Source organism: Diceros bicornis, chromosome 2, assembly GCF_020826845.1.
Source record: "Diceros bicornis minor isolate mBicDic1 chromosome 2, mDicBic1.mat.cur, whole genome shotgun sequence".
NCBI classification, from domain to species: Eukaryota; Metazoa; Chordata; class Mammalia; order Perissodactyla; family Rhinocerotidae; genus Diceros; species Diceros bicornis.
The window spans coordinates 69,895,468-70,039,646 of NC_080741.1; the positions used below are offsets into that span (position 1 = coordinate 69,895,468).

General features: G+C 42.1%; 3 protein-coding genes across 6 annotated transcripts; 1 reads left to right on the forward strand and 2 right to left on the reverse strand.

Moving 5' to 3' along the window:
* Window positions 1-46,443: 46,443 nt before the first annotated feature.
* EIF4E3 (eukaryotic translation initiation factor 4E family member 3) lies at window positions 46,444-112,325 on the reverse strand. 3 transcript variants are annotated; one of them, XM_058563106.1, is made up of 8 exons: window positions 112,262-112,325; window positions 89,070-89,217; window positions 70,487-70,559; window positions 61,225-61,319; window positions 59,550-59,610; window positions 56,860-56,926; window positions 53,008-53,163; window positions 46,444-48,441 (listed from the first exon to the last, which is right to left on the reverse strand). In XM_058563106.1, the coding sequence occupies exons 4-8, from the start codon at window positions 61,248-61,250 to the stop codon at window positions 48,395-48,397; spliced, it is 357 nt and encodes a 118-aa protein (XP_058419089.1). In that variant the 5' UTR covers window positions 61,251-61,319; window positions 70,487-70,559; window positions 89,070-89,217; window positions 112,262-112,325; the 3' UTR covers window positions 46,444-48,394. The 3 variants fall into 3 exon arrangements, with proteins under 3 accessions (XP_058419089.1, XP_058419071.1, XP_058419079.1); XM_058563088.1 differs by lacking the exons at window positions 89,070-89,217; window positions 112,262-112,325 and adding an exon at window positions 85,493-85,662; XM_058563096.1 differs by lacking the exons at window positions 89,070-89,217; window positions 112,262-112,325 and adding an exon at window positions 84,892-84,981.
* On the forward strand, window positions 112,017-113,300 carry GPR27 (G protein-coupled receptor 27). The gene has a single exon (XM_058563073.1). The coding sequence runs from the start codon at window positions 112,091-112,093 to the stop codon at window positions 113,225-113,227; it is 1,137 nt and encodes a 378-aa protein (XP_058419056.1). The 5' UTR covers window positions 112,017-112,090; the 3' UTR covers window positions 113,228-113,300.
* Window positions 113,301-125,908: 12,608 nt separating this feature from the next.
* On the reverse strand, window positions 125,909-140,161 carry PROK2 (prokineticin 2). Of its 2 annotated transcripts, XM_058563121.1 has the most exons (4): window positions 140,034-140,161; window positions 136,546-136,671; window positions 128,724-128,786; window positions 125,909-127,414 (listed from the first exon to the last, which is right to left on the reverse strand). In XM_058563121.1, the coding sequence occupies exons 1-4, from the start codon at window positions 140,127-140,129 to the stop codon at window positions 127,310-127,312; spliced, it is 390 nt and encodes a 129-aa protein (XP_058419104.1). In that variant the 5' UTR covers window positions 140,130-140,161; the 3' UTR covers window positions 125,909-127,309. The 2 variants fall into 2 exon arrangements, with proteins under 2 accessions (XP_058419104.1, XP_058419112.1); XM_058563129.1 differs by lacking the exon at window positions 128,724-128,786 and having other exon boundaries at window positions 125,910-127,414.
* Between the last annotated feature and the right edge of the window lie 4,018 nt (window positions 140,162-144,179).

The following is a 144,179-nucleotide window of genomic DNA, read 5'->3' on the forward strand; positions in this document are numbered from 1 at the left end:
ACTGAACGGTAGAGAAGCAGAGTCTAGATGACATTGTGGGAACTCCTGGACCCAACTGTGTCCAAACCCTTTAACTTCCCAATCATGTGAGCAGATAAGGTCTGTCTTTTCTTAAGCTAATTTAAGTTTGATTTCTAATCATCTGTTTCTGAGAGTCTCAACTAACACACCATCCTTAAGTTCACATGACTTAATTTTCCTTCCTGTAACTATTTTCAGAAGCAACATTCTAATCCTAATGTGGCTTTCCATGAAGCTCTGTCCACAGGGAGACAATATAGAGCTCAGTGAGAATGAGACTGTCGTATTTTTTGTAGCTATAGATAGCATTATTAACAAATTGCATTCTGACTTTATACATCAGTTGCTTGTGAGTTTGGTTCCCATGAGTCAGTATCTAGATTTTAATACATCTAGGTATACTCAGCAAACTGAATATCCAAACCAGTCCCTGGAATGAAGTAATGTCATACCAGACCCCACTATTTTCAGGCAGGACTTCTTCAAATGGAAAAGTTGTTAAACCCAGCTGGTCTATAGATCTCCTTCCAACATATGCAATAGAAAGTTGGACCTTTCTTTGCCTTCTTTTATTTATAACTTCATTTATTTACATCAGGCTTATCTTTTTTTGTTCCTTTTCCTCTATCTCCTATGACCTATAAAATATCTACAGTCACTGTTGTTTTTTCACAGTGCCCTCCCTAAGCCCATGTTTCTTTGCAAGATCTTGCTTCAGGTTTCTCTCACTGGTCCCACATGCTCACATAAAATGGTGCGTGGAGCCCCTTGGTCTCCTGCTCCATTGCATTTAGCTCTACAACCTGCTGAAATGATACCATTTCTTTTCAAAGTTCTCAGTTTTCCCAAATTAATTACTGCCATTAACACCCATGATCTGAACAACACACTTACTAGGTGTTTATATATATACTCCATGGCCTGCCTGCTTCTCTCCATCACTGCATTACAGGAAAACAACAGGAGTGGCTCTTACATTCCCTGCTGGTTGGAATTTAAACAGGTTCAAAATTTTTGGAGGGCAAACACAATGTATATAAAGAATCTTCACCCAACAATGACACATTCAGGGATTTGTCAAACAAAAGCAGCAAGTCAAGATAAACAGCAGTAAGATAAGTAGGCAAAGTAGTCTGGTCAAAGATGCTTGCAACGTTTATAATGTTGGCAAATTGTAAGTAACCTTGAGGTCCAATGAAGAGGATCACCAAAAAAAAGTATAGTCCAGTAAATCTCTACAATAACACAAATTCCTGTATAATGCAATTGGCTAATGAGCTCGAGTCCTCAATCTGGCCATCAAACAGAGATGACCTGAAGTTCTTTCTTCGTGTGTTGGGTGGGGAAGGGGAGGAGACAAAATGTCAAACAATCCTGTTTTGGGAAGGAAAGAGATGGATGGTGGGTCCTCATGTCATCAGACATGGCCCAAACTTCCTAGATGGGCTGATGAAATGGATGCCATCTAGTTGGACGATTCCTAGAATTGCCATCACTGGAAGTCCCTGCAAGACACAGGACCCAGTTTTGTCTCCATTGATATATAAGCCATAGTGGCCAATCTCCATCAAGAGGTACCAATAGGAAGTGGGGCTAACAAGGAGTCGTGTCTTGCAGCTGGACCCTACAAGTCCCGTCCTACAAGCCGCATCGTTCATTCTGGGGTGAACTTGGCTAAATTCTTTAATCTCACTGTGGCCCTGTTTCCTCCTCTGTAAAGTGGGAGCAAGAACAGTACCCACCTCACAGAGTTAGTACATATGATGCCCTGAGAAGCGCAGTTGGTTCATCGGTTAGCATCTGTAAGCATTTGCTATTACTATTGTTCGTACTAAAAGTTATCTATAAGCTTTTTCTCTTCTTCTTCTTCTTACTATGCAAAGTTGGGATTCCGAAATGAACAGCTGCACAGTGTTATCATCTTTCTACACATTCACACATAGCAATCTTAATGATACATCACAATGAATAATTTGATGTTATTTAACTCTTCGTACTGTAAGCCTTGGACTGCATCAAATCCCCAATAGCGATCTTGCTCTTCAAATTTCAGCAGTGAAGTCATTCATAAATTAAAAAACGGCTTCTTGCTTTGTATGAATCAATTCAAAAGAAAAATATTTAAATAAAATGTGGCTTCAATTGTGTTCCCTGATGGTAATTGCTGGCTCACACTCTGTTTCTATATCAATGTGTTTTCTTGTATTTTTTCCCCCAAGCTGACTAATGAACAGAGCTGTCAGAAGCCCATTGCTCATGATCTAGCGAGCAACACATTAACGGTTTCACATAAATATAAAAACCATATTCATTGCAGCTTGGGAAATGTATGCAAAGCACACAAAAACTCCGAATACTCAGTTGCTATCAACAGATAAAGAATCGTGGGTGATAAATGCAATTAGCTAAGTAATTGACACTCTCTTAACATAGGAATCAGCCCTGCATCACCCCAGCTGTCAATAAAAAAAAGATAATACAAAGAACAAAGCCCTTTGTGCATAGAACATGCTCTATTTTGAAGAGCCTACAAAATTCTGTACCTGAGGTTGTAGGGAGAGAAAAGCATATTTATGTAATTTGGGGATATTTACAATCCCTACATTGCACAAAATCACATACTCTTGAATTTATGCTCCATTCAAAGTGGGGAGAATCCAAGGTTTTTTGTCTTTAAGACTTAAGATTCTTTTAAATGTCATTTCATTCATATCCTCCACATCTCCACGGGCTGTTCTGTTCCAATTTTATAGTTTATTCACTCCATGAAAATGTTTCGAGTCATTCCCATGTGCCTGGCACTGATGGGAAAAATGGAGTCAGGAAGAAAACTTCCAGGCTCCAACAGTCATCAAAAGATCCAGAAATGAGAGGTCACTGGCTCCCAAACCGCTTTGCTCACTAGATGCCTTGTAAACTCGCAAACCGCAATTCTCTAAGATAAATATTTAAATAAAATGTGTTTTCAATTGTACTCTTCGATGATAATTACTGGCTCGCCCCCTGTAATTGCAGCAATGTGTTTTTATCTCCTTGTCTCATGCTGATTAATAAACTTAAGATTCAGAAGATACAAAATTGTGAACCTTAGTGATAAAAGAGGAGATACAACTGTTCAAAGTCATCGATTCTCAGTATTTCTCCATCTTCTGATATCTTCTCTCTCAACTATTCAGCCATGTGGAGGGTGAGGCTATAGACAGAAGTTGCAGGGCCTCCTCAAATTACACCCGTGATGCTGGCATGAGAAGGCTCAGTGTTCAGAGCGAATGTCTCATGTGAGGTGGGTCCCCTCAAGTCCCTATCATGATACTTCTGAAGAGGAAGCAGCCAAGCCTTGTTACCAGTTCTGTCTAATCTACTCACACCGGTGACCCCAACCAAGTCAACAGCACCCTTGCTAGGGCTTGGGAAAGTCGAGAGTAAGAGAAAAATAATACTGTATAACCCAGGAAAAAAGTGAGATGCAGACTCCCTGGATTTCTTTTCTCTCTGACCCCTATTCTTATGTGGTAGATTAGAATATTGTTCAGAAATATTCCCTTCCTACCCCCTTCATTTCCCCAGATGGAGTGGGGACCTCTTGACTTTGGGTTTGGCCATGTAACTTGCTTTGACCAAAGGGATGTTAACCAGTATGATGTGATCAAAGGCTCAAAAGGCACTTATGAGATTGGGCATGTTCTTTTGGGCTTCTGAATGCACCGGCTAGCCCAACGGTCCCAGGAGGAGGATGAGAGACAAGTGGAGTGGACCCACTCAGCCAGCCCCAGGTAAGGTCATGAAGCACATATGAAAAGACTGCTCCAAGAAGTACGAAATGGTCAACTATGGCAAATCCGGCCATGTGGCTCAGTAAGCAGGGGCCACATTATCCAACCCCACGGCTTGAGCACATCCTCCTCTGCCAACAACTGTCAAATACACTACATAGCCACAACATCTCTCCTAAGCTCTGCACCCAAATTTGCAACTGCTCGTTGGATATCTTCACCTGGATATCCTGCAGGTGAGTCCTGCTCAAATTCCCCAAGCCTGAGTCATGATCTGCCGTCCAGATGTTCCCCTCTGTGGGCCCTCTTTTGGGGATTGACATGTGTAGTAGATGCTGGTGGCATCTTGTCCACACTTCCTTGGGCCTTACCTGGAGTAGCTCACTCTGCAGACTTCCAGCAGCCTCCAGGCTTGCTGGGGGAACTGAGGCCCACTGTACCCCCCTGGCCAGAAGTGCCAGAGAATTAACTCCCCAAGGCACAGCCCTCAACCAATGGCTATAGAAGATTTGGTGGGCATGTACCCCAGCTCCCTCACCCTTCTGGAGGTGATTCCCCGAGTCCCCAGCAATAGGTCCAGTTTCCACAATGGTGATGAGCTTGATAACTGCCTGGCTTCCCTACCCTGACTCACTTTTCCATGACCTTGCCAGTGTTTTCTGGTATCACCCTCCAAGTAAACTATTTGTACAGGAATCCTTATTTCAGGGCCTGCTTATGGAGGAACCCAAACTGAGACCAACGACTACCCATCCTAAGCTAGAAATCTTTAACTCTCTCTCCTTTACACCCACGTCTAATTGATCACATACGCACAGACACACACACACATAATAGCACCTTACTCGTTCATTCAAAAATATTACCCAGAACTTATATGCTAGGTTCTAGGGATGCAGCTGTAAGTGAGACAGGGAGGACCCCAGGCTTTAGGAGCTTACGTTCGAATGGACAAGAGAGACAGAAAGGTAGAAAAATACATAAATGATACCATTATCTGTAGAGATGAGTTTCATGAAGGAGATAAAACAAGATGATGAAATAGAGAAATTGGGAAAGGCCATTTTAGGTGAAGTGGTCAGGGAAGGAGGTGACATTTGACCTGGGACCTGGAGAATAAGACAAATATACGAATACTTAAGGGTGGTGGAAGAGAACTGCAGGCAAAGGGAACAGCACAGGCAAAGGCCTGGAGTGGGAAAGAGCGTGCATGTCCAAGGACGGGAAAGGAGGTCATTGTAGGTGAGGTACAGGGGACAATGAAGAGAGTGGATAAGATAAACGGGGAGTTTATTCTATTCTATTCTATTGGACTTTATTCTAAGAACCACGAGAAGCCACTGAAAGGATTTAAGCAAGGGTGTGACACGGTATGATTTGGGTTTTTAAAAATTCACTCTGTCTGCTGTATGAAGAATATTTTGGAACCTGCAAGAGTGGAAGCCCAGAGGTTCTTGTAATCTGACCCATCTTCCACTCAGTGTTCATTCTGACTTGTGTCATCTCTTGCCCATAATGTTCTGAGAGTGTCCAAATCTCCCCTTGAAGGTGTGCAAGCTGCAGGCAAAGTGCAACAAATATGATCTGTGCCCTTGCAGAGCTCATGAGCTAATCCAGAGAAAGAAAAGTAAGTGGTAATGATGACACAGGGCATTGCGAGTGCTATTGGTACAGCGGAGAAATTTGGAACTCAGACCTACAGGAGGTCAGGGAGGGCTCTCCACGTGAAGAAATGTGTAGGCTGAGGCCTGAGGGGGAGCAGGGATTAGGAAATCCTAATTTCTTTGCAGGGAAATCCCTGCAAAGACCAAGAGGAAAGAGCATGGTGTGTTTGGGGAACTGAAACATTGGGTCTGGCCAAAGCATGGAGTATGAGAGTGGAGGTGGTGAGAGATGAGGCTTACGTGGTCAGTTAATCTTTAGTGAATAAATGAGAATGAATGGGTGGTGAGAGACACAAACCAAAAGAAAGAAAATTCTAATCTAACGTTTCTAGTCCTTTAACATTGCCATTCAAGATCTTACACTATACAGCAGATGACAACTTGATAAATGAGTTAAACTCAACTCAGGAAACATTTATTGAGTACTTACTACATACCAAGCATGTGTTAATTAAGCATTCGCAATAGATCTGTAGATCTGGCTCTTGCCCTGGAGAAACTCACAAAGGCAAGTAACATTTGTATGACCATCAAAGACTGTGATTGACACTTAAATGACTATGATCAAAAGTGAGGCATAAATAAAGTGGATTTGTAATGTGGATTAAGCATAGGGGTCTGTTTCCTGAACAAAGTCTCAGTCTCTCTCTCTCAAATATATATATATTTGTTTGTTTGTTTGTTTTAAAGATCTAGAGTATAGGACTAATCTTTAGCTTTGGTCAATGGAAAGGAGATCCTACATCTTACCATGGATTTCCACTTTCCACTGCAGATTCTTCTAATTCTCCATAGCCTCACTGCCCAATATTTTTATTCTCTGTACCTTCAATGTCCAATATGGGAACCACGAGCCATATGTGGTTATGGAGGCCTTGAAATATGACTATTCTGAATTGAGATGTGCTGTGAGTATAAAATACAAACACGATTTCAAAGACTTAATAACACAATAATCTCATTAATAATTTTTGTATTGATTACACGTTGATATAATATGTTGACTATTGTGAGTTAAACAAAATATACTATTAATTTCACCTGTTTCTTTTTACTTTTTAAAATGTGGCTATTAGGAAACAAAATTACATATATGGCTCACATCTGTGGCTTGTATTATACAGTCACTTCTACTATAATGCTTATTTTGAAAATGCGAATTTGTTCCAATGCAACTGATATATTGAGGAATGATTTAAGCATAACACAGACGTGGTGTCTGCTGGTGTCTGCAAGGAACACTACGTGAACCCAGAAAACTGCACCCAGCTGAACTGAGCCACGTGGGCACACACACGATGCCCACATACGCACAGACCTCACATATCTACCAGCTATTTCAGTTCACCGCACGAATTATGCACCACACGCATCCATGTCTGGTGCTCCAACTTTCTGTCTGATCTCAGATAAGCTTCCTCCGCCACTTCACAATAACTCACAAGCGGCAATCCACTGCTTGTGGATGCCACTTCCGCAAGCAAATGCCAGGCCTTTTGCAAAGTAAAGTGCAATATATAGTATCACATTTATCTATTCTTAGCCATTTAACAACTGCAAAACTGGGCTACTGTTTTTACTAGGTTCCTATCTTTTTTTTTAATGTGTCATTGGCAAAGTTTTTGAGTGTTGTGCCCCTAACCCCACATTCTCCTTAAGTCCTGTGTTTTTATTGTGAGATGTTGCATATCATGGTATTTTTCAGAAACGTCTATGGCTGTATTTCTATGGGACAATGCTGCGCTACAGGGCCTCGGTTCCTAAAGCTAATTCTAGCATCTCAGTCCTACTCTTCAGCCACCTGCTTAATAGGATACTGGATCTTCCTTGAAAACAATCTTCAAAAAAGAACCAAAGCAATATGATTCTAAGGAACTGTAGGGCCAAACGTCATATAACGTATATGTATATGGCTAATGATTACTTTGATTTAATAACATTACTGCTAACATCGCTGTAAACCTGAAAACAACTGTTGTGCTTTTACGAGCAGTGCTGGGGGAGTGAAATAAATAAGAGGTCTTGCTGCTTCGAGGAAACTGTTTGTTTTATGGATGAGATGGAAAGCGTGACGATTTAGGAGGGCTCTTCCTTAAAATCCCAGGGGCCACCATTACTATGACGTCGCTGGAAAAGTGCTGGTGCCTGGGTTTCCTGCTTCTGAGACCATGATGCTTTATTTTTTCTTCAGCCAGGCTTTATTCCCAGCACTGTCAGAATGGACCCTGGGGGCTTAATTGAAAAACCAGTGTAGAATATGGACTCACTTAAACATAGACACTTCCTTAAAAGCTTTTGGTTCGATGTGAATGTAAGTCATTTTGATTACTCAATTTCTATATTTATTAGGAATGATAAAGCCAAGTACTTGAAAATAATTTCAGTGGCGATGAACTGTGGCGCTCGATCGATGGGGGACACGGCAGTCAATTACCCTTTCACTTTATTTTGGTCCTCGGCAATCAGTTGGGATCAATACTCTCAATCTCGATTGATAGCAGAACGCAAATCACAAATAATTTTTTTAAGTGGGCTGTCACAATGTGTGCAGGCAAGTCCAACAGGTCCTGAGCTGTCCCCTGCACTTCCACATGGGCAGCGGGAACCCAGTATGCGCTCTGGTGAATTCCTAGCCCTGTCTTTTCAGCATGAGCAGCTGCGACCGGCCAGTTCAGCCTGAGCGGATGTTTAGCCTCACAACTGCCGTCTCATTACAGCCCACTCTGTCTTCTTCAAAATTCAGCTGCCTGAAATCATCTCAAGTCTGAAACTTGGTGAAGTCAATTAATTGAGCAAAAAGAAGGATCTGGAAGGTAAATCATGCAAAACTCAAAGAGGATAAAGAAGGGAAGAACTATAATCCTGGGAAGGATACCCAGACATTCTAAATGTGCTCTTTAAAAAAGTGGGTCGTGGGAGGGGAGCTTTTCCTGACTCTGGAGAAAGGCTTCCTTAACTCATCCCCCACATGTCTTCTCTGGGAGGCAGAAAGACCCCTGAATTGCAGGCGAGATGGTCCCAGTTCTGCCATTCAGAAGCTGGGTGACCTAGGGTAAAACAGAGCTCCACTTCACCGTTGGAGAGGTGGGTCCCAATTCACGGAATGAACAGATTGGATTGGGTTGATGGTTTCCAAACCGTGTTCCCTGGGGTACTTTACACTTCAGAGAAAGGGGAGAAAGGGTTGATGAGAGAAGGCAAGAAAGGGTTGAGGGGAAGGCCAAGAAGCTCCTCACTCCATATAAACAAGAGCCGCTCTGCTTGTTTATTTTTGTTTTGTACATTTGGCTTTATGTAAGATTTTGTTTGAAGCAGCAGCCTAATTAGTTTGTAAGAGTCTGAACACTGGAGCCAGACTGCCTGGGTGTGTATCCCAGCTTCCGCTTTCTAGCTGGGTGACCTTGGGCAAGTTACTTAAACTCTCTGGGCTTCAGTTTCTACAAATGAGATATTGACAGTACCTACTCTAATGGAGTGATTGTAAAGATTAAACACATTAATATTTGTCGTACACTCAGAACAAGGTGTGGCATGTGCAAACACCATATATGGGTTTAAGTAAATAAAGCTGTGTGCTGCCTTTTAAAAAGCTTTAAAACTACAGCTCTAAACTAGGGGGCTCCAAACTTTTTGATCATACATCTTTATCAGAAAAGAAATTCTGAACTGCAATCCCCATGTGTGTACACTTGTATACATCATATACTATTGTTCTAATATATTTTGTGTTTTAAGTTGTGCAAACTATTCTGTGATGGAAATAAAGTGGGAATGGAAGGAGTGAGTGAAGTCGGACCTATTGCCTCAATTCTCCTCCAGTATCTTGGGCTCAGGGTGCTCGGCACCCAAAGCTTGTCTTGGATCTCCAGTGAGAGCAGATGGGTGAGCCCTGGTTGAGCAAAAGTAGAAGGCTTTGCAAAGTCATGGCAAAGGGACCCTTGTTAGTCTCCATTTTCATTCAGAATGTGATGCTCTAAGTGTTCCCAAGCATGAAGTGAGCAGCTACTGTGTGCCCTCGGGGCAGGAAAATAATGCAAGATGAGGTCTATGGTCCTAAACAACTGAGACGTATCATGAAAAGTGAATACTGAAAACCTGGCTACAGCCTCACACATGAGGATTCCTGACAGAGGGTCCATGCTACAGTGCAAATGGCACCAGGGAAAGAGAGACTCTCGTGAAGACGGGAATGGTCTTCTTTTATGTTAGCACTCTAAGACTCACAATAAAAGCTCTCCTTTCTCCCCTGCCCTGCCACTCCCTGTGGAAATTCTAGGCCAGGAGTCCAGGTCTTCATGGCCTGTGTCTGAGGGCATTTCCCATAAGACCATGATAAGGAGTAGTAACAGAGCCACCACATGTGCCATCAGATTCCCACATTTGGACTTTCTTGTTGTGGGCAGGTTCACTAACCAAGCCCAAGGCCAGCTTAGGGTGCAGGAATTGTCCAGACTTAATCTGTGATCAGAGGAGCCCTAAAAGCCTGCCACATCCATGTGGGAGGGAAGAGAGAAGCAAGCAATTATTGAGAAACATCACATAGATATGAAACATTTCATTTATATCATGATAAATATCTAAGACTCTCCTCTACAGATATTCTTAAGAGCTAATGTTTCTCTTGGGAAGTAGCCTCTGGAACTTAGCATTTTTATGTTATTGTCTAGAAACGTTCTGGGCTGTCTGCTCAGCTCACAGCAACCCTGCTATCTGGCCACCTCCTATACAGAGTGATGGCCAGGCAGCCCCGTAGGTTCTACAGTAGAGCTTCTCAAACCTCAGATTGCCTACCAAGGACCTGGGGATCTTGAAAATGTGGAGATTCTGATTCAGTAGGTCTGGGGTGGCCCGAGAGTCCACATTTCTAACAAGCTCCCAGGAGATACAGATGTTGCTGATCCGCAGACCACACTTTGAGTGACAGGTTGTATATAACTCCATTCCTGGCCACAGCTGATTGTACCTGGAGTAAACACCTACCAAATGAGCCAATCAGCTTCCCTCCGAAACATTTAAATTTAAGACAAAGAAATTCTCTTCCTTCTGGGATGGTCTCTCAAATGTGAAGATGTCTAAAAACTCAGAAGCTGCACGATGGCCATTTTCTGCTATATGGACTGAGAAAAAGGGAAAACCAGGTGGCACAGAAGAATTGAGCAAGGGACACAGAGGCGCCTGCCTGAGTCCTGCAGAATTTAATTCCTGGGTCCAGGTCCTGTTCACCCTCTAGGATTTCCTTCACTTTGGTTCCACAAGACACCCCTTCATCATTATAATCATTTTCTCTTTTTCACTTAAGCTTGTTGTGAGTTGCTTTCTGTTACTTGCAACCAAAGAATCCTACCCTTCTACTTCCTGTCTCACTGTCAATCCTAGAAATCCAATTGTGCATGCAACTCACTGACTGTCAATTTTTCTCTTTATGCCATAGAATCCCTCGACTCTCTAATTTCATTCTTCATATGTGGCAAGGGAAAAGGGGACTTGGGGAAGGTGTATTTCCCCTTTAAATACCATGAAAGTTATGAATATGTCTTTCCCAAACTGCCAAAATAATTGTTTCATTTACAGAACTGAAATTCTCTCGGGAGCGTCCCAGTGATGTTCTAAATTGCTAACATCAGATATGCAGAAAACAAATATGGAGAGATCCATATGCTCTCAATCCTGAATTTAGCATTTCAGCTCAACAAAAACTTGCATTTCAATCACTTTTAGTCGGTTTTGGGTTATAAGTACGTGCAGGGTGAGGGCTGCATCGAAGCCACCGGCCTGGAACCTTCGGCAGAGAAGGGCTCTGTCTGGACAGCCTGAGGCTCCCGCAAAAGTTGCCATTTAGAGAGTTCACTTTAAATTAACACTTACGGGCCGCAGACCCCCAGTCAAAGGGGAAATCTGAGAAGGCCCTGGCTACCTGATTGCAGAAGGAGAAGTCGCCAAATTTCTCCCTTTTCTTTTTTATTACCTCTCAAAAAGTCCTATTGCTTGGGGGTTTGGGGCACAGCCAGGAGTTTACCGCTTCTCAGGGCTCCCTTACGAAAACAACTTGTAGGAAGGAATGGAGGAGCAGGAGCTTGGCATGATGACGATGACGACGATGATCACTAACATTTTATGTTCTCGGCACTACTCAGCACCTTCACGTCTTAACCCATTTACTCTTTAGAATAACCATGTGAGGTGGGTATCCTTATTATCCCCATTTTACAGATGAGGAAACCAAGGCTCAAAAAGATGGAGTAACATACTAATTAGGTGCAGTGGAACAGGTGCTGCTTTTTCCTGCCAGCAGCCCTCCTCCCTCTTCTGCTGACAGTGCCTCAGTTTTCCTTTGGAGAACCACTCTTCCTTCTGCACGTTGTTTTGGTGGGACAAAGGGCCTCACTTACACTCTAGGACCAAAAGGTCCTTTCTAATTCAGTCATTGTTGGACTGTGAACCACATGAGGGCAGGCCCGGGTCTTTTTTATCTCAAACTCTAGCACAGGGCACAATTGAGGGGCTTAATAAATATTTTAAGGACAGACAAATGAACACAGCATACAATGTGTAATATATCGGTGTGATGTTTTCTACAGTACCTGTGTGGTTAGGAAGTGTCCTGATTGGTCAAGCCTAGGTTGTGTATTTTCCCCAGACCAATCAGGTGCTCTCCTGGGAATCTGAGTGGGAAAACAAATGGATAGAAGCTTTCTGGAGCCGATTCATCCTGACCATGGTGCCCTAGGGGGGCTGCTACCTCTATCCTTGACCTGACCCTGGTTCTTGTACTTTCCAGGCCCAGATGTTCAGCTTTTCCTTCAGTTCTCTGACATACCCCTTATCCCACAAATTCCCTTTTTGCTCAACTGTGCCCGAATTGGTTTGTATTGCCTGCAACCAAGTCACCCTGCATTCTAACTGGCATGTTTGTACCATTCGTGACATGGCTAGACCCAGAAAATTTAACTACTGGGACACAGGGCAGCACTGAAAGCCTAGGACCTAAAGTGACTGGCATGGAGCATTCATTTATTCAACAAACATCGCTCACTGAGTGCTCTAGGAGCCTGGAGCTATCGCAGCTCTTTTCCCTAGATTTTTCTTTTCCACAATCACAATACACTGATGTAGACAGTATCGTGCGCACTTTGCAGAAGAGGAAACTGAGGCTCCAGGACGTTAATAACTTGTCCAAGAACATAAATATAGTGAGTGGCATAGTCAGGACTGAAAATCATGTCTTCCTGAGGCCAATGCAATTGCTCTAACCATTGTACCACACAGTCTCCAATGGACTGAGGGCTTGGCTCACTGGCAGGGCTAAGAAATCCGGTTGCTAGAGATTTGGCAAAAGGAAATAGGAGAAATGAATGGAGGCTGACTTCAATGTGGGTTAAACTAGTTCAAGGGATGGGGACAACAACCAAGTCAGTCATTATACACTGCACTATTCAATGACTTTTTCAATTAGATACAAATTACCTCATTTAAGGAGAAACCTTGTCTGAGTCAATGATCTTCTAGGAATTATTGACTGAATCTTCCCAATCTCCCCCAGCTTCCACGCTCCAAGTTCCTCAGATCTCCTGCCATCATGGCCTAACACGCACACGCAATCTCTTCTGTCCTAAGGACCACACTCTCATGTTCTACAGCCCACATGAATCCATTCACAGTCACCTTAAAACCCACTACAACTTAAGATCAATTGAAAATATTTAAGTCAAAGAGCAGTGCATGACATCACATCGCCAAGTGGAATCTGGCTAACGGCAGATGTTTTTGCCCTTACTGCATCCATTTCACCTCCTTTTGATTTCCCTTTGAATAAGCCCCTCTTGGTGCTTGGTCCATGTGGCTGGGTGGGGCTGACCTTAATTCCCCCTCTCCTCTTAGGTGCAAAATGGGCATGTGACTCAGGTCTGCCAAACAAATGCCTTCTATCCCCCTGGCTACATTTGGTTCATGGTTGGCCACCCCAGTGTCTCATGTGACTCAGTCCTGGGGCTTTTGCAGGACTAATGATATAAAGAAGCTCTCCTTCCTTTGGGATTACCAGCTGTAAAGAAGACATAATCCTAGAGCTGCCTGAGAATAAAGCCAACCCCAGAGGTGGCAGAGCTACTGAGAAATGGAGAAGAGGAAGAAAGCTCACTGCATCATTCAAACACCTGAATGCAGCCATACCTGAAGTCTATGCCTTGGATTTTGTAGTTACAAAGCAAGACAGACTCTCTCTTGTTCTTAAACAAGTGAGTTGGGTCTCTAAATCTTCTAATCAGAAGAGCCTGGAGTAACACCACGGACTCAAACATGTGTTTTGGAATTACACTCACCTGCCCTGAATCACTCCTAAGTTTTCCCAAATCTTAATCAAGTTGCCCAGGATTTGCCGATTTTTTAATTTTACCTTTTTTAAATTTCATGCCCTAAAATTCTTTTGCCTGTAAGTTAAATATTTTAACATGAGAAAGGAGAAAAAGCCCATTCCTTCCCAAGTGGGAATTTATTAGATAACTTGATTCTCTGTCATAAGCCCAACTAATGTACTAAGAATGGTATTTAGGAAAAAATAGTTATGTTCCTTGCATATCATATAACATTTATTGAAAACCCACTAAGTTACAGGTTGTTGGAGTAAGTCAGTAAACAAAACCAGAAAAAAAATCCTGCCCTCATGGAACTTATGTCCTAGAGGAGAAGAAATAGACAATAAACATATAAATAAACAAAGCAGGGCAGAGTGAGAGAAAATGATGCAGGAGGTGATGCTATTTTAGACAAATGGCCAGGAAGCTCTCTGAGGAGGTGACAGTTGAGCAGATACAGTTGCTAGCTGGAGAAGAGTATCATAGGCAGAGGGAAGAGCTAGTTAGAGGCTCTGCAGCAGGCACGTGCTTGGTGTGTTCCAGGAACACCAAGCGTGGCTGGAACACAGTAAGCGAGGCGGACAATGATAGGAAATGAAGTCAGCAAGGTAGCAAAAGGCCAGATCATCTGGGGCCTTCCAGGTCCAGAAGGCCTTTGGGTTTGATTTTGCTGCGATGGGAAAGCATGGGTACATGTGGGGCAGAAGAATGGCATGATCAAATGCATATGCTAAAAAGGATCACTCTAGCACCGTGTGGAGAAGGAACTAAAGAAGGGCAAGAGTGCACGCAGAGAGACCACTCAGGAGGCTACTGTGGTCCAGGCAAGAGATGACTTGTACCAAGAGGCCGAGGTGGAGGTGATGAGCAGCAGCCAGATTCTGGGTGTAATTTGAAGGTAGAGCCACTGAGATTTAGGGATGGACTGGATGTTGGATGTGAGATAAAGAAAAGAATCAAGGATGACATCAGCAGGTTTTTAACATGAGCCTAAAGGTGAGTGGAGCTGTCATTTACTGAGATAAGAAGGATGGCGGGAGGAACAGGTTTGGGGAGTGGAAATCAAGAGTTCAGTTTCGGACATGTAGTTGTTTTTTTATTGTGGTAAAATATTCAAAAAGTTTCATTTAACCATTTTGAAATGTACAGTTCAGGGGCATGAAGTCCATTCACAACATTGTGCTACCATCACCACTATCCATTTCCCAAACTTGTCCCTCATCCCAAACAGAAACTTTGTACCCATTAAACACTAATGCCCCATTTGCCCTGCCTCAGACCCTGTCACCTCTATTCTACCTTCTGTCTCTAGTGGACATGTATGCTTATGATGCCTACTGGATAGCCGAGTGAAAATACTGAAAGGCATTGGACATATTGATTCTGGGGTTGAAGGAACAGATGAGCACTAGAGACATAACTTTCGGAGTCATCAGCACATGGAACAGTCGGCGCACAATTCCCATTTATTAAACTGAATGTTTGACTTAGTGTCTCTCCTGTGCAGCCCAGAAAATGAATATGATGCCAGACACAGTGCCTGGCATTCAATAAATATTTGTTCAATTGAGTAACTCTTTTCCCTCTACTTTTGGAAAAGGCAATTCTTTGAACAAGAATTTTTAGGAGTACAAGACTTTAAAAGAAATAGCTCTATTTCTTAAAAAAAAAATCTGAACAAATTTTAAAATACACTGGCACTTCTATTGCAGTTTTCAGAAATACTGTTTGATTTGTGAACTCTTTGGCTGATGATTGTGCCAAAGCCAGTACCACTTGACACCAGGCTATGTCACATAAACAGAACGGGAGTGACACAACCAGATGTGGCGTGTCACAGTGAGGATCAATGAGATTGAGAGGCAAGAGCAGAGGTTTCATCTAAAACCAGGCATTTGGAGTGTGTTTCAAAATCACCAACCTCTATTCAAATTACCTGGTGATGTTTAAAGAAAAACGTGGTTATGCAAGGAGGTAACATTATGGCTACCAAAATGAGATTCAGACAGCAATTTATCTTCCCCCGACAAATGTTTTCTACATAGGATAACCTTCAAGTGCCAGATCTTGATAATTTCTGTTATATGCAGGTATTCAGGAGTTGTTCATCCTAAGTGTACAGCAACTCTTTGGCATGTCAACATGTGCAATACACAATTGGGGTGTGGGAGATATTGGAATTTATCTTTGGATAATAACGTTGGTATCATCTTCTCCAGCTATGCAGCCAGAAGTACAGAAATTTGGGGATAAAAACTTGGTATGGCAAGATTTCAAAAGCCTCAGCTGTTTATTGCATTCTCTTGACACTTGCTCCCATAACTGTATAATTAACCATAGGTCGGTAATACACCAGTGCCATGGCTAGGGCCTAGAAGTTGAACTGAAATGACCTGTTCAGCATAAGTCAAGGCTGCGAAACTCAAAGTAGAGAGGTACAGATGGGCAAGTGTTCATTACCCCAATGTCAGTGTTTCATAGGGAAGTGAAAACTCATCAGTGTTTTCTCTCAGTCATCATACCTTCTCAATTCACAGTGGCTGTGTTGGTGGATGCTAAAGTATCTGAATTTGGCATTAATAATATTTCAAGAAACCAAATAGTTTCTGGAAGGCATGTGAGAATTCCCAATTACTTGAGTTGGAATTTGAATTTTGAAAGCTAGGATACATTTGCTTCCTTTGAAAAAAAGATAACCTGAATAGTTTAAAAGGCTGGTTGTCCAATTCCAATTGTGTGGGGAAAGATTAATTTACCTCTTGCCCCAAGTTTCATCATTGGGTTTGGAACTTCCTTATAAGTTCAGAGGAGGAAGAGACCAGTATTTCTCCATGTTCTCTGTTTAGAGCGCAAAAAATGTGTTAAGGATGGATTCCACAAAATGCTGTCTTAACCTGGTGCTATGTTGAGTCACCACCCTCCTCCAGATACAAATTTCCTTGGGGTACATGGGCCACCACCTGTCTTCAGTGATGATAGAAAAAAAGCATTTTCATTGCTATCTTATCATGAAGAGACTTATGGACAAAAATAAATGCTTAAATTACTGCATCTGAGTGTTGACAAAACACAAGGGACTTGCATTTCTTTTCTTTTTTTTTTTTTTTTTGTGCTGAGTAAAATTAGTCCTGAGCCAACATCTGTGCCAGTCTTCCTCTACTTTGTATGCGGGTCGCCACCACAGCGTGGCTGACCAGTGGTGTAGGTCTGCACCTGGGATCCGAACCCACAAACCCCAGCCACCAAAGTGGAACATGCCAAATTAACCACTGTGCCACCAGGCTGGCTCTGGGACTTGCATTTCTAATGAGAGCCAGTGAAAAAACTAGCATGTCTCTGATGATGCACCAACAGCATTTTCTGACGTATTCCATTGCAAAACTGAGAGCCAGAAATCTTTTCCAATCGACAGAATGAGTTCTCTTCCCTTGGGGGTTTTGAATGAACCATCTAGTTGATGTAAAACCATATTTCAGTAATGTGTCCCATTTTTAACTATTTTTAAGTTATAAAGGCCCTATTAGATGCTGCTGATGACCACCATTAGCAGAAAATTTAACCTTGACCTTTCCTGCTACCATGGCTCGGTGTATGTCATGATCTATTACTAATCTGTTGACTCTCAGCCATACAGGCTGTTTTTATTTAGCCAAGTTTCACAGCTATTTAACACTTAGGAAATAATGAATACAATAAACTTGGTTTTAAATATATTCAGAGGCCGTGAACAACTCTTCTTCCATTTTATCATTGGGAGGACATATAAGACACAACATGTTCTAGAAAGTCCAAATGGAGGTGGTAAAAAAACCTTACATTGTGTTGTACTATCCATGAACTGGTCAAACTATAGCAACTGCACCTTAGCTTCTGGGCATTCAAGCAAGTCTTCAGTTTAGGTAAGGAAGAGCATATTTCCTTCCAGAAGAACGAGACAGTTTCAACAAGTCATCCAGTTTATCAGACTTAAAGTGTACACAAATGAGAATCATGGTCAATAAGATTGAAAATAAAGTAGGTTACAGTAGTCTTATAGATAGTCTTAACAGCGTGGTAGGGAGAATCAGCTTAATTTGGAAGGCAATGAGGAGCCCCTGGAGAAACAGGTGAATGGCATGGCTGTTGTTATGTTTTAGGAACCATAATCTCTAAACTCACAGGGTAGACTAGAGGGATGAGAGCCTGAGAGTGGGGACAGTAAGGAAGGCACTGTCAGTGAGGATGAAAAAAGAACCATGGGGGAGACGGACCCTACTGGCCTCAGCGACTGTTGAGATAGCAAGTGTGTTGGATCAATAGATGACTGGTTTTATTTTTTTTTTTTTTTGGTGAGGAAGATTGGCCCTGAGCTAACATCTGTGCCAATCTTCTTCTATGTTGTATGTGGAACGCCGCCACTGCATGGCTTACACACACACACACACACACACACACACACACACACACACACACAATGGAATAGTATTCAGCCATAAAAAAGAATGAAATCTTGTCATTTGCGACAACATGGATGGAGCTTGAGGGCCTTATGCTAAGTGAAATAAGTCAAACAGAAAGACAAACACCATATGATCGCACTTATTTGTAGAACTTAAAAAAACCAAGCTCATAGATACAGAGAACAGATTGGTGGTTGCCAGAGGTGGGGGCGTGGGGGGTGGGCGAAATGGGTGAAGGAGGTCAAAGGGTACAAATTCCCAGTTATAAAATAAATAAGTCATGGGGTTGTAATGTACAACATGGTGACTATAGTTACTAATACTGTATTGCATATTTGAAAGTTACTAAGAGAGCAAATCTTAAAAGCTCTCATCACAAGAAAAAAAAATTTCTGTAACTATGTATGGTGCTGGATGTTAATTAGACTTACTGTGGTCATCATTTCACAATATGTACAAATATTGAATAATTATGTTATACACCTGAAATTAATATAGTGTCATATGTCAATTATACCTCAATTTACAAAAAAAAGTGAATGAGTAGAAGGGACAATATCCAGAGGCATAATCTGTGTGGCTCTTTGGAGAGATGGGCGAGTGAAGGAAAGGAGAAGATAGGAGGGGCACATGAGTGCATGCTGGGACTGAGGCCTTCAACAGCTAAGGAGCAGAATAACTGGAATGATGCAAGCTCTAGGCGAAGTGGGGTGATTTCATTGTATCCAGTGCAGAGTTGAAATAGCTGGCCATGGGTGTCAAGGCTGAGTAGGGAGGCCCTCAAAGCCAGAATGGAGATGATAGTAACCACCGGAAACCAGGGAGAAATCACCTGGGGGTGAGTGAGGAGGAGAAGGTGCATTTATGGTATTTGCTTTGTTTTGTTTTCTTTTGGTGTACATATGGTTTTGAGTGCTAGTGAAAACATCACAGGGGATATGTTTGCACAGAATTTTTAAAAAATTGAATTAGTTCCTAAGATTTAAAAATTGAGAATATTTCATATAAAATTTTTTCTGATTTGTTTGATGAGTGGCATGACGTGGGGCTCTCTCCCACTTTGCAGCAGTCATCAGGAGCTGCCTGGTGGTGGGCGCCTCTTTGGATGCTGCACAGGCTCTCCTGTGCCCTGGTCCGCAGCATTCCCTCTTGTCTACCCCGACCCACCCCATTTATATTCTCACTCTGGCCCCTTTAAACACATGAGTTTGCAACCTCTAGGCTGAGGTTCTAAGTAGTCAGTGACCAGGAAAGAGTAGAAAGCAAGGACTAGGTAAAGGATTATGATTAGGGCAATTTCAGAGCCAGATCTCAAAGGCTTCCATTTTTTTAGAATCCATAGATTTTGAATGTAACTTCTACGTTATATTTCTTCTAAAATATACACACACATATACAATATCACTATAGATCCACATTTCCTTATTCACAATTCTAAAATTCAAAGCTTTATTTTTTTAAATTAATTCAAGGTTGGCAAGTCCTGACCTGATAGAGATCGTTCTAGAATTTACTTATACCATTAATGTGAACATTCAGACGTTTCACCATAGAAATACTATTGTACCAGTTAGAGGGTACGTAATATATGGCCTATGCAACAGTGTCTTTATAAAATCCCCCAAATTCTAAACTCTGGCTCAAAAGTTTTCAGGTAAGCGATTGGGACCCTTAAATATCAACGTTCACACATCTATAAACTAAGATATAACTTTCTCCACTTGAGAAAAATATATATATACCCCATTGGGGAAAAAAACCGCGCATGTGTCTAAAACAGTATTTTTTAAAATAACATTTATGAAGACAATTAGCAAGCGTGTGTGGGGGGAGTCATTCAGTATTCTCAAAAAAGCAGGTAATCAGAGGAACAAAGCATACGCGTGATTTCACAACAGATTTTTGCCAACAGAAAGCAGAGGACACAAGTTTATTAAGCAGCAAGTCATTTCTCTTTGCTCCATCCCCAAACAAACCTCCACTTAATGTTTTTCACACTCTGAAAAACAGACATCTTAATACCACAGCGATTTCAGGAGGGGGAGGGGAGAAGCTGTGGTTGTCCTCAAGTCTACTGGCTAGAGTAAGATTGGTCATTACTCCATGTCTGTTCCACAGACTCTCTAGCATGTGACTTGCTTGCCAGAGAGGCTAGCCAAGGCTGTCTTTCCAAAAACGGAGTCTTAACCCACCAGAGAGGAAACCTATGGATTTTTGTGTCTGCTAGAAGTTGGGCGCTGCAGGCTCCCAAGATCACATACCAAGTGCGGGCACTCTAGACTACAACAGCCCCGTGACACCTTTCTGCTTGGCCTTTGACCAGTATTGTCAGTTGCCCCATGTCCCATCTATTTTCTCTACCGGGGTGGTAGGGAGAAAAATCATTAAGAAAAGGAGCCTGATGTTTCCACAGAAATCCAGGCTCCTCAGTGACCTCCTCTTCGCCAAGTGCAGTCAAGCTGTTTGCAGGGATGCTAAGCATCTCATGGATGCTGCAGCAGCAGCCGGTACCTCTCTCCCGAGTGTAGGGTATTGCACAGGCCCTGGATACCTGCTTGCTAAGCAGAGAAAAGCATGTCCCTGGTTTTATGCCAAGCCAAAAAGAGGACCCACTTGGTATCACAATAGTCTAAGATCTCCAAGAAACTGTGATTTAAAAAAAAAAGCTTTTCTATGAAGCCAGAGAACACACTGTTGAGGTTGCTGTTTTCAACTGCACCTGAAGCTATGGAGCCCCTACAAAGGAATTTGGATGAGGCTTTCCTTCCCTCTTTCCTCTTTAATCTCTAAGGGATTGCCACTAAACTGGGGCCACTTTGGCAGAGGCAGCACTGAGCCCTTCTCAAACTGAGCATGGCAAAAAAAAAAAAAAAGAAGACACAATGATGCCTGCTGCATCAATATCCCAGAATACTTTTCATTCCCCAATGCCCATCTGTAAAAGGCAAGGCTTGCTTTGTGAAAAACAACGGGATAATATGCTGGCACCGACATCCAGACTCCACAGCCAGGCCCTGTGGGGCTGGCCACTTTACTGAGAATGCGCTACATCCCCCCTCCCGTGACAACAGGGAAGCTAAGGAGAATAGGAAAGTGGTTAAACAAGGTTTTCATTTTGACCTTAGTTATTATATTCCTGAGACAGAACCAAGAGTGGAAAACACCTTTCCATTTTTGCACTTATGCTTTCGGTCTGATTTCTCTCCTTCTTTCTTATTATTTTTTAAATCTTTTCTTTCAGGTTTTATTTGAATTCATTTTCTCTGAAAATGTAAAAGGGTCTGTCCACATTGAATTCCTGGATAGCGTCTCACTGATTAAAGTCCAGCGTGAATGTAACATGCTCTTAGCACGTTTCCTAGTTAATGTGTCTCCGTGGGAATAATTCCCGTACGCTCACTTGCAAATCGGGCGATCTACTTTTAATTCTTTCAGTCCTTATACCATATAGCTGACTCTTCCCATAATTTATGTTACAGTGCCATCTTATGGTAGTTTATGACCACCATTTATGGATGGAGAAACTCTGGGCTGTCTCTTCAGCGTTTTAAAGAAATATATGGGTTTAAAAATCATCTTTAATTAATCACACCAGATAAATGTGTCAAAATGGTGGTCTGTAAATAAGAAAGCTGTTTCATTGTGGTCTGCTAAAGGCCAAACACTACAGAGAATATTTGAGCAGCCGCACAAACCTTCAAGACAACTGAGGAGTTTTTTCAAAGGCATTTATGTTCTCATTCAGCAATTATTACTGCATAATCCAACATTTAAGCAGCAGCGTTCTTCGAGAATGCCGTGACGTATTTGGAACGAATATTGGAGGGGGAGTCTGGTCTAAGTAAGTGATTTGTGGCCCGGAATTTCCAGCTCTGCATTCTCACGGTGCATCATTTCTCCCTCCTCATCTCCAAAATAACCCACAAAACTCTCTGGGCCCCTATCAGCATAACACAAGGAAACCCAACCCCACTCTTAAGCCTGATCATTTGCAAATGTATTTCAGTCCCAGGTTTAATTCGAGGAGAAGATTCCTTGGAGGAGCCTCATTCCGGAAGTCTGCCTGCCAATTTTTGGAGGCTTTAAGGCATGTTTCCTCTCTCTTCTCCAGGTTTCTTTCCACCCACAAAGTTAACGTACATCGTGAATGGGTCTGAATTTAATGCCTTATCAGAACTTGCCAGTTCTGTGGCTGCACTGCCAGTCACTCTCAGGAAGGCACAGGAAAAAGATGGTTTCGATTCTAGGTTTGTTTAGGGGGATATGGGTAAATGAAATGAGTTCATGAGATGGGAATCCTGGGGATCTGGAGTGGTAAGAGGGTTTTACTAAAGTAAATGCCCCATCCTCTTTAATGACAAAACGGTTTAATAGCTAGCAGAGTGATCTAACTCCCACATTCAACAATTCTTTTGCTCATATCCCATCTCCTTTCCAGATTGCCCCATTTATTTTCTCATCACTCCTATAGGATCAAGAGGAAAAGTTTGAGTAGATGGTGCAAGGCAGGGAGGGCATCCCTCAGTTCTCCATGTACAGATAACCCTTTTCTCTCCATAAAGAGGATACAGAACACACAGTGATTCACGACTAAGGAAGAAAAATTAATATGCATTTAACCAGATGCAAAATAAGAACTTTGGAACACAGGCAATTTTTTAAAAAGGCATTTGAATGTCAAATATTTCTGAGGTTCTCCCTGACCTGTCACAGTTGAACTACTTTCCTTTTAAACTGCCCCGTTTTCGATCATCGTAGGGAATCACAATTTCAAGTTCAACACTCCTAATACACCATGGTGGGTTCTGTTTGCTTGGTTTCTGCTTCCCTTATGCGCTCATCGAGTCTCCCTCCCCTCCCATCCCTCCTCAACTTCTGTTTTGCTTATGAACTTACCTTTGCTGACCCTTCTCTCTTCTCCTGTTTGGGGGCTGTTCTTGCTTTAGTCCCCGCACTTGGAATATTCTTCTCTCTTCAAGTGCCATCCCCAAATCAGCAGGGACATGGCTGGTGCCCACATTTGTCCCATCTTTTGTTGAGTGTGTGTTTGTGTGTCTGTTATTGTTCCCCCCCCTTCAATCAGAAGAACATGATCAGAACTCCAACACATTCAGCTCAGAGCCTGAACTGACTGTACCCATTATGAATTCTGAAAGTGCAGATCGACGCTACAAAATGACTCTTTACAGATGCAAAAGTGACATCATGGGTTGCCTCACCCCCACCCCATCTCCCAACATGTATGGTGTTTCATTGCTGTTCCAATTTAAATTTCTCAGTTTACCAGTCAAGAGAGATGATTTTTCTAATATCCATTCTGCAAACTCCATCTGGGATCCCCCAAACAAGCTGTGTTCTTCTGTCTATCTCATAGGCATGAATTATAAAAAGTCTGCAACAGAAGCAGGATGAGGTCAAGCCTTCTTGATCCTGAACCATGAGAGTCTTAATGCCTGCAAACACACAGGCGAAGTGAACAGGGAAGATGAATTAAACGCCTTCCTACAAGTGATTCCCCTACCCCCACCCCATCCAACCTGCTGATCCTGTGCAAATTACCTTGGGGAAGCCCAAGTCACAGTCCTCCAAAAACCGGAAGCGAGGAGCACCTACTATAATCACAATGAAGCTACGATGTTCATGCTTCGCAGGATATTACTACCCTTCCAAGCTTTCGGCCTAGTGTCTTGTGTGAACAGAGAACCAGATGGGAGTTTTGTGGGGCTAAAATGGATACACCAATTATTTATAGATTCGGACTAAAAATCATGTGAACTGCCTTCTGTGGAGTTCCATTTTCTGAGAACAGACTTGAAATAGACATAGTTGTGGAAAGTCTCAGAATCATTTAGAATAATCCTAAACATGATATTGCAAGTAGGGAATGGTGGAGTTAAGCGTAAAGAATTTTAGAAGCCCCTTCATAAAGAAGAACGTAGTTTTAGAACTATCTTTTGGAATTCTCTAGAATGAGACCCAGTGGTTCAACTTTATCTCCTGCTGGTTTTAGTAGCCTTGCCCCTAGCCATTTTTTCCTGCTGGAAAAACCTTTAAAATTAGACACGACCGCTTGCATAGCTAGGTGTCACCAGCTCTGGAGTAGAAGGAAATTGTTCCTAGCACCTTACACACGATAGCCACTCAATCAACGTTTACTGAAAGGATGGAAGAATAAAAACAGACCTTCTTTTATTAGTTCTAAGTATATGACTCTGTATTATTTGAGAAAGTTTCCTTAAGTTCTCCATTTTATTTTTTTAACTTTGACATATATGTAAGTTATTTTCTTTTCTGGGGTCACCCAGCCAACCGACTCCAGAGCCCAAACCCCAACTGCTCCCAAATACAGCCTGTTCTGCTGTGATTCAGAATTGAGAAATGCTGCCTTCTGTTTTTACTCATAAATCTAAAAATCAAGATGGAGAAAATTTTGGGAGAATGTCTGAGGCCATTAAAATTTTTCAGGGATGCTTACATTTTCATAGCCAAAAAACCATTTAAGGGAATCAGCAAAAGCTTTTGCTTTTGTTTATTATTTTTAAAAATTTCTTTAATAAATAGAGTCTCCTGGAAGACATTAACAAGGGTCATATGCCAGCTCTAAACTGCTCTCTCCAGGCTCTCCTATTAGCAGACCCCTCTGGTCCACAAACTATCTAAAAGCTTAAAATAAAAGGACAACTTAGAAATGAACTTACATCTGGCAACATCAATATCTGAGTTATGGTGCTAATTCTAAAATAAGCTATTTGTACTGATTTAATTTTTATTGATATCCATTAGAACATATATAACATCACTAAACGTGGGAAATTAATAACTTTAATTATCATTCACTCTCTACTTGGAAAAAGTCCTCATTTATCCAAAAGTGGAGATTCTGCCACTCTATCAAACTTGCTCGGAATCAAAACAAACTTTCACATTTTCCTGGTTAACTGTAATTCTCAGGGAAAAAGCACTCAGCCGGTTTCTCCGTGGTATTCCAGACCCCCAACCCCACATAGGTGTTAACTAGGCCATGAACAAGGACCTTGAGAAATGATACACTTCTGTGCCCTCTGCTCCATGGGGCTTCAATAACGTCAGGTGGAAGAAATACGTTTTATAAAAATTAAAGCAAAAAAAATTACAATAAACCATGCATTGAGTTACCAATATTCACTTTGTATGGGAGACATTTCCAAGTCAAGCACCTAAAACTAAAGAAGTCCCTGTTTTTATGATGCTTGGAAAGTTGCAAATGTGGAAACACATCTTTCCCCTTAGTTTTATTTTATTTATTTATTTTTTTAAATTTTATTTATTTATTTATTTTCTCCCCCAAAGCCCCAGCAGATAGTTGTATGTCATAGCTGCACATCCTTCCAGTTGCTGTATGTGGGATGCGGCCTCAGCATGGCTGGAAAAGCGGTGTGTCGGTGCACGCCCGGGATCCGAACCCAGGCCGCCAGCAGCGGAGCGCGTGCACTTAACCACCAAGCCATGGGGCCGGCCCCACCCTTAGTTTTAAATCCCCTTGCTCCACAATTAATTTTCCTGCTGTCATGGCATGGACTGTGGGATTGTGTGTGTGTGTGTGTGTTCTCTGCATATTCTTTGTACTTTAGTTGAGCACCACCTTGGATCATCTTCGACAAGAGAGTAAAGGTTATCATTAGCATGTTGAATAATGGATGGCATCCATTGTATTTTCTTGTTTAGGAAAATAAATCATCCTGAAAACTTGTATTATGTTCTATGTGAAATGGAAGCACATTAGCACTTGTTATGTTTTCCTCTCCTGAGTCGGCTTGGCAGGGCGCCTTAGGCTGGAAAGAACAGCCAAGGGTTGCCAAGCAAGGGCTGGCTGGATTCCGTGCCCATTCCTCTAGGGGATGTAAACATCCTGCCCTGGAAGACTTCACCAACCTATAGCTAGAAAACTCCTGTGCACAGCGGTACAGCTGGAGAACTGGAAACCCTGAGTCACAGCCCCAACAGGTCCTGCTGGGCAATGAGGCGCTCAAAGGTTCAAGCTTCATCTGCCCTACCCTAGCCCCCCGTATGAGGACAGCCCTGAATATAAGGAGAAACATACAGGAATCAAGTGTAGACAAAGGGCAAAGAAGACTAAGATTTCCTGAGTACCCACCAACCACATGCCTGTTCCTGTACCAGGCACTTTCACATGTATTATCTCATGTCATATTGGGTAGGGCTTCTCAGTGGGTAAGGCCATGGGCTCTAGAGTGAGACAGTCCTGGGCCACCATTCACTTGCTGTGTAGTCTTGGGCAATTTGCTTAATCTCTCTAGTTCTCAGTATTCTCCTTGGCCAAGCAGGGACAGACCAGTTAAAAAACTGAAATCCTTTTATACTAGACAGTCAAGAGCAGTTGCCTTGAGTCCTCAGAACACACACCCTCCCACTGTCCTGGCTGGACCGGCTTCTCCTGGGAACCGCCCCACCTATCGTGGGCCACTTTGTAATCCAGGAACTACAGGGAGATGTGGGCACAGCAGAGCCTCTAGGAGCTGTCCAGCGGCAAGGGCTGGTTTGCTCTCATTAATTGGTACCCACGCCTTACCGGTTGTTAGATGGCACTATAAGGCTGTCCTAGGGACAGGTGTGGAGTCTACAGAGCCACACCTGAGTCTACATGATAAGTCCCAAATAAATGATGATAGTTATACCCATTATACAGATAAGGAAAGCTAGGCTAAACAAGGTTATATAACATGGTAAAAACCAGTAACCAGGATATGAATCTAGGTGACATAGATTCTCAACTCTATGTCTGTCAACCATGATGTATCAATGGGAGAATCATAAAAGCCCATTTAATGATGGCATAAAAAAGCATCCCTCCTAGAGAGAGCCATGGTATCAGCTAGATTTCAGACGTCCATGCTCATCTTGAATGTCACCCTGGAGGATTCGTGGCAAGCATGGATCCAGTTGTGATGGAGATGTTTTAATTATGTTCTCAAACTTATTACATGGAAATTGCTTTTCTCGAGACTGAATGGAATAAACTGGTCTCAGCTGCAGAAGGGAATTTGACAGACACACAGCTAGTCTTCTGGACCACAAGTTGGCATGATGCTATTCTTATGTTTGGGTACTCTGAGTGAGGATTGAGTTGTCCCTCTGTGGTTCTCTGAGGGTGGGGGGAGAATATGTGTAAAAAAGACTCAATACCTAATTTCATATTGTCAATAAAATTATTCCTTTAAAAACTTTTATCAAGGTAGAATATTGTCAAGATATATTAAAAACAATAATGACTCACCAATTGAAAATGTGACTCTCATATAATGGTCACAACACTGACCCTATACTCTGCTCTCTAACATACAGTCTTCTGATTCTATATCCTGCTTTCTATCACCTATTAGCACTTGAGTACAAAATAATCACTTGGGGGCAGGAGGGTGTTTCTCATGGGAATAAAATACAAGGCAGTTAAGTTTTGTTAAAAGAAAGGGGAAGAGAGAGAAACATTATAGGGGGAGGCCAGAGTGGAGATTATTCCAGAAGTAATCTAAGACTTTGCTATTCAACGTGTGGTTCGTGGATCAACAGCATTGGCATCACCTGGAAGCCCATCAGAAATTAGAATCTGAGGCCCAGCCCTGTCTGACAGATCACAATCTGTATTTTAATCAGGTGCCCAGATGATTCGTATGCACATTGCTGTTCCAGAAGCTCTGCTCTAGGAGGTCCAGCCTCTGCTCACACTTGGTGGACACGAGTTGGTGGGGGGTTGCGAAGAACAGAAAATGAAGTTGTAAGAGATGGGAAGGTACCCAAGTGTTTGCCTAAGAGGTTATCCTGTCTGAATCGGCTGGAAGAAAAAAAAACCTGTTCTCCGATGATGAGCAGGCCGTGGTTGCAGTTGCACACAGCATGATGGCCATCTGTGTATAAAAAGAAAAGAAACACTGTGCAGGAGTGTGGAATTGCTACAGAGGCTAAGCATGGCCAGGTGTTTAAGTGGGAAAGCTAGTCTTGAAGATCAAAGGCAAGTCGATCGTAAAAGAGAACATCTTGCCCACCAAACCCAGGCCCTCTGAATGGAGAGAGGGTGACATCTGAATAGACCAGATGTTAGCAGCCGAGGGATCCTGAGAGCCTAGAATAAACTCGCCTAAATAGCTCTGTGGCATCAAAACCTCATTATCTGTCAGGCCCACCGCTAAATACAAACACAGCTTCTATAAGCAGATGTGAAAGAAGTCCTTCGAGGCACCCAGCTGAGGCGGTAGGAATTTTCTGTCCCTGTGGTAAATGGGCAGTAATTAATTACAGGACAGACGCTGAAGCCCCAGAAGTAAGTTCTCTTTTGTGGATGACAAGGGAGTGTAGTTTTTGGAAAGAGCTGCGTGAGCACTTTGCATTAACCAGTCTGGGGCCATGACAGGTGCTGTTCCCTGCAGGCCTGAGATGGGCAAGCAAGTTATCTTTGCACAGAAGAATGGGTGGCTCTGGCTCGGAAGCGCCCACTCGCCCATGCCTGTGCTCTGGATGTGGTACCACGATACCGTCTCTCCACCAGCAACCCAGCAGGATCGTGGGGGACTGGCAGGGATACGGGCCTTTCCCCAACTTGTGAATTTTCCACAAGTACAAGCTGGTCTCCTCTTAATTGCCGCATGGAGATTTTCATAAATACATTTAAATAGAATAATTATTATTGTTATTTGACTTTGTTCTTCTAGATGGTAACTTTCCTTCAAGCAGCTCAAAGAACTATTCTGAAATTATCCAATTAATCTTTCCAACATTCCTGTGAAGAAGGTGGGTGGCAGTTTGTCTCTGTTTCTGGAGGGGAGGGGAGAGACAGAGGGGCGTTAAAGGCCTGAGTGACATGCGGGTGGCATAGAAATGGAAACTGAGCTCCCAAATTCCATTCTCCCAGTCAGTCCTCTCAAGTTCAGCATCCTCCGAAGAGCCCAACTGCCTAGGTCAGGGCCCTAAGTACAAAGCACTTGTATTCAGATCCTGGTGCCCACCCTCATGGTGTTGTGCAAGTCCCTTAGCCTCCCCAGGCCTCAGTTTCCCCATCTGTCAAATGCTTCAATGAGACACCTCAATGAGATGTGGTGCAGGAAGGCTGCTCAGGGCCAGGCTCTAAGTGGTTGCATGCACTCTCTTTCTGTACTGGGTAGCACAGCCTCTGGAGTCCACCCCCTAATGGGCTCCTTGGCAGTTTTATGCATCGCCACGTAAACGGCATATTTTGCCGTGGAATGGAGCAGGAGGGTCCACGCTCGGGCTCGGGAGACGGACAGCCTGGGTCAGCTCTTGACTCCAATACTTCCTAAGTCGTGGACTTTGGGCAGGTCACTTAACCACCCTGAACCTCTGTTTCCTCATCTGTAAAATGGTGATGGTGATGATTCAATGAGATCATGCAGACAAAGGGTCTGGCATTGTAGGTGCTCAATGAGTATAGAGAGTAGTTAAGAAGAGGAGCCTGCAGTCAGACCACCTGCATTTGAATCCGGGCTCACCACTTTCTAGCTAAGTGACCTTGGGCAGGTCACCTCACCTCACTGGATAAGGAAGGTCCCTGGGAGAATTTAGCAAGTTCATACATGTAATTGACAACAGAATTGGGCACAGAGTTCGTGCTTGATAAATGTTATTAATTGCATTATGATTATTGTTCAATTTCTTGTTTCTATTTTATCTGTGGAGCTGTGAACACTGACCTCCAACCCCAAGGAAACAGATTACTCCACAATTTGAGGGAATGTGGAAAGGAAGATAGCTCAGGATTGGGCCACTTTCACTGAAGAAGAAGTGTCTCTTAGCTGGAGAGCTCTCTATAACCAGACAGGTTGCCGGCTGCCACTCACTGGCTAAGTGACGCTGGGCACATCCTTCGTCTTTCTCTCCATCAACTCATCACAAAATAATGGTAACACACTAACCACCTTGATTTGTTAGAAGGATGACTTGAGCTAATATACACAAAGGCACTTTGTAAACTCTTACATGCTACATATATTTAAACAGTTACGAATTCAGAAACACACACTTATATACTCTAAAAGCACACAAAGATCTGAATTTTCATTTGAATAAGGGGAAACTAAACACTTTTCTGTGTGTGCTTCTATTTTTCGTTCCTTTGAATGGAAAATATTTTTTTGGAAAGCTCTTGTCTCAGGTAGGAGAAAAATGAAGATACTTTAATTTCCGGTGGTGCCAGCGCTGGGTTTGGGTTTCACTCCGAGCTGCGAGCTGCGGTCAAACCAAACCAAACAAACAATATGCCCTCCCACCAGGGAGGCTCAAAGTAACTCTGGATTTCTCTTTGCCGTTTCCTGTGGGTACTTCAAAGCCTGGAGGCTCTGCAGATGTCTTGGTGGTGATTTCCCTTTAGCAAACACATGGGACCTCCTCCAATAAGAGAGACCAGCTCCACGGGGGGAAATTTGGGCGCAGAAACAGAGGCAAGACGGTTTGCAGGCCGAGCCCAATGAGCACAGTCCCCTGATACTCATTTCTCAGATGTCCAGCATGCATTTGCAGTTGGGGTCTAACCCTTTAGCTCACCTCCAGCATTTACAGTAAGGAAGCCTTGCTTGAGTTCTAGGGGATAAATAGTCAAAACGGAACCTGTCTAGAAAGAATTATGTTAATAGTAGCCTCTCCTACTTGAGAGGGGGCAGGGGGCAGAGGGCAGGCAGAGGGTGGGTCCAATCGCCCATTGTGTTACTTCCAAATTCGGGTTTCTTTTACATTTTTGAGTTTCCTCCCAAAGCAAATTCCCCTTAGCCAGGGACAGTTTTACCTTGAGCAGCCCTAAAGCTCTAACACGGTAAATACTTTCAGGAAAGTTGTTTTGTAGATTCAAACCTGCTTTTTGAATCAAGAAGCAGCTCATCCTTTCAAAATAAGAATTTTTTACAAAACTACAACGTTGTCTACAAACCTAGACAAGGAATGCTAAGTCTGTGCAGTCTGCCAAGGGACTGTTCCCAAGCTATCCGGTGGCGTCTTGGGATTTCTCCAACGGTGGGGTCAGTGCTGGGCGGGGGAGGGAGCATCCACTCCATGCCCAGCATGCTCTCCCTGGGCACCAGTAGGATGCTTTGCAAGGCAGTGGCCTGATCTGGGGGTGATGACCACGGCTACAGGTCAGAGTGAAGCCCCCTCATCCACTGGGGTCCTAAACTCACAGGCCTTCACCTGGGAGATGCCCCGCCTGCCTGCCTAGTGTTCATCCCTGGTTGTTTTATAGACGAAAGATCCTGTGGACCCCTGCTATGCACCAGGCCTCCTGAGTGATAATCATGGTCTCCGTGCGCACCAAGTCCAGTGGGAGGGACAGAGAGGCAATTTCAATAGAATGTGTTATGTGCTATGCTCCAGAGGTGCAGGGCTCGAAGAGAGAACAGAAGGGGGCACTGAGGTGGGGAGCAGGTTTCCTGAGGAAGGTTCGAGGTGGGGAGAGGGAGGGGGAAGCAGAGTATTGCAACGGCATCCTGGGGAGGTCACTCACCTCCAGGGGGAGGAGAGATAATGGGAGTGGATCCAGGAAAGGCTGGAAACTTAACTCCACGTGGGCTAATCAAGGAGTCAGGATTTTATCCACAGGCAACCGGGAGCCACTGCATCACCATGTCCCAGCCGGAGGGCTTCTTAGCTCACGCTAATTGCTCAAATGTATTGAACCTGACTACATACAAAGCTTAGGATGCCACACAAAATGAGGGCCGTGCCAGTATCACCTCCATTCTGCAGCTGAAGAAACAGAGGCTGTACAGTCAGGTAAGTCTCCTTAGGTCAGCCAGCTGCTGGGACTTGATGCCGCAGTGGAGCTTTCTGAGTTTTGTCACCCAGTATCAACACCCACCCCCCCGCGCCCCCGATCTGGGAAACCACCACCGTGATTTCACTCCAGCTGTAGGGATCGGTGTGTGACTTAAGCCTGGCCAGTCACAGCATTGCCATCCTGTGGCCACGGCCACTGGCTCGGGAATAAGAATGAGATCTAGTTAGAGTCAATGGTACACAACCTTGGGACTTACTGGGACTCTTGAGAGAGAGAGAGAGAGGCCTATTCTATCCATTTTGGACTTACAACAGGGAGGATGTAGGTTTAGAGCTGGAGAATGAAGACAACACAAAGAGAAGAACTAAGAGATTAGATCTCCTGGAACAAACTGTGCCTGAAGCCAGTGCTCCACAACTTTTCAGTTATGTCATTCATAATTATTTTTTCTTAAGACAGTCTCAGTTGGTTTTTCTGTCACTTGCAGTCAAGTAGCCCTAAGGCAATGGTGCTTATGGTGACCCTTTCTTACTGTACGCCTAATGTTATAAGCTACTGAAAATGATTTGGTGTGTTGTTAAATTCTCACACTAAAAAAAATACCTCAGTGAAAATTTCAAGCATGGAATAAACTGAGCTCTGAGAATGAAGACAGAGTAAAGGGATGAATTATTCAAGTCACTGTAAAATTATGGTGGCACAGGAACAGGGAACTGGATGTGAAGTGAGGGGGACTGAGGTATAGATCCTGTTCTGGGGCTCACTAGCTCTGTGACCTTGGGCAAGGGACCTTTCCCCTCCGAGCTTCAATATCCACAGCTGTGAAATAACGGCGTTAGTAGATGGGACCCTGACTCAGGTTGGTGACTGCTTCCTAGGCTGCTTTTGAATAATCAAACATTGACTAACACAGATTTAGGAAGCCCATTCGTATCCAAAGGTAAATGGGGGTTTATCTTCTTTCCAGGCAAGTCCACACTTTCATTGGCTTGTGCCCAGGGAAGTGGAATTGTGTAATTGACAAACCTTACAGGACCTAACTTGCACCGGATCTTGGAAATCTCAGATGGCAGCCCTGGGAGAGGGTCTCCAGGCTGGCTTGAGCCCTACTGTGCTCAAGAGACAACACCACTCCACCACCCAGCCGTCTGAGAGAGGACTTTCCCATTCATTCTCTGTCCACCATCATGGAATCGCTCTAGAGCAAACTTGGACTACGAGCGCCCAAGGCGCAGCTGGTCTTGGTTGTCTCTTGATGACACCAGCCAGTGAACTGGAAGGCGGCCTGTAGGGATCCCGTGAAAAACACACTGGGTAGTTTATAAAGGTGGACACTGGCAGGTCGCACACAGGTAGCGACTCTGAAAGCATGTGAAAGGCAGAGTGCTTTGTTGACTTATTCCTCTAAATAGTAACCTTAGAATTTCTACAATTTTTAAAAATAGATGTTTTCACCTATTTTGAATTTCATACAATGAAGAAAGTATCTATAAGAATTGGAGATAGGAAGTCTGTCACTGTAATAGACTTTTCATGCAATCTGCCTTTAAAACCTGTATTCTGTCGCAAATAAGTATATTTCGTTCTCCAACAGTTCGATCTAAGAACTAATTAGGTGTTTGCGACATGAGATTTTAAATTTTGTTTTGTGAAAAATAAAATACACAAATGGATACGTAAAATGCCTATTGAGATTTGTTAGAACAAGGGTATGTTATAGTCAGAAGTCACCAATGCCTTTTCAGAGGCAGAACCATCTTCTGAGCCTCAAATAACGCCAGGAAATGCACTTGCTTTAAGTCCTGGTGAAGTCCTAACATGGACTTCGACTTTTGCCATCTCATTTGAATGACATTCTAGGGCCGTTCTGTCTGGGGGCTCTATGTGGTAAAGAGACATCATACTACTTAGCAGAACAAAAAAGAAGACCAAAGGAACTCCCATTTTTATACTCTTGGAATTTGACACATACTCAAATTCTAGCAAAACGTCCAGTAGAAACGATTAACAGTGCACAACTCTTGTCACAATGACTGTAATTTAGCTACATAAACACACAAGAGGCATAAACCACTGCTGAGGACGAGATACAACACTGACAAGAAAAATAATTAGGTTGAAGACCACAAACCTCCACTGAAGTTTCTTCAGGGCCAACAATTTCTGTCTCTTGGTGTGAAGATAATGCATACGTGTTGATCAAGGTGAGTGACGACTTAATTACCTATAGAGGAGTTTCTAAACTCTAGCAAGTCAAAGAGGGCTTTTATCTGCCTTCAAACCTCACCTCCAGGTGCAGAGTTAAGTCCTACAGGTGCTGGACCCGCACAAATGAAGCGTAATGGCTACGTTTCCTTTAAAGAATTTCCTAAACACAGGGAGGAGACAGGTGTTGTTAATAAGTTACTTTTCAGTCCCACCTGGATAAGGTGGGCGCCTGTTTGCAAGGCTCACCACATTTCTTTGGTCCCTCATGTTTCCTCTTCAGTGTTCCTTACCTCCTTCACATCTCCTTTGCCTGGCCCTAAGCAGCCCAATTTTCTTGCGTATCTTCAGGTATCCATAAACACTGGTATTTCTTACTAGTATCATTTAGGAATAAAAAAAGGTTTTTTTTGGGGGGGGGCGCTATTACTGTTATTGTTTGCATTTGTTAAAATGAGCATGTATTACTTTTATTCTAAAAAAAAAGGATTTTCATAAAAATAAAAGGTGTCTGGACTCTACTTTAAGATGTGAATTTAAAACAACTGGCCAAGTATCTAAAAAAACAGGCCTACCTTGACCAGAACACTGCAGTACCATGAAGTATTAACATCAAGACCTACACAAGAACAGCACTTAACACTTTGTAAGGGGCCTCCATACATATTTTCTCATTTAATCTTCCCAGCCAGTGATGGGGGCATTCATTCTCCCTGTTACCCAAATGGGCAAACTGAGGCTTAGAAAAGTCAGGCAGCCCTCTCAAGGTCAAAAAACTAGCAGGTCTGGGTATAGGGAGGCAGGAGCTAGTGTACTCACTCAAAACACAGTGCACTTTCCAACCAGAAAAACAATGCCCCAGGAGTGGAGGATGGGTTTCTTAAGAATGGGATCTCTGATGGGCTTGTGGCCATGTTGCTCCTTCATTCAACAAACAGCAGAGCCTCTGTGTGAAGGGCTGTGTGTGTGTGTGGGGGGGGGTGTGAAAAGGCCTGGGAACTCTCAAGTTAGCACGACATTTACCAATAAGCACACACACTAGAATGAACCAAGTGCCATAGGCGAGTTACAGGAGAATTCAAGGGGCTTCTAGATTGTGGGAAAGGTTTGAAAGCTCAACACAGCCTTCATGGCGGAAGGGGCCCTGGCTCACCCTCGCACCCCGGGAAAGGGGTGAGCCAGGAAGGAAGGAGGTAGAGGTCTGGAGCCGCAAGAGGCTTGGCTGGAGCAGCTCAGGGCACACGTGTCAGAGAGCCTGGCGAGAGAAGGAACCAGCTCACAGCGGAGGTAGACCCCTCGGCTCATTGCTGGAATCTAAAATACAGCTTTAAATTATTAAGAGTCCTGGAATGCCACAAACATTTTGGAAACTGCCGTTCAGGATCAGAAAGATACTGGGAGGAAGGATCTTCAAACTAAGTGTCAGAAATGAGGGATGGGCCCGTGTGACCCCCCCTTTACTCCGCACACGTTCATCAACCTTCAGCGGCCGGGTGGCGGCGGCGCGGCTGCGTGGAAGGAGACCCTACAAACTCATCGAATAGGAACCCACAGTCTGTGCATTTGTGTGTTTTGCCTACATATGAAAGGGAAAAACCGTCTGGGCCTTCTTTCCAAAATTGTGAAATCAAGGTATGAACCCAGCATGTTTGAAGTCTTTTCGGGAAAGGCGTAAAGCACTGGGGGGACCATATTTTGTGCAACAGCAATTCTTCTAAATATAGAACGCAGAGCAATCACAAGAAGGATGCGAGCAGTGTCCTTGGATGCTCCACGGAACAGGCGAATGACAAAGCTGCTAAAAGGGTTTTGCATTGAAATCCTGTGCTCCCCGATTTAGCAGAAAGCTTATTTCACTCTCTCACGAGTGGGTTGCCCGAGCAGACCCGCAGCAGTTGTATTTTGAAGCCCACAGCTTCACCTTGTCCTAGGCCTGCCTTAACAGGTACATAAGTCCCCTGGACGAGGGGAATTTCCTTTTTAAGCAGGTAGAAGTAAATTTCCTTGTCCAAACTTGGGCTATCGCTAATGTTTGCCAGAGATCACAGCCCCATTTCTGTTCCTTTTTTTTTAACCTCATCTTCACAGCAGAAACATAAAAGGGAGATCTATAAACATTTCAGATTCATAATATACTACTTCCTCTAGGTTCTTCTAAGCGGAAACTTTGCTCTTCAGAAAAGGTGAGCACCTACTAAAAAGAAATGTTCTCTGTCAGGAGGGCTCGCCGAGCACTCGGTCGCAGCTGAAATGTGTTTTAGTAAGGCCTTTCTCCTTTACAAGCCCGCCTTGCTTTCAGCTCCATCCCGCAGCCCGAGCAGCGAAGATGGCTCTCAGATATCCTTTTGTTGCTCTAATCAGAGCCAGAAGGGCCGTATTGACTTTCGGGCCTTGGGGAGTTGTAGTTCTTTTGTATCCATCTCATCCAAGAAATCAAGTTTGATTAATTTGTCATCAAGGAAAATGTGTGATCTGCTCAGAGCCAGGCCTTTGAAGTGGAAGGATGAACTTGGGCTGCAAAAGCCCAGGTCAGCGGGTGAAATAACAGTGGTGCCGAATGGAACAAGTTCTTGTCCTCAGAGCTGCCTGTTCTTATTTAAAACACTTAAAAAAAAAAAGCAACAAAAAACCCTGTCTCCACACAAGTGTTCAGAGTTGGATTGCTTCCTGTCCGAGGTCTCCTTTTGTTTACTTTAATTTTGAAAATAGAGTTATCAGGGCTACAAAGCAAGACCCAGAACACATTGAGACACACCACAAAGCGTGGGGGTGGAAGGATCTGACCTCCTGCCACTCTTAAAAGACCACTGCGAGTGGGGGATTCGAGAGCGCTGAACTTGGTGTCAGCACGTGCTTCTGGAATGAATAATCGGAAGGGGTCTCCAGCTGGGTCATGGGACAGATGCTCATTTATGATGCTCTGGTCTTGTTAACCTGCACTTAGTGGAGTTCCCAAATTGCTGAAAATGCATAAGGTAGTGGCCCCAAGATATTATTTAATCCTAGACTTAGTGTCATATTTCTTGTTCAGATGCTATATATGCTTTATAAGGAATTACAGGGCTTTTAAAAATTACAGAGTAAGCAATCTTTAGACATTCCACAGTGTAAGAATCCCTATATTTAGCATGTTGGTGCACAGGCCTTTTTATGATGGTTACCCTTCAGGTATATACATAAAGTCACGGTGAATTACCAAGCAAGTCAAGGACTCGCTTGGCTTTTAAAGATGTTTGAAAAGCACCAACAAATTATAAGCAGCCTTTGTGGTTACTGAATTCAGCGTCAAAACTATTATTAGAGAATTTTAAAACAATAATGAGATTAGTGAGAACACTCAGCTTTAGAAATTGAAAGATATTTTGACTTAAAAAAAAACAAAACCTCTGACAACATTCAAACATTACTTCATTCAAACATGCATTCAGTTTGTAGTATGTGCAGGTATGTGGAACTCAAAGATGTTTAAGATATACTTCCTGCCTTTCTTATGGTCTAGTAGTTCAAATTTTAATGATATTTACCAATCCACTAAATTGTAAGCTCCATGAAGAAGGGACGATGTCTTGTTTATTTTTGTATTCTCAGTGCCTAGCATATCATAGTTTTTCAATAAATAGTTGCTGAGTGAATGAGTCAATATCCCATACGATCCATAACTCAGCTATATTAACGCCTATCAACTTCCTTTGAGGTATCCAAGATTCAAAGAATATGCATGTAATACAGGGAACTCTTGGGAGCCCCTACAATCCTCCTTCAAAGGTAAGTGTGAGTGCCTACAATCCACAGCGGACTATATGGAACTTATGCTTCATCAGGAATTTGTTCAGCCTGGAAAACATTTTCATCAACTGAACTTCCTTCTTATATTCCTGAGTAGTGATGGCAATAACATCCTTAGAAAATAATTAATTGGAAGATTCATTCAGGTTTTAAATTAGTTCATGGCAAATCGACTCAGAAGTCAGGTACACAGAGCTCAAGTGAAGATGGCCGATTTGTTGTTTTTTCCAATATGGTGTGATGAGGTAGACAGATCAGTAAACAAGCAGTTAGGAGACTAGTGGGTTTGGCCAATGTTGTCACCAACAACTTGCAGGACCTTGAACAACTTAAGCTGGACCAAGACCTCAAGAGTAGAGTGAGAAAGTTTCATTGGATCAGTTCATTCTCTACTGTATGGACAAATGGAAAGTCAACTAATGGAAGTACCATTTACTAACTCTCTACATGAGCAAAGTACTGAGCTGGGTGCCTATATATGCTTTTTGCTTTGAAGAAGCTCTACCTTCTTCCCTTCTAAGATGAGGAAACTGGGGCTCAGAGAAGATGAGTAACTTGTTCAAGGCATAAACACTAATAGGATTTCAACCCAATAACGCAAATTCCAAACTAAGCTCTTTGTATTATGCCAGTTTGCTTCCCTCCTGATTGTTGACATCCAAGGCTAAGTTGGGCATCCCAGAGGAGTTCAACCCAGAGAGAATCCCACAGTCTGTCACCAAAACCACCAAACCTTTTACTAGGACACCTAACACTGGTCAAGAAACAAAATCCCATCTTCTCTCCTCTTCTCTTTTCAAATCCCTGGTAGAAGCATTTGCAAACACAAATAGTTGAAGGTCACCAGTAAGAAGTAGAAGAGGGATTTTGCGGGATCCATCTGTGCTGGGATAATCCAGAATTGGCCGTGAATATGTTGAAGGGCCTACACTACAGCAGTAATTCTTTTTCACCTACCATCCACACCAGTCAAATGTGTTATTCTTGTACGTTCTTAGGAGAAGAGTGTTAGGCATGTGCATCTACAGATTGGGCACTCAATAAGTGAGAGAGAAAAGCAAACTTCAAATATAAATTTTTTAATTCCCAGTTAAAACCTTGAGAAAATAAGCAAGTGGATGGTAGGTCCTAGTTATAAACTGGTTTCAAGTCAAGTCTGCTTGTGTGGCACTGATGCAAAAAAGCAGATTAGAAAATGTGTATTTTTCCCACATAAGGTATGGAATGAAGGAAAGATCACTGATTTTAACAGCCAGAAGATTTGGGGGATCTGGCTGCAACTTTGCCACCAACTGCTTGTATGACCTTAAATAAATTCTTTCTACTTTCTGGGTCATTTCTTCATCTGTAAAATGAAAAGGTAGAACTAGACCAGCGAGTTTTCAAGCTTTTTCTTAAAGCTGTACATCCTTTCCTTTAGAAAGGATCTTATAATAGGAATCTCAAAATTCTTGTACATCAGAATCTTCAACTTCCATCAAGGTAGCCTAGCACTGGGAGAACAGGCTGGAGCCACACTACCTTGGATGTATCTTGGCTCTGAGAGAGACTGTGTGACCTTGGGCAAGTTACTTCACCTCTCTGAACCTGTTTCACACATACAGAAAATGGGAATAACAATAATAGTATTTACCTTGTAGTGTTTTGTGGAGAAGTCTATTAAGTAATCTAGTGCTTAGATGGCATAAGTCCATAGACATTAGCTATTATTTATTACTGATATTATAGCTATGAACAGAGCCACACACTACAGCAGAAACATGTCAAACTCTGCCCAATCACTGACTTATGGGGGTGGCAACTGCTTACAGAGTGTCATTCTGCACTTATGATTTAAAGAGCTTATATATAACTTTTCTGAACCCAACTTTCATAAGTAGAGGAGCTTCTATATAAAAAGATAAAAGTGATGTTTATCACTTGAGTGATAAAACCAGAACGAAATGCAAGGAAGTGCTTACTGTAGGTCAGGGTAATGGTTATTTTAGTGGGGAAGGCAGGGGCTGTGACTGGGAGGGGACTCGTGAAGGGGGCTCCTGAGGGGGCTGGCAAAGTTCTATTTCTCGACCTGGGTGCTGTTATAAGCGTGTTCCTATAACAATTCACTCAATTACACATTTGTTTTGAGTGGTTTTCTGTATCTTTGTTTTATTACAATAAAAAGGTTTTAAAAAATGATGTTTCACAAAACAAAATCAATAAGTACATAAATTATGCTTACTGGCTTCCAAAATGTTAACATTTTGCCATGCAATGCATATCAGTATAGATGTGTTATTGTTTTACTACACTTTAAAAATACTTTAAAAAATATATTTTACAATAGGAGCTTTGTTTGCAGTATCTAAAAGTATTTCTGTAGACCCAGCTACCTGGGGAACACTCTTTGCAAGCCAATGGACTTCTGTTAAAATTTTATTTATGATTCCATGATGTTTGTTTTCTTTTTTTAAAAAAGATACATTCTGAATATCAAAGTTTTGTCCCTTATAACTTGACTATCTTCATGAAACGCTAATTATTTTTGCCTTAAAAAGGGACCATTGCTTTAGTGTTTAACTTTCATTTTCATCATTCTCCAGTAAGAGTAAGTCACAAAACCCACAACTTTCCTAGGACTTGAAACCTTCCTTCAGTTCTGTGCTTTCTAGAATTCTGCATGTGCAAAAAGCAAATGATTTAAGTTTCCCGAGTGAAAGAGGAAATTGGGGAGTAAGATCTTGTCCACATCTTTGGGGCTGGGAGGAGCACACATCTAACCATACCATCTGTACAAATGGTGCCAGAGTTCAACATGCTTATGATTAGAAGGCCTTATGATTTATGCTTGCTAGTTAAATATGCTTATGATCTAAACTTATTTTCTCTGGCAAGAAATAAGCTAGTCAGCACCATAGCCTAGCCAGATGATAGGAAATAAATACATATTTCAATGATATACATTTTAACTTGCTGAGCCTTGTAAATGCTACTGTTTTCTTTTCTTCCTATAACAAAAGATCTATCTTTCCGTAGGATTCCAGAGTTTTTTTTTTCTTTAACACAGTATATTCATTAGTGAACACAGTTAAAAGTTCTGTAATAGCCATTACTACACTAAAAGAATCACTGGTGTTAGTCTCGAAAACACTGTAGCTTAGGTGGGAAGACAGAGCCTATGCTTATAAAACAACCAAGAACAAAGTGCATTAATAACCACCAGATGATAAAGTACACACAGATTACACAGTAATCAGACTCAAACATGAGAGGGAGATATCATGAAATCTTAAAGCCTTCAGAGTGTTATGCCCTGCCCCTCAAAGATTTCATTAAATTCACTGTGTTAAAATTAACTGGGCATCACATACATAACCTTGAATTGCTTGCTTCTACAGTGAGAGATAGGAAAGTATACATATGAATGGGAGAAATAACAGTTGGCTGGTATTTTTTGTTTGTTTTTAAAGGGATATATTAGACTGTCAGAAAGGAAGAGTAAAATTCACTTTTCTTGGGCTAAATGGGGGACAACTGAATCTTATAGGCGAATTGGAGGCCAAAACGGAAACAAGAGTAATTGAGTTATTCTAAAATGAAACCATTCTTACGAAAGAGCACAGAAAAAGAATTAAAATACATAAAGTGTGTTTTCTAAAAGACCAAGATGAGCCCCGTCACCAAATATGTTCAATAGGGGAGTACAAGAAATAAAAAGAGCTGCTTCCAGTCAGAGTACCATAGACAACCTACTAAGTGTCAGGCACACGCTAGGAGGAGTTGGATAGAAAGTTTCACTATGTGCCAGATTAACAGGGTTATGACAATCACCACACATATACCTGGAATCTAACTAAGATGAAGCAATGTGGTTAACAAAACTGCATGACATTTTAAGCCTGAGAGAGGAGAATGACATTTCCATACTACAGGACCCAAATACAGAGTGAGATTTAGTGGCAACAGGTTGAGAAAATCTCAACATAAAGTTCTACAAACTAATAAACATTTAAAACAAACCCGACCAAGTTATAACTTGAAAAAGGAAGGAGTACAAATTCATAGCAATATCGTCTCAAATGAGAAAACTGCAAGAACTTTTGCATGGAAAGTCTAAACATTTGCACTAAACACATAAATCACTACATTTTCAAGTAAGAAAAGGTCAGTCTCATCTTACCTTATTGCTGTAAAATGCTGGAATAAAAATTACTGACTTATAGAAGCAACTTTCACATGTATCTGAACATCAAACACAACACACAATATAAAATCAAAAATAACTAGAACAGAAAAGTTTTCAGTCTGACCTTAAAAATACTGAGCAAATCACTAGATGAAGCCAGATCAAAAGGAAGGGCATTACACCAGCTTGTAGCCAGATGTGGAAGGGCCCCAAATGCACAGGGCACAGATGGTATACAGTGAGGAGGAGGGGGCACAAGCAGATCCAAAACATAAGGCAAATAAACCTGCTTCAACTTACACAGGTAAGACAGTCTGAAAGAATGAATAATTTTGACTGCAACTGATAAGATTTTCAATTTGAGACGAATGGTACTGGATGTACATGCTAAAGTGTGCTTACTGGTTTAAGCTCTGAAATACTTTTGTGTAGTAATTTAAATGGAACTAAAACATCCGTGAGGATACATGCAAAGGGATGGTGACTTGTTATTAAAAAATTACTAAGAAGATAGTTTAACTTTTTAATAAAACCATACAGTGGATGTAAGCCATATTATTTGATTAAGTTCTGAGAGATCTGGGGGGAATTTAATGTATGCTCACAAAGTTAATAGCTCTATTTGAAAACAGAAACCCTATAAGTTTATTAAAATGCTCAGTCCTTTAATATTCCCCATTCATCATATAATGTAAAGTGCTAAAATTAAAAATTTCACCTTCTGAAATCTTCGTATGTAAAAAGACCAGAGGTACCATTAATTTTCTATAGAAGACTCAGAAACGCTCATATTTACTTCAAGCTCCGCTGTCTAATGCAAAGTGACCAGTTTAATAAATCTCAAACACTTGTTCCAAAATAAAAGTTTAAGAAAAATTCTCTGACTTCAACATTAGAAGTTGAAATTTTCATAAATAAATCTTGCATTTAGTTAAATGAGTTGATGATCTTTTTCAGGCAACAACCAAAATAAAACATTTAACACAGATTCCTTCAACCCCATGATTTCTGAAGGACACAGGAGCATAGAATATCCAAAAGGCTATTTTATTGGATATTCTAATAAGGTACATTCAACACACACATATACAACGGGACTCTAAATTTTAGTAGCAATGATGAACAAAAAAATATTGACTTCACAATGACTTTTGCTTATCATTCACATGATTTAGGGAATACTTATTTGATTTTTCTGACACTTCTATGCATTAAAGAAACCCTCCAGTTTAGTAACAGCTCTGCTAAGCTATGTCTAAGAGTGACAATTAATTTTAGTGCAAATTCATTCACAGGCTACTTTGATAGTCATTTGAACAGTTTTGCGTTATTTTACATGCAATTTTATAGCTCTGTAACGTTCATTTAATCTTTGTTCAATGATGCTGAACCCCAGATGCCATAAGACATTATAGAAAAGCAGTTACCACACATATGGAGTAACTACTTTTTCTGAACATTAATTTCTTTTTTCTTAACAGGCTGAAATGGTATTTAGAAAAGAGAAAAGCCACCACTCTGTATTAAAGGTTTTTTATGATGGACTTCCAGAGAGGGGCTACCTATTATGCTGTAGTCCTCGCCATAAAATTGTTATTTACCAGCATCATCTTCTCAAGTCTTAGTGGTAACGGCTTTCTCCAGCCTTCCTGGAGTTGTTGGGATTATACATTCGAATCAGGTCATCTGAGAGGGCTTGGGAGGTGGGAGGCTTTCCTTATTTGTCATAGTGGGGGGTTGGCTATAATCAGGGGTTCTCAAAGTGAGATCTGAAGGACATCTGCATTAGAATCACTGGGCACTTGCTAAGAAGGCAGGTATCTAGGCCTTCCAGACCTATTGAAATCAGAATCTCTAGGGTTGGAGTCAAGAAATCTGCATATTAAGTAAACACCCCAGTGATTCCTCTGCATGCTCAGGGGTGAGAAGCACTGGTAGATGATCTCAAAGGTCCTTTCCATTCTAAAATTCTAAGAGTCTGAGTTTTCTTTTAAAAAATGGAGTCATGTCAGCAAGACGAAAATATCTCTACAACACAAGATAGTGACTTTTAGCCTCAATGGGTTAACCTACATAAGAAGTGTTTCCAGATTTTGATGCCTATGTAAAAACAGAAAATGAGACAGAACAGTATCATCAGATGTGTAAGGAATCTATTGGGGCTTTTTCCCTTGTGAGAGAAGTAGAAGAAGAACCCATTCTAACTGATATCCAGGAGCATAGGTTCAGAGGGTTTTTCACTGCACCTCTGTTCCTATCTTGTTCCTCTTCACCTTCTGACTCCTCTCAGCTGCTGAGGCAATTATGCTGGCTTGCACAATCCTGTGTCACTAAACTCTTAAGTAATTTTGAATTGGTCTGCATCTCTTCTTTTAAGAAATAAACTACCCACAGGCAGTCCTCTACTTGCATTTGTATTGAGTGAGACCTTACAGAACATACACCATAGGAAAGGTAAATCATAGACTTACATTTTTAAAGGGGAGTTCCATATTTAGAAAGCTAAAAAAAAAAAAAACCCAAACCCTAATTTTACTTCTCCCTTTGGGCACAATATTTGATGGAATATTTCTGGTATTTCATGTTAGTTTATTTCATTCTTTTTCTTCATAACTGCTTCTAGGCTCAATGAGAGCCTAAGATTTGAGATTTTTTAAGCACATCCGGGGAGTTCTACCTTTGACACATTTTTATTACGTATAGGAGAGCTAAATTTCTATTGGTAGTATATCATCAAATTTTTATAAAACCGTAAAAGCAAAATGCAGTAGAATCTTAAAATAATTACAAAAACATAGCTGGATAAATTATGCTGCTGAGTCAGAACCATTGGCTGGAAGGCAGCGCCACCATGTGATCGCTCCAAATGTTGTCAGTTTTGTGTAAGTACGAAAGTTGGGATCCTCTAAGAGTTGAGAGCATCTTATAGCAAAGGCCCAACTCCTATAATAATAAGGTTGTTTTCAAACACCTAACTGTAACACTGCTTCAGTCACTGGGAATGAGAGGGAGAAAATGAGAGCGGTTTATAATGAGGACATCTGATTATGTATAGGCCTATCAATGGCCAGGCTGGATCACTTATGTAGTACTTGATCAGGGTGACGTGTTTTGGAGTTAGGTTGACAGACTTGGAGTGTTCTTGGTTTAAGGAAGCCTGGATTGGGATGTAGCCTGCAGACTTCAATGTCCAGCTCTGTTGCTCGCCAGCCCCATGTCCTTCCACAACAGACAGGTCTGGTCAAGGCACTGGCCCTGTCGGTAGATTGGACATTGCGTCTAATGGACCTAATTATAGCCAGAGTTTCTTTCAACTATAAAGTCTTGTGACTGTGTGTATGATACAGACGTGAGCTAAATTCAAGAAGAGAGTTGAGAAGGTTAGAGTCAAACTCACTTAAAGTTTGCTAGAGTTGTGTTTTTCTTTTCATGGTTTTTCTCCGTCGACTGTACCATGAATTTAATATCCACATTATATTAAATGTGTATATTTGCTGTAAACTGCACCCTCATTTCAGAAATGTGGAAAAGTGGGGGAGAGGAGGAAATTTTTAATTGGAGTCAGTCAGTACTTCAGAAAGTGTTTAACGAAAATTGAAATCTAGACAAGTTACTTTAAATGGATATTATTCGTCCTTATCTAAGGGGTGTGACTTTCCCGATGTAAGCAAGCACTTGAGGTTTGAAAACCCAGGGAATAATAGGAGGCGAGAAAGCATGCTGGTTTCCATGACAGTCGATGGCTCTGCATCACAGACCCCGGGAATGACAAAGACAAGAAAGTGAGCTCTCGGGCTTCTGTATGGCTCTTTGTGGAGGGCACAGGCTACGTCTGCAAGGACTTGGTTGAAAAAACCCAGATTCTAGTATAAGTTCCCACTTTCCCCAGCTTGGCCAAGATGGGTACACTGCCCTGACACAAAAGTCACATGCTCCACAAAATATTTCCTTGTATCTCGAAAGAGTATTAGCTTCTTTAATCCAAGGAGGTAATGAGAGGTTTTTAAAGTGATTAAATCAGCTTAGTTCATACAACGTCTCTTACAAACTAAATACTCAATTAAAACAATTTCCAAAGCAAAATCTGACAAAATCCTCTCAAAGTAACTTAGATGATAGGTTCTTAACCTAGGCAAATTAAATCCTTCTCATAGTTGGTATTTTCCACAAGGTCATAATAGTTGCACAAGTACTCTGGGACAAAAATCTACTTGTGTGTTAAGCCATGTTTTGTGATCATAAGCAATAGAAACTAGAAAACATGAATGTGAGCCTAACAGTCCTATTTATTTTATTTATTTTTTTTACTTCAAAGGCTACATACATGCAAAAGTTGAACATGTCATCACAATGCTTTAAATAAAATCCAAAAATAAAAATACTTCAAAATCCATTTACTTATGGAAATATATATGACAATTATAATGAAGATAAGTCAATCATATCCTTTTTCTAATCTATCAGAAAAATACTTATATTATAAAAAAGAATTTTAATTCATGTCCAGAATAATTTTTTTAAATCCTTGATGAATAATTTAAAAACAAGTTGGATGTTAGTACAATGTTTAGAGAAACAAGTCCCAGGCTTTTGAAAAATGGGTCGGAAATCCTTACACCTCATTTTGAAATCACTGAAAAAACTCAAGTTTAGAAACAAAGCATTTTTTTAAAACTATGATCATTGTTCTTGTGATTGATGTGGTTAGTAATGAAGTGAAGGGCACAACTTTTATAAATAGATATTGTTGAAAGTCCTTTAAAATGTGGAGAATTTTATTTACAAACACATGTTGGAGGCTTGAAGTAACCCCACCTTTCTCTGCTGGTCAATACTGCAAGAGGAATTAAAAATCCTGAGTACAATGAAGTTCTGAGAGCTTGGCCCTTCTTCAAAACATATAAGCATGCGCTAGCTCCCCTGACTCCAAAAAAGCCAGCAGGAGGGAGCATCTTCAAACGGGCGGCCCTGCCCCTTTTCAGGTAAAAGCCGGAGGAGTCTTGGCAGAGTCCAGAGAAGGCAATCAGCACATTCTGAGCGAGTCTCAGTGTTCCAGAAGGTGGCCATTTCCTTCCACTAAAACCAGTATTTCTTTCCATATAAATACAATATATATCAACAATTCCAAAAATTAATACGAACAGAATGTACTCAAAGTTCGACTTTTTGAATGTTCACATTCATCCAGGAAATGAGATTTAACTTCCTGCTCCTAAATGAGAAAAGGAGGGGAGAGCCGCCCAGGCTGGAGGACTACTTACTGATCATTGGAAACAACGTACAACGTGAGCAGGAAAAGGGGCTCATTTAACAACACGTGTTCGAATTGATTTGGAAAGTCCTAAGTGGATGGTACACACACCCAAAATTTGGTAGAAGCTTAACAAACAATTAAAACATCACCTCCTCTTTAAATCAGAAATATAAGGTTTCCTATTGGGAGAAATTCTTTGCTACCACTCTAAGCCTTCCTTTGAAATGGCCAAATTGAAATTCTGGTTAGAAATATTTCCACAGAGGGTCTGAAGACCTAGAGTTTGATTTATATCCTGACACTCTACTGTGATTATAGTTTTTATGTTAGGCAACCCAACTATTATTTTCCTTTCATTGCCAAAAAAAAAAAAAAAAGTCTTAAATAGGAAAAATAAAAGATGTGTGCTGTCAGTGCAAAATCAGATTAAGTATGGTTTTTCTTTTCCCTGGGACAGAAAAAAAAAATGCCCAGTGCATAGTATGTAGGAATGTGTCACAACAAATAATCAAAAGACAGGTTTCACCAAGCTAGTATTCCTCTGAGTACAGTGTGGTTTTCAAAAGCAGTATTGTCATGAGTATGCATATTCTCATTAACTAGGTACAGCAGAGCTACTTAAAGGGAAACCGATTTCTTGTGCCTCAATGAAAGGGGAGTGTAGAAAACAATAATTAGACTGAATAAGGAATTTAAAAGGGCAAAAAAAAAAAAAAATTGGAGTGAATACAACAGAGAATTTAGAAAGCCAAAAAAAAGCAAATAACGTGACGGTAGAAACCCACACAATCTCCCCCCCACCCCACCTGTCACTTTGAATCCTAATTGCTCAATCTGCAAGGACAGAAACCCACTCTAAAATGACCAGCATCGGGCTTCGGCAAGTCTTCTCTTCACTCTCCCTCCTGTTAAGACCGTTTCCAAAACCAATCAGCAAAGGACAAAGAATTCTTTACAGAGTGCAATTAGTGTTTTCCACGTCCACCTTCAAAAGCATGATGCTCTTCATGGGCTAAAGGACAGAAAAAAACAAAAAAGAAAAAAAGGAAAGAAAACTTTAAGCAAAGGATGGGGCAACCCTTCTCTAAGGCATCTCATTCAGTTTCCCCAAATGTTGGCAAGAACTCAAATACCTTTTTGTGCCAGTAACTGTTAGCTGAGGCGTGCATTTCCTGAGAAACGTAATAATGAAAATTAAAACAAGGAATAAACAAGCAATGGGCATGCTGCCTGTTTCTTCTTGCTGTGCCAGAGAGGATGAGTAATCCTGACAAGCTGATGAAGAGGATATGTTGGGCTGCAAGCAGATGCTGTAGGGGAAGATGCATCCCACAGAACGCACGGGGTGGGGACCTGAGGTTACCCAGGACAGGCCCATTCATAAGCCTATCTTTAAAAATAAAATAAAACAAAAATAAAACAAAACAAAGAAGAACACAAGGGCAGTAGCAATTCTATTATGTTCCCCCCACCTCTGAACACCCTCTGTGGGAAATGACATTTCATTAAATTGATGGGTCTTTTATTTTTCCCAATCATGGGTTGTTTTTTCTTTTTTTTTTTCAGCCCTCCTGTCTGGCTTGCAAATGACTAATTACAATTAGGAACTCAAGAATAAAAGATTACACTACCAAAAATATTTTCCAAAGAATTGAAATTTTATCAAGTGGAAGTGGGAAATGGGAGACCTAGGAAACACATAACGTTTCCTCCCAGGCAAAAGGCCAAGTTTGAAAATCCACTGCCTGGACTTGGTCAACCGTCATCACGAAGCAAGGGCACATCAAGTGGAAAAGTTGCTGTGGCTTGGGACTGATAAAGCCAAGGGTGACTCAGGACCCCCTATGCTTTGTGCCCCCATACCCTACCCCGATGGGCAGTGCAGGATATCCTAGGAAGGCACCAATGAGCTGGCCCATTTCACCTGTTAAGCCCCTCCCAATTCTCTGTTTTTAATATAGACTAAATTCGTCAGACTACTGTGGGGTAGGCGGAGGGGAACAGGACCATTTTCCCTTCAGGATCATCCTGGATGCCACCTCAACCTGCTTGTCACTTGGATAAATGGTGGGAGAAGTACACTTTATAGCTCCCAGGGTAACCTCGCGTTGGCTCAATTCCTAAGAGTGGCTTGTAATCCGAACTGATTTCACTGAACGTTTCTTTCTTTTTTTTTTTAGTGAGGAAGACCAGCCCTGAGCTAACATCCGATGCCAATCCTCCTCTTTTTGTGGAGGAATATTGGCCCTGAGCTAACATCCGTGCCCATCTTCCTCCACTATATGGGACGCCGCCACAGCATGGCTCGACAAGCGGTTCCGAACCGGTGAACCCTGGGCCACCGCAGTGGAGTGCGCGCACTTAAACAGTTGCGCCACCAGGCTGGCTGGCCCTCACTGAACATTTCTTACATGTAGAATTTCACAAATATTTTACTTTGTATGTTTTATTTTTTCTTTTTAGGAAAGACTTTTAGGACAGACACCAAAGAAAACATGGTCTGCCCTGCAATAAAATATGCAGTGCTGCTGGGTCAAGTGGAGGAGCCACAGACCTCTCGGTGATGCTGGGCTCCAAATCATAAATCAAGAGATATGGACTGTCCAAGGATTTCTATTACTTCTAAGTGCGAGGGACAGTCTGAGGTGGTCATAGTTGAGACACTGAAATACTGCCATTTTCATGGGTTATGGAGATAGGAGAACAGAACACTCAGAATGGGGAAAGTTCTGGGGAACAAAGGAAGCTCTGTCAGCCTTACGTTAGCCTTGGTAGAAAGGGTATAGAGAAATGCTTGAAGCCAGGAGTCAGCAAACTTTTCTGGAAAGGGGCAGAGAATAAATACTTCAGGCTTTGTGGACCATAGGATCTCTGTCCCATCTATTAACTCTTGCCTTTGTGACACTAAAGCAGCCAGAGATGATATATACACAAATGGGCTTTGCCAGGTACCAATACACTTTATATATATATGGACACTGAAATTTGAATTTCATACAGTTTTCAAGCGTTACGAAATGTAGTTTTTCTTTTGATTTTTTCCAAAATTTAAAAATGTGAAAGCCATTCTCAGCTGTAGCCCATACAAAAGTAGGCGGGGAGGGGGCAGATGTGGCTTGAGGTTTGTAGTTTGCCAACCTTTGCTCTAAACAATTCTCACATCAGAAAAGACATTTGTCATTCAGCTGCTCTGAAGAAACTAAAAGAATTTGCAGGGAGGGGTCTCTGTACATTGTGAGTTTCTCAGTCAAGTAACCAATCTGAATTCAAACCATCCATAACTTATCAACAGCCTAATCCTCATCCACTCTGCTGGAGGCCTTCACAGAATAGTCGAGGGCTGCCTACATGGAAAATCTGCCCTGTCACCTGGCTCCAGCACCTTGTGAATACTTACACCAGGGTCCTATTAAAAAGACAGAGTGATAGCACGGAGTTGGCCATTTCTAACTTAGCTCACCGCACAACTGTTTCCATCATGCTGGGAATAAGATTTCTGCCCAAAACTCATTTTTCCAAATCAATTTTGCAGCGTGTGGTGTATAACCCTACTGAGTAAAGGACTGCCTGCTTTCTACAAAATAAAGAGAACTGCTTTTTTTTCCAATTCAATTTTTATTTGAATCATCTTTGAGTTTTTAAATGTTAATTTATGCCATTAAAATATGGATTTCTACTGAGACCAGTAGCCACTTCTGCATTACTCACAAACTTCACAGTGGCATCTATCTTTAGGATGTCTACTCAGCTTGATTCAACTGGCCAAGCTGCATCGTCCCCCCTTTGTTTGTTTTTTCTTCCCCCTAGCCATCACAACAGCTAAGCAGTGACTCCTGGTTCAGTCTTACCTGATTATTGCCACTGCTCTAAAAACTAGCCTAACCTTTTTTGGCCTAATTATCTAATGAAACACTCATATCATCTTAACCTGATGCTAACGAGCGTGTTACCTGGAAATTTAATCATAGAATTTTGAAGTAGAAGGGACCTTGGAGATCATTTAAGACCAACCGCCTCGATATTTACATGAGAAAGTGAAAGGATGAGAAGTTGTGACTTGCTCGAGGTCACATTGTTGAAGTGGGACAAAAAGCCAGAGTGCCTGACTTAATTATTCCAAATTGCTTTTCTCCTCTTTTGAGTCAAATGTGGAGCTGGTTCAAAGGCGGAAAGAATGTTTTAGCCCCGTTCATAAATGGCAATGAAACACACTTCCTTCCAGAAGCAGAGTTTCTGCTGGGGTTAGTCTTGTGGCATGGAAAAAGGAAAAGACCCTTGGTGACCTTTCAGTTACTATCTGGGTTGAAAATACAAGTAATGTTCCCTAAGGAATGCAAATTGCATCTACAAATTGCAATTTCCACACTGCACAGCCAATAAGCGACTTCTGCAGTGCCATCTTTCCGTCTCTTTTATTGAAACTTTCATTTACAATTCAGAAGCTAAGCACCTCCTGAATACCTGCAGCACCTGATTGGTTCCACTGCTTAAAATCTAAATCATTCGGCCTGTGATTATATGATTCCTTAGAGGGAGGTCTTGCTTTTAACATCCTCTATCATACTAAGACAATCATGAAAAAAAATTCGATTTGTTCTCCTTTTTGGTAAAGGGTTGGGAAAAGCGAAACAATAATGAAGTGTATTTCAGCAATTCTAAGATGCATTCCCCCACTCCCCATGCCACGTTTGAAGACCCCTAGAATCAATAATGTGTCATGGTTTAATTGGAAGCCTTTTATTTTTCTTTCTTAGTAATACTAAAATAATACTTATCATCAAAGGCATCTTAGATTCAATGAAATACAATAGTTAAAAAAATTGGGTTACTGACTCTTGGAACAGTTTGGGAAATAGGAAATTTATCATATACGTGTAAGGCTGTCAATGCTTTTCTCTAACTCATTGTTAAAAGTGTAACCCACAGTTTGATCTACCAAACACTGGTTTAATAGCACTAAGCTGTTTTCATTATGAAAAAGATGACTTTTTCAAAAGAGCACACAAAAGCAATGAACATGAATCATGATGGAAACAATGGGTCCACACACCTATTCATACTGTTAACATTTCACCACTAGGCGTGAATTCTCCTTCGGTTCTGTGTCACAGTCTCCCATAATGAGGAAGTATTAGCATTTCAGTAGAACATTCAATCATTCCAGCGCTCAGAACGCATTCCTCCACAAATACAGATGTTACACATTATAAACTCCTGTTTATGAAGGGATGATTGAATATCTACCTGCCAGCTCATATAATAACATTTTTGTTATTGTTGCTTCAAATAGAAGGTAATTTTTTCTGAGAATGACAAATGTAAGATCAGGTTTAAATTTCTGAAATAACAAATACAATATGTATCTCCTTTTCTGATCCATGCATTTAGGCGAAAATAAAATCTCATTTTAATTTCTGAGACTAAACTTGTTTTTTTAAAACAACTGAATGTATCTTATTATTTTCTGGATTATAGAATTTCAAGTGATTCTGCCTTCACCTCATTTGCAACACAGTTTCTATCTTGAAAAGTATGATAGAATAAGCTAGAAAGTAATAATCAGAAATGAAGCACTTACGTTTATAAAATACTGCTTTAAAAGATATGTGGGGCAGAAGTTCATAGATCTTTTCTAAAACGGTCGCTTCACCCACTAAAGAGGCATTGACATTCCAGACTTGGACGACATCTTCTCGGTCCCGAACGCTGACACTAACTCCTATGACTTCGTCATCTGAGGGGAAGGTATGGAAAAAAGAAATAAGTGATAATTCCAAGTCTGCCTGCCTTGTTTTTAAGCACTTATCATTCTATCTGTAAGTTATGGATAAGATGATAAAAAGAAGGTGGCAAGAGAAAACCCGTAATAAATACTGTTTCTAAGGGGAATTGTTGGACGAAAGCAAGTTAGCGGGCAAAAGCTCTAGCAGTCACATCGCATTTATCCAGGGACTTAGATAAACACAGTGTTCCAGCCAAACAATTTTCCAGATAAATAATTTACCCTTTTTAACATGTTACCAAAGCTTTTTGACTATTTCTTACTCTGTTTTGATGAGACTTTTTCTAAAATGAGTTGCATAATACTTTGCCCTCGAAAGCCAAGTGAACTCAAATGAACTTTTCCTCGATGCTTGACTGTCTTTCTTAAGAACAGCAAGTATTTCTCCTGACCTCCGGCCAAGCGTTCAGGGATCTTGGGGTGGTTAGCGCTATTTGCCCCAACACTAACTGGCCCCAGACTGTGTGTTCTGAGTTGCTCTTTCTGCTTTTTGTGGTTTGCTCGTCTGCTCCTTTCCTATTAATTTTTCCTGCTCTCTAGTGCTTCTCTTTAGCCAACCTGCTGGTTTTGGACTTTTTAACGGTGGGCTAGAGAATGAATGACCATCTGTTAGCACTGTGTATAAAGCAAGAGTAAATATCTCCTGAGAGTGGCTCTGCTATTACAGTATTTCAGTGAACGGACATGAAAGCATTTATCTACATTGATTAATGGAAGTCTTTTTCTTTTTTTAAACTAAATTCTGGATGTGAGGCTGCCTTGTAGATATTTGAGAATGGCAGCTGGATAAGTAAGGTTTTGTTGTACTATTATATACTCCCTTGCAGCCACTTTGTGTACATTAATTTACAGCAAAATGACAGGAGTAAAGACTTTTGATTCCTGGTTTACATGTCTATGACATATTAATGAAACAGGGTCAGCTCTCTGCACTTGCTTATTCAGCATCAATAAGTAAAACGAGAAAGGTAAGCATTATCAAAATTAGAAAATTTTGCTTTAGTTAACATGCTTTGCCTAATTTGCCTAATTTTCTGTAAATCTGTAAATCTAAATATTTATGCCATCAGTTTTTCCAATTGACTTCTGGACATTACAACATTCTAGTACTTGGATACAATTTAAATAAGGATATGTCCAATTTACTAAAGGAGTTCATCACCCGTAAAATAATTCCTTCTGTTCACCCTATCCCCCTGTCACCCGCACTCCTCCTTCTTTCCTTTTTAAAAATGAATTTGATCCTTGCTAAATGTGTATGACTTGACACTAAATGATTCCATTTATATAAATGTTTGAAAGCAGGAAAAATCAGCCCACGGTGTTGGAAGTTAGGTTGGTGACCCCCTTTGGGGGAAGGGATGACAAGGAGGGAAGGATTCGGGGGGGCCAGTAATATTCTGCTCCTTGATCTGGATGCTCATTACAGGCATCTGTTTACTTTGTGAATATTTATCAATCTATACACATTACAGTTTTGTGTACTTTTCTGTATACATGTCACATTTAAACAAGAATTTTCAAAGAAATAAATAGTGCCTGATCACGGCCATCCACAGGAACTTATTATCCCATCAAGAAATCGGTTTTATGTATAGGTTTCTTATTCTTTAATTCAAACCTTTAAATCTACTTACTAGAGCTTGCTGTTAAATTTTGTGTGAACATGAAATCAAGTTGGGAGGGAAGCTTTGCAGTTCGCCACTTTCAAGAATGGCCATGAGGTCCCTAGATCAGCCTTTGGGGGAAGTAACAGCCTCCTTCAGTCTTTTGGTATTGCCCATTTCTACACTGTTGGTCAGGGGGTGCTAGAATTGATGGCTGCTAAATATGCTGAACTATCAGTATTTCAGTTTGGCTTGGCTTTTGGTAACTAGGTGTAGCCTACTGCACTGCACTTTCAGAAACAGCATGGTAAAAGGGCTGCAGCTCTTTGACAAAGGTGGATCTATCAGCAAGCATGTCATATTCATACACAGAATCAACAGCAAAACCTTGATTATTTTAGGGTACTGGCAGCATAAGACGGTAGAGCTGGGAGGAGTCGCTGTTTAAAGATGGGGGAGGTGAGGCCCAGAGAGATTAGCTAACTTGCTTCAAGCGGCAGAGCTGGGTTAATGGAAGAGTTAATGGTTAATAGTTAATGGTACTCTCATTTCCTAAGTCAACCACAAAACAATAGGTTTTCTTTACTCAATCCGGGCTATTTATTATTACTTAGACTATTTTCTCTGGTTCTGGAAACAGGAATAATTTATACAAAAAACTTCCTCTCCCAGGGATTTATGTGTTTATAATTATACCTAGGACGCATTTTTGGCTGCATATTGTGAAGCTGCTAACTTACTCCCTATTAAAACAGAAGGAATCCGTACTTTCTTTTTTTTTTTTTTTTTTTTGTGAGGAGATCAGCCCTGTGCTAACATCCGCCAATCTTCCTCTTTTTTTTTGCTGAGGAAGACGGCCCTGGGCTAACATCTGTGCCCATCTTCCTCCACTTTATATGGGACGCCGCCACAGCATGGCTTGCCAAGCAGTGCGTCGGTGCGCGCCCGGGATCCGAACCAGCGAACGCCGGGCCGCCGCAGCGGAGCGCGCGCACTTAACCGCTTGCGCCACCGGGCCGGCCCCGGAATCTGTACTTTCAAGAGAATTTCATCTTAACCCAGGTTTTGTCTTAAGTGAATAAAAAGTGGTGTAAGAAGTAAGCAGAACAAAAGTAGAATTTTTGAAACAGCTAGTGAGATGAATTTGAAACTTGGTATGGCACTGGTTAGGCCTGCAGGGGCTCCCAACGAGAGCACCAGCTAAGAAATCTGAGGGCAAATTAATCAATGCCAACTAGTTAAAAAAAAAATCTTAACTAAAAGCTCAGCAGGAAAAATGTTATTCTAAATGTTAACCTAGGAAGCATTCAGAAGGAACTACTCAAGAAGAAAACAAAACTTGAAACAAGCAATTCAATTCTCTTCTTTGAGTGGTTTCATGATAAAAACAAAGCAAAATAAAAATGTCCTCACAGAGGCTCTCAGAAATTCACTCAGTGTTTGAAAATGGTCTCTAAGGTATATAGTCCTGAAGACCTTATATTTTAGCCTCAATTGTGGGGTCACAGGTAATAATGATGAGCGCATCCCTGCCTACCCTTTCTGCTCTCTTTGAGGGGGGACCAAGAGAGGGGCAGAGGGAAGGGATTGGGAAGGACAGAAAGGACTGTCCTTTCTGTCTAGACAACCACTAGACACCAAAGGCACTTTCCCCTTCTGGAAGAACTGAAATAGGAAACCTACCACATATTGTGGTAAGAGCCCAACTGATATCAAATTTTCTTTTCTTTCTGCCTATTTATTTTGGACAGATGGTCATGGAAACTATTAAGATGAGCTATGAGGGGAAAAATATATGCATATACACATGTACATAAATATAATATACACATAATATACACATATGTAAATATACATGTACATGCACATATAATGCTAAACAGCACAATGACATGAAAAAAACCTAAGTAACTTCACAGTTATAAAATAAACAACTTCAAAACATGTTAAAAGTCAAATACACAAAAACAAACGTCTGCAAGTAACAAGCACAAGGCACGCACACACAAGGAGCGCCGACCAGAGCAGTGGGCTTCTTTACCTGCAGCGGCACAATCTGTGAACTGTTCCCCGATAGTCGCTAACAACAACTCTTTCCAAACTGTGGACTGGCGTGGGAAAAGAACAAAAAACAAAAAACCAAACCAAACAAACAAAAAAAACAACAACAAAAAATACATATGTATTTTTAGACAATTATCCTCGGGAGCTAAACAAGTCACATTTTCTTTACCTTCACATGCATTTTCCATGCCCATGTTTGGAGCCCGCGGGTGTAAACACTCACAACAGTGGCATACGTTGTATTGTTTTACAAATAAATTTACACAGATAGATACAAGTGATCCAAAGTCACAACCTTTGTATCCGAAAAACTTGGTGTCCAAAGTCACAAAGCTAATCTCGAGTGAAACCCCTGATGAAGTTCAGAAGAGTGGGGGGAATATGCATTAAAATGACATAGTTTTCTGATTTCTTTACCTCTCACTGATTGAAAATTTATCAACTGGTTATATTTGAATGCTATTAGTAAAAATCCTTCTTTTCAAAACCCTTTCCTCTGTTTATTTTGCAGTTTATAAGGTACTTCAAAGGTTACACAAGTAAAGAACACTTAAAGAAATTTCCGGTTTCTTGAATACTAGAGACTTGCAAATTTCCATTCACTTGAGGCAGGTTGTTTATGCTAAGGGATAGAACTTTATGGGTAGACGTACGCATTTCCCTGGAAGAATTAGGACATGCTCTGGTCTACTTCCCAGCTGTGAGAAAAACTGGAGTCCTTTCTACTTAGGATCTACTAATGCTTTCCAATAAACAGCCAGTATCCACTCACACGTTACTGGAGGCCTAAAAGTTCTTCTAGTTATTCTCCATCGAAAAGTTCTCAGTCTCATTTATCTTCCTTGCAACAGTTCATAGGCTCTGAACTCTCCCAGAACTGAGTTTGAATTCTCACAGGCGGCTTAGTATCTGTGACCCGGGCAGGTTATCAACCTCTCTGAGCATCAGTTTCCTTAGGTGCACAGAGAACAATAACAGGGCCGACCTCCCGGGGTTGTTGTGACCATGAAATTAGTCCACAAATGCGTTCAAAGGGCTTAGCACTGTGATTGCAACAAAAGGACTCAACATTTAAGATTCATTCCATAAATAGCTGCGTGTTTGCTATATGCCAGGTGCTAATACACATTAACTATAATAAGAGTGTTTATTACTACGTTCTTAGGAGCTGAAAGCAGCCTAGTTGAAGTTTTAACCAAGACGGCAGCAGTTACCCATGGCGACCTCTCACTCTCAAGAAGGAGGATCTTCTCTTCTCTTTCCTAGACCCTCCCCCTTCTGGTCTACTTGTCTGCCGTCCAGAGAGCATCCCTTCCATTTTCTCTCTCTCCCATCTGCAGTCTCTTACACTGTTAGGGACAAAGCTGATGGTGGAGAGAGGGATGGGCAAGTTCCCTCTCTCATTTTGAATTCAGACAAGGTTGGCCCACTGGACTCTCACTTGGCGACAACTGAGAGTGGGCTGAACTGCTTGGGAGGAGGACATTTGTACAGACATGAAAGCGTTATTGTTTGTGACTGAATGTGGCCAAGTGGGCCAACAAGGAGAGAAAGGACACGTGTGCCTTTCAGCCACTTTTCACCAAACGCTGACATCATGATTGTTTCCACTGGAATTCAAAGTCTAGTGTGAGTAAATAAAAGCCATGAAAAGGAAAGCTTGTTCTTCTTGAAATTAAAAACAACTTACATTTTCTCCCTCTCTCATATTCTCTGCTGTCTCTCCTGTTCAGGGGGCCAGAGGAGTTTCATAGGCCCTGTCTGGTTTGTTATTTGCTCCCCTGGTATTTTTTATTATATATGTCAAATAATAGGCAAGTCTTGGAGCTACACACCTTGATGATAGTTTGCATCTTTGACAAATAAATCTGGTCTTATCTTTTGGTTTGTGCTTATAGGGAAATGACTCCAGCTCAAGCATATGAGTCCCTGGAGACATTTCAATTCTTTGAGCTTATCCACATGAAAGAAACCATGAAAAGGTGGGACTGGGTAGCATTTGCCCTTTCATCCATTTTCAAAGAAGCTTTTTGGTTTCCCAGGGCTTAAGAATAGACCTGAATGTTCATTTTCAGTCAGTATGATGAATTAGAGCCCAATCCTGAGAAATCTAAGTTTCTGAGGCTCGCAAACTAGCGTCCCAGCAGACCATCCCACCAACCAGGTTCTCCTTAGCCCAAGAAGGAGGCCGGGCATAACCTCCCACGAAACCCCAAAGCATGGCGAGATGCAAGGCATCCAAGCACCCCCATTCTCCATGCCATGGTCATTCTCGGAACTGCTTTTGCCCCCAGTGGAAGAGGGATGAGCCTTTGGTGGGAAGGATCCTGCTGCTTACCATGTAAACCAATTTCTACATGTTAATTATGGCTGGTGGGGAAATGACTGCCATAATCAACTTTTCTGCAAAGTTTCTAGGCGTGTAGCTCTTCAGACTATATGATGCAGTCACACTATTACACCGTTTCCATAGAGAAACACAATAAGACATTTTCAAGGTGACAGTGTAAGGCAGAAAATCACCCAGGTCAGAACAGAATTTCTCATCCCCAGTCCTAGTCTGAGACCACCAGGTAGACTGTCTAAAAAGCACAGGATGCTCATCATATGCAGTCAACAACAGCCCCAAGCTTAGCCAGTCCTAGAAAAGGATCAGAACAAACCTACCGTGCTGTCCTTGGGGACTTTCATCTTCCATACGCCACCCTTTGCATTACTCTCCTCTTCCCTGGATCAAAGACCAACGTTTAAAGTGATATTCAAGAATTAGGTAGTTCTACATACATTTAATTTAATAACAGATGACATTAAAAACAAAAAACAATGGAGCATTCTTCAATAAATTCTCCTCCAGTCCCTTTATTGGAAACAGAAGCAGATGAAAGAAAAAGGAAGGGGGTGGAGATGGGAAGAAAGTGGGATTCAGTGGCTACAAGGGCAGGGGAAGGTGATGGGACACCAGATTCTCATCCTCAAGGAGGTGGTGATGAGGTTGCCTAGACTATCTGGGGATGGACAAATTAATACAAGTGCTCCACCTGTGTGAGGGCCTTTACATTTCAATACCACATTCATGACATCGCCTCATCTGATTCTCTTGTCAACCTTGTGTTGTAGGCCTAATAGGAGACTTGGCTCCTGTAGTAGGCATCTGCTGTATTTCCCTGTTTAGTGTCTGCTCCTTCCTCTGGTAAGAGCACCCCAATTTCCCTTTAAGGAGCTACTTGTCCCCTACTCTTATATCAGACCCATTCTGATTGTGTTAATTTCACATCCTAGCTTCAAAGATGGGCTTATGACCCAGGTTTGCCTATGAGAACACTGCCTCTTTCTAGTCTTGTGACTGGCCAGGGATGGAAAGGTGACCTGTGGTGGGCCAATGAGAGCCAACACTGACATCTGACTGGGGCTGGTGAACACTGACACTGATAACCTTGTAGGGTGCAAGACTGGAGCTTATGAAAGCCATTTTACCACCACAAACAGGAGAGCCTGCCTGCACAGTAAACCAACGCAGAGGAAAGCAAAGCCAATCTGATAGAGAGCGCCAGATTCCTAATAACATTTGAGCACCCAGATCTGCCAGAAATCAGCCCTACCAGTGGACTGCTCAGTTACGGGGGCCAAAAAATTCCTTTTTTTTGCTCAGGTTAGGTTTATGTCATTTGCTACCAAATGAGCCAAGATACAGTTCCATTTTATTAATGATTAAAGAACTTAGAACAGTTGAGGGATATGATATAAGGACTTATTACTAATTGAGACTCTAGCCTAAGCAAACTGGTTTATTGTCCACCACCCTCATCACAACACCAAGCTATTAAAGGACACCGTCCCCTAGACCCTGGGCCACGATCAGTATCACAGACTTTCTACGTGGCCTGTGAGAGAGATATGTCTGAGGCAATATGATCTTCGTTCAACCATACAATAGATGTGGACAACACATCTGTTCCCCTCATCTCCCCACCAGCCTGTAAGCTTTTTCACTCCACCGTCCAGGTCATTATTGAACAAATAAAAGAACCAACCAAAATGATGCAACACCCCATACAGAGACCTGCATCATACCTCAGTGCGCCAACCATGACCTATTTACCATGCAGCTGCAACGGGATGCTCAGCGGCGGGACACTGAGGTACCGACTGAGCATCCTGGAGCCCCCGGTGAAGTGGGCAGTGGGCAGGGGCTTGTTTCATAATTAAGTAATAGCTAAAATTACTTTCCACCATGGGGGAGAAAATTACTTTGGCATTCCAATTTGGCATGAAGTAAATATTTTATGAGGTTCACAGCCATTTCCCTCCCACCTTAACCTCAAATTACACGTTAGACACTTACCAAAGTGGTCGCCTCTCTCCTCTCATTAAATGATAACTACATCTCAAAGGCAGGCTAGTCACAGGAGGAATATTATTGTACACGCTCCAGAATATCTTTAAAAGAAAAACACTTTGTTTAATACACCCAGTATTGATTTACTATGCCACTAGATTATAAAATTAATGCACTAAAGAAAAAATTAGATTCTCGTTAAGTTCGATCCATTCAAAATAGATTTTTCTCAGTATTCTTTCTAATTTTCTGCTGGAAAATGTAACATAGCATTAAAGAATGTTCCTTGCTGAAGTCGGGCCAAGTTCTATGCTTCAGGAAGCTATGGATATTAAGCAAACATTCCCATGCAAAGCATCTCCACATAAAACTGAGTAAGGATCTTGCTAATGACTCTTCTGACAGGTAGACGGCATCTAATAAAGCCTGTAGTGCTGGGTATATGTGCTGACCCACTCCTTATTACAGAGACTCTGCCTTCTTTCTAAGCCTAGAAGGAGTCTGCTACCCTTTGGATTGGGGATGGGGTATACAGGAGGAGACAAAGAGGAATCACCTTAGGCGCTCTGTCCTCTTTCCTTTCTCCTTCTAGAAGGAACTGGGAACAGCTCAGCTGCTAAAGTAACAAGGTGCCCAAGATGCAGGGTGTTATTGACTGTATGTTTGTGTCCTCCCCAAATTCATATATTGAAACCCTAAGCCCCAGAGGGGTGGTATCAGGAGGCGGGGCCTTTGGGAGGTGATTAGGTCAGAAAGATGCAGCCCTCATGATGGGATTAGTGTCCCTATAAGAAGAGGAAGAGACCTAGCTCTCTCTCCACCATGTGGCAATACAACGAGAAGATGACTGTCTGTCTGCGAGCCAGGAAGAGGGCCTTCACCAGAACCCAACCAGACTGGCACCTGATCTTGGACTTCCAGCCTCTAGAACTGTGAGAAATCAACATGTTGTTTAAGCCACCCCGCCTATGGTATTCTGTTATAGCAGCTAGAACTAAGTAAGACACAGAGTGGCTGGTAAACAGAAACAGATTATATAAAAATAACAGAGTAATAGTAACAGCAGTAACAGCAGTAGTGCCAGGTTTTGGTCTATGAACTTTTATGGGTTCATGTAATTTATCCTGATGACAACTTCATTAGGAGGTTCAATTATTATCCTTGTCTTCTAAATAAGGAAACCGAGGCACAGAGACTAACTTGTCCAAGCGTCACTGTTTGGTATGACCATTAGGATTAGGATGAGGTTTGAGGTTTTGAGAAAGAAAACCCTTCCCCATTTGTTTGGAATGGGCCATAGAATTGCTACGCTGTGAACTCTATGCATAGAATTACTACAGAAATGAAAAATAACAGGCCGTGTATACGGTAAGTAAAGGAGGATTGTCTGGGTCTCCTAGTGGATCTGAGGAGAACAGCACAAGCAATAGAACAATTAGAAAAATGAATCCTAGGGCATCATGAATGGAGTAGCACTGGTGGAATGAAATTTTATCTTGAATGACAATCCTTATGGGTTGTGTGAACCTGTCTTGTGTAAAAATTAAAGCTGAATTAATTGCAAGGGCAGCAAAAATAAATGGTAAGATAAACTTGAAGGCAAAAACTACCTGACAGTAGATTCATTAATTAGAAATACCTTGGCTCCCTTCTACTAATATGGTGCTAATGTAGGGAATAGCTGAAAATAGATTTGAAGTAACAGTAGGTCCTCAAACAGTATGTGTCCTTATGGAGGTACTTACCCTATAAATGGTTTGTTCTTAGTGCAAAGAATAAGATTATCCTAATATTTCAGTTCTGTCTGTGGTGTGCACATGGACAGGTAAAGCTGGAATGTGAAGCCAGGCAGCTTGATTCCAAAACCTGCGTCTGTGGTTTTTTAACCACATCCAGTATGGTGGCTGCCTTAGCTTCAGCCTGGGACTCTCGCTATGATGTGGTAATAACTTGTGAGGAATTTATAGACAAGACTATGCTAAACTAAAAATCTCTGCCTTAGGTAAAACCAAGAGGACTTTGGTGTTGACAAACTTCAAGTCTCCTAAAAGGCATCCCAAACCAGAGCACCTGCCCTCACACCCCTGCCAAAGTTCTCGAATCCTGACTTTTTGCCTAGTGTTTGAAGCACCTTGAAAAAAACAAGAAAATGCTTCTCCTGTTCCAAAGGTAAGAAAAACACTCTAAGGATTGTGCTAAGGTTTGTAGCTTTAGAAGCTCCTCTTGAAAACAAAAACAGACAACCGATTTTGTTAGTCTTGGCAAATCAGACAGGAGGAGATTACAGCCCAAGAAGATACAGTGATAGACTTCACTCTGACTTAATGTACTTATTAAAGCACCTCTTTGCCCGTTTGTGCAAGAACACAAAACAGAAGTGAAATATCTGGTGACACCTTGGAAAAGAGTCCCATTAAAGAAGTGCATGGCATGAAATCGGTCTGTTGCCTTGTTGCAAACCTCATCTAATATGTGGAATATTTGTTAGGTATGTATGATGGTGAAACAGTTCCAAGGAAGGAACTGAGCATTACACAGCTCCTTAGAACCTCTTCCTCCCCTGTGGAAGTGAAAGGGCTGTTTCCCTGGAAGCTTGATAATTCATGATCGTATTCTCTGTAACACATTTTAATTTTAGTTGAAACACCTAAATTTTACTATCAAGAGAAGCTTGTAAGCAGATTTCAAAAGCCATCAGACTTATAATTAATTCTATTTGGCCTGCAAACAGTAGATTGGAGTAAAAGAATAACTAAGCACAATGTTTATTAATAATGGTTAAGTGCTTTTTTTCAAAAGCCTTAATGTTACCCGAAGGACAAGGAGAGGTAGAAGATCATTCATTCAGACATTTGTGGACACCAGTGAGGAGCAGGGCACTGTGACCAGTCCTTGGGGAATTGAGCAGAATGCATGGGGGGCAGCCTTTGCCCACGGGGTCCACTCCTTGTTGGGTAAGTAAGTTCTTGAGCATCATTCTGGCACCTCCCCTTGAAGAACTGAGGCAGGGCAGATGGTTGTCCAATGGAGTCTTAAATCCAGCTAGACTCCTACCAAGGTTCTCAGGATAACCTTCACAGGCCACATAGCCCTTGAAACCCAAGTTTCCTTCTCTGATACAGCTATTTCATTGGATACTTTAATGATTAAATGTGAAGGGAAGGTGCGTGGTAGGCCTAACATAAGGAAGCGAGGTGTGGTTAGACTCATCAGACAATGGTGACCACTTGATAAATCCCCAATCTACCCGTTCTGATTGGAGCAATTATGCCCCACCTGACAATCTTCTACTAAATAGATAATCATTCATTATTAGGAAAACTAGCAAATTTCTTCCTCAATTTTCTACTGGAATGTTCTGAAGAAGAAAAAAGAATATACTTGAAAATACTTGAGAAGAAAAAATGCCATGTAGTGACAGACAATAAGGCGTAAAACACAAAACAAATACACCCAGGAAATACACCTCCAAAAAAACCCAAAGCCCAGGATTTCTTCTGAGGGGCACAGCACGTGAAGCAGGAGAGTATTTTTGAAATATTAAACATTTTTGTTCATTATGTATTTCTAGTTGTCTGGGGCTTGCTTCCCACCAACTGGATCCATGGTATTTACAGGGAGGGCAGACAGAGCCTGGAACAAAGAAGGCAACTGCAGCGCTTAATGGATGTTTTTAACTCACAGCAGACACAACAGGCTGAAAGCAAAATGCTTCAGATTTGCAAGAGCTGGGTACTTGAGAGAGAAACGGGTTTTGCTTTAAATTCCAAAAGGGCTTGACTTAAAGTGAGAACCAACATTTGGAGGACTGATCATAGAGAAGACAAGATGAAGGACAGGATGTTAGGGCCGTTCCCACCACACAGGAAGTAAACGGATACCAAAGTCTGGGTTGTGGAGCTAAATGGGGTTCAAACTTTGAGAGAATAAGAGAGAACCCCCCACAAGTTTGGGGAAATGGAGCAGAGCAGTGTGTACCCTGCTTTCTGGGTAAAGCCCACTGGCGTACGTTTCTTTATTGATGTTAATATTTTTAAGTGCACACAGGCTTCACAGAACTGAAGTGAAAACTCAAACAAGTGGTTGGACTCAGAAGCTCATACACCACTTTAACAAAGGGTGATAAACTGTGGAGAAGTGACGAGACAAAGGAAAAGAGAGTTTGGACACCCAGAAGTGGTAAATTGTGGCAAGGTGATATACGGTAGGCAACGGTTGTTGAGCAAGGTTCGTTATGCAGACTCAAGTGATGAGAAAGGAGGAAGCCTTTACAAAGGGAAATTCATGCCCTAATTTTAGGCAGATGGGAGGAGGGCAGAGAGCTCCTCCTGTGTCTGCTGTTTCTCAGTTGCCTTCAGCTCAAAATAATCCTTATGCTAATGTAGCATATTTGCGGATGGCATAATCTGATCCCCTTCAGAAAAGACCAAGTTTTACATTTGAAGTGACTAAATTACTTTTATTTTGCAAGATTTAATCTCCCCCCTCAATCCTCACTCCACCCACACAATGGCCTCCACTGGCAGCAGACATCGAGGATCACAGGTAATTTGACTTCAGTTCTATTTCTACACAACTGGGTTGTGACTATAAATGTTAATCCCATTTACATGTAACGAATAAATGAAATGATAACGAATCCTGTTATACTCGATATTAAGTCTGCACTACACAGAACTATGAGCTAGACCTTGCTCCAGGTCCTTTTCTCTGTCTCTTCAGTGAGGAGTCTCTCTCTCTCTCCTCAGCTCCATCTCTTCACCCAAGTGGTTCACTCTAGGTCATACTATCGTAGGACACCACCCACTGTGGGCTGCCCTTCTGTATCCAGGGGAGTGAGTACTCTGAATCAATCTTTCCATCATTTTCCATTATCAATACTGACCTATAAAACCTCTCTTTCTGAAAGGGACAGCCCTTATTGCCCAAGGATTTGGAAAGCAATCTATTGTCCTAACTTAATGACCTGTAACAGCACCACAACTCCACAACCTTCTGATAAGGGATGATGTCTGGATATGATTGGCAGTACACAGGTACAGAAGGAACATTCTCTTAATTTTAATAGATTGTATATATTTTTTTATGAAGACCTTCTGTTTATGATAAATGATGCTGGGTTTCCATTTACAGGAGAAATACGAAGTTTCTGTTTTATGAAAATTTAAGTAAAAAGTCAATTTATGGGAAATACTGGGTAGAACATAGTGCAAGTGGGACACAGTGTGGCAAAATCCTGATGGTGATGACACAAACAACTGAGGTGGGATAGAATGCTGTACAGGAATAAGATTTCAGGGGTGGAATTTTTGGTCTTCTGGTAGCAAGGCTGAAAGATCCTGGGGAGGAGGGAGCCCTCCCTTGCAAATCACATCTGGCAGGTAGCTCTTCATTCTCCCACAGGTAAAATCAGACTTGTTCAGAAGCTGTGTTCTATTCTCTACTGCATCCATTTAGGACATAAAAACACAGGAGAAATGTGGAAAATCTGGAAATGTTTACAAAAGAGTAAAAGTAATCAATGAGCATCTGAGAAAAAACCACATCTAGACGAAAAATGGAATTTTCCAAGAAAGGCAGGAAAGTAGGAAATAAATTTAACTCCAAGCAGAGAGAATTACTGTTGGCCTGAGGAGAGTGTCCTCAGCAGGGGTTACTGGGCCGTCTAGAGGCACGCACCTCCTCCACTCCTCAGTTGGTCCTCAGTTAGGGTGGAGTAAAAGAAAGACAACTGAACTCCAAGTGGAGGGAGTTCTGGTCCCAGAGACACGGATGACAGGCTGTTTCCATTGGCTGTTTTGGGCCACTTACCTCTCAGCCTCAGTCTCTCCAGCTCATAAATGGGGATAACAGTTCCTCCCCCACCCCCATCAACATCTCTGATTTGCTGAAGGGCCTCAAACTACAAAAAGACATACTATATCCTTATGTGAAGCAATCATCAATAACAAGATTCCTATAGCTCATCCGAACACACACGGGGGGAGAAACACAGGCAGGATCAGGGATGCGGTTTTCTAGTGCTGACAGAGTGCGAGTTCAAGAATCAACCTACAGTCACAGAATAAGACAGTGGGACAAAAGCATGCCCTCAGATGACTTTAAAATGGGCACCCAGGCTAGTTCTTAAATACTAAGGACTATTCACAGATACTAAGGACACTCACAGGCTGAAATCCCAAAAGTTATTGATAAGTTAAATATGTTTTCATCAGTAGAGGTGTGAGCAGTGGGATGATCCAGGGAATAACTGCTTGAAATAAACAGTTCAGAAGTAGTGGTGCACAGTTTTCTGATACGCAACGTGACTGAGGAAAGTACAAAGAGCTGCTCCCATGGAAGTAGGCAAATGATGGCAGATGAGTTATGATTCTTACTGGGCACTTACTCTGCACTGTTTACTTCCTTGAGCCATTTCATTCTCACAGCCTCATGATACAATCGGTATCATGATTATTTTCATCTTAAAGATGAGTAACAGATACAGAGGAGCTGAGCCACTTGCCCAGGCTAGTAAGTGGCCGATATGGATACAAACCCAGGCAGTGTAACTATCGTAACACCTTCGTCCACAGGCTCGCTAGTCAACCGGCAAAGCCGAGGGGCAGAATCCAACAACACTTTAGTAAAAGCAGCCAACGTTTGAGGGCTTACTAGCGCCAAGCACTACTAAGAACTACTATATGCAATCTCATTTAACCCTCGCTCAACCTTGAGGGGTAGGCACAGCTATTATCTGTTTTACAGATGAGGAAACTGAGGGGGACAGAGCATCAGATATGACAGAAGTTCCTGACCACTTAAAGCACTGTTTCATTATCACTCCTCTACCCAAGACGCACCCTTTTCCTAATTACTCCCTTGTGAAATTTTAATACCACAAAGAGACTGTATATCTGTTTATAAACTACATGTACATCTGTACTTTATATATAAAAAGAGTAAGATTTTTTTTGCCCCACCAAGAATCAATTTTTGGCCCCAGTGAGACTGTGTTGCCTACAACTTAATGGATCCTTATGCGAGGAGCCTGTTGTGACTCAGGACAGTGGTTCATTTATTAACTTCTCATTCATTCATCCAAGGCTTCAGTATGTATTGAGTGAAAGGAACCAGACACACTACAGTATAGTACTGTGTGATTCCATTTATATGAGGTTCGATAAAAGACAAAACGAATGTATGGTATAGAAATGTGAACAGTGGTTGCTTCTAGAAGAGAAGGACCAACTGGAAAGGGGCATGAAGGAACGTTCTGGCATGATGGAAATTTTTTTATCTCGATCTGGGTAGTTATGTTTGCATACCTTTGTCAAAATTTATCAAACTGTACACTTAAGAAATCTGCATTTATTGAATATAAGTGATAAACCAATATAGTTTTTAGGAAAGTTTTAAAGAAAGTATTTCCTAGTATGTGCCAGCCTGGATCCTTTAAATTGGTCCCTGAAGACCCTGTCTAACTTGCTGCTGGATGCCAAGGCTCAACCAAATGCTGTGTTATCATCACAAGGGTCAGGGAAACAAACTCACCCCTTAATCTGACTTTACCAATGTATGCCCTGCAATCCCGAGCAGAGCTCTGATGATCCAATATCATAATGTCATAACGGAGTGGAAAAAGTCTAACAAGTACCTCAAAAAATCAATGGGATCTAAGAACTTCCATACGAGGACAGGCTTTAAAATCAACTGCCTTGAGGTTTATACAATGGCTGCCGGGAAGAGGTAATAAAATCCATAACGTCACACAGGGGAGAAGCGAGGGGAAGCCTTTTCCGGACTCCGAGAGCATTTATCCCTCTGGACAGTGGCCCACATGCTGCCTTGTGACACTGCTTGTATTTGGCACCGAATCATTATTGATAGCAGCACTGTTATTGTGCTTTCCACATGTTTATGTCATTTTCCCAACTAGATCAGAAATGGCTTAAGGTCGGGACTGTGTCTTTACACCCGGCTTCCTGCCCTCAGTGGCTACACAGGGCACCTTACAATCAGATTCTGGGGGCCGCATGACTATGAATACCCAATTTTCTGAACCAGGTATTGGGAGAAGTGTCGGAAAAAAGGATCTTTGTGCTACTTCTGCATGTGACAGGCTGCCTACGAGACAAAATCTAGATGGAATTTCTAAGACATTAGAAGATTTAGGGGCACTGGCTTCTTTTTCTGGCCCTTCTAGAAAATTCAGGACATACAGTCAGTGCAAGTATGAAGCAGCCCTAAAAGCCTTATTCTGTCTATAACAGTGTATTAAACTAGAAAAGGAGAAGAAACTTGATAGAATTTGCTTTTGAAGAAAACAGAAACGTAATCAACTGAATAAACCAGTGTTTTTTTAGAAATGTTCATCATCAAAGTTGGAGAGAGAAAGAACTTTTTTTTTTTGTGAGGAAGATTAGCCCTGAGCTAACATCTGTTGCCAATCCTCCTCTTTTTGCTGAGGAAGATTGGCCCTGGGCTATCCTCTATGCCCATCTTCCTCTACTTTATACGGCATGCCACCACAGCGTGGCTTGATAAGCGGTACGTAGGTCCGGGCCTGGGATCTGAACCAGCAAACCCTGGGCCACCAAAGCGGAGCATGCGAACTTAACTTCTATGCCACTGGGCCAGCCCCAAGAAAGAGCTGTTAAGAGCTTACATTTGGTGAGAACCTACTGTGTATCAGGTATTCTGCTGAACATGGTATAAATATTATCTTCTTCGATCCTCACAACAACCCACAGGAGTAAGTGTTATCATTCTACCAATTTTACAGAAATTAAAAGGGTTGATACTTGCCCAATTTAGGATGATAGAATTTGAACGTGAAGGAGGAAACCGGTCTGAGACCTTCCATTTCCAAGCTCAACACTATCCGGCTCTTCCTAGTAACCTGTAACCTTCAACAACCCTGCAGGTGGGTGCCAGTGCCTCTCACAGATGGGAATAGAACTCAGAGAGGGAGCTGGCGTGTGAATGGGGACACAGATAGATGTCCTCAAAACGACACCACAGACTGCCTATTGTGAGGGTCTGCGAAAGGTTTAGGGAGTAGATAAGTTTTAGCAGGTCACCAAGAGAAGAGCAGGCCACCTGGGAGTGTGCTCAGCCGGCCTCTGGGGTAGACCTAGTCAAGGGCTGCTGCACCAAAATGGACGTGAGAGCCGAGGTGAGGGCAGAACCCTAGCGGGGCTGCAGGCACAGCGGCAGCTTTCAGGTTGGGTGGTGAAGGGTCCGACATAGCCCATGTTACTCAGGTGCGTCCCTCTCTCGATCTTACCTGGACTGTGTGCACTGTGTAGATTTTCTTCAGATTTGATGCGCACTCAGCAGCTGTGGCACCAGGGAGGGATCTGAGCAAACACAAGCAAAAGGGCAAGAAACAAGCAAAACAAGCAGTCAGTGTTCATGAGCCAGTCCACAGGGCAGGTCTACAGGTCTTCATACAAAGCAAAGAACTGGGCACTTCTAGGATGCTATTTAGAATTTATAATGTGAAATTCTGACTTTGTGAAGTCATGTATTTGCTTCTCCTAAAAATAAGCACATTTATCCTGTGGAAATTTAATTAATAAAAAACAGAAATGTAAGTAAAAAAGGTATTGGAAACCTTCAAATCACATTTTAAAAAACACTAAAATAACCTTGCAATAACCAAGCCTTTTGCCTAGGACTTTGGACAAGAAACTGTGCGTATTGTACAGACGACAGTGAAAACGCAGGGTCCTGACCTGGTTATATGTTTGAAAAACTTAATTTCCTGGTGGTAAATATTCATGAACTCCTGAGAAACAGAGTGACCTTTTGCCAACTTTAAGAAAACATGATTACTAGAAGTCAACTTTAGTTTCACCTGAATTTGCATGTGTTTCCAAACCACTTGTCTTTAGAAAATACTTCCAGTTACCTTCTCCGGCTGATTTAATTAGCTCTGCTGAACTTTGCTGTCAGAATACATTAATCTTTAGTTTGCCATATGTTCCACTAGATGGCAACATACTACTGGTTTATTCACCAGGAAAAAACCATGCAATACCACTAGCTTTACCCAGCACCGTCTCCTGGGACTGGGGGGTAACAAGACATAGGCTCATAAATCCTTAGCGTGAAGACTCTCAATTCCTGCCACATTTTCTTCTCCCTAGACTGAATTAGCAGTTCTTGCTCAAAAATGTTGGGGTCCAGTTACGTCAGGCCTAAGATGAAAATTCACCACTCAAATAATGCTTGAAAGCCCCGTGTCTGGTTGTTACGTGAGAAATGAGGCTTGCTGCGAGGACAAAGTACTGGCTCACAGGTGACCCACTAGGATCTGGAATCTATAAAAGGAATGCTCCTTTACCAGCCATTGACCCTCAGAAACACAGTCCCTAGGGAACCTCAAGGTGTTGAATTTTCTGGACAGTCATTAAACCATTGCACACTAGAGATGTGCACAAAACTCACCTAGCTCAGAGGTAGGGAGGATGGCAAAGCAAAGAACCATGCCCAGATGTGGGGTGGGCATGAGGCACAAGAGCCAGGGCTCTACAGACTATATTCCTGGAACTACACATCAGTGAATGCTCCCTGGTGTCTAACCAGAATATCAAAAATGCATTTCTGGATACAGTTCCCTTGCTTGGAGGTCACTAAGGAAGCACAATTATGGACTAGTTTGGGGGCCAAAAGGGGACCCTCATTGAGTAGCTGAAGTCTGATAAATAAATCTACCCTAAAGCACTGGGTTTACAACTCTTTTCTAGTTGTTTATAAATATGCTGGACATTGTTTTTTTAAAAAGTCAATCCACAATACCCATCATGATTGCATTTTGTTGCCAGACATGAAGCCTAAGATAACTATGTTGAAGAGTGTGGTGAAGAGTGAGGTACTCAGGCAACATCTTGCTATGATGTTAGGACAGTGCCTGGGTCCGCGACGCATCCATCAGTCTGTCTGGATTCCCTGGGCTTGGTGGTACTCAAGTATGGACTAGGGTAAATATTAATTACCATTTTTTTGTGTGTGTGTGTGAGGAAGATTGGCCCTGAGCTAACATCTGTTGCCGATCTTCCTCTACGTGGTATGTGGGTCACCACCACAGCATGGCTTGATGAGCGGTGTAGGTCTGCGCAGGGGATCCAAACCCGAGAACCCTAGGCCACCGAAGCAGAGCATGCCAAACTTAACCACTATGCCACCAGGCCGGCCCCTTAATTAGCTATTTAATGCAGGTTTTATGCTGTTTTGGGTTTAAATTGTAAAAGGATGGGGGGAAAAAACTAGAAAAAAATAAAAACAAACTTTTTCTGAATAGATTTTTCACATCAACAATCTATTGCTGTTATATGAAAATCTTCTGGCATTTATTCCAATACTGATTTTTCTTCCTCTGAAAAGTTTAGCTGACCTCTCCATCAAATATGTCCAGCAAAGATATCCCTGGATCGCCCAAAGCACACAGGAGAGCATATACAGGGCTCCTTCCTTATGGGGTGGCTGTTAGGGTCCAAAGACAGGAAATGTACTTTGCATTTCTTTTCATTTTTAAAAATTAGTAAAATATGAAATATACAGTTTTAAAGTTACACCTAAATTCAGGACAGTTTAGAATGAGTAAAATCTGAATGTTCACCTCGTACAGCATTACATCAACTTAAGCAAATACAGTGTGAGGATAACACCATTTAACCTAGAAAAAAAATCACTGATAAACATTTGCTTTACATGCCTCTGTCTCCAAGTTCTGGTCTTTTACTCATATTCTGCAGGCGACCATTATACAAAGTCATTTAGGTCCTCTCAGTTTCACTGTCCAAGTTTTTTGAAGAAATCTAGTTTCCAGAGTCCAAGAAAGGGCTCCAGAACAAAACGACAACTAGGTGATGCTCCTCAGTGTAAGACAACGATGTCAACGGCTAAGACGTGTAGACTGAGTTCTTGCTAGTGCCACAAGCGCTCCTTTCATTCCAGCACTGCATCCTTGCAACCCTCCTTATGCTGCTGTCAATATTATTTCTCACCATTCTATCGGTGAGCAAGCCAGGGCTTAGAGACGTTTGGTAACTTGCCCAAGGCCACAAAAATCTGATTTGAGGGGCCGGCCCGGTGGTGTAGTGGTTAAGTTTGCACCCTCCGCTTCAGCGGCCCAGGGTGCACAGGTTTGGATCCCGGGCGCAGACCTATGCACTGCTTATCAAGCCATGCTGTGGCAGACGTCCCTTATAAAGTAGAGGAAGATGAGCACAGATGTTAGCCCAGGGCCAATCTTCCTCAGCAAAGAGGAGGAGGATTGGTATCAGATATTAGCAGGGCTAATCTTTGTCACAAAAAAAAAAAAAAATCTGATTTGAATACAAGTGACCTGTCTGAGATTTCCTGCTCTTTCCCCCTGACTACTCAACTGACCAGTCAAGCCATACACACATTTACATTTTTTAATGGGGCTTTGCAGTTGACTCTTGGTGTGTTCTCATCAAAGGCACCGTTTTTAATGAATCCCATTTTTAATACAAGATTGTGTCTATATAACTTTCTTAGAATAGTTTTTCCAATAGAGCAGGGTAGAGAAGGTCCTCACTAAAACCAACAGGATCGCACTCAGCGACAGCTCTATTCTGATTAACATCTGATACTGATGCATTGGTGTTTGAAAGGAAATGTGCCAGGTTCTATGGAAACTCAGTTTCCTAATTTCTTAACGGAGGAGGTTGGATTCAGTGATCTTAAAAGGTTTCTTCAGGCTGTTGGACAGTTTTATGAATATCCAGGTTTCAAAGTAACAAAACAATACCGTAAGAATTTCTGACGGTAGTAAATGGTTGGCTTGGCCCACGCAAGGAACAGCAATCATCTGCAAGCCAAATCTGATTCCAACAGCCACTGAAAAACACCATAATGCCTAAACCTCATGCCTGGACCTCGGACATCTTTAAGAAGCAAAACTGGGTCATATCCACAGCATCAATTTTAAAAGGGCAAATAAGCTGAGATTATTAAATGATCTGTCTTGCCAACAGGTCAGTCTAAACTGGACTTGCTGATTCAAAGTTGAACCAGAAGCTGTATCGTCTCCTGTTACTGTTTCTTAAAGCAGCAGTGCAGGCTGCTAAAGGCAAAGCTGCAGCCCTGGCAGCAGACAGCCACACCCCCTCTTCCCTGTTACTCTAACAGATAGTTGTAGCAGCTAGGAGGTAAATGTTTGCAGTGGATTTCAATGGAAGAAACATTTTTACTGGTATCACATATACAGTATATGCTCACATCTTTAAAAAATCTTTTTATTTCATTCATGTTACAAACCTAAACCTCCCAATGGAACCCTAACCAAACCGTCTCTCTGCAGACTTAAGGTGCCATCTGGGGGTGATGCTGCCCCCAAGGGGACATCTAGCAATATCTGGAGACATTTTTGGTTGTCACAACTGAGGGGGATGCTACTGGCATCTAGGAGGTAGAAGTAGGGCTGCTGTGGCACCTCCTATAGTGCACAGGGCAGCCCCCTCAACAAAGAATTATCTAGTCCAAAATGTCAATGGAGTCAATGCTGAGAAACCCTGCCACAGACATGTAACAAATAGTCTCAGAGTACTTATAATGTATTTAATCAACACAGATTCATTGCACACCTCTTTTAGCTAATAGGGATACAGCAATGATCATTCTAGACAAAGCCCTTGTCATGGAGTTTACGTTCTAGAACTGATACCCCTGCTCTGAATTCCCCAGACTCCTGAAGATAAAGAAACAATGTTTAGATCCTCTTATTGGCCTGGGAGGGAGGAGTTCGGAGAGAAAGCTGAGAGGAATATACACACTGACTACGACCATTCCTAACAGGAGATACAGCCAGAGCTGTGGAAAACCATAGAACCAAGGAATCAGGACCTATTTTCACATTCTCTGAATTTGATGCCACTCTCCCTCAGTATACAGCTGAGGACACAGCAATGGAACAATAAATACCCCCTGGATGGATCAGGTTAAGGAGTCTGAATTTTTCCACCAGGAGTTTCCCCTCTGATTTAATGATATTAATGTAATAATGGCATCTTTTTATCGAGCATGTAATATATAAGAGGGTTTTGCATATATTATCCCTAATCCTTACAGCAATCCTACCAAGCTGGTATCATTATCCCCACTTTACAGTAGGAAACTGAGGCTTAGTGAGCTTGTTTTTAAGTAGGAGCTCTGGGTTCTTTTTCTGGTCTGCCTGGCTCTGATGTCCATGATCCTCCTCTTGCATGAGGACGCCTCTCAGTGTAAACCAGGCAGTCACTGTCAGCATGGGTGGTCACATACAGCACATCTTATGGCGATTCCTCTCTCACCCCTTCTTAGATGATCTCCCTCCTTGGGCCCACCCACTGCTCTTGCCTGTCATTCTCTCCGCCACAGCCATCTAGCCACTGTTGGGAGGGGGCAGAAGCAGAAATGCAAGACAGAGTTAGATGCCACCAGAACACCTGGCAAGAATGATACCCCAAAATATGATACAAGGAAGACACTTCAGGAAGAACACATCTACAGGTCATCATTCTCTGGGGCTGGACGTGGGAGAAAGATATTTACCAAACAAATGCCACAGATGGGCTGTAGCAGGAAGGCAGGAAAGCAGAGGGATTAAGAGGATGGTCTTTGGAATTAACAGACCTGAGTTCAAATCTCAGCTCTGCCACCCACCAGCTGTGTGACAAGCCTGACCCTTTCTGACCCTCACTTCCCCTCTCTCAGAACATCGTTTCTAGCCCGTTGCTTTGCTAGTTCAACTACAGGAGCTAATGCTATAAAAAGCATTTACACAATGCCTGGCATCTAATGAGCAATTGTTGCTGATGTCATCATCCTCATCATTATCACCATGAGCAGAAGAACAGGAACAGAGGGGAAAGCAATTAGAACTAAGAGACACCAAGTACATTTTCTAACCTGTGGGACAGAGAGGTAAGAATTCTAAGAAGTCTGTGAGAGTTGCACACAGAGCTGAGAAACTCCTACATCCACCCTTGGAAAAGAAAGCCCGTCAGGTGCCAGACTCTCTGGGCCTGAGGCCATAGCTACAGCAAGGGCTGCTTCCACTCAAACTTGGCTAGTTCAGAAGCTGTGATGGATGAGGCAGAAGTAGGAAGGGATCTTCCAAGGTCTGCCAAGTAGGTGATTAGTGTAAAGACGTCAGGGGAGCTCTTAATGTTACTTAACACCAAAACTCCCAACTCCAGCTTTATATATTACTCCTGCACGTCTTCAACTTAATAACGGAGTAACAAGAAATGCACCTTAAGATTCTCTATGTAAAACTGGTTAAAATTCCTTTTCATTTGGGGAGTTAGGAGAAGGCAGGAAGTCAAATAAGGTTGGACCAACTGTTCTACTTAAATGGTTTCCAGGCACCTAAGCACCATTTATATGCAAAACTTTAATGTGCTATTTACAAATCATCTTTACTCATTAAAGCAGGTCCCCAGAATCTCCGCAAGACAGAACTCTTTCAGCCCAATTTAAGTCTGAAATGATTCAAAGCATTTTATCCTCTCTCTTATTCAAGAAACACTTACTGAGTCCTCAGTAACTGAAAACACTACATATCATGTGCTACATGCATGTACTACCTCAGTTCGTCCTCATTAAAACACGATGAAGTAAATAATGGTTGCAACTCCACTCTGCAACCTAAGATGGCAAACTAAGTCTGAGGGCAGTAAGGTGACTTGCCCAAAGATACACAGTTGGTTAGTGGCAGAGCTGGGACCTGAACCAAGGTTTGCCTGGCAACCTTGCTCTTAGTCACTAGCCTAAACTGAACACTTACTGCATGACCCACACTCTGGTGCCATGAACACAACTCTGCACCAAACACAGTCCTAACTCTCCTGCAGCTTGCAATCCTCAATTCAGACCTTCCAGTAGTCCAAATGTCTTCTCCATTAAACTCCATCCCGAAAGACAGGCTGCAGGTTAAACTCATGGATAAAGTTGATGGGGACAGAGGCCTTTGTAAATACGTAAGGAAATTAACTGTTAGCTGGCTAGCTCTTAGTGGGCCACAGCACCACTTACCGGCCACCTGGATACCTGGAGATGCTTCTTACAAAGAAGAAAAGCTTGAAAAGTTTTCATCAAACCCTACCTGTATCCTTGCCACTCAAAGTGTGGTCCATCAACCGGCAGAATCTCCTAGGAGCTTGTTAGAGATGCAGAGTGTCCAGGTCCATTTGACACCTGCTGAATCCCAGGTGATTCATGTATGTATTCAAGTTTGAGACGTGCTGGCCTATGTCATCCAAATCAAGTCACCATACGAAATGCTAACCATTGGGGAAGTAAAAGCTAATGAACTGTAGATAGCATTATAAGAAAAATGTAAAAATCACCATTCTCACAGATGCTTTTGTGTTCATCACCCAAAGAGATGATCAAGATGGGGTTATCATTAAATGTGAAGGACAAGCCTATAAAGGCACTTAAATATGGGTTTTTAGGCAGGGCTCTCTTCTTTTCTCTGCAAATTCTGAAGCAGGGTATCCTTGGCTTAATTATCTCCCGTGAAATGGGCCCTTGGTTTCCTTATCTGTGAAATTTAATCATAGGGCCAGCTTACCTTTCAAGTCCTGTGAAGCTCCCGTATTTTAGGATATGGAATATGGGAGAACTGCATCCCATTCATTGTTCATATTCACAGGGAAGCAGTGTTCAGCGGGGTTAGGGATGCCAGTGCTTGGGGTTACACAGTCCTTAATTCAAATCCTGTTTCTGTTCTATATTAGCTGTGTGACCTCTCTGTGTGAACTTACTTCTCTGGGCCTCAATTTTCTCACCTGTAAAATCTTGCTGTTACGTCCTACTTCATTGTGAGGATTTTGTGGATAATTATGTACAGCACTCAGTCCAGTAACTAGCACACTGAAGCAAATGGTAATTAATATAAAAAGGTTAAAGTGGAAAAAGACATTTAAAACTTTATGGTGCAATATATAAAACATGGCACAATATATCCATGTATGGATACACATGCCCAGTGCACACACACACAATAAATGGTTGGTGAAAAATTGAATGATGACAATATTCCCCCTTATATGAGAGATCATTTCATTTCAGCCAAGAGAACAATCTTAAGGGGGAAAACTTTAAAACTAGAGAGAAGTCTCCTAAAAGCCAGTCTTCTTGTTGAATTTACTAACATCAGGCTCAGCCACCAGAGGGAAAATCGGCACAGGCCCAGTAACATGACAAAGGGCGCCCCTTGTCTATCATCCACTCCATTAAAGATGATTTCATTTTAATTATTTTTAGATAGATCTGTGGCTTGCGGCTATACCAATTTCCTGTTTGCGAGTCACATACAAAAATGGTCCAAGGACTATTATTAACAGTTAATAATGCAACCAGTGAAACTGTCTACATAATCTAAATGTTTTATTTTTGCATATTCGTTTATTTGATTTTGATTTCTCTCTGCTTCCATCTATTGTCACTCCTAGTCTATAAGCTCCTTGACAGTAGCAACTGGGGTTCTTTCTTTTCATCTTGATATATAAGTAATCCTTCAGAACATGGGGGTTGGGTGAGGAGAAGTACAACCATGTGCCGCATAAGGACGTTTCCATCAACAATGGACGGCATATACAAGGGTGGTCCCATAAGAAGTATCGTGTAGCCTAGGTGTGTAGTAGGCTATACCATCTAGGTTTGTATGAGTACACGCTATATGATTTTCACACAATGATGAAATTACCTAACGAAGCATTTCTTAGAATGCATCCTTATCATTAAGCAACGCATGACTATAACAGTGTTAAGAGTTACAACAGAACTAAGTAAGGCGACATTTTGAACCGTCATCATGCCAGATAACTAAAGTCTTGCCAGCTGCCTTAGGTTTGGAAATAAGTAAATGGCATCTGTAATATTAAAAGTAGGAAAATATATTTTTTGAGCAGCTAGTATGGGTAAGGACTAGTAACTTTTCTGAGTGAAGACATTTAGCGCCCTTAGGACTGTCTGTAGGAAACAACCACTGAGCCACAGCTGGAGAGGCTGTGAGCCCCCAGGTCAGGGCGCTGTCTGATCTACCCAGACACCTTTTGCCCCGTATACAAAATAAAATCCCGGGCCATTAAGAGTGCCTGTGGCTTCAGAAAGGCAAGAAGGTAGGAAAAAACAGGAAAAGTCGAGATGGCAGCCACTCTCTCCCTATCAACTATAGCCTTCCAAGCAGCCTCCTCCACTCACCTAGTCCCAGTAGGCCACTCGATGAACAAGGATGACTTTGGGATCCTCTTTGTCAAGTCTGGCCCTGCCTCCCTGTATCAGATTTGTTATTATGGAGCACATCACTGGAATGCATTTGAAAGCATCACACCCTGACAGGTGGGTCCCTCTAGAACTTGGTATATGCGGAACTCTTCATCGATGCTATTGAAGCACACGGTACGTGAGACATCCCTCCTGGGAAGCCCAGGCCCATGTTGTCATCATCTTTGCATTCTCAGCACCTAGAACAGTGACTGGCAACTATATGCTCAATTAATCTGATCAATAATAGAGCAATATTCTCAAGTTTTGATGCCTAAGGCATTTGTTACAAAGGCACATTCCACTGGGAGGTCTGACTGAGTAGGTCTGGGGCAGGGTCCAGAGCCTGTTTTTAACAAGCACAGCCGGGTGACTCGGATGTTAGTGGAGCTAAACCCTGATGGGGTGGGGCTGGCGAGAGATATACATGATGGCCCACCTTTGTGACTAAAAACACAGGACACAAATACTCACTAAGCACCTACTATGTGCACTGTAATGTGCAGTCCTGGGAATCAGAAATGAGGCAGTAAGAGTCTCCCCGTCAAGAGGGAGGGACAGAGGAGGCATCAATGATCCAAAATACGAATAGTGGCCTATAAAGAAAAGTGCTGTGGGAACACAAAGCGGGTGAGCTTCATCCTGCCTGGGTCGGGGCCTATTTAAGGACAGTTACAGAGTTGGCGTCTCAGCAGGGCCCTGAAGGGTGCATGGCAGCTTTTCAGGTGGACTAAAGGAAGAAGGGCATCCCAAGCAGAAGGAACCCCATGAGACAAATCTCAGAGGCTGGCAAGTCCGTGGTTTATCCAGGCAAAGAGCCAGCAGTCTGCTGTTACCGGAGAGAACGGACAGGCCAAGTGGTATTCTGGAGTTGGGGAGAGGTAGGTGATAAGGCTAGGAAGGAGGTGGGTTTCATATTAAAAACAGCAATATAAAAGTTTGTATCATAATCTCTAAGTCTATGGTTTTCACTTTTTTTGTTTAAAGCTGGAGAATGCTCCTGTCAAATTATAGTGGCCCACTTCTAAAAACAAACAACAACAAAACCAATCAGTGCTTCTCTGGTAAAAGTAGGGGTGGAGATCCAGAAGGCCACCTGACTGGAGCACACAATTCCACAACAGAGGCACCCTGAGGTGGTAGAGACAGAGAGGCAAAACCCACTACCATGGCAGAGAAGAGGGGCAGGAGAGTTTTGGAATGACAAGATCAGGTGTGGTCTGGAAGGCTAACCCCGCGAGCCCAGGTGGGGGATGCCTGGAGGGAAGAGCTTGGGGGCAGGTAGGCTAGTCTGGCTAGAGAGGACCAGGGCCTGCAGAGGGAGGGACATGGAGATAGAGACAGCTTAGGCTTGGAGCAAGTTTTCCAATGATGAATCAACAAGCTGAAGGACAGAACTGGGTGGAGGAGGGTACTTGAGAGAGAAGAGGATTCAAGGACCAAATGGAAATTTCAACTTTGGGAAATCTGTAGGTTGGTGGTATTGTGAACCAGTACGTGGTAGGTAGTGTGTGTCCAGAACTCAGGAGAGAGGTCAGGGCTAGGGATGCAGATTTGCAAGTGATAATCAGAGTAGCATGAACCACTACGGGAGGATGGAAAGTCACCGTGGGTAGAAGTCAACAACCAGCTACATATGTAGTGCAGGCTGACTTGGGCTAGGCTCTGATCTAGGAGCTGAGGACAGAGCAATGGGGAAAAGAACTCTGTGAAGCTTGCTTTCTGGTGAGAGAAGAGTAGGCAAATGGTGCTAACCCAATGGAGAAAAGAAAGCCGGGTCAGGGACGTGGGGAGTGTGTCAGGACGTGTGTGCCATTTTGTATCAGCAGTCAGGGAAAGCCTCGCTGAGAAGATGACACTTGAGCAGAGACTGGGAGAGGAAAGTGCAGGCGTAGCAGATGACTGAGGGAAGAGCATTCCAGGCAGGAGGGACCATCGGCGGGAAAGGCCCACGCTTGGGATGATGGAGAAAGAGCAAGGGTCCAGTGAGCTAGAAGGGCACGGGCAGGAGGTAGAGTGACAGGGAGAGAGAGGGAGACGTACTGTGCAATGTGTACTGGGCAGGCAGGAAATGCTGCAGCATCTCATGGGCTATTATAAGCACTTCAGCTTTTTTTTTTTTTTTTTGTGAGGAAGATCAGCCCTGTGCTAACATCTGCCAATCCTCCTCTTTTTTTGCTGAGGAAGACTGGCCCTGGGCTAACATCCGTGCCCATCTTCCTCCACTTTATATGGGACGCTGCCACAGCATGGCTTGCCAAGCGGTGCGTCGGTGCACGCCTGGGATCCGAACCGGTGAACCCCGGGGCTGCTGCAGCGGAGCACGTGCACTTAACCGCTTGCGCCACCGGGCCTGCCCCTTCGGCTTTTGCTTTGAGTGAAACAGGGGGCAGAGAAGTGACATGCTTTAACTCAGGTATTAAAGTGACCACTTTGGCTGCTATGATGGGAGTGGACTATAGCAGGTAAGGGTAGGAGCAGGAAGGGACCACTTTGGCTGCTGTGATGGGAATGGACTATAGGGGGTAAGGGTAGAAGCAGGAAGGGACCACTTCAGCTGCTGTGATGGGAGTGGACTATAGGGCGTAAGGGTAGAAGCAGGAAGGGACCACTTCGGCTGCTGTGATGGGAATGGACTATAGGGGGTAAGGGTAGGAGCAGGAAGGGACCACTTTGGCTGCTGTGATGGGAATGGACTATAGGAAGAGCAGTTAGGATGCTTGTGCATTGATCCAGGTGACAGAGGTGGTGTGGTCCAGAGGGTCTAGAATGCAGGTGGTGAGAATGAATTGGATTCTGGATACATTTTAAGGGTAGAATCAATAGCATTTGTTGATAACGGACGTAGGGCAGAGGGAGAAGGATGGGGAAGAGGAGAGAGAAAGGGGGGAGATGAGGAGGAGAGAGAGTCACAGACGACTCCAAAATTTTGGGGCTGAGCAACTGGAAAGATGGAGTTGCTGTTAACTGCTCTTATCTGAGATGGGACAAACAGAAGAAGACAAGCTTGGGAGAGAAGCTAGAGAGGTAGTTTGGCACATGCTGAGTCTGGATATGCATTAGACACCCACATGGAGACAGAGAGGAGGAGCCAGAAGAACAAGTGTAAAGTTTTGGGAAACACCAGCATATAGATGGAACTGAAAGCCCTGTGACTGGATGAGATCACTGGTGTGGAAGGGGACAAGAAGAGGCCTGAGGACTGAGTCCTGTCGATAAAACTCAAAGGAAAAGGGGTCACCATGAGATGAAAACAAAGCACTCAGAGATACACAATCAAGAGTGGCCCCCAAGAATCAAGACAGGACATGGTTTTACATTTCCAGAAAAAGCAAGGAAAATTCTTCATCCTATATTCCCAACCAAAATTACCCCCAAATGCTTAAATCCTCAGCCATACAATCTAATTTTTTAAAAACCTAATAAGAACTTATTGGCGTTTTCTATTGAAAACGCAAATAGCTCTACTGAGGGGCTCTCCACTTCATCTATGGAAGGAATGAATTTAGGTTGCTGGCTTCCTAACACTGAATTCAGACAAGCTGCTCCAGGGACTCCTGGGGGGTTGGAGGGTGGTTGATAATTTGGGAGCATCGAATAACAATGTTAGTAGTTAACATTTAAGCACTTATTCTATACCAGACACCCATGTTGATCTTTTACATTCATTGCTCTTCAGAACAGCCCTATGAGATATACCCTATGATTATCCCCATTTTACAAGTGAGGCTTAGGGAGGCTAGATCACATGTCCATCATCATATGTAGTCTGGAAGGTAGGACAGGCCAGGAGGTAGGTGGCAAATGAGAGTTTTAAGTAGCAGGAGGCCTTTGGATGCTTTGGAACTCAAAACTGATGTCATGGTGGCAGACATCAGCTATGCTGGGATGAAGGTTGCCTTGGAGGGCTCTCCTGAGAATGTTACCACTCTCCCTAGAATCTTGTTTCTTGGGGGGAAAAGTTACAAATGAACCTCTAGAACACAATATGTTCACAACTCCCAGGGTATGAGGGCAGACTACCTAAGTGTAATGGACTCCTAGAGAAGTGGAGAAAGTTCAATAAAAGCTATGGGATGAGTGATCAAACAAAATGAATTCGTATGTGCAATGTTGGAACTGATTCTAATTTCTAAATTAATACAGGCATTTCTAGTTAAGATTTGGACACTGTGGCAATAACATATTTCATTTGATTACTGGCTTTCAGAGAACAAAAACATGCAAATAACACAGTAGGAAAGCTATAGTTTGTGTCTTCATTGCAGTTACTGTGTTCTTATCTTAAAAGACACCAAATATTAAAGTTGTGTGTTGTTATGTAGTATTAATATCTTAGACCATTCTTAAAATGCTGTGCCTGTAAGTAGACTAATTTTTGACCTGTTTAAAAAGAAACTCTCTTAATACTGTTTCCACCAGGCAACAGTACCCACAACTTAGACCAGAGGTCCAGGTTTAATACATTTAAAACAGATACCAGGTAACAACAGTATTTGCAGCACACCTTGAAAACCAAGACAGAGGATTTCATTCTGCTCAAGTTTGCCAAAACCATTCTTGTTATGATAGTAAAATGCTCTCTTAGTATCTCATAATGAAAGTGAAAATGTTTTGAAAAACGAGACTCACTGTATCTCCTCCACCCACAACTTCTTTGAGTACCCGGAAAAGACACTGACTCCAAGTGTCAATTCTTATAAACGGATGCTCATTCCAACAGGAAGAAAGGAATGAGTTTGTCTTCCTAAAAAAGATGAGTATCGCTTTTAAAAAATTTTGCAGGCACCTTATGCAAGGCCTTTTAAGACCAGATTTGTGTCTATGAAATAAATTTCACAGAAAACTGTCACATACATTTTCTCCTAACACTTAACCATAGTAGATACAGTGTCATCAAAATTTCCGTAAGTTCTTGGGACAACCTTGAGGTGTCATTGTTGGGCACCCACTGCGTGACAGATACTAAGAAGGGGCTTTGCATTCATCCATTTATTCATTTGTCAAAAATTTCTTGTGCTCCTACTATGTACCAAGCACAGTGTTAGATACTAGGACATAGCAAGGGTCAAAACAGTCCCTGCTCTTTGGCCCCTAACAGAGGACAAGTGTTGAGGGATTGAGAAAGACTGAAAATAAACAGATTCATACATAACACAATGCAGTAGCATTAAATATTATGAAGAAAACCAAGGGAGGGCAGGAGAATACAGAATGATTGGAGGGTGGGGGTGTGCGAATTTAGATGCAGTAGTCAGGGAGGCATTTCTCAGGAGATGGCACCTGAGCTATCCCCTGAGAAAGCTATAATTGTGCCCACTTTACCGACAAGGTGAGGTATTGCTCACCACTGAATCCCCAGCACCTAGCAGGCACGTGGCTCCACAGTAAGTGCTCAAGCAATACCTGCCCAGTGGATGAGAAGACTTCAGAGGTGTCCATGGCAGCCTCGGTGGGGCCTGGGGGGGAGGCGCCCGCTGTGCCGTAAGAATACCACCGCCGCACATTTCCCAGGGGGCTGGTCAACTTTCCCGAGAGCTGTCACAGCGAAGGTCGTGTCCTGAGCTTCCCCAAGAGCCCCGGGAGGTAAGCAGGAAGCATCACTCTCCCCACTTTGCAGCGAGGACCCGATTACCCCCGACCGGCCCCCCGTCTCCCACCGCCCGCGGGCATTCTTCTCTTGAAGGAAATAAAAGGGGAAAGTGCCGGCGAAACTTTTGGGGCTGCGCTTCTCTCCCGGCCGGGAGGCGAGGCCGCCGAACAGCCGCTCGCCCCGGCCCCAAGCTCGGCCTCCGAGCCGGCTCCGCGCCAGTGCCGGGGCGCACGGAGGGCCGCGGCGGCGCGGCGAGACCGGGGTCTGAGCCACCGCGCGGCGGGGTCGGGGGCCGGGCCGCCCGAGCGCACGGGGCCGGCGCCGCGCGGAGACAAAGCGGCGGGCAGGGGCGGGCGCACGGCGGCGGCCGGGCTGGCGCCAGGACCGGACGCGACGGGCCCCGCGCCCCCTCACCTGTCGAGCCAGAAGGTCCAGGGCGAGTGCAGCGGGACCCCGCCCGGCTCGGGCTGCAGCGCCGACAGCCGCTGCAGGCCGAGCGGCGGCGCGGTGGCGGCGGCGGCGGCGCGGGGTCCCGGCGGCTCCCGGGCCCCGGCGGGGGGCGCGGCGGCCGGGGGCATCGCCATTTTCTCCGCCCGGCCGGCGGACGCGCGGACCGCGGGGCGAGCGGCGGCTGAGTCACCCCCGGCCCCCGCCCGCCCGGCCGCCCCGCCCCGCCCCGCCCCGCGCGCGCCCGGCCCCGCCCCGCCGCCCGCCGGGCCTGGGAACCGCGCTGCGGGGCCGCTGGGGACGCGGCCCGGCCCCGGCCGCCAAACAAAAACACCCGGCCCTCGGCGGGGTCGGTGGCCCATTCGGCATAGGCACAGACCCCGGGAACAGGGGACCGATGGACAAGCCAGCCGGAGGGAGGGCAGAGCAGAGGCCAAGGATGGATCCGCGGGCTGTGGGGGTGGGGGGAACACAGAACAGGTGAGAGGGCTGGTTCTGCAGCCAGACAGGAGGTCGGTGAGATGGATGGGAGGCCTATAGAAAGATGGAGGGAGGGATGGATGGACCAGTGGATAGTCTCTCCGACGCACACGGTGGGAGGGGAGGAGAGGTGGATAGACATACCAGCAGTCGGCAGTCGGAAGGATGGGTGGGAAAGCTGGCAGATGGTTGCAGGAAGGATGCAAGGGCAGATGGAAGCACAGTTGGATGAGACAGATAGATGGCAAGGGGAACCGCTGGCCAAATGGATAAAGGGACTGGAATGCTCAAGAGTGCAGAAAGAAAGGGCCAGCCAGCCAGAAGCCAGGTACCACAGGCTGGTGCATGTGGTTGTAACAGGTCAGCTTTGCATTCCTCCTGGTGACAGCAAGTTTCCTAACCCAGCTGACTTGAAGGGACCAGGGCCCCCATCCCACCCTCTCTGGGGCCACCACGTGCCCACAGTGAGGGGCCCAAGCCTGGCCCAAGGAGTGGCCAAGTTCAAAGGAGGGTTCCCAAAGTCAGCCGAAGTTCTCTAGGCTTGTCCCAAAGTACCGGCAAGGAAAGAGGAGGAAACCAGGCCGTCTTGAACACAGAGCCCTCTGTTTTCTGAACCCCTGAATACAGAGGAAGTCTCTATGGCCATAAGATTCCTGAGCCCAAAGTAAGAGGGCTCTTCCTAGCACAGCTCCTTGCCCCGTCTCTGTCACTCTCTCTTTGAAAAGAAAAGGAGAGGCATGAGGGCATGTAAACACACCTGTCATAACTGGCATGAGCATGGACACCCTCTTTAAGCTTGAATTTCTGGATAGTCCCTCTCTGGCCTTAAAGAGCGGTGGATGTAGAGTTCCATCTCCTCATAGGTTTTCTACCTGGCCTAGTATACGTTCTGCTCTTAGCCAGAGCATTCGCTGGGATAGACTAGAACAGGAACTGCAAAACCAATGGGTTCTGGGGCTTTACAGACATCGTAAACGCCTGTTCTGAATCCCAGGGTAGGTGCTTTCCCTAAAAGGTATTCAAGGTCGGATAAAATGACAACAATGAAAACAAGACCACTGCTATGCGATCTCTGCTTCAAACATAATTTCTATACAACATGTGATACTGGAAGCAGCAACATTTATAAAGTCCTTCCAACTTTGAGATACTGAGGGTCCTTTTGGTTAGATGCATTTTTTTTTCTTTTTTTGGTGAGGAAGATTAGCCCTGAGCTAACATCTCTTGCCAATCCTCCTCTTTTTGCTGAGGAAGATTGGCCCTGGGCTAACATGTGTGCCCATCTTTCTCTACTTTATATGTGGGACGCCTGCCATAGCATGGCTTGATAAGTAGTGCATAGGTCTGTGCCTGGAATCCGGGCCTGTGAATCCCAGGCCGCCGAAGCAGAGTGCGCGAACTTAACCACTACTCAACCGGGCTGGCCACTAGATGCATTTTTTTTTGGTTTAATTTCTCCTTTTATTTTTTTCAGGAAAATGCATTTATGGCATTGTTTAGGCTGTTCTGAGCACTTGATACTTATTAACTCAGTCCTCACAACAATCCAATGAGGAAGGTACTATTATTAGCTTTTTTATGGATGAGGAATGGAGAGGTTAAATTTACCCCAAGGTCACACAGCTAGTAAATGATAGAGCCGGGATTTGAACACAGGTATGCAGACTCCAGAGTCTAGGCTTTTAACTGTCAGGCTCTACTGTCTGTCTAACTGGAAAACTAACAGACCCTCATAGTAAAAACAAGGCGATGAATAGTAAGTCTCCCTCCCTCCCAATGCTATCAATCTTCCTGCCCAGAGGAAACCGCTGTTAACAGTTTCTTTCCAGAAAAATGCAAGTGTGCACATAAAAGCATATATCTAGATATACAAATTGTATACCTATCTACATTTTTTATAACAGAAATAGAAGCATTTTATACCATTGCTGCACCTCCTTATCTTACTTAACATTATATATATGAAGGCTTTTTTCCATATCAAAACATTTAGATCTACTTCATTTTAAGGGCTGTAAAGAATCCATTCTAAAGAAGTAATATAACTTAATTCACTAGCCCTCAAGATTTATGTGGTTTGCAGCATTTTCTTTTATAAATAATGCTACCATAAGCATTTTTATATTTAATGTCTTTTCTCATCTGCACAAGTTTATTTCAGAATAAGTTTGGAGAACCAGACTTTTTCTCTGCATTTAAAAATTTGACACATTGCTAAATTACTGTGCAAAGTGGTTACATGAATTTATATATAATTGATTTATAAATAATGCTTGATTCTGCAAATTTATATTTACTAAGTGACATTTATCTTTATAAAAGTCTACAGTAGAAAGGGAGTTTTTGCTTTCTAATGATTAGAACTAGTCAAACTGTCAAGTTTAGCTTCTTCCTTATGTCTTTTAACAATACCCTCAGCAAGAAAGTGTTATTTTTCAAGTTAACCTGCAGTTTCTAAAAGAGAGCATGCATCACGTGATAAATTACTTTCAGAATTTAGAACTAGGAAGTTTTGCAATTTTTCTTTATTGAGTAACAATTATGCACCTCCTTCTCTTTTTGCTTTGGCTTCCAGGATGCTCAGAATTACATGTGAAGCTCAATCATAACATCGATATTAACCAATGAAGAACCATCACTATTTTTATATTAATTTATTCCTATTTTTAATGACCTAATTGGGCACATATGTATCTTATACTGTGAATCCCTCAAATCTATTTTGGAAGTAGGTGATATACAAAAGAATAAAATGTAAATGATCTTAAGATTAATAAAAGAAGTCAGGCAACATGGCTAAGGGGAGAGGCAAGGAAAGAACAATGGGCATAACTTTCATTCCCTTCCTGTTTGAAATGTCTAATGAGACTTAACTATTGTTATTGCTTTTCAGAATCATCCTTAAAAAATAACAAATTAGTAAAATTCCCCTCATCTTCCCCACTTTGCAACTGGGCAGCAGGAATTAGAAATTCAGGGTAGAAAGGGAACTTGGAGATTATCTAAGCAAACACATCATGTTAGAAATGAGGAAACTGAGGCCCAGAGATGTGAGGTGACTTACCCGAGGCCACAGCTCTAGGAAATGACAGAGGCAGGACTAGAACGTGGGTAGCTTGAGATCCAGGCCAATGTGCTCTTCCACTGCGTAACACGCAACTCAGACGACTTGGGGTGGCAGGAGGGAGGAAGAGAAGGTGACCCCACAGCCCCTATCAACAAAAACAACAAAAAAGACTTGAGGCACTCATAAATAATTAAGCAATTAGCTGCAGCAGCTACACCCCTCCCCTCCAGCATCCAGTCACCAAGGCAACTTGGGCAGGGTGCCTGCTGGTTGCCTAGTAACAGTGTGGTCTGTTCCCCTGACATGCTCCCTAGGCATCAAAGGATTTGAGAGCCGGGAAGAGCCTTAGACAGGGATCACTATTCCAACACCTTCATTTTCCAAACGGGGAAATGGAGGCCCAGAGAAGCCGAGTAACCTGCCCAAGGTCACACAGCTACTCAGAGGCACAGCCAGGCTCCAATTCCAATTGCTTTCCATTGCACTAGGGCTGCCTTCAGGATGCAGCAGATGGAGGAGAGATCTCTCTACAGTTCCTAGAAGAATAAGAAAGTAAGAGCGAGCGAGCAAGCAAGAAAGAGACAGAGACCTTGAGCTCTCATAAGCAATTAGCAGGAGCTGGTAATCCCATCAGCCCAACTTTCATCATCACCACAGCAACATGGGTGAGGCGGGTGCCGGTTGCCTAGTAACAAGTGATCCTCTCTCTTCCACTCACATCCGGCTCCCTGGGAGTCACAGGAACAGAATGTTGGAGCTGGAAGGGATCCTAACTCAGTCTCCTCCTTTGACCAACGAGGAAACTGAGCTTCGGGGACACTGTGCAAGGTCACAGAGCCACAGAGCTAGCTAGTGACAGGAACTCGTTGGCCAGCCAGCCTTTCCTGAATTCCCTCCATTTATTGCCTCTATCACAGCACTGCAGGAAGGGAAATTTCACTCAACAGAGTCAAAATATGGGAGGGTGATGGGTGGTGGTCCCCTGGAGGTACTTCTACCACTTGTCTAAATAAATGGTGGCTATGCCACACACAAGGCCTGGCTTACAGTAGATGTACATAGGAGGCACTATGCACGGTAGGTAAATACAAGGTCTCTAAAGTCAGAAAACCTGAGTCAAAAGCCAGCTCTCCCCAAACCAGGCAAGCCCTCTGTGCCTCAGTCTCCCCATCCAAGAAATGGGCATCCTAACAGTCCCTACCTCTCGAGTTGTCATTAGGATTAAATGAGAAAATGTACACGTCAAGTGCTTGGTATATAGTAAGATGCAGTAAATGTTAGATATTCATTTATTCTACATTCAATAAATATTTGTTGCATGTCTGCTATGCAAATGCCACTATTCTAGGCTCTTGAGATTCATTAGTGAGCAATACAGAAAAAGAAATCCTTGTCTCAGGGAGCTTACTTTCCAGTGGAATGAATATATATATTCATTAAACATTATACGTATAATGTTTAATGTTTCTTGAATGGGCGGAGGAGCTCATTGGCAATATGCTATGTTTATGTTACTGGGCTCCTTCTCTAAGACTGAGAAGTTTCCTGTTTACAGGGTGTGATGCTATAAATATGCAGGCCTGTCTTGTACGTGGGAACTCTGTTTTCCTTTCTTTTAAAAGCTCAGAAGAAAAAGGAAGGCAGTGACCACTAGATGGCAGACCTCAGTGTCCCTAGTAGCGCAGGAAGGCACAGGCCTGGGGTACAGGTCCTGACCGACACTTCCAGCAGAGGCAAGTGTTGCAGTCGGTCAGTCCTAGGGCGATGGCTTGGAGGGGTCGGGGAAACTTGAACGGCCTCTGGGACACTGACGGCGTTGAAGAGACTGTAGCATGGCTTAAGAGTGCTTCCTGTAATGAGACTGAATCTGCTTTAACCAAGAGCCTGCCATGGGTAAGCTGTGTGACCTCGGGAAGTTATTAACCTTGCTGAGCTCCAGCTTCCTCCTCTGGAGCATGGAGATAATGACAAGAGCTCCCTAAAGGGGCTGCTTTGAGGCATATATAAGAAAATATGGCTAACGTGCCTTTCAAGCTGCACATAGGTAAAGCTCAACCAATGTTACTTATCTAGAATCTAAAAGATCCCTGAGGGTCTAGGTTCCAAGTTGCAAGTGGAAGGGAAAAGGGTAAAGGAAATTGCACTTGTTAAGCATTTGCAATGAGGAGGCTGAGGTCCTCCCAGTCACCATGCCTGGAAAATGTGACGTCGAGGTTCGGTTTCCCCACCCTCCACATCCAAATCCACTGATGAGCCGCGGAGTCCTTGTTTTGCTCTTCCCGCACCCATCGCATTGATCTCCCTTCTTTATTCCCAGTGGTACCACCCACTCCCGGTCCTTGCCTCCTGAGTTCCACCAAGCACAACACCCTCCTCCCTGGTTTCCCTGCTTCTAGCACTTGCCCCTCCAACCCACTGCCAGACAGCAGCCTGAGCAATTGTCCCCAAACATCAATTTGATCATACCTGAAGTGCTTCACTGGCTTCCTACTGCTCTCAGGATAAAGCCCAAACTCTTTCCGGGGGCCAACAGGGCTCGGCATCTTCCGGATCTTTCCTGCCTTTCTAACAGCATGGCTGCACTCTCCCCTTCCTCAAAGCTTCTCTGTGGCCAAGAGGCACCTGAACACGCTGTTCCCTCTCCGGAGCCTCCAATGCCTCTGCTCTGCAGGGCTGGCCCCTTCTCCTGCTCAGGCCTCCTGGGCAAGACCTTCCCCACCCTCCAGCTCTAGAGCAGGTCCTCTCTCCTACCTAATTATTTCCTTCACAGCACGTGTCAAAGCTGCACTGATTCACTGCCCGTCTTCCACACCAGGACATCTGGTCCAAGAGGGCTGCGCCCTCTTGTTCACCTCTGTGCCCCTGGTGCCCAGCACAGGGCTGGCCTCATGGATGGCATACCACCAAGATTTGTTAAAGAAATGAACTGGGTGTTCAATAGCTATTGATTGAAAAAACAGTCTGTGAATTTGTCTCCCAATTTCTAGTCTTTCTCTTCTCCCAGTTTATCCTTTCTGTGGATGGCATATTAATTTTCCTAAAAAGCACTTTTTCCCTGTTACTTCTTTGCTCAAAAGCACTAAATGGCTGACTGTCTCTCACAGGCTGAGTTCCGAAATCTCCAGTCTAGCATTTGAAATCCTCCCCACCCACCCCACATCTCCAGATGCATTTGCAAGTATATTTCCTAATGCATTTGGTTATATATATATTTACATATACTTGGAAATATATAAATATATGTTAAATATATGTATTTGGAAATATATATATTTGGACACACACTCTTCCCCTTGGTGCGTCTTCAGCTCGGCCGTGACCTGAGCTCCTGGGGACTGGCCTGCACCCTTCTCCTCCATCACTGCCTCCTCAGTTCCTAGTACAGAACACGGGAGATTCAACTCTACTGAGTCCATGATCCATCTACTCCCCACTCAGTATAACACACTGCGTGCACTCACATCTCCACACTTTGGCCTGAGACCTTTCTTTTCTTCTCTGGCCATCCAAATTCTCTAACCATCCTTTAAGGGCCAGGGCAAGTTCCATCACAGGAGATCAGTCACCAAACACACTCCTGAAAGGGGCAGGAGATCCAGAGTTCCACAGCCATGGCTGAGCAGGTGCCCAAACTACTTTCCTCAGGAACCCTGCTGCCCTGGCAAAGGGAACACTGGAAACTAACCATGCTTTTCCTTGGTTCAGAAAAAAGTCCCAGTGATTTCGGAAACATTGGTTCTGTGGCCAGTCTAATGATTCAGATTAAGGGACCTTTGCTGTGGCTGCATAGGATTTTACTGAGAGGAGGGCCAATGATTCATATAACCAACTCCTACTGTTGGGCATTTAGATTACCAAGGTTTGTCTCCATTATATGCAACCCTGCAATAAATATACTCTGCAAATCATTGGCTCCTTATCAAAGAGTAGTTATTAATGCTCCCCCAGGCCAATCAATCAACCAGAGATGTGAGGATCGCTGAGATCAGAAACTGGACATAAAGAGGAAGGCCAGCAGGCTTCAACTTGGTTTTTGGCAGTTTTTAAAGGAGAGGAAAAGATAGATAGTAGAGAGGCAATGTGATCAGAGAAAAACCCAAAAATGTGTGTTTGAGCCGACGCTTAACTGCTGTGTGATTTGGGACAAATCGATCAACCTCTTTGATTCTTCTTTCTTCTCAATTGAAAAATGAGTGCACTACTAATACCCGCGTCACAGTGCTGTGTGGAGGGGAGGCCCCGTGTAAGCCATAAAGTGCCACACAAGAGTCGGCTGTTGTTTCCTTACTACGATTCCTGCTGGGGATAACCCCACAGCTTCTATGCTGTTTGAACACGGGTGTTCTCCTTTGCACTCTTTGGAGATTTAGAGGAGTGTGTAGAGCAACCAACTGTCCCAGTTTGTGTGAGACTACTGGGATTTGAGTACTGGAAGTCCCGGAAAACCCCTGCTCAGTCCTGGCAAACAGGAACGGTTGGTCATGCTAGGAGCATGTCCCCCGAGCACTGCCTTTTCCACTTGGTTTTCTGCATCCACAGTGGAGGCCTCCAATCCCCACTGCAAGCTGACAATTGCTTGCTAAAGAAGGTAAGTCAGCAGCAAGCCAGTCACTTCTTTACAGCTAAGAAGCTAGCTGCTTTAGGGATAAGGTTTTGTTTTGAGCTTTCAGTTAAGGCTCAGACATCATTTAGGGGAACATTTGGCAAGCAAGTACTCTGAGGAAGGGCATTATGCTTTCCAAAGCTTTATTTTTAAGCTTAAATAATCACATCATATTATGGCATAAGAAATATATACTTACATACAAAATATAAACTTAGCAAAATATTAGGAGGTGATGTGCCCTGTTACAAAATGACCACCTGTACCTTATTTCCCCTATTAGCCTAAGCTGCTTGAGAGTGGGGACCTCACTTCTGTAGTTCTCACAGAATATTATAAGGATTGCTTATGTAGTGGATACTCAATAAATATCTGGATAATGAATCCTTCTATGATTAAAACATTCATTGAAATGTATATTGAAATATTTTATAAGTCATTTACTTCTTAAGAGCTGCGTACTCTAAAATTTGAGAAGCTATTGTCAATTGATGGGCAATTAGAAAAGGAAAAATAAAGCAATTTCTGAAATGAAGCCACATTATTTGTTTTCCAAAAATATTGTAATTGCATAAAATTTTCAGAACTATAAATACTGTGCCAAGTGCTACATTAGGAATCATGAAGTGCTTTCAAACAGCGCTTTAGGCCAATGAAACCTCTGCAGTTACTTAATCTTTTTCCTTTTACCAGCAGCAGAAATTGCATACTTCCTATACAGAAAGATACTGTCAACTTGTTACTCCTTTCCTGTTGATTGTCATTTGTTACATAATAAGCACATGATGTTAAGTTGCATGGCATGGTATTTCTTGAAAAGTTTCTTAGTTTTTATGGTAAGATGGTGTCTTTTTCTGAAAAGTAAAAAATATGCACATATTGATCATACTAGGTTCATTACAAAATGTGGTCTCTATTGGGGGTTATGATAAACATGATACCCCATAGATCACTTTGCACGTGTGTTTGTGTCTCAAATTTTTACTGTCATTAACAATGATCTTGGAGATAGCTAAGAATCATTTTTGTCTTTCCCAAATCTTCCAGATCTCTTAGAATTAAACTCCGAATTATCCTAACTTGGAGTGAATTCTCTATCATTCCTAAAATGCCCAAGGGTCATGTTTTCTTGTCTTAGGGACTAAAATATTTTCTGTTACATGTAACATAATCTTGTCAGTAACATATGGTAACATCTTTTTCATATTTTGCAAAAGCATAGTTAATGATGCAAATAATTTCCTATCTTTCATTCTGAGGGAAAATCATTAATAAAACCATACTCCTTGGAAGAATTGAAATTCAGCAGTACGAGGGCACAAACCACCCATAAAGGCAAGATATAAATTAGCAGTGAGGAAACAAGCCTAATGATTATAATGTCCAGATGGAAATGAATAACTGAATCATTCTTTGTCAAATCAAATAGCATCTTAATAAGTTGTTGCATCATCTCTGTTGATTCAATTTAACTGGAAGATATCAGAAAATAATCACGACCTGCAAAAATATCTTCATTTCCTATGCTCATTAGCATTTGGCCTGTGAATCCTCTCCTTTTATTTTGAAGGTGAAGTTACCCCCAAAATGGGCTTTAGGTTTCTTTCCCTCAAAAGCAGCCCAAGTTAAAAAGAAAAATAGCCTGAAACTGGAATTAAATTATTGGAATTTAAAAAACTGGAACCCCAGTGGTTGGTCAAATCTTTTATCAAAGAAAGAATTCAAACACTTCTTTTACCAGGCAAGCTGGTAAGTACAAGTTGTCATGGAAACAGGATGTATTCAAATTATACGAGGAATGATGTTCTTCATCTAACTAGGTGTTCATCTCTTCTAAATAGGGAGAAATTGTTGTAGCTGAAATCCATTATATTTCTTTCAAATTTGCATTAAAAACAATCATTTTATATAGGGATTTTTTATAGGCATACACAGACACAGAGCCTCACTCTCATAAAAGTGAAAATTAAAATTACTTGCAAAAGAATTGGTGCGTAAATAAAGAGACATAAAATGAAAATGAATCCCACAATATAAATCTATTGACGCATAGTGAAGGGGTGCAAGAATGTAAATCAGATAATGTAATACCTCCTTCACCTACAATGGGACATATTTTTCTTCTATAGCATTAGTGACTATTTTTTACAGAATGATCTAGGCCAAAAGAGTTCTCTGGAAGTTGGGGTGACTTGCTAACAGGTGTATTGTCATCACTGCTGATTATAGCAGAGTCTCTTGTTAATTCACAGACTTCTAAGGAAGACACAGAAGAAATGCAATGCTGTGTTGAACAGGCTTTTCTCACTACTTAATAAGGCAATTGCTAAGAAATACATGGCATGAGCCAATTTTGTGGGGAGGGATTTATAGCATGGAGGGCCCATGAAGTCACAGTTGTAACTAAGAGGCAGCCTGAAATTCTTTTTGGATCCAGGTAATCCTAGAGGAACATCCTTTTTTTTGTTTTTTCGGGTGAAGATAATTTCTCCACCTCCCTCCAAAAGAACAGAAAAATGATTTTTCATGTTTTGCAGCCTAGAATGCTGAGGTCTCAACAAAGCCCTTGCTCAAGCAATTAAGATAATAATAATTCAAATGAAAATGCCAATGGCTCCAAAATATACAAAGAGCTCTTAAAACTCAACACTAAGAAAAAGAACAACCTGATTTCAAAATGGGCAAAAGACCTGAACAGACACCTCACCAAAGAAAACACAGAGATGGCAAATAAACATATGAAAAGATGCTCTACATCATATGTCATCAGGGAAATGCAAATTAAAACAATGAGATACCACTACACACCTATTAGAATGGCCAAAATCCAAAACACTGACAACACCAAATGCTGGCGAGGATGTGTAGCAACGGGAACTCTCATACATTGCTGGTGGGAATGCAAAATGACAGCCACTTTAGGAAGACAGTTTGGCAGTTTGTTACAAAACTAAACACACTCTTACCACAGGATCCAGCAGTCGTGCCCCTTGGTGTTTTCCCAAAGAAACTGAAGACATGTTCACACAAAAACCTCCACACAAATGTTTATGGCAGCTTTATTCATAATTGCCAAAACTGGGAAGCAACCAAGATGCCCTTCAGTAGGTGAATGGATAAACTGTGCTATATCCAGACAATAGAATATTATTCAGTGATGAAAAGAAATGAGCTATCAAGCCATGAAAAGACATGAGGAACCTTAAATGCATATTACTAAGTAAAAGAAGCTAATGTGAAAAGGCTACATAAATTATACCCAAAACACTCTGGAAAAGGCAAAACTATGGAGACAGTAAAAGGATCAGTGGTTGTCAGAGATCAGGAGGTAGGGAGAGATAAACAGAGCAAAGACGATTTTTAGGGCATGAAACTATTCTGTATGATACTACAATAGCAGGTACATGTCATTATACATTTGTCAAAACCCACAGAATGTATAACACCAAGAATGAACCCTAATATAAACCATGGACTTTGGGTGATAATGATGCGTCAATGTAGGTTCATCGATTATAACATATGTACCACTCTGGTGTGGGCTTTTGATAGTGGGGGAGGGTATGCATATGCAGGGACAGGGTGTATAAGGGAAATCTCTGTACCTTCCACTCAATTTTGCTATGACCTAAAACTGCTCTAAAAAATAAAGGCTATTAATAAAAAAAATACCAACAGCAGTAACAGCTACCATTTCATGAGTGTTTAACTATGGTACATATTTACTTATCTCATCTACTCCACATATCAACTTTATGAGGTAGGTATGATTGTCATCCCCATTTTATATACCAGAGGCTCAAAAATGGTTAAATAACATTCCCACACTTACACAGCAAAGGGTACAGAGTTCAAACCCAAGTCGGTCTGGTTCCAAGCCTGCGCTCCTGACATTTGCAAACTCTCCTCTTGAGGACAAGTTTCACCTTCCTGAAGGCATCTCTAGATCATCTGAAAAATGAGGTGGGCCTTGGACTTGGGGAAGTATTCAAATTTTGCCCCAAAATGTTCAAAACAGAACACTGTGGAAAAGTGCTTGTGTACCTGGTGTACAAAGAATACGTATGCCTATTAACGTATGCCTACGTTAATAACTATATGTATGCATATGTACTGCATATTAAACAACATGGGACCTGGTAAACATCAGAGTTCAACCACAAATTAACAGGCAGTTTAGCATTCACCATGAGTTTGGTTGAGTCATCTGCTTTTGGAGAGGGACCATTTAAGAGATATAAACTCATATATCCAAGAATTTCAGTGAACTACAAACACAAAAAACATGAAGAAAATCACACCAAGGCAGAGCATGATCAAATTGCTCAATACCAGAAAAAAGACAGGTTATGAACAGAGAAACAAAAAAATAAGGATTAGAGAAGATTTTTCATAGGAAAGATATTGGAGCAAACTCTTTAAAGTACTGGAAGAAAAAACAAACTTGTCAACCTAGAATTCTGTATCCAGTGAAATATCTTTTCAGAAACAATGGAGAAGAATTCTGCTTCCAGAAAGATGGAATAGACATGCTTTTCCCAATTCCTCCCACTAAGTACAGTGAAAACCTAAACATTATATATAAAACAAACATAAGATGACTCTGAAAGGTAGCAAGAATGTGGCACACCAGCTCAGGGAGCTTGGGACCCAAGGAATGACATGGTGGTGAACTCCCTGAGTTTTCTTTTTGCCTCATATATCCCAGACTTGGAGCTGGAGAAGCTGGCAACCTGGAAATGCCAATGAGCAGAGGAAAAAAAAGCCCAAGAAAAGTCTGCTTTCTCTAGCCAAAGGACAAAAAAGGAGCAGCCTACAAAGACAGAAAACTTTTATACAATAACTGCTCTACTCTAGCCAAACACCATGGAAAAAACTGTGACCCCACGTCCACCCAAACCAGCAAGGCCAAGAGGGGACCTTTGGCTTCTACCTTCGCCAGGCAGAGCAGATTAAACAAACAAAAAACAATGACAGGAACCAAAAAAACCCATGATCCAACAATATGCTACTACCAAAAACTTACTTCAAATACAATAACATGGGTAGGTTGAAAGGAAAAGGATGGAAAAAGATATATTACGCAAACATTAATCCAAAAAAGTAAGAGTAGCTATATTAATATCAGATAAAGTAGACTTAAGAGCAAAGTTTACTAGAGACAAAAGACATTACATAATGATGAAAGGATCAACCCACCATGAAGACATAATTTAACCCAAATATGTGTGCACTACACAACAGAGCCTCAAAATACACCAATGCAAATCCTGATAGGGTAGAAAGGAGATAGGCAATCCAGAGTTATGGTTGGGAACTTCAACACCCTACTCTCAGCAACTGACAGAACTACTAGACAGAAAATCAGCAAGGGTATAGAAGAAATGAACAACAAAAACAGCCAACAGTATCTAACTGACATATAAAGCACTTTAACACAATACACATTTTTTTCAAATGCTCCTGGAACATTCACCAATATAGATTACATCCTGGACATAAAACAAACCTAAACAAATTGAAAACAAACCAATAACAGAAAGACAACAGGAAAATTTCCAAACACTTGAAAATTAAACAGTACACATATAAATAATCCATAAGCTAAAGAGAAGTCTCAAAGAAAATTTCAATACATAGAACTGAATGAAAATGAAAATACAACATACTAAAATATGTTAGATGCAGCTAATGTACTGCTGAGAGGGAAATTTATAGCACTAAATGCTTACATTAGAAAAGAAGAAAGGTCTTAAATCAATAATCTAAATTCCTACATTAATAAACTAGAAAGAGAAGAGCAAAGTAAACCCAAAGCAAGAAAAAGGGGGAAAAATAAAGATAAGAGCAGAAATCAATGAAATTGAAAACAGAAAAACAATAGTGAAAATCAATAAAACATAAAAAATGAGAAATAAAGATGCTCTGACATGCAAAAGCTGAAAGTATCCATCACCAGTAGACCCAAGCTACAAAGAATGTTACATAAAGTCCTTCAAGAAGACAGAAAAAGATAGCAGAAGGGAATTCAGATCCACAGAAAGGAATGCAGAGTACTGGAAATAGTAATCACGCGGGTAAATACATGAGAATTTTTCTTATATTTAAATCTCTTTAAAAGACAATGAACTGTTTAAACAGAAATAATAACAATGTAGTATAGGGTTTATAACATAAATAAAATATGTGACAACAACAGCACAAAGGTTGGGAGGGAAAAATGAAAGTAAGCTATTATAAGTTTTTATACTATATGTAAAGAGGCTTAATATCACTTGAAGGTAGACTGATAAATTAAAGATTATGCTATAAACCCTAAATAAAGCATTAAACTAACACAGCAAAGAATTATAGCTAATAATCCAATAAAGGAGATAAAAAGAAATCATAAGAAACATTTAATTAATTCAAAAGATGACATAAAAATAGGGAAAGGGGACAAAGAGCAGGTGGGACAAGTAAAAAAAACGAATAGCATGGTGATAGATTTAAATCTTATCATATTCATACTCACATTAAATGTATACAGTCTAAATATCCTAATCGAAAGTTAGGGATTGTCAGACTGGATAAAATAGCAAGACCCAACAATAATGGCGCCTACCAAGAAATACACTTTAAATATAAAGACAGAAATAGGTTAAAAGTAAAAGGATAAAATGTCTATTTTTCTCTCTGCAGGTAGTATACAAAAACTTTTATTTAACAAATATTCACTGAGCACCTACTGTGCACCAGGAATATATGAGAAAAACTGTTAAGAGAACAAAAGAACGTGAGAATTTATTGAAAACCACACACTTGTGTTTATGCACAAACACATATTCATACACACACCATGAAATCCCAGGCTTAGGTTGTAAGCAAAATTAGAAGTTACACTGATCCTTAGCTTGATTTTATGAGCATATCCTACCATAAAATAATTTTTAAAATAAAAAAAGTAGAAAAATATATACTGTGCTACTTCACATCAAAAGAGGGCTCGAGTGACTACATTAATATCCCACTAAGTAAATTTCAGAGCAAAGAATATTACCAGGAATGAAGAAAGTCAATTAATAACATAAAGGAATCAATTCACCAGGAAGACATAACAATTCTAAACATTTTTGCTCCAATAACATACCTCCAAAATACATGAAGCAAAAACTGTTAAAAGTGCAAAGAGAAATATTCAAATCTGGTATTATAGCCAGAGATTTCAACACTTCTCTCTCAATAATTGATAAAACAATTAGATACAAAATCAGTAAAAATATAAAATATTTTAACAACACTATCAATCAGCTTGAGCTGATTGACATTTGTAAAACATTCTATTCAACAACCGAATAATACACATTCTTTTCAAGTGCACACTGAACTCCCAGCAAGATAGACCATATTCTGGGCCATAAGACAAGTCTCAATAAATTTAATAGAAATAAGTCATACAGGGCCGGCCCTGTGGCTTAGCGGTTGAGTGCGCGCGCTCCGCTGCTGGCGGCCTGGGTTCGGATCCCAGGCACGCACCGACGCACCGCTTTTCTGGCCATGCTGAGGCCGCGTCCCACATACAGCAACTAGAAGGATGTGCAGCTATGACATACAACTATCTACTGGGGCTTTGGGGGAAAAAAATAAATAAATAAAATCTTAAAAAAAAAAAAAGAAAGAAGTCATACAAGTCTGTTCTCTGATACAATGGAATTAAATAATAATTACATTAGAATTAAATTAGAAATACCAGCAAGATCTCTGGGAAACCTGAAATATTAATAAACTAACAAACGCATTTCTATATAACCCTGGGTTCAAAAAAGAAATCAAAAGGGAAATTATTTTGAAATGAATGAATGAATATGAAAACACATATATCAGTAGTTAGGGGAAAATTTATAATACAAATCCTTGAATAATGGTCTCAAATCAATGAACTCAGCTTCCATGTTAATAAACTAGAAATGAAGCACAAATTAGACTGAAATTAAGTAGAAGAAAGGAAATAATAAAGACCAGAGCAGAAACCAATAAAGAAGAAAACAGACAGAAAGAGAGAAAACCAATGACATCAAAATATGGTTCTTTGAGATCAAAAAAATTGATAAACCTTTAGCCAGACTATTCAGGAAAAAATTGAGAAGATACAAATTACCAAAATCAAGAATGAGATAGGTGATGTCAATACAGATTCTATAGAGATGTATAAAATAACAAAAGAAAGTTAGCAACTTTGTGACAATGAATTAATAACACAGAGGAGACAGATAAATTCTTTAAAAGACACAAACTACCAAAGTTTACTGAAGAAGAAATAGATAACCTGAATAGCCATATAACTATAAAAGAAATTAAATATGTTAGTTGAAGAAAACTACAGGCTCAAATGGCTTTACTGGTAAATTCTACCAAACATTTAAGGGAAAAATAATATCAGTTCTACATAAACTTGTCAAAAAAAAAAAAAAATTGAAAAGGAGAGAATACTTCCCAACTCATTCCATTAGGCCAGCCTCACCTAGAAACAAAAACCAGCACAAGGAAAAAAAAACAAACAAACTAGAAACCAATAACCTTCATGAATATAAACATAAAAATTTGAAACAAAATTTTAGCAAGTACAATACAAGAATATATAAAAAGGACAGTACATCATGACCAAGTGCGGTTTATCTCAGGAATGCAAGGTTGGCTTAACATTTGAAAGTCAGTCACTATAATTCATCATTTAACAAATTAAAAAAGTAAATCCATGTGATCATCTCAGTAGGTTCAGAAAAAAGACATTTTGGATTTGCCAAAATCCAACATTCATTCTTGATAAAAACAAACAAACAAAAAAAACCACCCTCATAAAAGTAGGGATAGAAAGGAACTTCATCTACAAGCATCTACAAAAACCTACAGCTAATGTCACACTTAATGGTGAAAAACTGAATGCCTTCCCTTTAATACGGGGGAAGAGACCAGTGAGGTCTGCTCTCATCACTTCTATTTAACACTGTACTAGAGGTTCTAGCTAGTGCAACAAGGCAAGAAAAAGACACAAAAAGCGTCTAGATTGGAAAAGAAGTAAAACTGTCTTTATTTACAGACAACACAATCATTTATATAGAAAATCTGACAGAATTTACCCAAAAAAGCTACTAGAACTAACAAGTGAGTTTAGCAAAATTTCAAGATACAAGGTCAATATGCAAAAATAAAAAAAGGACTTCAATCCACACCTCACCATTCATAAGAATTAACTCAATATGGAACATAGAATTAAATGTAAAGCCTAAAACAATAAAACATCTTGAAGAAACCACAAGAGAAAATCTTCGTGATGGTAGTTTAAGCAAGGATTTCTTACATATGACACCATGATTCATAAAATAATCCAAAGTGATAAGCTGGACTGCAAAGTTAAAACATTCTGCTATTCAAAAGATGCTATTGAAAGAATAAAAAGACAAGCCACAGACCAGGAGAAAATATTTGCAAACCGTATGTCTGAAAAAGATCTGGTTTATAGAATATACAAAAAACTCTCAAAAGTCAATAAAAAAAATGACCTAATGAAAAAATATGGACAAATTCATTGACAAAGAAAGTATGACAAATAAGCATACGAAAAGATGCTCAACATCATTAGTCATTATTTCAGACCTAGTAGAAATTCTATTCCCAGCTAAACTATCAATTAAGTATAAGTATGAAGGTAAAATAAGGGCATTTTCAGATATGTAAAATCTTAAAACATTTACTCCAAAGCACCTTTTTAAGGAAGCCACTGATGTATGCACAACCCCTAAAAATGAAATGAAAGAATAAAACAAGAAAGAGAAAAAATGTGGGGTCCAGGAAACGAGATCTGACATAGGAAGGGAGTGAAGAAACCAGCATGATGTTGAAGGGAAGTGACAGGGCAATAGCTGTGCAGATGAGATTGAAGTAAGAGAATGAAATTTCCAGGATAGGTGTCTCCAAGGACAAAAATATAACCAATAGATTAGATGATGAATTTGGCTGTACTGAGTGCAACTGTATGGTTCTGTCAAAAAGTCTGAGGTCAAGTAACTTATAGGCACATATCACATTAAGGGGGGAAAAAAGACAATCATTAGCTCTATGGAAAACCAAAAGTTGTACAATTTACAAAATGTAGTTATAATATATGACTCAGCTGTGAACCACACTACAGTGTGAAATTTTACAATCCCACATCTCATGGATGCAAGCAGACTCTAACTTATACTCATTAAACTACTCTATGCCTGTTAGAAAGTGGTGGAAGGGTGGCAGCAGGGGGGTTTCTGAGAAACGTAGCTGTTTAACCAAAATGTCTGTGACACTGAAATCAAACCTCCTCAAGGTCATATGGAAGTCTAAGGAGAAATATGCCAAAGTCATACCTTTTATGTGACTTGTTTCACCATAAAAATCTGTCTGCCTTGTCTCTAAAGTAAGACTCCATGTTATTTTTGCAGATGTTCTCCCCAACAACAGTAATAATTCTGGCTAATGAAAGTTTCTACCTTATCTAAATCAAAACCCAATGCACAGCTAGGTGTTGGGGGGAGAGGAAGCATTTATGTGTGTGGGAAGTGTAGGTATATAGAGGGTAGGTATTTTAAGGAGGTGAACTGTCATTTTTCATTACAAGAAAGTCATTGGATAACAGGTAAAATAGAAAATCAAGAAACAGAAGGTACATCCATAAAGATGTGTCTCGTGGGTCTCAGTTCCATAGCTTACAGTATGTGCCCCCCAAAATCTATAGTCTCTGTAATTCTCTAGAACAGAAAGTAACAATAATCAAGGCACTACATGACTTTTCAGTAACTATGAGAGGAGGGAGGTGGAGGAGAGGATTACAGCAGTAGCAGCTTTGATATATAATATTCATGCCATTATTCCACACACAGGAAGAGAACACTGAAGGAACAGGTTTGATCCTATAATCTTCTGCATTCACGGAAGCACCCTTGTCCTGGGGGATACATTCAATCTTTAAAAAGCAAGACTTAGGATCACAACATGACTTAACCACTAGAGGGAGTTTAAACAGCTATTAAATATAACGGAAATGAGAGGCGCCACATAACAGAAGGCTTTTTTCTCACTTGGAGCCATGGCTACAAGTCTTTGAAAAAAATTATTACAGAAATATCAAAAGTGAGAATTATAAATGGTGATAACATGTTAGTGTAGATTCCTGTTTCTTTTCAATATCGGAAATGTTCATTTTCAGGTGATTAAAATACTGCCTACAGGGGCTGGCCCAGTGGCACAAGCAGTTAAGTGTGCCCTCCGCTGCAGCGGCCCGGGGTTCGCAGGTTCAGATCCCTGGCGTGAACCTACACACTGCCTTGTGTCATCCCATATAAAGTGGAGGAAGATGGGCATGGATGTTAGCCCAGGGCCAGTCTTCCTCGGCAAAAACAGGACGATTGGCAGATGTTAGCTCAGGGCTGATCTTCAGCACACACACACACCAAAAATAAATAAATAAAATACTGCCTACAGCATTATGTTTTTTCTCAATTCTGTACCAGGTGATACAACCCCCAGTTTAATATTTATAAGATATGGATAGGTTTTCCCTCAATTATGTATTAGTTGACACAGTTCTGTGTATATTTATTAAGAATTCAGGCTTTCAGGCCAGACACAATAAATTTTAACCTTGCTTTGCCACTTTGCGCTGTGTGACCATAGACTATGTAATTAACTGCTCTAATTACTATGACTCAAGGTTCCTCATCTGTAAAATGGGGGTACAAGGTTTTGTAGGAGTAAATTAGATAATGTATGCAAAACACCTTAGTGCACTATTGAATCCAAAAAAATGATAGCTTTTCTAATGGATAGACAACTTCAATAGAAAGCTACTGACTGAATAAGAATTTCTTAATCCCCCCCCAAGTTCACTTCAGCATCAAAGCATGTAAATGCCGAAGCAGACCAAAGGGGCAACACATGACCGTATGGTAAGACATGACTTATTTCTGTGGCCAGCCCCAGGGAAGGGCACAAGAATTCACACCTTAAAGGCCTACATTCACTCAGAAAGCACAAACAGGAAGTCTATGTCACTTTCCAGGCCCCTATCCATCTTTTAATAAGGATACTTCCAAAGGTCACACAGGTAACCTGAATTTAATATGAAATGGTTTTTTGTTTTTACAATTCTGTAGTTTCTTAGGACATTCATGGAGTTGTGCAATTATTACAACTACCTAATTTTAGAACATTTTCATCACCCCCAAAACAAACCGAGTACTCATTAGCAGTCACTCTTCAATTCTTTCTACTCCCCTGCCCCCAACTACTAATCTACTCTGTCTCCATGGATTTGCTTATTCTGGGCATTTCATATAAATGGAATCGTACAATATATGATCTTTTGTTTTTGAGTTCTTTCACTTAGCACATTGTTTTCAAGGTTCATCCACGTTGTAGCATGTATCAGTACTTCATTCCTTTTTATGAGTGAATAATATCCCATTGTATAGCTATATCACATTTTGTTTATCCCTTCATTCATTGATGGACATGTGGATTATTTCTTCCTTTTGGCTAGTGTGAAAAATGCTGCTATGAACATTTGTGTGCAAATTTTTGTGTGGACATGTTTTCATTTCTCTTGAATATATATCTAGGAGTGAAATTGCTGGGTCATAAGATAACTCTACGTTTGACTTTTTGAGGAACTGCCAAACTATTTTCCACAGCGGCTGCATCATTTTACATTCCCACCAGCATTGTATGAGGGCTCCAGTTCTCCACATCATTTATTGTCTGTCTTTTTGATAACTAGTAGGTGTGAAGTAGTACCTCACTATGGTTTTCATTTGCATTTTCCTAATGATGTTAAGCATCTTTCCTTGAGTTTATTGGCTATTTGTATATCTTTTGGGAGGAATGCCTATTCAAACCTTTGCCCATTTTTAAACTGGGTTATTTGTCTTTTTATTATTGAGTTGTGAGTTCTTTATATATCCTGGATACAATCCCTCATCAGATATACAATCTGAAAATATTTCCTCCCATTCTGTAGACTGTCTTTTCACTTTCTTGAAGGAGGTCTTTGAAGCACAAACTTGACATTTTAATAAAATCCAGTTTATGTTTTTCTTTTGTTACTTGTCCTTCTGGTGTCATATCTAAGAAACCATTGCCTAATGTAAAGTCATGAAGATCTACTCCTATGTCTTCTTCTAAGAGTTTTATAGTTTTAGTTCTTACTTTTGGGTCTATGATCCATTTTGAGTTGATTTTTGTATATGGTGTGAGGTAGGGGTCCAATTTCATTCTTTTGCATGTGGAGAAAATCAACTGTTAAAGAGTTTTCACAGAAGTGTGACAATATGCCATGCATATACACATATTCGGTCATTCATTCAAGAAATACATGCATCAAGAACAATATTTTGAGCTATGAACTAATGATTTTTCTTCCTCTATTTTTCCCTTTCCTTCCCAACATTCAAGCATATAGCAGGCTCCAGGCTTCCTTGCCTAGGAGAGGTTTATGGCAAAGTAGCTTCCTGGTCTTTGTTTTCCCAAACATGTAAATTCTGGGACCATAGATTCCCAGGGGAACTGACGGATTATATTGCCCAGAGAAACAAGAAAGAACTGGTTTTCCCTTCTGCCAGAGAGGACAGAGAGTCCCCAGAGATGAAGGCAGAAGGGAGAAGAGGGTACTGAGAGAGAGGGGATCTGTACCCCGTTTCCCAGACATAATGCTGAGAGGAGTGGGTGTGGATGCATCTATATCACATGCATCCTCAGCCAAGATTCTCAACCCTAAGTCTGGCATGAGGCAGCTAAGAATCACTAAACCACAATGGCCTATAAGGACAGGAACAATATGGCAACAACTGACCAAACATCAGATGGGATACCCACCATGCGCATGCACACACTATCCTGAATGACTATGTACTGTGCAATCTGAGCACCACCCTGGAATTACGTCACATCCTGAAGAAGCAAGGGGCCATGATGAAACCCAAGAAGCACTAAAGTTACACTTTTTTCCCCACCAGCAAGGCAAAATAGCAACTCAGAGTCAGAAGTTAGGTTTCTAGGAAGCAGTTATATTTCTTGCACCCTTGATTGTTTAGACTGACATTCGTACCTGCCACATAAATACCGAGAACCCACTATGTATAGGGCATCCTGCTAGGCTAAGTTGAGGTGGGGAATATAAAAGTCAATCAAGACATGGTTAGCCAAGGCATTTACAGTCTGCATTCATGTGTGCATTAAGAGCAAACATGAATAACTGTAGTTACTATTTATTACACACCACCTGTGTGCACACCTTGTGCCACACTCTTTGTAAATGGATCACATTTGATGGAATCTTCCTCACTGCAGGCCTTTGAAGTTCAGAAGTTCTGAGGAAGCAAGGGACTTGGCTAAGCATGCACACTAGTAATTGCTGGGACTTGGATATGAACTGAGGTACACCTAACCCCAAGTCTTTTCATTCCTGAAGTCATGACTTCCTCTCATGGAGAGGCCAATCAGTGCTATCTTTTGATAACCCAACACCCATTGGACGTGGACTTTGGCTCATGTTTTCTAAGAGTTGGGACAGGTCAAATCAACCTTCTCTAACTTGCTGTTCAATGGCCAGGAGCCTGAGGTTGGGCAGGAGACATCGGCCAAACTGACTCCCAGGATCATGGCACCCATGGCCTTGACTGTATCTTTCAAGGTGTGTCAACCAGTTCCTCTGAATAGTCCAGATTTCCATTACCATTCACACCATCTATATGTGTAGCACAGAAGTAACATAAACTGATTTTGGGGGAAAATCCCAACTTTTCTATCTATTGCAAAAGGAAGAATTTGGTTACAAGCAAAATGGAAATTTTTCTTATAGGGAAAAATCTCATAGAGCTGTTCTGCTTTGAGATGCAGACACATAACTTGGTGGTTAAGAAACTTTTTAAAATTCTTGTCTGAAGCTTCTTAGAAACAATAAAAGGAAAATAAGTTGATTCTGGCAACGAAATGTTAATAGTTTTTCCTTATGTATTAATCTACCAAACAAATGTTGAGAATGAAAGAAGCAGGCATATAAATGCTTGAGAGCCATGATTTATATCTTTTATATTGCTGCTTCTGCTATTTGATCCTGGGCAAATGACTAAACCAACACTCAAATCCCAAAGAGAAGCATATTGAGCCATAGAGAGAAGTAGAAAACACAGAGAAATCTAACTTAAAAGGGACCAATGACTCTTCTTTTGTGTCCTTTTCTGAAGAATAAATTTCTCCCCACTTGGGATTATATAACCATTTAACTTTCATTTTCTCTTACACAAATGGAACTTCAGAGCTGAGGACCCTCAGAAATCATTTGGTCCGATGTCCTATTTTGTAAATGGGAATATCTGAGATTCCAAGAGGTTAAGTGACTTGTGCAATGTCATGTGTTCGTAAGAACAAATAATGTTATTATTTCAACTAAGTGGGAAGGGTACTGACCTAGGACTGAGAAGACCTGGATTCTACCTCCCACTCAGTCATTGAGTCTGTTGATAAAATAAAAGTGTTAGATTACATGGTGTTGAAAAATCCTTCCCTCTCTGAAGGAGCTATAATTTTGTGAACATGAACATCAGTAATTTTTGTTTGTTGTTTGTTTTTAGAAACTCAGTAACTTTCTTGGCAGTTATGATTAAGAGGCAATATGTATGGTAGTTATGAGTGTGGGCTGTAGAGTCAGACTTTCTGCCTTGCAATCCCAGCTCCACATTTACTTGTGGTGAAAGCCTGAACAAATTCCTTAATCTCCCTGCTTCATTTGCAAAATGAAGATTGTAACAGGACCTAGCACATGTGGCCCTTACAATGCTTAAATGAAATAACACACGTCAAGTATTCAGTACAGTGCATGGCACACGGCAACTGCTCAGTAAATGGAGCATGCCGTAAAAATCATCATAGAGGAACCAGAGTTGGCGTCTTTGTGTAGGTTACAAGAAGGCAGAAGCAGCACAAGTGCTAAGGTCCACTTCACAATAGGATCTCATTCTCTATGGCTGTGTCTGGCTTTAAAAAAATAAACCATTTCCCAAACTCCCTTCCTGGTAGTGGTAGCCAGTGACAGGTAAGTGTTTGCTATAATGTAGGACTTCTAAAAATCTTCAGAGGGGGCCTACTCAGATAGCAGGAACACTTTTGCTTTTTCCTTCTCTTCTTTCTGCTTGGAATGCAGAAGCAATGACTGGCATGTCAGTGGCCTAGTGATCATGAGGGAAGTGCTAAAAGATTTTCAGAGATTCAGTCCTTGAGCCAATAATTCAATGACAGCAAGCACTGACCTCCAGACTTCTTGTTTCATGAGGAAAATAAACTCATGTACATTTTTTAGCTACTATTATCAAAATGCAATTCCTAACCAAAATACTCTCCAAAATATATTTTTCCTTTTCTATCAACAAATATTTGCAGAGCTGCCTGGTCAGCCACTTGCCCCTGGCCACTTAGAGGTCCTAAGTCTGGTCATCACTGGCCATCACTTAGATTTTTGCAAAATGTCCCAACTGTCTTCAAGGTCTTTGCTACTCAAAGTGTAGTCTGTGCAGCAGCAGCATTAGTATCACCTAGGAACTTGTTAGAAGTGCAGAATCTTGGGCTCCATCTCAAACCTACTGAATCAGAGTCTGCATTTTACCTGGATCTCCGGTGATTTCCGTGTTAAACTTGGAGGCTCTGGACTAGACTTCCAGGCTATGCTCTGTCATTCCTTTTAAACACTACTGCCAAAATCATCTTCCTGAAGCACATCTTCTAATCATGTCACTCTCCTCAGAAACCTTCAGGGGCTCCTTACTACCTACAGACTAAAGTTTAGACTTCTCAGCCTAATGATCAAGACCTTCTACGATCTCATGTTGTGCTAGAAATGGCCATCGAAATGCCTGCCATGCACCTAGCAGGCAGGCAATAATTAATGTTCTGCATTAAAAAATATATATATATTAGTGAACCTGAGAAACAAAATATTCCTTAAAACTGGCGTTACCATCCTAGGCATTTGGGATACAATGGTACAAAAAAGAGACATGGCCCCTTGCCTTCGTGGAGCTTAGAGACTAGCTGGAAGAATAGGATTTTAAAAAGCAATAAAAATATGTAATGATCAGTTACAAGTGCTAGAAGGAAATGAATGGGCAGTGATACAGAGTAAGAAAGACTGGTCAGAAGGATGGCCCAAAGGATGGGGAGGCTGCTGTGGGGCTGGACCAGGCAGAGGGAACAGCATGTGCAAAGCCTTGAGAGAATTTGGCGCGTCTGAGGATCAGAACAGGGGCTGCCCTTTCAGGCTTACCCAGAAAATAGATACCCTGGGAGGAAGGTGTCACGGGGTTCACCTTCCAAGTCACTTAAGAGAAAAGGCTGAATTTGTCTCTGACATGTGTTCACTGAGACCACAGGCGAGGCAGAGTCGCTGTGAGTCCAGCCCTGGAAATCAGACCTAGTGAAATTCCAATCTCAGCACCGCCAGTTACTGGCTCTCAACTCCCTTGACCTCCAAGCCTCTCCTTCCTCAGATACCAGTGGGGTTAAGACGACAACCAACTTTGTAGTTACTGTGAACGTTGAGGGACATGATATTTGTACACCTCCCCAGAATACTGCCACCCACATCAGTGCTCACCTGAATATTAGCGATTACATGATGATGATTACTACTGTAAATTATTACTAGCTTGCAGGCAGAATGCTCATCCCAGATATTCCTGCCCCCCCCCCCAGGCCTCCCGACCCTGCCATCCCAAGCATCCTCCCCAGCCCGCGCACGGCCACTGTGACCCCAGGGCGGGCGCCGGACGCCGCCGCCAGACCCCCGTTACCTGGGGCCAAACGCGACTTGTCACCACCTTGCATCCTGGGCCCTGCCTCCCTCCCGGCCGGCCTGCCGGCCCCGCAGCTGCCGCGGCGGCGCCCCCAGCCCAGCGCGGCACGGGCGGCGCGGGCTGCCTCGGCGGAGCTGGCGGCGGCGGCCACGCTGCGCGCTCCGGCGGAGGGGAGGGGGCTCCGCAGCGGCGGCGGCGGCGGCGGCGGGCCCGGCGGGGGGCAGAGCCAAGAGGCGCGGCGGCGGCAGCGGCGGAGGAGGAGGAGAAGGAGGAGGATGCGGGGGGCTGCGGGCGGCGCGGCCCTGTCCGCAGTGAAGCCCGCGGTGCCCAAGGCGCAGGGAGTGGCCGTCGCCTCCTGCGCGCATCATTCCTGAGATGGCGGCGGCGCGGCGGCGGCTCGGGGAGCCGAGGAGGGGCCAGCTGGGCGCGGGCTGAGCCCCCCGGCCCGGGAGCTCGCTCAGGGCCCGCGCGGCGGCCGAGCCCGGGCCGGGCGGCCTGCGGAGCGGCGCGGCCGGGAGCGGCCCCCCGGAGCGGAGCGGCGCGCACGGCCTGGGGAGGCCGCGATGGCGAACGCGAGCGAGCCGGGCGGCGGCGGCGGCGGCGGCGGCGAGGCGGCCGCCCTGGGCCTCAAGCTGGCCACGCTCAGCCTGCTGCTGTGCGTGAGCCTGGCGGGCAACGTGCTGTTCGCGCTGCTCATCGTGCGGGAGCGCAGCCTGCACCGCGCCCCGTACTACCTGCTGCTCGACCTGTGCCTGGCCGACGGGCTGCGCGCGCTCGCCTGCCTCCCGGCCGTCATGCTGGCGGCGCGGCGCGCGGCGGCCGCCACAGGGGCGCCGCCGGGCGCGCTCGGCTGCAAGCTGCTCGCCTTCCTGGCCGCGCTCTTCTGCTTCCACGCCGCCTTCCTGCTGCTCGGCGTGGGCGTCACCCGCTACCTGGCCATCGCGCACCACCGCTTCTACGCCGAGCGCCTGGCCGGCTGGCCGTGCGCCGCCATGCTGGTGTGCGCCGCCTGGGCGCTGGCGCTGGCCGCGGCCTTCCCGCCCGTGCTGGACGGCGGCGGCGGCGACGACGAGGACGCGCCGTGCGCCCTGGAGCAGCGGCCCGACGGCGCCCCGGGAGCGCTCGGCTTCCTGCTGCTGCTGGCCGTGGTGGTGGGCGCCACGCACCTCGTCTACCTCCGCCTGCTCTTCTTCATCCACGACCGCCGCAAGATGCGGCCTGCGCGCCTCGTGCCCGCCGTCAGCCACGACTGGACCTTCCACGGCCCCGGCGCCACCGGCCAGGCGGCCGCCAACTGGACGGCGGGCTTCGGCCGCGGGCCCACGCCGCCCGCGCTCGTGGGCATCCGGCCGGCCGGGCCTGGCCGCGGCGCGCGCCGCCTGCTCGTCCTCGAGGAGTTCAAGACGGAGAAGAGGCTGTGCAAGATGTTCTACGCCGTCACGCTGCTCTTCCTGCTCCTCTGGGGGCCCTACGTCGTGGCCAGTTACCTGCGGGTCTTGGTGCAGCCCGGCGCCGTCCCCCAGGCCTACCTGACGGCCTCCGTGTGGCTCACCTTCGCGCAGGCCGGCATCAACCCGGTCGTGTGCTTCCTCTTCAACAGGGAGCTGAGGGACTGCTTCAGGGCCCAGTTCCCCTGCTGCCAGAGCCCCCAGACCACCCAGGCCACCCTCCCCTGCGACTTGAAAGGCATTGGCCTATGAGGGGCTCGCCCACCGCGTGCACCCCAACCCGGCCTTTCCCTTTGGCTTGGACAGTGACGTCGTTTCTCCCCTCCTGCCCTCTTTTTAATTTTTAAAGCTGCCTTCAAAATGACTCTCAAAATGGATAAACAGTTGGATTGTACAGACTCCTTTTTTCGCGGGGGAGGGGTGGGTTTCCACGTTGCAGCCCCACCCCAGCTCCACGCATTGGTCCTCCTAAATATATTTTCATCCTGACAATAGGCCCTGGAGTCTTTGTATTGGTACTCACCTCTTTTATTCCATGTGTTGTTCCTTTTTCTTTTTTAAAAAAATAAAGGCTAAACTAATTTTCTTCATGTAACGTTTCCTAAAGACCATGGCCAGTTTTCTACAGAAGCTATTTTTGACAACCTCAAGTGGCATTACATTTTGCAGTGAAGTAGAGGAATCTAGGGGGACTTCACAAGCTCGATTTCTTGAGGGTCTTCTGTTGGAAGCAGGAGAACGGGGGGAAAATTGTCTTAAGTTCCCTCTGAATTGCCAGCCGTGGGGTCAGTTGTGCTGCCCTGGTTCTTTGCAAGTGTTGAGAACTTTGTTCAGTATTGATATCGTATTTAAAGAGCAGAAATGGGCGTGAGAAGCAAGGCAGTCGTTTTTTAAGCAGTGACAAGTAACAAGATTTGTTTCCTACGTTACTTGATACTACTAGAAGATACACATCAGCGACAACTGCTCTCTGTATTATACCAATCTAGAATGGAAACATTTCTGTAAAATTGTAACTTTTAAAAGAGTGAAGTGTTTTGGTTAGTAATGGTGTGGAGAAAATACGGTATTGCATGTTTTTCTACGTGCTGGTTGTGGTTCACGGATTGGGAGGGCTCTGAGAAGCAGCATACTAAATCAAACTTGTTTGGGTATTTTTTGCCAATAAAAATTAAAATAATTTTATGGAAACAGTTTGTGCTTTTTGAGGAGCCCAGTTTTATTCTGTTTTATGAAACTAATTTCCACTTTGAAAATTGTTCTTCTGTTGTTCATGGTATAAATGAATGGAATGTAATGATACTCTACTTCTACGAGATGAAGCATTTCCTTAAAATGTTTGCTAGGTTAAGTTGTGCTGTTCTACTGATGGTTATTTTAAATTAATAATGAGAACTATAATTTCAAATAATATTTCTTTTTTAGACACGTTGTAACCTTAAATTGAAAGACTAAATTCTGCAAGTACTGTATAATATTTTTTGCTTATAATGCTACATTTTTATTAATGTACCTTCTGTTTTGAGGATTTATATATGTATTTCTCTTTGCATTATACAAATATACCAGTATTTTCATTCTGGAGTGGTTTTTTGTTGCTGCTGTTTTAGGCTGTGACTGGTACTAATATACATCTAAGTATGGTACTTATGTTCTATTATCCTTTAGTGCATGTTGTTTAGTTTGGTTGACTATTGGCATATCTAAGACATTTGGAGGCTTGTTAAAATGCAAGATAAAAATCTGCAAATCTTCTCCTTAAAGGGAAGAAGCAGTAGACATACACACTGCTTTAAAACTTTTTTATGAACATATAAAACATGAGTGTGTGAACAAAGAAATCGTTTTGATAAAAATAATAATTAAAAATGGGTGCAGTAAGTATATTGAAATTTATTTTAGCTGAGCATAATATAAACTATTAAGTGTTCAGTCCAGGAGTGATAAGTCATAATAAGAGGATGTGGCCAATTTATCTCTGATAAGTGGTCAGCATTGTTTTATTTTGTCTGTAAAAGTCAGTGAGTCTGGGCAGACAGTCTCATATTTGGAAAATATGAGTAATTATTACCCGATTTCTCCCCAGGTCATGAGACCAGGTAGATGCTAATTATCCAAGGGCCAATCATCAGAATTCTCAGCTAACCTAAAGACAGAGAGGACAGGAAGTAAATCTCTCCTCATCTAACCCCCCACCCACCCAAGTCATCCAAGTTCAAAAAATAGAAGTCACTAAGCCCGTGTGATATTCAGAATATTTAGCACCTGGCATGGCACAGGAATCTAGCCATCAGGGCCAGCTCCTGAACAACTCCAGCTTAGGGAGCAGCTCGACTACACAGAGACAATCCTTTGGCTCTATCTGGCCTTGAGTTCATGGAAATTTTTTCATAAGAGAACCCATAAGCCAGTGAATCTCAAATTTTTGCATTCATAAGAACTACCTTAAGTGCTTGCAGGGTCCAGTGATTCTTACTAGGAGGGGTTGAGGCAGGACCGAGGAAAGAGCATTTTTATCAAGTTCCCCAGATGGTTGGAGGCATTCCTCTAGGCCTCTGTTCAGACACCTATGTACAAACTGGGTTATCTGGTTTTGCTTTGTTTTGTTTTATTCTGATGGGTGATTTCTAATGAGAGTTCAGGTGAAGAGTAATGAGAAATGACAGCCAGCTCGAAAGAGGAAGAACCAAGAGAGGCAGAGAAACAAGGCGTCTAGGGGAAAAGTGTGCAGGGGCGAAATGCCCCTCACACTGCAGCAGCCTTTTGGATCAATGAATCTGTTAACATGTACTTTGATTGTTAATTATATTAATAAAAACTAATCAGGAAAAGGTTAGTTGTGTTTCAGAATACTCGACTCGTACCAGGATGGGTACAATGTATGTGGGGAAGACTTCCCTTAAAATAGCTCCTTTAGTTTATTTGGGAAGTTAATTTAGCACCCCTGCCCCCCAGGGTGAGAGTTGTCACCATCTTTAAAGCAATGAAAATAGGTTTCTTATATATAAATCTTCATCTGCATGTCCTGGCATGGAATTATTGAGTCAAAAATGAGCATTTTTAGGTCTTTTGATACCAAATAGCTTTGCAGAAAGACTATATCTATGTACATTTCCACCTGACACTGTTCATTTTTTAAAAAATGAAAGATCTCGAAGTGGGGAAGTATATAACAAATCAATAACCATAGTGATGAATAATAATCTCCGTATCCAACATTCAGCGTTGCCAAATCTTGTCAGTTTTGCCATATTGGTTTCCACTTTTTTCCTCTTCTTTCTCTTTCTTTTTTCTTTTCTTCCTCCCGTTCTCCTTCCTTCCCTCCCTTTTCTTTCTTCTTTTTCTTTCTTTCTCTCTTTTTTAAAATAAAACATGACAATTATTTCTGCCAACTCTTTGGTCTCACCATCAGCCCTCTACATTCTCAAATGCCCTGTCCCCTAAGAGGTAAGAGGGTCCTGGGTCCTAGTGCTGAGCCAGGGTTAGTTTTGCAGGTGGATTGTTGAGTTGGTGGGATTGGGTCTACTCTTTACTGTCCTTCCAAGGCCTACTGGATGGACTGCAAACTTCTTTGCCTGCAACAGAAGGCCTTTCATGGTCTGGCCCTTCCACCACCCAGGCCTCATCCTCCCCTTGTATTTCCATCTCTCCCTTCTCTGATTACCTTTGTATAAGCTCTCCCTGGAAAGCCCATCCCCCTTCTCTGCCTGGGAATCCCTCACCAGCCCCTCTAGAGCAGAGCCGACATTCACAATGTTTAATAACTAGGATAGCACAGGCGTAACTAACCTATACAACTGTAACCCTGGGTCCTGGTTGAATATCGGGTCTGTGCTGGACCCAGATCCAATACTTCTGGAAGCCCTTCTTGTTCCAGTCACCCCTCCTCTGTGCTCTCAGGGTACATTGTATTCACCTCCGTGAAGTCTGCACTCCTGTGCCTGGTACATGCCTTTGGCTCCTGGCTTCCTCTCCAGTCTCACCTACTCCCACTCCCTTCTAAGGACCTGTACTCCAGCCACGCCACATCACTGGCAGTGCTCTGAACAGATCATACTGTGTCACATCAACACGCCTTTGCGTGTATTGTTTCTTGTGTCCAAAGTCCTCACTCCCTCTTTCCCCAACTCAACTGCTATTAAGCTATCAGACATAAGGGGTGAGCTCCTAGACATAAAGGGTGAACTAGCCTATTGTCCCAGTGCAGGCCCTGCAAAATTTTCAAGGCTCCAAACTCAGTCTTTAGATCCGAGTGCCATGGCAATCTGAGTAGCAGACTTATTGTCTTACTGGCATTTTAAGTTGTCTGTGCACCGAGGTGGCTGGGGTCATAAAATGCAGCAGACCCCAAATACTGTTCTCCATTCACCTGGCAGATGTGTCACTCTGTGTGATCTGCCAAGACCGCTGAACTTCAGGATCCCCTCTATGAGGGGCAAAGGAAGTAATGGGAAACTGTCTCCACCCACCCACATTCTAAACCCATATCAATATCCTTTGTACTGTTAATTAGCTGTTTCTGGAGTAAACAGAAGTAAAAGCAAACTTGATCTGAGGCCAAGGGATCCTTTATGCTTTTTCCCCAACTTGAACAAGACTTTCAGGGTCTAACCCAGCCCATGAAGAGAGAGCCCTCTTGCCCTCCTTCTTCTTTCCTTTTGGGATGTTTTTGGTGAGGGTATGATGCTTGGAGCCACAGCAGCCATCTTGCAACCACGAGAAGAGATATGTCAACACAGTGAAGATAGTAGACCAGAAAGATAAAAAGAGCAGGCATCTATTTTAACATTGTTGAGCTGCAAAAAAGCAACCTCATATCTCTAGACTTCTAGTCTTGAAATAAAAACTACTATTGCTTCAGGCACTAATATTTAGGGTAGCTGTTATTTGAAGCAACAATTAACTGCAACACTACTTAAAACTACTCCATCCGCTCCACTCCTTTCATAGGTAGACTTAATATTCTGGAACCGTATTCACAAATTTTTTAAAAATTAGACATATTTAATTCACTTTTTCCAAGTATCAGATCAGTCAGCCTGCTGTTAACTGTTAAATTGACCTGCCTCTGGAAAAATAGTAAGATAGATTTGACTTGACTTCTTAGACTGAAATAAATTTAGAAGATTAAAAAGATACCTCTTACTAGGCTGGTTCAGTTTAATTACACTTTATAAAACTTTTTTGATCAGTGTATGTTTAAGCTTTTTGATATCATAAGTCTAGTTATAGGAATCTGGAAAACTACCTGAATTAATCCATCTAATCAATAGGTATTGTAAACTAAGAAGAAGCCAGTTTCTGTGTTGGGCAGTGCAGAGGGACACAGGGATAAGAAAGGTCCAGTTCTCTTGCTAGTGAGTCAGCAAGCTAATCAGAGAAACTTGGCAAATGTGCCCCAAACCATAAATCAAGGCAGAACATGATAGATGCCAACAGAGGGATCTAGACAAAGAGCTGGGAGATAATCAATTGTCTGGAGAGGGCCCTGGGCATTCTATCTCTGGTTACCCAACTGAGGAAGCAGGAAAAACCAGAAGACTGGAACAAAACTTGTCCAGGTTCCGTCTTCCCCCTCCCCCTGGGTTCTTACTTTTCTTTCTGACTCCCACATTCTCCTCACTCCGGAGTCCGTTTTTAAAATAAATTCCTCTAAGTGAAATAAAAGCACATAATTCTCTGTTCAAAGTGTTCTGTTCCAATTCGATCCAAATGTTCAAGTGCCAGTAAGGAATGTGGTCATTTTAATGGAGGAAGTTTGCTACATAAAATCATGTTGCAAAGAGAGCCAGCAAAGATGCTATTGATCAGAAATGCCAGAACTGAATAGAAATCACACAGGTAGCCCTCAACAAGACCACTATGCTCCTCTCCCAAAGGAAGGGGGAGTAGAGGGTTTACACTACAGAAGAGGGTATTTTGTGCTTTTGATCAACAGAAAAGAGGGGGAAAATGCTTACTAGGTACTCAACCCACCGTGTATCCTGGTTGCAGGCACTGAAGACAAACAGCTTGAAATTTATACCTGAAAGCCTGAAGTCTTGAAGTCACTTCAAATTACACAGAGAAAACATACAAAGTGTTTTAAACTGCAATGTCAAGGCATAAATGCAATACTCTTATTTTTCTGTTACATGAAGGAGACAGGTAAATTAAAGCTATTATTACGTGGCTTCTAGGAGGAGTAAGTTATTTATCAATTAAGCTTTTAAGTGGCCAGCCTACTCTAGGTGGAGAACATGTAAACTGTTGGAAAAGTATATATTTAAAAATTTCCCCAGGGCGGGCCCCGTGGCTTAGCGGTTAGGTGCGCACGCTCCGCTGCTGGCAGCCCGGGTTCGGATCCCGGGCGCGCACCGATGCACGGCTTGTCCGGCCATGCTGGGGCCGCGTCCCACATACAGCAACTAGAAGGACTAGTTGCAACTAGAAGTTGCAACTGTGACATACAACTATCTACTGGGGCTTTAGGGGAAAAAAAAAAAATTTCCCTAATACATTTATATTACCTGAATCACGCCAGTCTGTGTAGCTTTCTAGAATGGAGACCTTATTTTCTGCCAGGATGTGGTATCTGAGTAGCACACACTGTTTTTTGATTGGAACCTGTGTTGGAACCTGGAAAGTGCAATAAATGTTTTCATTTTCTCAAAGATACAGATGTGCTATAATTTCAAAAGGCTTTGAAAAATTATTCAAGTTTCAGTGCCAACTAAATACACGCCTTACTAAAATATTCTCTAGAGATGATGAAATTTAAAATCCACAAGATGAAACTTTTCCTTGTCTTTTTCATTTAACATTTATTTCTTTTCCTTGTATCCCCCCATATATTTTCCCCATGTATTTCCTGAGTATTGACCAATTTGCATGACAATGTGCTGGGTAGAAAAGGAAGGTGGAGGAGAGATAGGAAAGAACCCCTGTCACAGGTATTCAGTCTGCAGAGTGATATAAAAGAGTGTAACTGTACAGTGTGTAATTCTTTAACCCACAGTCATGATCAGCTTAATTTGCATATCTATCTTGAGGAATTATGGGATACCCAGAGCTATTTCTAGAATTTGATTTGCATAATTGTTCTAATCCTTTATAAGTATGGTGACATGTGGTCTGACAAAAGATTTTTTTAAATTTGTGAGTTACCTAGTAAGTTTTATAAAGATATTAGGACCAAACACTTTTAAATATACATTTAATAACTTGCCTCTATTGAAAGGAACACAATTATACAAAGGCATGATTAGTCTTCTGCTAATGGCATATTATTTTACTTTTTGCTAGTTTGAAAAGCAGCTTTGTTCACTGAAAGTTTGTCATTGAAAGTTTATTCTTTTTCTTTTCTTCTAGCATCTCTTGGCGAGATTAAAATTCATTTACATATCATAAGAAAATTTACCGTTGTAATGGGCCTCAGTGACTTTTCCTGTCTCCAACATTTCTTAATCCATGGGTAGATGACAGCTTTCAGAATCTGGAACAGTGGCAGCAAGAAATGGATTTACACATTTTCTTAGTGTTTGGAATGCTAATGCTCTCGTGACCAAAGTATATAAGTCAGTTTAACCATTTCTGATTTGAAGATTATTCTTCCATCTGGTTATCAGGTTCTTATTAAGATATTATTTCAGGATTGTTATAAAGAGGAAAACTCCATTTTGGATGTTTGAACACTAACAGCTCTCAAGCCTCACCCTCCCCTTTCCTTTTTGCCCCGCACCTGGGCCAGCCAGCCCCACCAGGTAGGGACTGTGACCTGGCCCTTCGTCCTGGCCACAAAAAAAGCTAAAACCAACCAAACTGCTTCGCTATTGCCACTTGGACCAGCTTGCACCTCCTGTGTTCTCACCACAAAATCCCACACTGGGAGTGATGAGGCTTGTCCTATCCTCTTAATGTGCGCCGTATCATCAGTCCAACATCCAAACCCATTGTGGGTGGGGGGTTGACCCCACCCTCTGCAGGGCAACCACTAAACAAGAACACAGAAACAATGTTTTAAAGACAACAAAATGCAATATAAAGTATAACAAAATGATGCACTTTTCATTGGTTAGGGTAGACGTGGAAGTGTTTGAACAGAGACCCAAAATAAGAGTGGCTTAATTGTTTCTCTGGGGTTCTGGGTGACTGCTTCAGGAGATCATCCAGCCACCCAACTAGTGAATCAACTCTACTCTCTTCCCCAAGGGCCTTCATTCTCTGGGTCCAAACAGATTCATTGTTGCATCTCCTCACTGGAGAGGAAGTGGAGTGCAATTTTCTTTGAAGCAAATGAGGCAGATCACTTCTGCTCATATTTTATTGCTAAGAACTTAATCACAAGGCCACACCTAGCCAAGGGCTACTGGTAAATGCGTCTCTAGATGTCTAGATACGTGGCCATGTGCCCAGCTAAAACTATTAGGTGGTGGGTTGGGGGAGAGAGAGAGAAAATGAGAATGGATGAATGAATTGTGGGAAACAACTGAAGTCTACCAGCCATGTCTGCCATTCAGGGATTTTCCCTCTCCTAACCGAATCCAGGAAAATTACTAGAGAATATTAACACTTGCTGTCCAAATGACTAACGATTACAGACAGCATTCAACTCCCCAGAACCCAATCACACCACCATTCTTGGCAATATTCTCTGTAAGTCTTTTACTTTGAGCAGCAAATATTTTCTTTTAAAATTTTACACAGGAGCAAATATTCATTCATGTGCACATCCTGGGCCTGAAATATTTTGCTCCTCCATTTCAAACTCAACTTGGGATTTCAAAAATATATCTCAAGAGTACAGGTTGATCAGTGAAAGGACCTTGGAAACATTAAAGCAGAGAGCCGGCATTGAAAGAAAAAAGACTGATGTTATTGCTAACACACAAGAATGTGGCTGTCTTTTCCATAGTCGATAGTGACCTGTGGACCCTATCAAGAAGGGACCAAACTGATTTGCTTCAAGACAATACAGGAGAGGTGGAGGTTGGGGGTAGGTGAGTAGAGCTAGAACAAGACTGGCATTGAGATGATAACTAATCGTTAATAAAATACTGGATGATGGATATACGACACTGCCTTGTACAACTTTATGTTTAAAACTTTTTCATAATAAAAAGTTTTTTTGTTGTTTTGTTAGTTTGTTTTTAAGAATGAGCCAAATATACTCACGCCAGCCTCAATCTTGTCTACAGGGAACAGACACACTGAGAAAAACTCAATTTGTGAAACTTCTCAACAGTTATTCAAATCCAAAAACATAATTTTCTCCAATTTTTCTTGTAAACCTTTTGAGTTTCTGCAACAAAAACATTTTTTATAAATTACATCACATTTTAATCAAGATGAAAATTTGGATTTAAACAATGTGGAAATTTGCTTAGAAGTGTGCTCTAAGGATGTGAAATCTCTCATTTATGATTGAAGTCAATTTATCTGAGCCTTTGCCTTAAGCTTTAGAGTGACAACATAAAAATTTCTTCCTTGAAACAGTAAACTACAGAGCTGACATACAACTGATATTTTTTTGACTGACTATTAGTGTACCAAATGCTTACCTTTCCACTACTTTGAACACAAAATGATAGTTTTTTTTATTTTTACAGTGCTAATTTTGTAAAGCCCCATTTGGAGGTTTAATTTTTTTAATACTGTCATTTCAAATTCTGTTTGATGCTGAAACAAGTTTTACACAAGCAGACACAAAATATCTTCAGATTAAACCAGTGGTTCTAAGCCAGTGGGACAATTTACCCCTACCCACACCCCCAGGGACATTTGGTAATGTCTAGAGACATTTTTGGGTGTCACAACTCAGGGGAGCTACTGGCATGTAGTGGGTAGGGGCCAGGGGTGCTGCTAAACATCGTACAAGGCACAGGACAGCCCCCCACAACAAAAAAATTATCTGTCCCAGAAAGTCAGTAGTGCCATGGTTGAGAAACCCTGGACTAAAGAGAGAGAATGCCTGGAAATATTCGCAGGTGCCACTCTAAGGAGCAGGCCATGATTTTGCCTAGCTGGCACAACCCATGAATGGGTGTTCCAGGCTTCAGAAGTCTCCTGTGGATACAAGGATACATATTCTCTATGCACAAAATATTGGTTAGCTTGTGCATTTTATCATCAGAAATCATGCTCACAACATAATTTTCCACTATCTTGCTTTTAATCTTTTGTGACATATATATGTTTTATTGAAATGCTTACTAGTCTGAGTTACTCAGTTATAATTTGCTGCAATATTGGACTTTCTAAAGCATTTTGATGATTTATGGGCCCAGTAAAATAGACTGAAATCCTGAGATGAATGGGAAAGTGGGCCTGGGAGTGGGGAGTATCTGCTTGGGAGTTTGGAGGCTGAGTCACCTGGGAGGGGGCACCTGCAGGAGGAGAGGTCATGAAACCCAGGGAGCTACAGCTCCATGCCCTGCTGTGAGGCCAGCAGGAGAGCCAAGGGACTAGCTAGGCTGGACCCAGGCCTGCTTCCCTAATCTAATTCTAAGGAAGCTTGAATAGACTCCTCAACTGAGCTACCCAACTGCCACTAAAATTTTCAAGTAGGGGGTCGGCCCGGTGGCACAGGCGGTTAAGTGCGTGCGCTCTGCTGTGGCAGCCCAGGGTTCTCCAGTTCGGATCCCAAGCGTGCACAGAGGCACCACTTGGCAAGCCATGCTGTAGCAGCGTCCCACATAAAGTGGAGGAAGATGGGTATGGATGTTAGCCCAGGGCCAGTCTTCCTCAGCAAAAAGAGGAGCATTGGCAGATGTTAGCTCAGGGCTGATCTTCCTCACACACACACACACACACACACAAATTCTCACGTGGGACCCCCTTGCGAGCTTCCCTCTAGAAGTGGTGGTGGGAGAAAGAAAATGGATTTGTTTATTTATGCTTGAGGATCACAGGAACTTTTGAGGGTGGCAAGAAAAGACAAAGACATTTAGCTGCTCTCTTTACTTCTAATTTAACTAGAAAAGTGTCTCATAAAATGATGTCACATGGAAGCAGTAGCCTTTCTGTAGAAGCGTATTCCTTTATTTTCTCTCAGGGGCTGCCAACCATGGGTGCATCTTAGAATCAAATGAGGAGCTTTAAAAAAAAAAAAAAAATCCCAACACCCAGGCCTTGCCCCAGACAAATGGAATCAGAATCTCCCAGGGTGTGAATGATGGAAAAAATGGAATGGTACTTCAAGAACAGCATATTAACGGCACCTCTAATTTTGGGAACTATGTTCTCTGAAAGTGCCAGGAAGGGGAGTAATAAAGTTTATTTAAAGATTATGTTGTTAAAGATTGTCATCTTTGGGATACATGAAAACATTATAGAAGAAATACAGTCCTCTTTAATGCAGAAGGAAGCACCAAGGATTAACAAATTAGGGGGAAGATATTAGAGAATGAAAGAAATATTAATTCTGAGGATACCACCTGAACTACATGGCAACATGTTGAAACAAAAGATCATAACACGTTGCTAGTGAACTTCAGACAGTGACCCTCACTGAATACCAAAAATGTCCTGTTTTTTAAATTAAAATGGTCCCCAACTTTAATCTTCCACAAAATGAAGCTAGAAAAGAGTGGGATGAGATTTCTGATATTAAAACCAATGAAGAGGAAAATTGGTTTGTGTGTTTGATCTATCACTGGACTTTGTCAAGTTCCAACAAAAGAACTATGTACACTGAAATGCTGAAAGGATGAAGATCCTCAGTTAGATAAGAGGGTTTGTAAAGAAACAGTTTGGGCACAAATTTTTCTATGGTTAAAAAAATGTTCCTTTAAAAAAAGGTAAAAGTCAGAAATGACATTTTTCATGAAAGTCAGTTTGCAAAGAAATCCAAAGGTGCACTTGAGTTTGGCCAGTACCTTCTGGCATAAGATCTATTTCTACTTTAGAATGGATGGAATCCATTCACAATATTCACATCAAAGTAGATTGCTGACTTAGTTTTTCTTGTGTAAATTCTCACTTTGCCTTACCTTGCAGAAATTCTGCCCAATGAAGTCCCAGCTTCAGGGAGAGACCATCTTAAGGGCTGGAAGAAACGGCAACATGATCTTTACAGCACAACACTTTGTATGAATCTGCATGAAGCGTGATTACAAGCTTTTTGAAATAATTATTTGAAACTAACTTTGGTAACAAGCTAAAAAATAATAACCAAATAGAACTGTACACTAAAAAAAGGGAGCATTATTCCTCAATAAAAATAATAACCAAAGGGTTTATAACTTTGTCATTCTAATGACAAAGTTCTGTTTTTCTTTGGATGGCAGTGAGTGAGTCAGTAGGTACAGTTGTAAGTTGTCACACAAACTTCACATTCGTTCTCTTGGCTACGTACATATAGTCTACCTCTCTAGGTCGTGATTTTTAAAAAAATTGAGGTGGTATCTGTAAAAGTAAAATTTTAAAAAAGTTATATGTTTTCTAACTGGGGTGAAAATGGATGATTGGCCCTAGGAAGTTTTTACCACTTATGAAAAAGGATGTATCAAACATTATATGAAAACAACATTTAGCAAAATTGCAGAAGTGCCTGTTTCTTTACCCATAATTCCACTTGCTGAAGTCTAATTTTTTTCCAACAAATTCGCTGAGGAATGTTTCTTGAACATAAACTACACTAAACCGAAAATAATACTTCCATGACCAAGTATGGTAACTAGCACAGCAAAATCCTGTACATTTATGGGACATGTTAGCCCCAGGGGTAAAGTTGTACACAATGTACAATTCTTAAGCCCTGGCTGAGTAAATAACTACAAAATGGACAATTTTTTTTTTTTTGCAATGGTTAGTGGGTTGGCATTGTCAAGTTTAGCCAGTTAAACACATTACATAAGTTGTTTATTTGTGATGTTGGATCCATTTACAATACTTGGTGGGTTTTTCAAGGCCAGGCTACATTGGCATCACCGTCCGGCTAGCACCTCGCACCTGCCTAACCACCGATGATAAACACTACATCACTATTTGCTGAATCAACACAGTGAAATCCCATGAGTCCATTCCTGATTACAATCAGTTTTGCATGTCATAATTTTCCTTCATGCTCCAAAACCTCACAGATTCACACATTGTTTATTTTTTGTACTACCTTAAAATTCATGCAAACAGAACTTTCCTGTATGTAAAATGAAAATGCACATACTGTTAGTGCTATTTTACCAACTTTGGAGTCTTTACCCATTTTAGAATGTGGGCTGTATAGGAATCTACTTGTAATAAAAACTGACAACAACGTTGACAAAAATAAGGATATAATATTAAAATAAATCAAATGATGTACAATACTGTCATTATTCTGATACAGAATTTTTACACAGCAATATTGATACAGGTACAAATGGCAGGATGTCAGGCAATCCATTACAATAGACCTTTTGGTTACAAATAAAGTTTAAATTACAACTTAATACTGATTTAAAAAGGCTAACTAGTGTTATGCCAGATTAAAATCAATGCTTCCTCTTCAAGTGACATTTTCTGGAACAACTCTAATTATGAGACTTAAAAAAAAAACTTTATAAAAAGAAATAAATAAATATAATATTGTATTGGAAAAGTCTTTTTTAAAAAAAACCCAAACTACAAATCTGGACTAAACTAATCCAACTTTCCATGTCTTCTGTCCTCACACCAGTCAAACAGCAGACCTGAAGTCCACTTGCATAGCCAAGTTCAGTGGAAGTTTAGAAGCACCCCACCTCCACTCCATATAAGAGAACTTTGGAGTGTCTGGTTCAACTACAGACTCTTTTCACTGTTTAAGTATCAGGCAAAAAGCTTGATTCTTATCAGTGATTCCGCCAGCAAGTTAAAGGATACGGACCCCATGCACACACTTTAAAATGCTAGAGGGTCAGAGAGGGAAACGGCAAAGAATAAAGTGAGAGACTTAAAATTCTTTGAGGAGTGAGAGACCAAAAGGGCTGTGTGTGTGCGTGTGTGTGTATGTGTGTGTCTGGGGCAGGGCTGGGGGGATGGGAGTTTAAGAAAAAAAGTTTCTGTAACAAAATATCAAATTCTTATTGTCCTCATTTTTGTAAAAATGGGTGAGTTATTGGCATAAAGAAAAGCCAAACCAAACCAAAACACAAACAGGGACATGAGAACTGGTTCCATAATGCCTTGCACTTTACATTTCTATCCAAAACTAAAATCCTCCTTCAATAAAAAATAATACATCATTTAAAAATCAAAGATAGAAATGTTACTCGGAAAGTTGAGGAAGCAACAGCATTTCTTTCTGGCATATTATTTGTTTGGCACAATCACAAGTAAATAGACTTTACAGACATCATGTGGCTGTTCACATTTCAAGTTTCTACTCTAAAGTGATTACTTTCGGGCTAAACAAACAAATCGATTAAATGAGGTCCGTAAACAGGCCAAGCCCGGCATACATGGACACGTGTGATGCATTCTCCGCCCGAAAAATGGAACCTAAAATAAAAAAGAAAACTGAGTCAGAGCAGGAAACATTAAAAAAAAAAAAAAAAGCCAAACTATTTTTGAGAAATATCTTGAATAATAATAGCTAGTGTTTATTGAGTGTTAACTATTTACCAAGCAATATGCTCAGCACCTTTTTATGTATTATCCTTTCCCATCCTTACAACCACTCTGTGAAGATGGAAAGTACTTCAATTATACCCATTTTATAGCTGAGAGACTGAGGCACAGAGAGATCAGTAACTTGCCCAAGGTCACATATCCAGAACTTGAAGCTTGGCTGGCAGTTGGACCACAAAGACCAAGCTTTTAACCACCAAGCTATACCACCTTTTACTTTTTCTCATTTTAATTCTTTTTATGGTGTCTTGCTGCCGAAGCTCCTTAAGGAGAGCATAACATTATGGGAAGGACTACATCTACATAATGAGCAAATATAAATTCACTGACAATGAGGGATATATAAATTCACACACAGATGTCAGAAAGAGTCAGAATTCCGGGAGATGGGAGGAAGAGCAAAAGAAAATTAGGGAAGGAGATAAGCTCGATTTGCAGAAATGGAACAAGCCAAACCCCGGCCTAGGGAGAGCCAGCAGTGAAAGGTCGGCTTCATTCTAAGGGTCACTCAACCGATATTTCTCAGAGCCCTCTGCCCCTGCCACCAGTGAAGCCGGGTTGACAGGTCAACCAGTAACCGGCACGGTGGTTGTCCGTGCCGGGGCAAGTCGACCACCCTCAAAATATGTATGCTTTCTAGGATGAATAGCAAAAATCATCCTCCCTCCCCTGGGAACAGCACCCTCTTGAGAATCTGCCCGCTTTGCAAGTTATAGGGAGAAAGTTTAACCCCAGGCCTGGAGGCAGTTGATTGGCAATGAAATGGATGGCAAATTACTCCGATTCAGGGTAATGCAAGAGAGTAAGCTATTACAGACTCATGCCTCAGGGATCCCTCTACAGTTTACACATGGCAGAAAACTGCATCCTTCCTGTTTCCCAACTCAAATGCTTTATTCGGTATCATTCGAGTGCATTTCCTACTCTATTCCACCAAAAGAGGCCGCACCAGACCAATTACCTGTCCTTAGGAGAAAATCTGAGATGCATCTTCCAGATACTTTCTAAACAGTTTCTTTATACATAGAGAAAGGCTGTCTGCAGACAGTGGCAGAACCATTCTAACCTCATTTTTGGGTTGAATGATAGGACGGATCCAAGTCTACACAGTCCCACAAGGGTCAAGGCTAATTATTCTGGGTGTTATCTTTGGGTGGTACCATGCTCAGGTTCTTCTTACCTCCTTTTTCCTTTTTCTTCTCTTCCTCTTTCTTCTTTCCTGCCTTCCATTTCCAAAATGGTTCTGGAAGGGCCAGGGAGATGATCGAGATCAATAAATACAAAGGGAAGAAAGGGAAGCAGTAGGAGGGCAGGGAATGTATGTGGCGATCAGGCAGAGCCACCCCAGCTCCTTCGTCTTTTTGCAAGGGCATTACTTTCAAGGATCTAACGACAGTGTCTACACGTGGGCACCATGGCTGTCAGCTCCATGCAGACTTGTGCTCAGAATGGTTCTGTCACTGTGTGAGTCAAAGGGTACATGGATGGCTGGCTCATTCGTTGGCACCGAGAATATGTCAGAGGAGGTGGGTACAGCCGGATTGGCTTGGACAATTACAGGTGGATAGTGGAGAAGTGATAACCCACAACCTTTATGATCTGTTCTGACCCTAAGACTTTAAGAGCTTCCTTTGCTAAGTCTAAAACTACTGCATGGGCCAGTGGTTCTCAATCTGGCGTGATTCTGCCCCTCAGGGGACATCTGGCAATGTCCAGAGACATTTCTGTTTGTCACAACTTGGAGGAAGGGGTGTTAATAACGTCAAGTGGGTAGAGGCCAGGGATGCTGCTAAACATTCTACAGTTCACAGGACACCCCTCCACAGCAAAGAATTATCCGGCTAAAATGCCAAATAGTGCAGAGGCAGCAATATCAAAGTAAAAGGAGCCTGAAACAAGTGAACTATAACTATAATGATCATGTCACATTGTTATACATGGAAAACACCAAGCACGTTTCTTTTATTCATTCTTTCAACAGATATTTACTGAATGTCACCAACATATGCGGCCCTGTTTTAGGTGCTGTGGACACAAAGACGAACAAAACAGAAAAGGCCCCTGCCCATCGTGGAGCTTAAATTTTAATGATGAAAGATAGACAACCAGTAAGATAGTTTCAACTACGAATAAGTGCCTTCATGGTGCTTACAGTCCTGTGCTTGGTGCATCATGACGCCATGGTCACTCTTTAGCCTGTCATGTGGGTTCTCAGTGCCCTGAAAACAGCAGAAAAGAAAAACAAGACTGGCGGCCTGCCATGGGCCAGGCGTCACAAGGCATCGTGTATAAACATCACACCAAACCCGTGTGCCAGGTTTTCATCGTGTTTTGACATAAGCTAAGTGGCTTCCTCTTGAGGTGAGGTGAGGAAGTAACACACTTGACTGAAGTCACCAAGCTAGAAAGGGAACATGTCATAGTCAAACCCAGTCCCACTTTCTTCCAAATTTTGCTCTCTTCTCAAATAGCACCATTCCCAGACTTTGGGCTCTTTGAGAATGGGACTCTTATTTACGAGCACATAGCACTTAGCCTGGTACATAGGAGACACATGAGAAGAGAGATCTGTTAAATGCGTATCCTCCACCAATGCCCCCACCATAGGCTGTAAACTCCCTGAAGGTAAAGGGGTGACCTTCTCAGGCCCTGTGGCTTCCCCTGTCCCCCCATACCACTGCCTGGCACTGAGCAGGCCCAAACTCAGAGACGGACTTACCCTGAAGGCAAAGAAGCTGAAGGCCCTCACTTGCGTAGACCCCTCCAGGGCCTAGAAGGGGCCCTGGCAATCTGTTCACAAGCTCATGTTTCTGTGGAACTTTCAACAATATCTTTGAATTATTCGTTTCCTTGTCGAGGGCACCAAGACGGTAAAAGCCTCAACCTAGATGTGTCCTAACCAACCTTAACATAATCATTAGACTGTCCTGTAGGTCCCTTTATACCTGGATGCCCTTTTCTTATTCTTAACAAATCCATTCCCTTTTTCAAGATCCAGTCTGTGTTTCTCCCTCCCTCCCTCCCGCAAGCCTTTCTTAACTGCACCAGCCCACAGCAGTTTCCCTCCTCCCCTTCCATCTGTGAGCTCCTAATGACCAGACCACAATTTCTGATATGATACACTCAGCAGATCCTTGCCAATTTCTCAAAGAGCCCATTCACTTCTAGATCTATGTACACTGTGTGACAAACCCGATAGTCACAAATGCATGACAGAGTGTTTACAGAAGATGCATATTCAGATGTACAAATACAGCCAAGGAGCTAACCATTCAGCCCACACTTGATGCTTTACTTTAGAATCAACTGTGCATTCAGTCCAAAGTTTCTAATCACCTAGAATTCCAAACAGAAAATTCTAGAAATTACCAAGGCAGAACCTTCAGCACTTTCAAGAAGGCATGATTCTTACCCACTTGCAACACTTTAAAAGAGAAAATAGTATTGATATGAAACAAAAGTATTATTTGTGATTTATCTCCAAACAGAATCAATTATGTCCTAGAAGGAAATACAACAGGATACATGAAAAAAAGCCCAGTCATGTGACATAAAAAGCACTGGTCTTACTATAATTTTTGATAAAATCAGTTTTGTTACAACTTTTTCAACAGAAGTACATAGCTTAAAAACATTCCAATGGTATGACAGTGCATAAAGTAAAAACTAAAAGTCCTACACTCCCACAGCTTCTGGTTTTAATAACTACGAAGAGTGCCATCGTATCTTAATTTGGTAAAGTTTCAAATTGTTTCTTCAAATTTTTTTCAAATAAGTATATATTCATATAACCTTAAATAATGCAATTATTCACCTATTCCCCTCTTGTGAGTAGAGGGTTAATGTGGGGCCCTGGCTGATGGAGCTGCCCTGACACCGACCTGGGCCTCCCACTGAGCCGCGGCCTGGGAAAGAGTCAAGAATAGGGAACGGTGGGTTGGCCTCATTGGGTTGGGGAAGCTGTTGCATGCCTCTGGGGCTCTGGGACTAGGAAGACATAAAAGGTTAGCAAGAAATAAGGGCAGTAGCTTCCGTGGGTCAGCGGGAGCTCCCACACACCTTGGCTCTCCTCTGTGGTAGCCACAAGCACCCCGTGTGGAAGGGAAGACAAGAGAAGCTGTGTGCTTGGGTAGCTGCTGAGTTCCCAATGAAATGAGGATGCTGCGTCTCCTATACGGTGTCCTCTACGGCTAAGTAAATGTGGTATTAGACCAGTGGGGCTCAACCAGGGCAATTTCCATCCTCCAAACCCTCCCAGGGGACATCTGCCATAGTCTAGACACACTTTTGGTTGTCACACCCAGGAGAGGGAGACCACTGGCATCTAGTGGGTAGAGGCCAGGGATGCTGCTAAACACCCTACAGTGCACAGGACGGCCTCCACAACAAAGAGTTATCCAGCCTAAAAAGTCAGAGCCCAGGTTGATAACCCCTGTATTACACACTACAGCACACTTATGTCTTGTTTCTCTGCCAATTTGACACTGTAATCACAGCTACGATGCTGCCCCAAGAGCTCAAATGTAGACAGTGGCTCTTAACATCCGCGATAAGAAAGACGAGGAAATTCGCATATCATGCTTGCTACCACCCATCTTTCAATAAACTTTGTAGTTATATTAGATGCGTTTTAGTTAGTTTTTTAAAAAATTTTATTCTCGGTTCTGAAATTATAATTATGTTTGTAATGTTTCATCATAGGTTGGTTCTAAAATAAAAACAGCTAATAATTTTTTAAATCTTCCATTTCTTCTTTTTTACCCAAACAAGATCCAGATTCTAATTTGAAATTTTTTTCTTCAGAAAAGCAGAATGTATCGGTCAACTCTTAAAGTGCAGCTAAAAAAAAGCAAAACTAATGCTAAAAAGTGGAGCAAAATAAAAAAACAAGATTAATTTTTTGGAGGAAACAGTTGTTTAAATTGAAAAAATTCATAAAATAATAAGCAATAAAAATAAGAGTATTAATTACATAATTATAAACTTTCAAAGTCAATCAGTAATCAGAATGGGATGGAAATGGCTAATCTTCGTAAACTCTGAAAAGTGTAGGTATTTTTTTTTTTTAATTTTATTTATTTATTTTTTCCCCCCAAAGCCCCAGTAGATAGTTGCATGTCACAGCTGCACATCCTTCTAGTTGCTGTATGTGGGACACGGCCTCAGCATGGCTGGAGAAGCAGCGCGTCGGCGTGCGCCCGGGATCCAAACCCGGGCCGCCAGCAGCAGAGCTCGCGCACTTAACCGATAAGCCACGGGGCCGGCCCTGAAAAGTGTAGGTATTAATAGAAATTAATGTTTCTTTAAAAACAGTGAAACATTCCCTGTAAACAAATGATTCAGTAACTCATTCTTAATTCAGTGTTAAAAATTAATTGTGAAAAATGAATACATGCTAAAACTATTATTTTCTTAAAAATGTGTTTAAAAAACATGCATCCTGTTCTTCTTAGGTAGACTTTTTATTTTTGAATTATCAAATGTAAAGTTAAAAACTATACAATTACAAAATTAAAGCCTCGAAGTGACTGTAAACTCTACAAATTAATTGATGCATGTGAAATAAAATAGTAAGCTGAACTCAATGGCTATCAATTCCTACCTATGGTTCTCAATTTCATTCATCAAATATTGTTCACTTTATTAAAATAAACAGACTTCTGTGGCTAATGACTAAGCCAAACCAGAACGGAAAGTTTAAAATCTGAACAGGTGTTATCTTCACGTACTCATAGCCTCGTGTTTTTAAAACACTAATCCCTGTGACTACAACTAGTTAATCCATGTTTTGTTAAAATTGGGGGAGGGTAGTAATGAATACATCACATTAAAATAGAATTTTCTATAGAGTGTTTACATTTTCACCATCTACTAATGAGCCATTAAAATTCAGAGTAGAGTTGCACTAGGATATATTTAGAAAATTTTTTTCCTCAGGTTATTTTGAATAGAATATAGTCAAAAGATATTCTGGAAGAAACTAGATTTTCACCAGGATAGGTTAATTTCATCCAGAACAAGTAACAACTCTGGGACTAAAAATAGGTCACTGAAATGACCTATGAAAATGTATTTTCAAGACAGAAAAAATAACCAATATGAAAAGCTGTAACATTGAGTTCTAGAAACACATTTCAAGTGGGCATCTACACAGGATGAAGGTTCAGATCTGACATAAAACCTTATTTTTCTTAGTACTTCACTTCTTTTCTCACTTCATTCTACTATGAAAACCATAATCCGTTATTAAAGATGTCATTATTAAAACTGTGATAAAAACAAAAGCGTAGAGCTGTCCCTGGGTTTATGGGAGAAGAATGATTTTGTTTACTTTCAGAACTAACCTTGCACTAAACCTGAACTAGAAACTATATCGGAACCGGGGAAATAGAATTTGGTTCTCTTTTAAAAATATCTCAGATTTGGAAAACTCATCGGAACTACAGGATGAGACGAAATCCCACTCTGGACTCTTATCCCTTATTCCAGTGACCATTTTACCCACACAAACCAGTTTTGGTTAACGGGACTAAAAAATGTTCAAATTAAACACAACGATAGCTTTCACGGAGTAGAAGAGTACAGTGGTTGAGACTGCACAGACAATGGAGCACCAGAAAGACGTGAAGTCCAGTGCCTGCCCTCTGACCTATCACCTTGTGACCTCAAGCAGTTACCGAAGTCCTCCGAGGCTGAATGAGGCTGAATGAGGCTGAATGTTGTTGTCCGGAGAACATGACAAAAATAAACCTACTTCACAGGCTTGATGTGAGTATTAAATAAGAAAAATAACATTTAGTACAGAGTATCTGGTACATCATGGCGACAACAAGTGGCAACTATTATGGCTGTTAATATAAAAATAGTTCCACAGAATATGTCAGTCTTCACTTGTTTTAGCAAACAGGCTTAGTGATTCTACTACCTAGGGCATGTGAAGTTATACTAACACTGGACAAAAACAACATCATTCTTAAAGGAGAAGGCTGAGTTAAGAGTCAAATTTTCAACAACAGAGACTCAAATGTACAAAAGATGACTCATATTCGATAAGGGTGATGAAAAAACTCAGACCAGTGCCAAAGGGGGCCAGGGCAGCTTCACCTCCTCGTGGGGAGTTTGGCATTGAGACAGGTGACTAACGGTTTAGAACCTTTCCTGTTCTAAAATGGCCAAGGGGCCGGCCTCTGTGGCGTAGTGGTTAAGTGCTTGCACCCCGCTGCTGGCGGCCCAGGGTTCAGATCCCGGGTGCGCACCGATGCAACACTTGTCAGGCCATGCTGTGGCGGCGTCCCACATAAAGTGGAGGAAGATGGGTACGGATGTTAGCCCAGAGCCAGTCTTCCTCAGCAAAAAGAGGAGGACTGGCATGGATGTTAGCTCAGGGCTGACCTTCCTCACAAAAAAATAAACTAATTAATTAAAAAAAATAAAATGGCCAAGAATAGAAGGTACATGTCATGTTTAAAAATGACAGTCCAGTCTCGAGTAGCAAAACCACCACGGGGAGGCACGGTCTACACGTAACAGGAAGTATTTCTCAAGAAAACCACAGGAAAGCCAAATTCAGTCTTCAGATGGGTCCAAACAACCCGAGTGCCTATTACAGCTCACAGAGCTAAACCTAAGCCCATTTATTTCACTAGGTTCATTCCAAGCAAGTCAAAATAGTAACTGTTATCTGCAACTGTGGAGTACAGGAAAGATGGCTGGCTCTACTACAGTTTTAAACGCTATGCCACATGTGAAAAAAAAAAAGGTGGAAGGTGGAATTCGGGTTGGTTTGAAAATATTCAATCTATGTTAAAACGAGAATATACAATGTGCAGAGAGAACACGGCAGAGGGACTGAGCTCGGCCGCCCACAAGCCGTCCAGCCCGGGACATGTCCTTTGGCGCCTCTGGACTTCACTGTCCTGGTGGGTAAGACAAAGAGGTGAGACCAGGGAAGCAAGACGCTGCAACCTGGCCTCCCTGGGAGATTTTGCTGAGATCATACTGTGTTTCAAAAGTTGTGAATCTGAAGGGCAAGGACTCTCCAGGCTCCACATACTTCTCTGCTCCCTCCTGTCTCCCACCCACCCCTCCTAATGTAATGCAAACCCGCCTGGCGCCCCCTGCAGACAGAAGAGCCTGCAACACAGCCCCTGGAGCCCTGTTCAATCCTGCCATCGTATGGTCATGTCACATATTGTCAATTACTTCTCAAAAGTGTTGTTTAGGTCACTGTGTTATTGAGCTATTAGAAAATAAAATAAATTGAAAAATTAAATATCATTAACCTCTAGGATTACACACAATCTTCTATAGATAGAGTCAAAACATAGGACTTTTAAATTAAGATACAAGAGGGCCAGCCCGTGGCTTAGCGGTTAAGTGCGCGTGCTCCGCTGCTGGCGGCCCGGGTTCGGATCCCAGGCGCGCACCGACGCGACACTTCTCTGGCCATGCTGAGGCCGCGTCCCACATACAGCAACTAGAGGGATGTGCAGCTATGACATACAACTATCTACTGGGGCTTTGGGGGAAAAACAATAAATAAATAAAATTAAATTAAGATACAAGAGTAATTGTATTATCGATGATTTTCTGTAAAACACAAAACACAAACTTATTTACTTCTGCCTCATCTGTAGGGCTGATATTAAAAGGCTTTTTGAGAACTTCTAGACTCTGATTTCTGCAAAGAAGCACACACGGTATAATATATATATATATTTTGGTCCTAAATAATTTTAAAGCAAATTCGTGTGTTTGAAATTATTTTGATGAAATGTTTCTAACGCCATGAGAGCAATGACATGAAAATGATCACCAGAATAAGGAGGGCAGAAGGCACAATTCTTTAAAATGGAAGGAGAGAGTAGGTGATTTTCTGATGTCATCTTCTCTAACTTCCAATTTCACGCAGATCACCCTGGGGTCATGTCATATACGCCTTGCTTGGAGTGAAGGCACTGCAACATAAGAGACTCACCACGCATACAAATATATATACTAACTTTACGAGTCAGCGGATGGCAGCTGTCTCCCACTTTGCCCATAGGTGTGCAAATCCTTATGCTCTTAACCCAGATACTAACAGCACAGCACATGTCTCCACCACACTGGGGGTCCTTGTCACAGGCCTGAAATGTAACAAACAAACAGATTAAATATAGATAGCGGGAAAGACTCAGGCTAAGGAAATCTAAAATTAGCAGTAAAAAATGCTCTTTAAATATCCAACCGCAACGATTTTAATAATCACATATATAAAAAAGAACTGTAATCTTCATTTGTTTTGCACATATTTACAATAAAATCTGATCAGAAGAGATTTTCCTACTTTTTAAAAAATGGCCTAGATAATGGCCCACACATTATGAAAATCTTAAATAAATACAAGATTTTTTAAAAAACAAAATCAGCTCTCTTTTCCTAGTGCTTTATGGCTGAATTGGCTTTGAACTTGAAGAACGAGTCTATATTAGTCTTATACCATACATGGCCATTAGGAATGACATAAACTGAATCACAGGATTTTATGACTATTAACTGCAGAATACATTGGGCCCAATTTTAAAAAGGGATTTAAATGGTCTCTAAATCTGGCATGAAATGCTCCAGACCCATAAAGGCACTGATGTAAATTTCAGAAGTGCTCATTTTCCCTTTCAAATATTTGCATTTTGGTTCATGAGACTTGATGTTTCTCACACCACTGACTTGATTTTCACCATTTCCTCTTTAAAGAAAGAAATCTCATAGGTTGAGGGTGGACAGACCAAGACTTTTGCCTTTATGTTACTCTTTTTTCGGGTGAGTAACCTGCAAAAAGGAAATTACTGGCTTAGGACGTACCTTTGTATACACTGCAAACTCAGCTGAACTACTCTATAAGATCCATCAGATTTAGAAATGCAAGTGACAGATGCAATTATCAACAGTGACTACTCAAGGCATCTGTTTCCAATATAAAAACTGTAAATACAAATAATCAGAGAATCAACTATGGAGAAATTTCCATACTCTACTAAATAGAAATAATGAAGTCTAAACTTATTTGCATGAAATAGATCTGAAGAACTATTGTTCTTTTCTAGAAGCAACAAAAAATAGGATGCTTTGTCTGAATGGTGTGCAGTAATCTATTTTGCTAACAACAAGGTAAAAACATCCTGTACTATACATATAAGAAACTAAAAAGTCTATAATTTAGACCCAAGTTTAAATGTACATTTATTGGAAACAACTAAAACATTCCGTCAAAATTCTTAGTTTTGGGGACTTCTCAAAACATAAACATATGGTCACACTCTTATTCATTATTTTTCATTAAAAGTGACCAACTATCTTGCTTTACAATTGATTTATTTCCCCCATTAGAATTTTTTCTGTCTATTTAAAACAAATATTTGGACCAAGACTACAATTTTCACCTGGGGGTGTTTGGACCTTTATAGGAAAATATCTAAACATTTCCATTTTCTAATTTTTATCTGTATGCCAGAAACCATGTATACGTGGTCATTACATTCCATAAATGAGATGTTCAGTACACAATCTTTTCCAATATGGTTTTAACGAATCTACGTGGACATATAAATCAATTTTTAAATAACTACATATATTACCAAAAAGAAGTAAATATGTAAGGTGAAGGTTTCAGGCAATATTTTATTTCAATAGATGCTCAAGACCAGGAATTCTGGAGCCCCACTAGCTCTTTTTATAAGACAATCAAAAATCCAGCCAAAATCTTTTAAAATTCAATCACTTGGATGTTTAACATCCTATACACGATGTATCTAGGTAAGTTACTGAGTTTTTCATTTGACTCCAGATGGTTCCTGTCATGGAGACATAACTACATTTCTTTATTGCCATGTTGCTTTAGAGAAATTTTTTTAATTCTCTTTTTGTAACACTGAGTTAAAACAACAAAAACAGCACACAGAACTATATAATAAGCTCAGTTTAAACCTCTCTAGCAGATAAACATCCAATATGATAAAATTTCATTTTGTAACAAAGAGCTTCAGTTCTTGGAAATATTTACAAAGAATTGCATAGGTTTATATATTTTTAATTAGACAGCTGTTTCCTAATGCCCTTTATCCTTAACCCATGGCAGATCTATTCAAATAGTGTTGTCCTGCGAATGGAACAAAAAGATACTTATATTGCAAAGGAATTTGGGGCTCAGAGGATTAGGAGAAATTTAAAATGAGCCAGCAGGGGAAAAGGGGAGGAAAAAAACCAATCATGTTTCAATTCTCATGTATTAGAAAGACCTGTAAAAACTTTTTTTTCAACCACATGGACCGGCTACTGACTAAGCTATTCAAATACATTTTTTAAAAAATCTCTAAATTATTCTAATAAATAACACGATGCACCACAACGCTTATAATTAAATATCTATTGGATATAACTAAATACTGTTAAAGTACAAGGGCTTCAATATGCTCTAAGCCTATTAATTAACACGGAGACAACAGAGCTTTATTTTCTCAAGACAATGACATTTCCCTTAAATGTAAAGGTTATTTCATTATCTATGTATCATCATTTCAATATAGAAGTTTTATTTAAATCCTATAATGTGCACTTAGATATCTGAAATAATTTAATGGAGGTGTAAAACAATTTCAGACTTTAAAAAAAAAAGAGTGCAGCAGTTGAACCACCAGGAAATGGTAGCGGTTTTGCATTGTTGATGTCAAGTAGACTACACTTTTTTATTTTGTACTGTAAACTCATCCTTCAGAACCACGCAAAGAAAACTGCTGGTGAGAGTATAGACTTGAATTAGTTCTTACTTCCAAAAATGCTGAAGACGTTATAAGTCGAAACATCTACATGGCAACCTACTCCATAATCATGCCGGACGGAGCACTGGAGTTGCTTTATCGGGAATTGGAAATAGAAAACTTTTACAGGGGGAACCTCAAGACGCTGAAAAACAGCCCTGGAACCCAGAAGAAGCGCCCACATGGCTTTTCAGAGCGCACACACGGCCTCGGACCAAGTTACTTCAAAGGGTTTCTGCGGAGGATGCGTTGGGGAGCAAACTCCTTGCCTATGAAATTAAGACTCGGGATTTGGGGTATTCGTCTTGCTCCTTTGCATGTCAGAAAGAGGCCCTCAAATTTTAAGGTTCGAGGCGGGAACGTCTCCAAAAAGTGCTTGAGAAGACTCTGAAAGAAAACTTCTTTCAGCTTAACAGAAAAAGGGAGCAAACACGAGGAGAGAGGCTGTAGGGAGACAAGGGGGAAGCAAGCGGGAGAAGGCGGTGATGAAGGTGGTGGGGTGACACCTGGGTCACTTTTTCTTCCCGAGCCATCTGGTGCTTTCAGAGCGGAGCACTTTTCCAAGTGCGCCAAGAGGCGACTGAGGCAGGTGTCCCCGCTCGGGGCGACCCTCCCGTGCCCCTCGCGTCCCCTTCCCCAGCCCCCGGGCGCAGCGGGCGCGCACCCCGGGCAGACAGGTGCGCGGGGCCGCTTACCCCGGTGATGACGGCGGCGTCCCCGGCGTGGGGCGTGAGCAGCAGCGGCGGCAGCAGCAGCAGGAGCAGCAGCGGGGCGCAGCGCGGGCTCCTCATGGCGCCCTCGGGACTGGCCGGCGGTTGCGGGACGTTGGGGGCGCAGGGCCGGGGCGCGCTCGCTGGAGCGCGGAGCAGCGGGCGGGCGGGCGGCTCCCGCGCGCCTCCCGGCCGTTATAAAGGCGAGCCCCGCCGTGACTCACGCCGGCGCCCGCCCGGCAGCACGCGCGGGGGGCACGGCGCGGGCACACACCCCACGCCCGCACGCACAGCAGCGCGCCCACCCCGGCCCCGCCGGCGTCCGAGACGAGCACGTGCCGGCGCGCGGCTCCCCGCGCCCCCGCCTCGGGCGCCACGCAGGCAGCGCCCCCCGCGGGGCGCCCCGCTCCCGGCCGTTCTCTCGCCTCTCGCCCGCCGCCGCCTGTGGCACGCGCCCGGATCGCTTTTGTGGTTTGAGACACACTTCGTTTGCTGTCCTGGTTTCCCAAGCTCCACGTGCTCAGCGCAGAAAACTTGCAGCCCATTTGCTGTACAGATGTTTAGGGAGCGCCTACTACGTGCCAGGCGCTGTGGCCATATGGCGGGAGCGCGGGGTGGGGGTAGGGGGACAAGCGCTTCTGAATGTGCTCATTTGTTCAGCAAGTCTTTCCAGAGCGCCCGCTGTATGCCAGGTACTGCCACTGGGTCTGTCCTCCTGGTCCAATAACCGAACAGAAAAGACAGACATCAAGCACATTGACTGGAAACGTGGAAGACAGGGAAAAAGAACAAAGAGAGAGCAAAATCACCCCTAATCCCACATCCCTGACGACATGGAGGGGTTTGTCCTTCCAGCTGTGGGAGTCCAATTTCTTTCTTTCATTTCAAATGCTTTCCTTTTATGCTCACATCTGTTCCCGACCCTCTCGTCTCTGATTTTCCTCACATGCGTTTCCTCCCTTCTTGAGCATCGCGCCAGCTTCAGGCAGTTCAGGATGATGCCAAAGGGAAATGAGAACGCCTGGCTTCGGGTGCCAGCCTGAGGCCCCTTAAGCCCTAGGTAGGCAGCTCTGTCTTCTGTTACTTTCCAGCCCAGGAAAATCACCCTTCAGTGTTATAAGATGCGATACAGCGTTATTGAGTTTCGTTCATTTGTGTAAACATGAATTGAGTACCTCTTGGATTCTAGGCCGCCCATGAGAGGACTAGTGACATATTTGCACCCCCCCCATCTCTAACAGTAGCCTAGCTCCAAATCTCAGCCTGTTTTTCCTCAATGAAGATGACTTAAAGAATACCTAGGTGTGACCACGCCACACTTGCTCCCACCCCAGTTTTGAGAAGCCCGAATTATTCCTGAATCGCCAGAACCTCTGGCTTTCCCTGATCCCTTCAGGACCACAAATTGTTGAAAAGCAGTTGCATCTTTCAGCCTCTTTAATAAATACAGTGAGGAGAGCTGGGACAAAGTTACTTTCAGACTGCGGGGCTCCCCCATGCCAAAGCATTCAGACAAAACGTGGAAAAGAAAAAAGCAGACAGTCATCTGAATGTTAAACAGCTGAATATCTGGAAAACCAAATCTTTGATTTTGAAAACCTTTCTTACCCGTGTTTTCATGTTTGAGAAACGTCCTGAAACAGAAAACAAAAAAAGAATCCAACTCTTTTTTAACTTTTGAAAAATTGTTAAAACTGGACTTATAGTAAAATAAGTGGAAACAGTAGCAAGTGACAGATTGGTGGAAAGTTTCCCTTTCCAGTCTCCACGCCAACGCTAGCATGGGACTGCTGCCGGGTAAATGTAAAAACCAGTCAACATGGATTTGAACATTCCTACAACTTTTCTTTTTTCAATGGTCTATTTCATATTTGCTGCTATTGAATGCCAGCTTGGGTATTCCCTGCTTCTCCAAGCATAGAAAACAGGATATGTCTGGATATAGGAAAATCAGACTTCAAAAGTGGATGGCTTCATACACGGCTGTTTGGAAAAACACAACCTCATAAGGCTGTTTTGAAACAAGGTTGGAAACACTTAAGAATAAGGTTGGTTTGGTTTCCTGTTGTTTCTTTTAATTGTTTTAAGGCTTTAGAGGAGAAATGAAGGCCCCTGATATGACGAATATTTGCATCCATGGCCAAGTTAGAAAATCGAAGTCTGGAAGTTAGTTCCATCTTATAAAGGGAAATATGAAAGGTTGAGTTTGGATTAGTTCATAAAAATCAATTAGGTAGGAAGGCCAACCTGCCAACACTGAAACTGAAATTGAAGAGTAGCTTAACGATTCTATTCTACTTACTACTGCAAGCTGTTGATATCGCCACATGACCTGTTCAGCCCAGGGATAACTGTACAAGGAGAACCTAACTTTGTGTAGTTCAGAGTGTAGACTACTGTATTCCAGCAGACCATCAAGGATGGGCTGAATTGAAGAGGCAACACCGGAAAGTCCATAGGACTCTGCATTTTTGAATCAGACTGACCTGGATTGGAATCCCGAGTGACCATTGGGCAAGTTGCTTAAACCGTTCTAAGCCTCTGTTTCCTCACCTGTAAAATGGATATAAAAACCAACCCCCTGGGGTACAACCTCCACAGGGTTTAAAGAGTATAATACCTGTAGAGTGCTTAGCACAGTGCCTAGAACAGACTGGGAGCCCTCTTAGGGTTACCCCTTATTAAGTCGTATTATTTGGTGTCCTCTGAGAATTTCAGCTAATAATGATATAGTTTTTTCTGTCTTACCCACCAGATTTGATTGTATACACCTTGTGATTAGGATCCTTGTGTCTAATTCCCCACGCATCCCTCTTGCACAGAGCACAATGATAGGCATATAGCAGGCACTCAGTAAATAACTGATGATCAACAGGAATATATCCTATGGAGGACAGTCCAGAGACAGGCCACAAGAAAAGATATACAATGTAGACACATTTAATTTACATGAATCAATTAAATGTTGTTGTCAAAAAGCTAGAGGGATAAATATTTTACCTGGTGCAGGTGATTCAGCCTGCCACTCTACTCAGTGGACATGTGACTGAAATGAGAGACACAAACCTGTCTCACAGAAGTCACTCGGGGACCCAGGCTGATGAAGGCTCCATCTGACGTGTGCCTCATGATTGCCACTGCAGGGTGGTGTAATGGCTTAAATTGTTTCCCCCTAAAAGCTATTTTCAAGTTGTAACCCCCAGGACCTGTAAATGTGATCTTATTTGGAAGTAGTCTTTGCGGAAGTAATCAATTTAAGATGAGGTCATACTGGGTTAAAGTGAGCCCTCGATCCAATAACCGGTATCCTTATAAGAGAAAGGAGAGGGAGACTTGGACACAGAGGAGCCACACAGGGAGAGGGCCATGTGACGATGGAGGTAGAGACAGAAGTGATGCATCTATAAGCCAAGGAACACCAAGGATTCCTGGAATAGTCAAGGAAAGATTCTTCTCGAGAATCCTCAGAAGAAGCATGGCCTTCTTGACATCTTCATTGCAGACTTTTAGCCTCTGGAACCGTGAGAGAATAAATTTCTGTTGTTTTAAGCCACCCAATTGTGGTAATTTCTTATGGCAGCCACAGGAAACGAATACAGGTGGGTGGAGCTGGAGGGTTACACACCAGCTTTCAGATGCCTCTGCCTGGAATTGATGCACATCACTTTTGCTCATGTTTTAATGGCCAAAACAAGTCAGGTGACTTTGTCTTCAAGGGGATGGACAATGCAAATCTGTAATACACTCTGGTTTCTGAGGAGAACCAGAAATCTGGTGAGCAGCACCACAGTTTACAGGAAAGGGATCAGTCATGGCTTGGATCCTTAATGAGCATAATGATATTAGTAATTATTATAAATGATAATGTTGTTTTAGTTCCTCTGTGTTTTTCTAGTTCGGTAGTCCTTATATTAGAATTATACAAAGACTCTGAAAGAGAGTAAATGTATAAGCTGACATTTTCTTTTATTGGGTAACAAACCGTAATTCATTCATTCAACAGACATTTAGTAAGTACTTAGTATATGCCAGATATTGCGTGAGGTATAACGTGAGCAAAACAGATGTGAATCCAGCCCCCCGGGATCTTATAGTCTAGTGGGAAGAAGTGCATGAATCAAATAATCATAC

Coding starts and splice junctions, on each gene's coding strand:
- EIF4E3 (XM_058563088.1), bottom strand. CDS start 85,662: ATGGCGATGCCCCCGGCCGCCGCGCCCCCCGCCGGGGCCCGGGAGCCG. Junction 70,560..85,492: donor TGGACCTTCTGGCTCGACAG/GTGAGGGGGCGC, acceptor GTGTTTGCTCAG/ATCCCTCCCTGGTGCCACAG. Junction 48,442..53,007: donor TAAAGCAGTATTTTATAAAC/GTAAGTGCTTCA, acceptor TCTGTCCTTTAG/CCCATGAAGAGCATCATGCT.
- GPR27 (XM_058563073.1), top strand. CDS start 112,091: ATGGCGAACGCGAGCGAGCCGGGCGGCGGCGGCGGCGGCGGCGGCGAG.
- PROK2 (XM_058563121.1), bottom strand. CDS start 140,129: ATGAGGAGCCCGCGCTGCGCCCCGCTGCTGCTCCTGCTGCTGCTGCCG. Junction 128,787..136,545: donor GCCATCCGCTGACTCGTAAA/GTTAGTATATAT, acceptor TGGCCCTTCCAG/AACCATTTTGGAAATGGAAG. Junction 127,415..128,723: donor GAAGAAAAAGGAAAAAGGAG/GTAAGAAGAACC, acceptor TTTTTATTTTAG/GTTCCATTTTTCGGGCGGAG.